Source organism: Cajanus cajan, chromosome 8 (assembly GCF_000230855.2).
Source record: "Cajanus cajan strain Asha chromosome 8, NIPB_CcT2T_4, whole genome shotgun sequence".
NCBI lineage: Eukaryota > Viridiplantae > Streptophyta > Magnoliopsida > Fabales > Fabaceae > Cajanus > Cajanus cajan.
Window position 1 is genome coordinate 18,812,088 of NC_138524.1, and position 128,224 is coordinate 18,940,311.

General features: G+C 36.0%; 5 protein-coding genes and 1 pseudogene across 10 annotated transcripts; 3 read left to right on the forward strand and 3 right to left on the reverse strand.

The window, feature by feature from the left end:
* Nucleotides 1-19,809: 19,809 nt before the first annotated feature.
* Nucleotides 19,810-22,994, forward strand: LOC145950700 (G-type lectin S-receptor-like serine/threonine-protein kinase SD1-1). 3 transcript variants are annotated; one of them, XR_014428569.1, is made up of 7 exons: nucleotides 19,810-20,276; nucleotides 20,635-20,745; nucleotides 20,847-21,312; nucleotides 21,446-21,499; nucleotides 21,614-21,683; nucleotides 21,765-21,915; nucleotides 22,000-22,994. XR_014428569.1 is itself a non-coding variant. In XM_083062351.1 (7 exons), exons 3-7 carry the CDS (start codon nucleotides 21,261-21,263, stop codon nucleotides 22,309-22,311), a joined length of 639 nt encoding a protein of 212 aa, XP_082918477.1. In that variant the 5' UTR covers nucleotides 19,816-20,276; nucleotides 20,635-20,745; nucleotides 20,847-21,260; the 3' UTR covers nucleotides 22,312-22,994. The 3 variants fall into 3 exon arrangements, 2 of the variants coding, with proteins under 2 accessions (XP_082918477.1, XP_082918476.1); XM_083062351.1 differs by having other exon boundaries at nucleotides 19,816-20,276; XM_083062350.1 differs by having other exon boundaries at nucleotides 19,818-20,276; nucleotides 21,446-21,683.
* A 13,454-nt stretch (nucleotides 22,995-36,448) lies between these two features.
* On the forward strand, nucleotides 36,449-42,362 carry LOC109817817 (disease resistance protein At4g27190-like; annotated as a pseudogene). The gene is made up of 5 exons (XR_014428350.1): nucleotides 36,449-36,696; nucleotides 36,800-37,643; nucleotides 38,263-40,131; nucleotides 40,473-40,745; nucleotides 40,847-42,362. The product of XR_014428350.1 is annotated as a disease resistance protein At4g27190-like (transcript).
* Nucleotides 42,363-56,388: 14,026 nt separating this feature from the next.
* Nucleotides 56,389-56,808, reverse strand: LOC145950290 (uncharacterized). Its single transcript, XM_083061372.1, has one exon. It carries the CDS (start codon nucleotides 56,806-56,808, stop codon nucleotides 56,389-56,391), a length of 420 nt encoding a protein of 139 aa, XP_082917498.1.
* A 14,983-nt stretch (nucleotides 56,809-71,791) lies between these two features.
* On the reverse strand, nucleotides 71,792-88,228 carry LOC109817825 (TMV resistance protein N). 3 transcript variants are annotated; one of them, XM_083062849.1, is made up of 7 exons: nucleotides 87,654-88,228; nucleotides 83,769-84,867; nucleotides 83,002-83,274; nucleotides 76,434-77,330; nucleotides 76,160-76,324; nucleotides 75,623-76,042; nucleotides 71,792-72,052 (listed from the first exon to the last, which is right to left on the reverse strand). In XM_083062849.1, the coding sequence occupies exons 1-6, from the start codon at nucleotides 88,151-88,153 to the stop codon at nucleotides 75,680-75,682; spliced, it is 3,297 nt and encodes a 1,098-aa protein (XP_082918975.1). In that variant the 5' UTR covers nucleotides 88,154-88,228; the 3' UTR covers nucleotides 71,792-72,052; nucleotides 75,623-75,679. The 3 variants fall into 3 exon arrangements, with proteins under 3 accessions (XP_082918975.1, XP_082918974.1, XP_082918976.1); XM_083062848.1 differs by having other exon boundaries at nucleotides 75,623-76,324; nucleotides 87,654-88,227; XM_083062850.1 differs by having other exon boundaries at nucleotides 75,623-76,324; nucleotides 83,769-84,862; nucleotides 87,654-87,817.
* Nucleotides 88,229-100,783: 12,555 nt separating this feature from the next.
* Nucleotides 100,784-101,224, forward strand: LOC145950291 (uncharacterized). Its single transcript, XM_083061373.1, has one exon. It carries the CDS (start codon nucleotides 100,784-100,786, stop codon nucleotides 101,222-101,224), a length of 441 nt encoding a protein of 146 aa, XP_082917499.1.
* A 12,039-nt stretch (nucleotides 101,225-113,263) lies between these two features.
* On the reverse strand, nucleotides 113,264-113,851 carry LOC145950292 (uncharacterized). Its single transcript, XM_083061374.1, has one exon. It carries the CDS (start codon nucleotides 113,849-113,851, stop codon nucleotides 113,264-113,266), a length of 588 nt encoding a protein of 195 aa, XP_082917500.1.
* Between the last annotated feature and the right edge of the window lie 14,373 nt (nucleotides 113,852-128,224).

Below are 128,224 nucleotides of genomic sequence, written 5' to 3' on the forward strand. Positions count from 1 at the left end.
ACATGACTTCTATGACAAAACAATTGATTCAAAAATAAAACTATGCAATATGAATGTTGTCCAATCATGGACACATGTTATAGAATGGAGAGACTCAAGCAAAAATTAAAAACACACAAGTTTAGAGTACTTAAAAGCACAAAACCGAAATTGATTCACAAGAATAGGAACAAGCAACAATGAATCAATTTACTTCTCATGTGACATATAGGATCTATCAAAATTTTTTTAGAAAATTTAGATCCATGCAGCAAACAAATATTTAGACATAGGAGAAGGAAGAGACAACACGGATTCATACAAAAAAAAAATAGAACACCAAACCTCAAGAGCACTAGGCTCTAGATACCAAAACTGATGGAAGTACTTGGAGAGGATTGATATTCTTCCAAGTTTTCCATGCAAGGACCTTGAATACTCTTGAGATAGAACTCCTTTGAAGTTGCAGAAGCACCTTGGAGGATTCTCCAATGGTGGAGAAGCACCTAAGAGAGGTTCGGTTACCTCTTGAAGAAGTGGAGAAGCTTGAGGAACCAAGCTTCTAGGAGAAGGAACTTTGAGAGAAAACTAGGAGAAGTTTTTCTCACGAATTTGACTCTTGAAAATGAGAGAGAATTTCTGAATTCTAAGTCTCATTAATGTCCAAAAGTGATTACAAGAGAGGGTTTTACAAATATATAGGGGAGGTAGCTTCTAGGAGAAGCTAACCTTAACCATGGTTTACTAAGAACCATGGTAAGGTGTAGCTAACCATCCATGGTTTCTAAAACTTGTAGGAGAAGCTATCCTTGACCATGGTTCACTTAAGAACCATGGTAAGGTCAGCCTAACTTACAATGGTTTAGAAACTTGGAAGGCAAGCTTCAAAGCTTGTAGGAGAAGCTAGCAATTTTCGGCCAAGAACAAAGGTAAAGGGCTAGGCGGCCAAGGCTCAAAAATGCTCCTTGATTTATTTCAAAAATATTTGATTTGGTTTAGTTAGGTTCATCATTTGATGATGAGACCTAGCTAAATCAAATCTATGAAAAATTAGGAGCAAAATGAGTCTAATATGCAAAATTTTGCCTAGGCCCAGTTCTGGCCTAATTACTAGTCACACCCTCAAGCATTGCTAAATGCCACCCCTTTTTCCCTACTGAAAAAATACAAAATGAATGTATCAACTAGAGAGGTTAAATGGAGTTAAACTCTCCAAGTAGCCTACCTTAAAATCAATATACAAATACTAGAAAAAGCAAGTAAAGTGCCTCACAAATACAAAGGCAAAAATAACCTATACAAAAGAGCTACTATATGTACAAACATAAGAAAAAGGTCTTTAAGATCATCCCATTCCTCTTGGTTCTTTTAGTATATCACCTCTTGGATTCCTTGGCCTTGGCCATAGTCTATCACCTGGACATTACAAAACGGAATTTCTGGAACTGGAAAAAGAAAAGGAAAAAATAGAAGAAAAAGTTAGTCCCTTCAAAAAGAAAAAGCCATGATGGCCACCTGGGAGGATCTTAACACAACATCGTCAGAAGAAGACGAAGAAGCAAACATCTGCCTCATGGCAGACGTAGACTCATCATCAGAATTAGACAATGGGGAGGTAACTAAATCTGACCTAAAAATTCTTGAGTATGCATACAATCAACTTCTATCAGATTCAGCAAAAATTTCTACAACATATAAAGAACAAAAGAAAAGAATTTTGGAATTACTTAAAGAAAACCACCTACTGAAAAACGAAAATACAAAACTTCTTTCAACTTCAGAAGAAGTAATCAAATTAACCAAAGACAACGATTTATTAAAATCTGATCTGTCAAAATTCACACTTGGAACTAAGAATCTTGAGCATCTTTTAAAGCATTCCAGGAGTGGGAAAGATAGAGCAAGATTAGGATTTGTTGAATCTGAGTTCGAAGCCAAGACAAAAACTTATGCATCTCCCTTGTATGGAAAGAATGGACATTTTACGTCCGAATGCAGTCACATGCATAAGAAGAGGGATTCCAAAACCTCTAGTACTAACACTTATGGACCCAAATCCATTTGGGTACCAAAAAATGAAATAGTGCATGTTGCAGATCTGTTCAACAAAAACAAAAAGTGCCCAATCATGGTACCTGGACAGTGGCTGCTCGCGACACTTGACGGGCGAAAAGTCTATGTTCCTAGACCTTAAGTCCAAGAAAGGAGGGAAAGTCACATTTGGAGGAGGACAGAAAGGGTATATCATAGGAATAGGTAAAATAGGTATCAACTCCTCTATTTCCATTGATAATGTTTTTTATGTTAAAGGATTAACACACAATCTACTAAGTATAAATGTACTGTGAGTCAACCTGATTCATCCATATTATTCACGGCAAATAGATGCAACAATTTGTATAAAATAATGCTTAATGAACTAGAAAATTAGAATGTTGATTTCCTAGTTTCATATGAAAATCAGTGGATCTGGCACAAGAAGCTTGGTCATGCAAGTCAAAGATTAATCTCAAAACTGAAAAAGCATAGCCTCGTAAGAGGACTACCGAATCTTGTGCATCAGACAAACGATGTATGTGAAGCATGTCAAAAGGGGAAACAAATTAAAAATTCATTTCAAAGCAAAAATCATGTTTCCACTAACGACCTCTTGAACTACTCCACATAGATCTATTCGGTCCCACTAGAACTGCATTTGTGAGCAGTAAAAGATATGGATTGGTCATTGTGGATGACTATACTAGATGAACATGGGTACTGTTTATAACTCACAAGGATGAGTCTTTTAGGGTATTCCATGTATTCTGCAAAATAGTTCAAAATGAGAAAGGAACATTAATTGCGTCTATCTGAAGTGATCATGGGGGAGAATTTAAAAATGAACAATTTCAAGAATTTTGTGAAGAAAATGGAATAAAACATAAATTTTCAACACCTAGAACTCCACAACAAAATAGAGTTGTAGAAAGAAAGAACCGATCTTTACAAGAGATGGCAAGAACTTTGCTAAATGATTTTTCCACCCCTAAGCATTTCTGGGCAAAAGCAGTTAATACCTCCTGCTATATTCAAAACAGAATATATATTAGACCCTTACTGAAAAAGACTCCTTATGAATTGTGGAAAGGGAGAACACCCAACATATATATATATATATATATATATATATATATATATATATATATATATATCATATTTTCATCCGTTTGGATGTAAATGTTTTATCCTAAATACCAAAGATAATTTAGGAAAATTTGACTCAAAAATCGACGAAAGCATCCTACTTGGATACTCTGAGAGGTCAAGAGCATATAGGGTGTTCAACAACAAAACTAAAACTGTTGAGGAAGCCATTCACGTTAAAGTTGACGAACACAGGCCTGATAAAGAAATATCAGAGCTAGGCAATTTCTTTGAGAATATGCAGGTAAACATTGATCAGTCAAAAAAGCCTGAGTTTGAAGAAATAGTAAGTCAACAAGACGAAGGAGAGGATAGAGAGACAGTCCATCATAACTGGCAGATGAAGGCTCATCATCCACAAGAGCAAATAATTGGAGAAGCAAAGGACGCAGTAAGAACCAGAAGCTCGTTCAGAACTCAAGCACAAATCGCCCTATTATCTCAAACGGAGCCAAGAACCATGGACGAAGCATTGTCAGACGAAAGCTGGGTTCAGGGCATGCAAGAAGAATTGAGTCAATTCTAGAAAAATGACGTCTGGAAACTTGTTCCAAAGCAAAAAGACAGGACGATCATAGGAACAAAATAGGTATACAAAAATAAATTGGATGAATCTGGAAACGTGGTAAGAAACAAAGCAAGGTTAGTTGCAAAAGGATACTCACAGTAGTAAGGTATAGACTTTACTGAAACTTTTGCACCTGTTGCTCATATAGAAGCCATTTGTTATTTACTTGCTTTTGCTGCATGTACTGGCATGAAATTATATCAGATGGATGTTAAAAGTTCATTTCTAAACGGAACAATTTCAGAAGAATTTTATGTTTGTCAACCACCTAGTTTTGAAAACAAACTACTATCATCTTATGTTTTCAAACTAAGCTCCTTCCTAATAGAGAATAACTTTGTAAGAGGCAAGATTGACAGCACCCTATTTAGAAAAACAATCAAGGATGATTTCATAATAGTACAAATCTATGTTGATGACATAATTTTTGGTGCCACTAATGAAAATCTCTGCCAAGAATTTTCCAAGCTTATGCAGGACGAATTTGAAATGAGCATGATGGGAGAACTGAAGTTCTTCTTAGGACTTCAAGTCGTCCAGTCAGACGAAGGTGTTAAAATTCATCAAACGAAATACACTAAAGAAATGCTAAAAAAGTTTAAGATGGAAGATGTGAAGCCAATGAAGACACCAATGCATCCTTCAACAACTCTTGGTCTAGACGAAGAATCATCAGACGTTGATAGCACAATGTACAAAGGAATGGTTTGTTCTCTCTTGTACCTAACAGCGTCAAGACCCGACATCATGTTCAGCTACTACACCTAATCCAAATGTATAATATTCTAGCTTAAAAGTTTTAGAAATGTTAGGAAGAGCTAAAACATATGTATTGGAGAGCTCATCTTGTAAGGGTTGAAAAGCCTACTCTAACTTTTCTTGCATGAAGGAAGTAATAATGTTCTTCACCAACACGTTGAGTGGTGGAACAAAGGATTGTTCAAGATAGATAATCCTCTTGATTTCAGTTTTTAAAGAAAAGTGACTCTTTTTCTTAACAACCTCTTATGAAGAGACATCTTTCTCCTTTTTACCCTTCTTGCCTTTTAAGGATTGCTTTTGTTTTTCTTTTCTCCTTTTATTTTTCCCATCTCTTTTAAGTTAATTTTATTTGTAGTTGATTCTCTACCACTTATGAAGGTGTAAGAGGATATAACACAAACATTTTATCCATATTAATAAGGGATACTTCATTGATAAGATCATAGTGGATACCTTCTTGTCAAATTGTCATGTCCTTCTCAACAAATTATGACTAGCTTCCATAGAAACTATATCACATAAAACTTCATCTTGATAGTTCCTAATATAAATCATAATCTTTACTTGTTGGTCTACTACTATTTTTCCTTTTTCTTTATTTAATTATTGAAGCTTATAAGGCATTGAGTAATGAATGATAGTAAAGACTAACTTGTTAACCAATCTTATGCTACAATAATTACTACACAATTCATTACTCACAATGAGAGAACAAATCTTACAAAAAACCTTACATCTTGTATGAAAAAGGTTCTTTTTTGGGATTATTTTAATTCACAAGATTGACTTCCAAGAAGCATCTTAACCATCAAGAGGTCATCATAACACTGTTAAGCTCCCTTTCCTCTAGACTTTGCTCCTCCTTATTCTTCACTACCATTAGATGTGAAGGAAGAAAATATAGTCTTCTTTGAACTACTATATTAGTATATGTCCTTAAGATGATGACCTTTGGTGAAGGTCTCCATAAAAAAAAATACAATGTAACTTAAAATAACCAAAAATATATATAACGATAATGTCAACACTATAACAAAATTGTCATATAGTGACATACACCCTATAGTGACACTATACATGTCACTAAAAATTACTTTTATCCACACAATAACTACAATATATGTTGGTATATTATTAAAAAAGTGTGAGTATAAACTATAGTAACACACAAAATATGTTGTTAAATCTCATTCAAAATCAATACTAAAATTGTGTGTAACTATATCTCAAATAGATATATACCTACATATATTATACCTATAGTGACACTTTTTATATGTTACTATATGTAACATTTCTTATAGTACAACCCCCTCCCTCCAGGAAGTCTCTTTTTAAATTTAACGTATCTATTTTCAATGAATATATTTTTATTCATTGAAAATTACATTCAATTTTTATTGTATATTATGATTTGAAGAACTTGTATTATAGCTTCTGATGAAAAATATTTTTTTTAAATAAATAAAACAATTATAAATAAAATACTATGAACGTATAAATTATTTTATAATCAGATCGTGATATTTTTATCTGTTAATAATTTCTTTTAAAAATATTAAAATTTTATTTTATTATTATTATTTTAGTATGTGTAATACATAAAATAATTATTTTTATAATTAAAATTTATAATAAATAAATATATTATATTATGATTAAATTTAATAATAAATAAATATTATTTATTATATAAAATATATTTTAGATTTATGATAAATAATTTATGATAATCTTTTTTATTATTAAAAACGATGTAACACATTGATCATTTTCCAAAGAATACTATAAAAAAAAAACAAATAAAAAGAGGAATATAAATAAAAAAGTGATAATTAATATTACAAACTAGCATAATACATATTTAAAAAAAAAATAAAAAAATTCTTCATGGCGTCACCATAACATCAGAATTTGATGATTCTTTACCATGGTCCTGGTGCTATCTTCCCATACTAAGTTCATGTCATCACAGTTGACTTCTTCCAATATTTTCCGGATATTTCTTAGTCTTAACCATAGGTAAAATACAAAATTCACATTGTTTTAAATATTTAATTATTCCTTTCTTTTGTAATTAACAAAAAAAAGTGCCCATTTTTTACACAACTCCTGAACTTAATAATATTAAATAAACTTGTTGTCCAAGGCTAAGGCCAAGGCCAAGACAAACCGTAGATAGTGCATCGTGTTACTTTTCTAATATGTAACTAATTAAGTAAAAATAATTAATTTATATGGATTAAAAAAATTTATTAAATACATTTAATTTTTTACAATTTTATATAAAATATGTATTACATTTATTTTTATTATAAATATTTTTTTTATTTATTATTATAGAGAAATTTTTTAATTAAAAATATTAAATGAGGTTAATTTAATTAAAATTTTCTTATATTTCGGTTTAAAAATTTTAATTGTTTTTATACATAAGTTTAGGGAAGCAATAGATTAAGACACGCATTGATTTCAAGGTAGTGATTGATTCAATGATAAAATAAAAATCAAACTGACAGGTCCAAGATGATATACCAGAGTGGAGCTCATTTCATTTAAAATGTATCTAGTAGGTTTCATAAATTAATGAATGGAGATGGAAGTTGATGCAAGTCATTGAACAATTCAACGTTAATTATGGCGAGTGTTACTTGGGGTTGGGGACTATTCTTGGCCTTCGTCAGCATTCTAAGAACCATTCATAGGTATTAAAAATATATAAAACAAAAAAAAAATGGTACACAAATTTGAGATATTTTCTATGACACAATGTCCAAATTAAGGCCTTAAACTTTTTTATATTGAAGCTTACTTTGTTATATCATCCACTTAAAGCACAATTGTGGACTGGATACAAGCACAATTTGTTTTACACACTTTCATGCTACATAAATTCAGTAAATTGGAAACAAAGGTTGACACACATGATGAAATTAAAACGACATATAGCAAGTTTATGCATTTGTAAAACGATTTAAGAGAAACAAAAACCGTAAAATAAAATGAGGATGGAATCGATAGCGAAAAATAAAATAAATAAATAAATAAAGGACCAAAAGTATAATTAAAGAAGTAAAAATGAAAAGGAAAATGTGTTGAATGTTGATGTTAAAAGAGATTAAAACATAGAAATTTTGTTTATACAGGAATTAAAATTAACAATTTTTAAATGTAGGGACCAATAGGTTAAAATAATCCCAAGCAAAATGATCAAAATATAAAATAAAATAAAATAAAAAAAGAAATTTTGTAAGAATAAACATTAAAATGTAAAACACAACACATGTTAAGTACTGACATATCAATTAGCGTACGTCAGCTACATTTAACAACATTAACATTTTTTATTGGTAGGAACTAAAAGTAATTTTTAAGTGTTTGTATACGAGGACTAAAATAAATTATTTTTAAATATAACTACCTCAATAATATAATAAACAACTCAATTTATAACTTTTCAATAGTTAAATCATCTATATATATTATTTTAGATTAATGTTAGAGAACTAACATCATATAACAATATACAACATAAGCACTCTTATTTATGTATATTATGTTCAACATATAGCCAAAAACAACATATTTTCACCAAACAACTCACATGCGTCCATTGCCATTCTTCCCATGCCCGACATAAATGAGACGGAGAGAACCTTTGGCTCGTTCACGTCCAACACTACCAATCTCGTGTTCAACATTAGCAAGGAAATGAGTCCATGTGAAAATTATGTCTAACATGGTCAAACCCATGTCAGACCCCATTTCAAGCACAAAGCCTTTGTCCACTCATATTTGACATCACAACACTAGTGTCCATTGTCATTTAGACAAAGTGTTTTTGTCTTGATCACACTTGGTGTCATTCAGCTAGGATCCAACGTTACTAAGTCAGAGAACTCTAAAGGCCTTCACTCACAACACCATTTAACCCATGTTCGACGTCATCAAGTTGGAGAGTTCTCTTTAACTCACATTTGACACAACCAATCTTATACCTGACATAAGTGAGAGAAAAAGCCTTTGACTTGTATCACACCCGACGTCTTAAAATGATGTCCAACACGATAGTGAAATCTACACTTGATAGAATCACAAAATTAGCTCACTTCACCTAAAATTTATAGGAAAACCAAGCATGCAATATAGAACAAAACATGTGTACATATAAGGCAACTCCTTTCTATTCTCAAAATCAACATTCAACCATAATCAAACACAATACTCATCATATCTTTCAAGAGTGGTAAAGCATGCAAAACTCAACAACTCCAATTTTCTCTCATGATTGATGATTCAATTCAATCAACAATTCATAGGAGAAGTACAACATAAATCAACAACACTCAACTTCATAAATCAACAAATAATTGAATTCTAACTCCTCTTACCTCTAACTCCAAGAGGAAAAAAGGAAGAAGGAAGGAAAAAAGAAGCTCTTCCGGAAACTCCATTGAGAACCCCCACCACTCGATTCTTAACCTTTTGTGCCTTGAATCTTAATATCACTCTTATAACTGAGTTTGGGAAAAGATCATTACACTCTAAAAAAGTCTCGAAGAAGAAGGACACTCTCAAATTCTAGAACTTCCCTCTCCAACTTTCCTTTAATTTCCTTAAAATTAATACAACAATAGATTTTTATTGAACACTATACAAGTTTTAAAATTACAATATAAAACCATTAAATTCTTTAACTATTTATAATTAGGCTAAATTATATTTTTGTCTCTTCATTTTTATTCATCTGTAATTTTAGTCCTTAATTTAATTTTAAAATAGAGACATTTAGTATCCTATTTTTAAAAATATAATTTTATAATCATAACATCAATTTGATATTTATTAATAATTAAATTATGGGATTTTTCTAGTGATCTGATACCATTTAAGTGATGTAATATTTATAGACATGATGCATGCTTAAAAATTAAAAAAAAAATAACATACAAAAATATTCATTTGTAAATATTTTTACAAGTAATTAATATTTATTTTTTAATAAAAATATTATTTTCCATTTTTTAGTTATTTTTTATTTTAAATATCATATTAACTATAGCTTAAAATTAAAACATAACGATTAATATAGATGTCAATTTGATGGAATGACCAAAATTTTATATTTAAAATTAGAAAAACTAAATATTTTAATTTTATAATAAAATATTAAATTATAAATTAATAAAAATAGAGAAAAAAAATTAGCCTTATAATTATTAATGCAAGGATCACTACTAGAAAAGTGTTATTTTTCTACAAATTTTCCTACCAAAAAATATTGCCAACTTTTTTTATGATTTTTCTTGCAATAATAATTTTACAATTTTTTTTTGCAAATTTATTTGCGAAAAATAATTTAAAAAAATTTCTTATAAATTTTTTATGAAAAATAATCCACAAATTTTTTTTGCAAATTTTTCTACAATTTTAATGATCATAGAAATATTTTTCCACGATAAAAATTTGTAGAAAATGTTGTAAGAATTTTATCTTGTTTCTTGCGGATTTTCTTGTAAAAATAAATTCTTAAGTAATGTTTACTAAATGGTAGAAAAATTTCGCAAGTAACTTTTCTTGTAAATTTTTCTGCCAATTTTAATTCGCAAGTGTTTACGGTGAAACTAGGTTTATGGATTCTTTTTATTGAACTAGCACACAAATTATGTTTCAATTTAGGTATTGGACGTGTTTTGATGAAATGAGATACAACAAAAAATAGAGTAGAATGCTTTAATGATTCACAGTTTCTAAGTATTCGTTAATGATTAACAGATAATAATATTCATGCATATAAATACTCAGATAGATAGAGTGAACAATAGATATATTAGCAACACAGATCATTGTTCATAATATTCAATCATTACATCATTTTCAGCGTTTGAGTCTTTCAACAATGATTGAACAAAGAAAGAAAGCTACACTAATTCTAATCCTAAAAAGAGAAAATAAAAGTGGCCGAGAAGTGATCATACCCAAAGATAGTTCCTTGCGCATAAGCCATGTGTGCAGGCAGAGAATGCTTGAGATTTCAGTTCAAGTATGAGTTTTTCCGACCCTTGTGAAGGTACGTAATTCTTATACTTATAGAGCCAATCGAGAGCAGTTAATTTTGTACATGTACGCCACTACAGCATAACCGCTATCTACTATGCTTGCTACGTGGTTCTAAATTGTAACTTCTCCTAACCGTTCATCCCACGTTTTACGTTTTTCGATTTTGACCCTTACTACTCATCTTAGTGCGTCTCAACTGTTAAGAACCTTAACACTCTCTTTTTCTCGAGCTCCACTCGATTCATCTATTCGATTATAGCTCAAGTATAATCAGGCAAGCCTTATGATAATGTTCCCAACATGCATTGATTGTTGCCTTTCTTTCGAGCAACTCCTTACACATGGTCTTCGACTTACCGGATTCCTCAAGTAGCCCTAACAAATGCCCCCCTAGGAATTCAGTCGTAGTGAGCATACTCTTATTGCGATGAAAGACTTGAATTCCTTATCGAGTATCATTTCCCGATTCTTCATCGAGATGGTTTAAGCAGTGACTTTCTAATTCTTCGATGAAAACCTACCCTGGTGCCGCATTTAATTCAACTGACCGTTTGATGGGACATTGATTGCCCTGATGGCGCGTGTCCACTCTGCTTCATAAATGTGTCGTTGGTGAAGTAACGTTTTGGCAGCAGTTGCAAATATTCAAATTAACCATTTGAATTAACCTTTGTCAAGCCCATTCACCTCAAGCCCATCAACACGTAAAAACCTTCTTTTTTACCCTAAAGTCAAAATCATTTTCACTGCTTTCTTCCTTCACGCTCAAGTTTCTCTACTTTGTTCTCTGGTTCTTGTTTTCTTCTCCGGTGACCTTACACACTTTCCCTTGCTTTTCCTTGTTACCTTCACCGTTATGGCCTCCTCTGCTGCCTCAACTTCTACTGCTATCGCTTCCACTGTGTCTCCTACTACTGGTACTGAGTCATCCCCGGTCCTAACTACTGCTACCTCCATGGCTACCACCACTGCAACCACCATGGCTGTCGCCACTACCACCCAACCGGGTTCTTTATTGATGGCCAATGCTCAGGTCTGTAAGATTCCAGATGGGGATGAAGCTTTCGTCCCTATTCCAGGCATGGAAGAAGCGAGCTTGAAAATTTTTCAGTCCCAGGTATTGCTTCCTTTCTCTCTTGAGAATGGTACTGTACATGCGTTTTTAGGTCCATTCGTAGGGCAAAATAAGAAAAAGTTTGGCAATACGTTATTACCTGAAGATACTTCTACCCTTCCATTCATCCATTCCCCTGAGATAGACCTTACCTTGTTTAATGATACTACTAAGATCTTTAGAGCCTTTCCCCCTGTTAAAGATAGGCACCTTCAATGGTTACTTCGAGTAGAAAATGCTATGAAAACATCTTGGATAGAGAGTGGTATATTTGAGTTTATTCAACTCGCCAAGTTTGATCTACATCTTTTCGACCCTCAGATGTTGCTTTCGGCCATTTTCTTTTGGAATCGAGAAACTAGGGCTTTTGAATTTCCCTGTGGTTTTGTTTGCCCTACCCTGTTAGACATAGCTGCGATAACTGGCCTACGCCCTGTAGGAGAGAGATTTCATCCTGATGCCTTCGATGAAGAGATTTCGATCAAGGAACTTTCGATCACATGGGACAAGAAAACCTACTTGGCCTTCATCAATGCCCATGTTGGCCAGATTGGGACTACTGTTTCGACTTCTGAGCACATAGCATTTTTTATGTACTGGTTGTATGCTTGTGTTTTTTGTACCCCTTCACTTCAGGTTCCCAAATATTATTATGCTTTTGCTCAAGCCTTGCACCTGAAGAAGAAAATTTGTTTGAGCAAACTTTTATTGGCTTCTTTGTATACTTGTCTCGATGATGCCTCAGAGAGCCTTTTCAGTGAATCTGGTCCTCAAAATCTTTCTGGTCCGTTATGGCTGCTTCAACTATGGCTTAATTCCATTTTCGAAAGGAAGCTCTCTCTTACTTCGTCTTTCGTTCCAGCCTGCGAGCTTGAGGGTGCCCGGTTAACAACCTTGACTCCTCGAAAGCGTTTTGTTGATAATTTTGCAGTATATGTTGATGCCATCCTTAGCTTCTCAGATTTCACTGAAGATCTCGCTCCCTTCATTCGACCCACTTTATCTGGCCCAGCCTGGCTCCGTCGTAATAACCATGTTTGTAGCATGCAACCAGATTCCTTCGAGATGTGGTCTGGATTTCTTTCTTGGGACATCATAATATCGGGAATGCGTCAGAAAGACGTCAGAGTTTATCCTTATCAGCCCCAACTCTTCGCTCATCAATTTGGCCTTTGTCAAATGAAACCCCTTCCCCTTCGATGCAAAGAAAGCATTGATGCTGATATTTGTGTCGACAAAGGGAACTATCAGGAACTCCTAGATCTTGTTCTTCGACCTGGCAAAGAACTAAAACTCACACCATGCAGTTTTTCACCTTCCTTCTTAATTTCCAAATGCTACTTTCGGTGGTGGTTTGAATATTATACAGATAAAATGCTCTCCTTTGATAGTTTTCTGAAGAAGCTGATCAATTCTCCCCTTTTTTCCTCGCAGGGTCCCAAACAATCAAGTACTTTCAAGAACCGAATTATAATTTATCAATTCAAGCAATATTTTAAGGTTTGTTATCGGCCCGATAATGTTGGTCGAACCATCTATGACGCTTCTGTCTCCTTGTCGAAAATGGTACAACAGAACATATGCTCAAAAAAGGTAATTAACCCTCGAGGTAAAACCAATTTCGAAAAATTTTGTCCTAAAAATATACCCCCTCTTCAAAATGCTCTCTTTGGTTTAGCTAAGTATTTATCCTACCCTCCTTGGGTAAAAACACTTGACCCATTTTACCTCGAGCAGAAGGCAGTCCCTGTAAAGAATAAAGTCACTTACGCGAAATGTTCCTTGTATGATTTTCCTCGACGAAGATGGTGGCCATTATGTTGGATCGATAACACTAATCCTCCCCCTGGTAACAACTTACGACTACGAAACTTTCTCGAATTTCTCTTGTACTTATCTCATCTCCTCTTTCTGTTGTCATACAGCTGCCGTTTCTCAACGTGTTCCTCAACACGCTGAAAAAAATCCCAATTGGGAGAGTGAAGACGATGATGACAAGGGATCTTCCTTGAAAAGTCGAAAAAGGAAGACCAATTCTGATAAGGTCTCTTTGCGCTCTAAGGTACCATTCCTTTTGGACCATCTTCTCTATTAGATTCATGCTATCATGTTCTTTTCTAACTATTTGCTAATCTTTCCAGTAGCTCGAGATCTCTAAAAAACCAAAGGTGGACTCTTCGAGTACCAAGACTGTAAGTAATCCCTTTTGTATCGTTAATCTCTTGCACCTTTCGATCCTAAATTTTCTCGTTTCAGGTTTCGACTACAAAGAAACAAGACAAAGGGAAGGCTAAATTAACTATACCTCTCCCTAAGAAAACTTAGAAACCTCCTGCTGAAAAACTCCTCAAAGATGCTATGAAATCGGTTCTAAAGGTATTCTTGTCTTCAATTTCACTCACGTATTTTCTTTTCCTCGTGCGTTTCTATTTCTAACCTGCTTTCCATTCTAGGACACCGAGGTCATTCATATTGATTCCTCTCGAGAGTTATCGAGAGATGCTCCTCCTTTCACTGAGGCCTCCCATCAGGTTTACTTTCTCCTCACAGTTTCTCTCTCCTTGTTTGCGAACTATTTCTGAAAAGGAATAACTTCTCATAATCTCATTATTAATTTATAGGTGGTCACTCCTCAGTTGAAAGTTACTGAGATGGCTTCGATGATGACCTCCATACAAATTCCTCCTCAAGTCGAAGAGGACAAGGTTCCCCAATCGGAACCTTTGACCACTAAGTTGACCAATGAGGAAGCTTTGCAAGACTCTGCTCAAGGTGAACCTTCTTTTGGGCTCCAACCTCCCTTGAGTCAGAACAAGGGTATATTCCTTTAAACTTTGTGCTCCTATCATGATCTTTAATGGAATTCTCTTATGCATTTTTCTTTTGTACAGGTTCGACTGAATCTCCTAAACCCTTCACGACTTCCCCTTCGACTCAAGGAGGCGCTACCTCTTCTGTCCAGGGTCTTTTGTCAATTCCTTCTCCAGACTTGGATTTAATAAGTTTCTTCAATGAAGAAGATGAAGATATCGATAGTATCTTCCAAGTTCTAGATAACTGGACGAGTGGTCCTTCTGGGTCGAAGCCAGAAAAAGAAAGGGTTATCGAGCAAGTATCCGAGACACCATCTTATCAACCTCTGCTCGAAGCCTTCCGTTCGAAAGCATATGTTGAAGATCTTGACCAAGCCTTTCTCCTTCTTGAGTTCAATACAGAGGTGGAACAAATGATCGAAAATTTATTATCTTATCCAAATCTTCCTCCCAAAATCCATTCTGAACTGCAGGCATTTATCGAACCTTTCAGTCTTGCATGGGATCTTCGAGTTCAGTGGTCTACCGCTTTCCAAGAAGTGGCCCAAATTGAGATCAAAAATGAGGACGACCGCACTAAGCTCGAAAATCTCCGTCAAGATTTAATTTCAATTAAAAAATCAACAGAGGGGATGATTTCTGCCTTGCAGCAGTTACAAAAAGAGGAGGGAGATATCGAAAAGACCATCGCGATTTTGCAACATGAACTGGACAACACTCGCTCGAAGAAAGACACGGTAAAAGTTCAAAGCCAAGAAATCAAACAACGTCAAACAAGATTTAAGGAGGAGGGCAAGGTCATATCTTCAAAACTTGCAAAAGCCCTGGAACGAAAGAAGCATCTAGAGGCTCAGTGCTCTACTCGAACGCACCATTTGGACAAGGCCTACCAGGCTTACAAAGATTTTAAGTCCAAATTCTGTAAATAAATTTTGAACACTTTCAAAAATTTTTTTCCGTATATATATTGGACATCTATTTATTCTGTTCTTCTATGAAAGCATTTTAAGTATTTCCCATTTATAACTTTGCTTACATTCGAATTTATATCTTTAAGAACGTATGCGTTTTTTGAATACACTTGCTCAATGATATAGGGGCCTTCCCAATTATAAGACCACTTCCCTAGGTACCGAGATCTCTGATCCATGGGAAGGATCACTTTTAAAACCAAGTCCCCAACTCGAAATCGTTGTATTCTCACTTTCTTGTTGTACGATTTCTCGATCTTTTGTTTTTGTTGAATCATATTCTGTAACGCCATTAACCTTTCTTCGTCTAAAGATATTAATTTATCATACATTAAGTGCCAATAATCCTCAATAGGCAAATCATTCTGTTTTTGCACGTGAATTGATTGTAAATTAATATCTAAAGGCAAAATAGCATCATGCCCATATACCAGTCTATATGGGGTAGTCTTTGTAGCATCTCTAGGGGAATTCCTGTAAGCCCATAGTATTTGCACAAGAGTTTCATGCCAATTCCGAGGTTTATTTGAGATATGCTTCTTAATTAGACCAATTAATATTTTATTAGCAGCTTCAACTTGTCCATTTTCTTGTGCATAATATGGTGTCGAAGTTATCAACTTGATCCCTCTCGATTGAGCATATTGAGAAAACTTTCTACCCATAAACACTGTACCTTGATTAGTAGTGATTGTTTGAGGAATCCCAAACCTTGTAATAATGTGATCTTCGACAAAATCGATTACGTCTTTTTGCTCGACTTCTTTTAGGGGAATAGCTTCAACCCACTTTGTAAAATAATCTATGGCCACTAAAATGTATTTGTGATTTTTCGAGGAGGGTGGATGAATTTGCCCTATGATGTCAATTGTCCAACCTCGAAATGGCCATGGTTTAATGATCGAGTGTAGCTCACTTGCGGGTACCTTTTGTATTGGTCTATGTCTTTGACATTCTTCACAACTTCTTGCAAACTCGATGCAATCTTTGATCATAGTTGGCCAATACAAACCTTTCCTCGATAAACTCCAACTCATCTTTTCACCGGCTTGATGTGCCCCGCAGATCCCTTCGTGTATTTCTGCCATAGCTATATAACTTTCATGATTCCCAAGACATTTGAATAAAATTCCATCAAAACCTCTCTTATATAACTCGTTATCTAGCAAGACATAATTGAGGACTTGGAGTTTGATTTTTCTTTCGACCTTCAAATTGGGATTTTGCAAATATTCGACCAACTTGTTTCTCCAATCTTGTTGATTTGGTGAACTTACACTTAGAATTTCTCGATGGTCTATCAGTTCAATTTCTGTATGACTAAGATACTCGAGACACTCTTTACTTATTTTATACCCGGAAGCTATCTGAGCTAACTCATTTGCAATGATATTTGAGTCTCGAGGAATATGATGTAACTCTACTTCATCAAACGTATTAAGTAACTGCACAGCTCGAGTTTTGCATTCAACTAATTTTTCATTCACACACTTATATTCTTGAGTTAGTTGTTTAATAACGAGTTGTGAGTCTCCTCGAATTACCACATTTTTGGTGCCTAACTCTTTAAGGATCTCGAGTCCAGTAATGAGTGCTTGGTATTCAGTTTCATTATTCGAGTATCCTGTATTTGTTTTGAATGATAATTTAGTTGGAATTCCTTGAGGGGAAATGATTAACAAACCTATCCCAGTTCCTAATTCATGTTTCGAGCCATCGAAAAATAATTCCCAAGGCTTAGTGGTCAAGTAATTAATTTTTTCAGTTTCTTTTGAGTGATCTACAAGAAAGTCTGCAATTACTTGGCCCTTAATTGCTTTTAACGGCTCGAAAGTTAAAGAATATTCAGTTAATGCGAGTGCCCATTTGCCAACTCGAGAATGTAACACATGTTTACACAACATATACTTAATCACATTACTTCGACAAAATACTACAACATCACAAGTCCTAATATAATACTTCAACTTTGTACAAGCAACATAAAAACTTAAACACAATTTCTCTAAGGGAGTGTATCTAATTTCTGCCCCCACTAGCATTCGACTTAAATAATAAATGACTCTTTCAATGCCATTATCATCATCTTGTGCCAGCATGCCCGCAATTATCGAATCACCAGCAGAAATATACAACTTCAGTTGCTTCCCTTTAGAGATGGGTGCAAGCACCGGAGGATGAGCCAGGTACTCCTTGATATTCTTGAACGCTTTCTGGTGTTCCTCATCCCACTGAAATTCTTGCTCCTTTTTCAAACGTAAAAGAGGAGAGAATACTTTAGTTTTTCCAGAGAGGTTCGATATAAATCTTCTCAAAAAATTCACTTTACCTAGGAGAGACTGCAATTCTTTTTTGTTCGAGGGAGGTTTTGTCTCCATGATGGCTTTGGTCTTGTTTTTATCCACTTCGATCCCTTTCTGGTGTATGATAAATCCTAGAAACTCTCCGCTGTAACACCAAAAGCACACTTCAGTGGATTCATTTTTAAACCATGTTTTCTCATTCTCTCGAAAGATAATTTTAAATGGTATAAATGATCCTCCTTCTATTTTGACCCAAAAATTATGTCATCAATATAAACTTGTACAAACTTACTAATCAGATCGTGGAATATTAAATTCATTTCCCTTTGATAAGTGTCACCTGCGTTCTTTAACCCAAATGGCATCATCACCCACTCATAGACACCTAAAGCACCTAGACATCGAAAAGCAGTTTTTGATACATCATTAGCTACAATATAAATTTGGATATATCCATAATAACCATCAAGCAAACTCATAATTTCGTTACCTGCAGCAGCGTCTATCATGGTTTCAGCAATAGGCATAGGATATTCATCCTTAGGGGTTGCTGTGTTGAGATCTCGAAAATCAATGCATACCCTTAGTTTTCCATTCTTCTTAATCACAGGCACAATATTCAAAACCCACTCAGCATATCTTGAAGTTCTGATGAACTTAGCTTTTAGTAATCATTCGATTTCTTCCTTGATTTTCTCGATTAGTTCAGGAGCAAATCTTCGAGGACTTTGCTTGACAGGTTTCTTTCCGGGAATTGTGGGTAGCCTATGTTCCACTAATTCTCGATCTAATCCCGGCATTTCATCATAATCCCATGCAAAGCAATCTTTGTATTCATGTAACACTCGAATTAATTTCTCCTTCAAGCCTCCTTGCAAGAGCTTGCTAACATAAGTCACTCTTCTATTTTTGACCATTCCCAAGTTAATTTCTTCGAGCGGATCCTGAGACTCTAATTTATATTCTTCCTCTACTGCTCTCTCAAATCCCAATGGTGAATCATCGAAGATACAATCTAACTTGAGTTCTAAACCTTGCTCTTGGCATTCTTTTGTTGTTTTGACCTCGTGGTCTTTTTCTATTTTTTGATTTTCTTTTTTGCTCGAGACCCCTTGGTCTCTTTGATTTTCTGCTTTTTGTTTTTCTTCGGCCAAAATAGTCGTGCTATTTTCATCAATCTCATCCACATGTATTGCTTCACTTTGAACTTCTTCGGCCATGTTGGCCGTTTGATCGACCACATAGGCCGATATTTGAGCTAAAAAGCTTGAATAAGGATTTTCATCCTTCATTCCTCCAATGGAGCCGATAGATAAAATCCGTAGATAAAATCCGTAGATAAGAGAAGTCAAATCACGGACTCGAAAGATAGTCGAATAAGAGAAGTCAAATCAAACCAATAAGTGCTCGAAAAAGTGGGAGCTACTGAAGGGTTCCAAATAGAGTAATTATCTTAGAACAGTTAGTCAAGAATTGATCGAAGATTCCTGATGGGTGCACCAGGGCGGTTATTAAAGCATAGATCGAAGAAATAGAACACGTGGGAAAGGCGGTTAGAAGAAGTTACATACGACAAGTTGCATAGCTCATACCCACGTCAAGCATAGTGAATAACGGTTACGCCCCACAACACACAAACGCAGGATTCAACCGCTATCAAGTCAGTCTATAAATAGGAGTATTAACCTCATGCACAAGGTCAAAAAACTCATACTAAAACTGAACTCTGAAGCACTCTCTGCCTACGCTTATGGCTTTCGTGCAACGAATTGTGTTTGGGTATGATTACTTCTTGGCCATTTTCTTTTTCTCTTTATAGGAGTAGAATCAGTGTAGTTTCTTGTTCTCAATCTTGTAGTGGTAGATCTTTATCAATGCCTATCAATGCTGTAATGTTTGGAACATTGTAAAAGTGAACTATGATTTGTATTGCCAATGTCATTATTGTTCATTCTATTCATCTAAGCGTTTACGTGCATAGAAATTATTGTGTGCTAATAATTGATGAGTGCTTAGAAACCCGTAATCGTTAATCTCTCTACTCCATCTCTTATAATGCTATACAATTGAAAACATATACCTAAATTGAAACGTTTATCGTGCTAGTCTAAAATAAAAAGAACCTTTGCACGTTTCCACCGCAAACAGATGGTAACCATCCAACTTGTGAATGCCTGAGAAGTTATGTTCCCAAGTCTCCTGATCAGTGGAATATGTCAATTTGGATCAATGGTTGTGTTCCAAGGAATAAATCTAGTTGCAATAACAGTTATACCGATGGCTTCTTCAAGTACTCACACATGAAATGGCCGGACACATCTTCATCATGGTTTAGTAAGACCATGGACCTTGATGAATGTGAGAAGTCGTGTCTTGAAAACTGTTCCTGTACAGCATATGCCAACTTAGATATCCGTGATGGAGGAAGTGGCTGTTTACTTTGGTTTAATACTCTAGTTGACTTGAGAAATTTTTCTCAATCGGGGCAAGACCTTTATATCAGAGTCCCTGCTTCAGAATTAGGTACTCAAATTTTTATTTATTTTAATATTTGCCTTTGATTACTTTGCTCTCTTTTCCTTTGATTACTTTGTATATTGCATCATGCTAAGAGAAAAGGTGGAGTGGGGTAAGGCAATGAGAATTGAGAACATTCAATGGTTAGCTAAACAAACATTCTATTTTTGCACCTTGAAAAGCATGCCCAAGTGGAGGCAAAAATTAAAACGAAGATATGAGTTGCAAGATTTTTCTAACAATAGCATGGAAAATTATTAGTAATGCATGTTATTTATTATATGGCATTTATTAGTCTCTCTCAGCTCCAGTCAGAGCTGTTTATTTTAAAGTTGGTGACTAATTATTGCTCTTTTCCTTTTAGATCATGCTGGCCACGGAAGCATCAAGAAAAAGATAGTCGGAATCAGTGTTGGTGTAACTGTTTCTGGATTAATAATCATATGTGCAGGCATATTTATATCTAAAAATCCAGGTAAGTATGTAGACATAATTTACCATCTAATAAAGGCAATTAGGCACAAAAACGCGTAGTATGTGTCCATGTTTATATACTGTTATTTTCTAACCAATCAGGGGCTGCAAGAAAAATTTACAACAAGCATTACAGAAGTATATTGAAGAAGGAAGACATTGATTTTCCGACTTTCGATTTTTTGGTCTTAGCTAATGCCACTGAAAACTTTTCAACTAAAAACATGCTTGGAGAAGGTGGATTTGGACCAGTATACAAGTTGATAAAGAAATTAAAACTGATATCTAGAACTTATGTTTTCCTTAAAAACAATCTATGTTTCTTAATTCTTACGAAAGCGGAAGATTATTTTTCAGGGCACATTGATAGATGGGAAAGAGATAGCTGTGAAAAGACTTTCAAAGAAATCTGAACAGGGGTTGGATGAGTTAAAAAATGAAGTGGCGTTGATAGCAAAACTTCAGCACCGTAATCTTGTTAAACTTCTTGGTTGTTGCATTGAAGGAGAAGAAAAAATGTTGATATATGAATACATGTCCAACGGAAGTTTGGATTACTTTGTTTTTGGTTAGACACATAGACCCCTAATATCTCTTCCAACACCTATGGCGTTATGGCAATCTTCTTATTTCTTATTAAGAGTTAATGAAATTGTGGATATTGCAACTGCTATGCTAAATACTTGTGTATTTTTTACTAGATGAAACCAAAAGGAAGATCCTAGATTGGCATAAGCGATTCAACATTATTAATGGTATTGCTCGAGGACTTTTGTATCTTCATCAAGATTCAAGGTTGAGGATTATTCACAGAGATCTTAAAACTAGTAATATTTTACTAGATGAAAATTTGGATCCCAAAATTTCAGATTTTGGCTTGGCTCGATCATTCTTGGGAGATCAAGTTGAAGCTAACACAAATAGGGTGGCTGGGACCTAGTTAGTATCTATTTGATTATAATTCTTTGATATTGTGCTGTCAAGTTTAGTTATTTTACATTTGAAATTTTAATTTTTCAGTGGTTACATGCCTCCTGAATATGCAACACGTGGACATTTTTCCGTGAAATCAGATGTCTTTAGTTATGGTGTGATAGTATTAGAGATTTTAAGTGGAAAGAAAAATAGAGAATTTTCAGACCCAGGACACTACAATAATCTTTTAGGACATGTAAGCACATACCTATGTGACTGCGTTGTTAATCTGTATCAAGAATTATTTCCAACGTATTTTAATTAATCCTCACCATCACAGGCATGGAGATTATGGACCGAAGAGAGGGCGTTGGATCTACTAGATGATGTGTTGGGAGAGCAGTGTGAGCCTTTAGAAGTCTTACGATGCATACAAGTAGGCCTATTATGTGTGCAACAAAGACCAGAAGATAGGCCAGACATGTCAACAGTGGTTTTAATATTGAATGGTGATAAATATTTTATGTCCAAGCCAAAGGTTCCTGGCTTCTACACAGAAACAGATGTTACATCTGAAGTTAATTCTTCACCAGCAAAACACAAACTATGCTCGATTAGTGAACTTTCCATCACAATGTTAGACGCAAGATAGGAAACAGAGGCAAGAAAATGTTAAGGCGACAGCTTTCAATGTGGGATATATCAAGTTATTGAGCATTCATATCAGGTGAAAGTGTTACTCAGAATATCTACTGTGATTGGTTTCCATTTTTAGTCGGATTTGTTTTCTCTTTATTGTGCATAAACTAGGATTTGATTGAATATATCTATGGTATATATTCTCTGATTTAGGAGGTTGATCAGGTATTAAAATGGTTTTAGTTAATGGTTGTAAATATTTTTTTTCTTCTATTTATGAGAAATTCATAATGGAAACAGAGATCAAAATCAATTTTTTGACATGATTAGTGACAAAATCCTCTACCACTCTTGGTTAGTGTGTTGCGCCTTCATGCTAGGGACAGAATCCTCTGTCACTCTTGATTGTCATCTGTTTGTTGTTCTTGGTCAGGTCTTAAAAAAGAGTGTGTTTAAAAGTATATGTTCTTAATATTTGTCTAATTTTGTTTTTTTTAAATAATTTCTCTAATTTAGTTAAACTTAATTTGTTCATATGATTAGTAAATGTTTATTAATTAATAATAAAATAATAAGTAAAACTTTTAATTTTTATTGATAAATATAATAAATAGAAATAAATTAACATGTAAAATATATTAATTGGTTATAATTTTAATAATTACTATTAAATTAATAAATATAAATTTAGTAATAAATTAATAATTTTTAATTAGTAATAAATCAATAAGTAAATTTTAATATAAATTTGATAATTAGTAATAAATTATTGAGGAAAATTATTTATTTCATTAATAATTTTTTATAATTATTAATAGATTAATAAGTAAAATATAATAATTATGCAATATTTACAACTCATGTGTCTATCATGAAGCGAATGTTAGACTATAAGTAGGGAATTAAATTGTTTTGTTCTTTTAAGATTCAATTCTTCATGGAACTCTATTCTTCAAAACGGATAAACTTTTGAGTATTTAAACTTAGAGTATTCTTTTGAAAATAGTTTATGAGTTAACTTGTTTTCACAACAAATTATGTAGTAATAGATTTTCACACTTAGTCACTTAATGAGATTTTCACACTCAACAACTTGTTGATAAAAACAATTTCATAACTACCTACTATCAGATTACACAATCATTGTTGTAATTCCTTTCTACCTTCCTACACCTCAACACACTTAGATCTAGGTAGGAAAGGTTTTATAGAGATGAATTTTGTTACCTTGCACACAGTTAATATTATAGCAAGTTCTCTTACACTAAGGAAGATACAGAAAATAGATGTGGAGATCTCTTAATGAATCAAAGCATGAAGCAAGGATTACAACTTGACATCTTGTATTTTGATTTCTCTCTTTAATCTTGCTTGCTTCCAAAATATAGCCTTAATCTTTCATTTATAACCATTGAAATAGATCTGTTGTGGCTAGCTTAGGTTTTAAGCAAAGCTAACATCATCGTACTTTGTCTTTTCTAGGAGAATAATTGAACAGTGAACCTACCTCGTTATGTGTGGTCTATTTATAATACCTAACGTGGGCCTGAGCATTGTGGGCCTTCTCTGTTGTTTACCAAATTAGGTAATACGGTGTTAATCGACTGTTTATGCCTTAATCATGTGTTGTCCTTTATCAATCGTAATTTATTGTCTTAACTATTCTAACGTTGTGGGTCTTTATCCGAGTCGACAAGATTTGGCCGACGTGTCTCATTCGGACTATCATTTGGCCGAGCCGATGTAAGAGGAATCGGGCTCTCCGACCGAATCAGGCTTTGCCGAGCCGAAGTGATTCGGGATGCGTCAATATCTGGTTAGTTATGACGTCGGGATCCACGTGGCCAACCCACGTGGCCAATCCACGTGACCAATCCACGTGGCCTATGGGATCCTTCCGGTACACAAGCCCCCCAGCCTTGAGGAGTGTAACGACGCAAAGGGTAATTTTGGCATGACAATCGTGACGGTGGAGTTTTGAAGAGAGCAACCATAATTGCTAAGTATTAATGGTAGGAATATGAGGAGTTGTAACCGCTGGGAAATAAACGTGGAAATATGAAGAGTTGTCATCGTACTTTGTCTTTTTTGGTACTATCAGATTTTTTTTCTTTAGATGAGATACCTTTTAAGTAGATCTTTTCTTCAAACCTTTTGAACAGAGTCTTCAATATAAGTCTTCTGAGGAATTGTGTTTTAATTGAAACCTTTTGATAAATAACTCAAAGTGACAATCATCTAAGCCAAGTCTTCAAGTCACTTCCCTTGAGAGGAAATGATTAACTTGAACCTCTTTGAATAGATACACAGTATGCTAATCTTCTTGCTTAGGATAGACAAGACTCTTGATGCTAAATGACAATTTAAATAGATTGATTGATATCTTATAAAGTTTTTAAACTGTTAAGTTTAAACAACCTTTTGAAATAGTTGAACAAACTTGTTAGCACCTGCATTGCTTTTGTATTAAAATTTGAAACCAAAAGTTTGTCATTATTAGAACTTATATATAGACAATATTCAATATATCATATATAAAAAAATGATTTTTCTTGATTAAAGTCAATCCTAAAATCAATAATTTAATTATAATAAAAACTCAAGTCTCACATTTCTTTCAGTGCCACCTTTCTATTTTTATTACTTGAGAAGTCTCGCATCAAACAAATTATTTCAAAGCATTTTCTCCTTCAGATTTTCTCCTATTTAAGGAGGAGACTACTAAGAAATGAAGACACGAGAATAAATGGTTTGAAAAATTACAAAACATGCAAGGAGCACCTGACAATTTAAGCTTTTTGTGTTATTATTATTTGGCACATAAATCATAATATATATATATATATATATATTAAATACACCTTCCTTATTATTTTCCTCTGAGCCCAAAATTAAAAATTAAAGCCAAAAGTTACTTTATATTGCATTACGCATTGTGCCCAAGAAAGATTGGGTTGTCCGAAGGTAAGTGTATCTATCTTATCCAGGGACGGAGCCAGGATTTCAATACTGGGGGGCCGAGAATTGAGAAGGCAAGAATTGAGAATGATCAAATGAGGCGCTACATTTTTTTAAAAAAAAAAAAATTCCAAAGTGATACCACATAGCAGGCCGTACCAGAAGTCCAAAAGTTGAATAAAAAAATAAATTTGGGTTATTCATTTAATTATACATATGAGTTTATATTAAAAATAGGGGGTGCCATATAGTAATATATATGTATATAAAAAAAATTAAAATTGTTGGGGGGGCCGTGGCACCCGCAGGTCCCCCCTTGGCTCCGTCCTTGATCTTATCCTTAATTTTGGTTGGGTATTATAAAAAGTTGTAGTTGTCAGTGATAATCATTTTGAATATGCGTTTTTTGTTTTGTTAATAAAAGTTGTAAGGTGGTTAGTGATAATCATTTTAAATATATACTTTTTGTTTGATTATTGCGAAGTTTTTATCTAAAGTAAAATATCTTCATAAGAAAATAGTGATAATCAATTCATATTTACTTCTTGTTTAACTATTATGAAAATCTTGTATTAATGATAACTTTTAGATTTTATTTTTGGAGTGATCATAACGCTTTGTCTAATTATTTGAATGGAGAGGAAAATCAGGTTGAAGAGAGAAGAATAATATTTGTTTGGTAAAGAGAAAAAAAAAGTGAAAAAATATAGAGAAATAAGTAAGATATGGAGATGAACTAAAAATTGTTTGATCAAATAAAATAGAGAAATAATAGAGTAGAGGTTAATTCTTTTATAAATATTATTTATTAAAATAATCAATCAAAACTATTATTTTATTTATTATTTATTTTATTATAAAATTATTTTATATATTCTTTTAGAAATAAATATATTATATATTTGTCAAAGCAAGCAAGATGCAGGCCTGAGGCCACTATTCGCTTTTAAAATTTCTTACTTGTCAAATATCAAACACTTATTTTTCGTTGTTTTATATTAAATTACTTTTTTTAAATAACAATTACTTGTCTCGAACAAAAATTTCTTCAATTTTGTGATAAAGAATATTGTAATAATATTTTTAACGTATTCTATTTTTTCATTTTTAATAAATACATAAATTATTATATTGAAACAAAAAAAAATATAAAATGTATATTTTTTTTTTCATTTTCATGATAAATGTATAAATTAATTACAAAATAAATAAAAATAAGAATATAATTGTAAAAGAAAAGTTTAATATCATCTTAAATTTTGAAAACAATAAATGTACCTGTCTGAGAGCACACTCGTAATCTTCTGCTGGTAGAGGGTCGAACGAGCGCTTTGGACTAGTTCTTCAACGAGGGGGGGAGGTACCTGCAAAAGGCACTCCGACGCTCAAGTCAGGACAAGCACGATATTCTAGGGGAATAATTGAACAGTGAACCTACCTCATTATGTGTGGTCTATTTATAATACCTGACGTGGGCCTGAGCATTGTGGGCCTTCTCTGTTGTTTACCAAATTAGGTAATACGGTGTTAATCGGCTGCTTATGCCTTAATCATGTGTTGTCCTTTATCAATCGTAATTTATTGTCTTAACTATTCTAACGTTGTGGGTCTTTATCCGATCCGACAGGATTTGGCCGATGTGCCTCATTCGGACTATCATTTGGCCGAGCCGATGTAAGAGGAATCGGGCTCTCCGACCGAATCAGGCTTTGCCGAGTCGAAGTGATTCGGGATGCGTCAATATCTGGTTAGTTATGACGTCGGGATCCACGTGGCCGACCCACGTGGCCAATCCACGTGACCGATCCACGTGGCCTATGGGATCCTTCCGGTACACAAGCCCCCCAGCCTTGAGGAGTGTAACGACGCAAAGGGTAATTTTGGCATGACAATCGTGACGGTGGAGTTTTGAAGAGAGCAACCATAATTGCTAAGTATTAATGGTAGGAATATGAGGAGTTGTAACCGCTGGGAAATAAACATGGAAATATGAAGAGTTATAACCGTTGAGCTGGTAACGGTTGGGTAATAATGAGGGGGATTTGAAAAGTTGGTGCCCGTGAGTCGTTGGATCATTTTGATCTGATGGTTGATACGCAAGCGGTAATTACTTTAAGGTGTATGCAAAGTGCTATAAATAGGGGTGGTGGGGACCAAATCTTTACGTGCTTACTTGATTGTAAAGAGTGATTGCTCCGAGCCGACGTAGAGATAGTTCAAGTGCTTGTTATCGTCCGAGGTTATCATCCGAGTAAGGTACGTTTTAATGGCTGATTTTAATATAGATGTAGAGGATAGGGTTTTAGAAGCCGGCTCTATTGGGGGTAACGGGGTTAGTTCTGCCGATGCGGATTCGCATGGGTCTTCTTATCAAGAGCGAGATGATTCTGTCGGTCAAGGTTCTCATGCGCTGGTTGAGCAAGGGGGTTCGGACTCAGCGACTCAGAAATCGGCTAGTGTAGAGATTATCGAGGAGTTCGAGCAATCGCGAAGTGTGGAAGAGGCTTCTTCGCTCGAGATGATTGAGGGCCGACCGGATACTCGCCGAGCCGGCGCGTCTACTCGTTAGTTTGGCCCTATAGAAGTTCGCGGCTATAGGTGGGTACATGGAGAAGTAGGTAGTGTATTTTCTCGGTATACTGATAAGGACTCGATTGGTTTACTGTCCGACTCAGAGAACTTCGTTACTTTGCCGGATGAAGAAGTGCCCTCGGGTTTTTTCTTCAAGCCGTGTCGAAACGATGGGTCGTGGCAGTCAGATTTTGTTTTTCTGGGCCGAGGGGAATGTAAATATGACTTCTTTTTTCGTGTATGACTATTTGTTTCAGGATCTAGGAGTGACCCTACCTTTCGATGAATTTTTAATGGGTGTGCTTCGTTTACTTAACGTTGCACCGACACAGTTGCATCCGAACAACTAGGCCGCAATGCAGGGATTTCGGCAGTTATGCCTAGCTCTCGGTATGGAGCCGACACCCCATTTGTTCTTATACTTTTATTCTTCCCGGCCAACAAAGAAGGCCAAATGGTTGTCGCTAGTTCGGGCAGAACATTGTTTACTTCAACCCTTCACGACTTATTATAAGGGGTTCAAGGTTGGGTTCTTCAAGGTAATGATTCGGCCGCGCAACGGCAAGAAATACATTTTTAATGACTCGGGAGAAGCATTTTTCCCTTTGTATTGGACTCGATCGTCGCGAAAATATGACGTGGTTTCGAAGTCTAAGATGTCTACCGAGGAGAAAAAGAACTTGGCAGTGCTTGAAAAGTTGCCTACCGTTGCAGTGCCGTAGACCTCGTCCGGCTCAAGAAATCGACACAACCACTTGACGATTTAATTGGTATAGCATATGTCTTTCGTTTGAATTCCTGCGTTGGCATTGATTTTGACTAGTGTTTGTGCAGGTATTATGGCGAACTACACCGATGACTTGGATATTCGCGCTCTGATCCAAGGTTGTGCCGCCACGCTGGTGACGACGCCTCATGGGGATAACCGGGCCCCAGTCCGTGAGACAACTCGGCCTCAGGCACCGCAGAAGGACAAGAATGCCCAGGATGTGCAAAGGGCGAAGGCGGCCAAAAGGAAGGTCGAGGCCGAGGTTGATGCACGTCGACAGAAGCAATCGAGGCTGCCCGTTCTCGTGGCTCCTCAAGGGCTGGTGGGTCCGCAATTTTTAGCATCTAATGTCAGTCCGCAGGACTACTTTAGTCAGGATTTGACCTCCGAGGTTGGGCAATCCTTGTTGGGGCAGATGACGCCGGCCCACAAATGGACTTTTTTCTGCGAGTTTCAAGCTCGATCTTTGGCTTTGGCTCAAAGTATTATGATGCAGCCAAGTGCCGAGGCCGAGACTTTGCGCCGACAGCTTGCTGAGTCGGAGAAGTCCATGCAGGAAACCTTGACTGCGTTATCTGAGGCTCAAGGGCACGACAAGAAGTGTGAGGCAGAACTGCAACATTGGAGTCGCCAAAATGATGATCTGGCTTTGCAAGTGCAAAGGTTAGAGAATCGCCTGAAGTCCGAGGTCGAGAAGGTGTCGAAGCTGGAGATCAACTTGGAGGCCGAGAAGAAGGCGTTCGGCGCGTATAAGGAGAGGGCCAGAAGCAAGGTTCTTTCTCAGCACGAGGCCGGCTTTGCACAGGCCTCTCGCCAGGCTCAGCATTTTGGGACCATTCCCTCGGACTTCAAATTCAATATGTCCATGGATTTCTATCGGGGGGAGTATGTAAATATAACCCAAATTCCCCAGAACGAACATCCGGATGCAGATGCGCCTGTTCGTCATCCGACTGGGCCGAGCGGTAATGAGGCGGTGAATGAGGATGTGGCCGAGCAGGAGGTGCCAGCGCGCGAGGAACCCAGAGTAGCAACTTAGGGTGAATATTTGGGTTTTTGTGTAAAGGCCGATAGTGCCTTATCATTCTGTAACTCCGGGCCGATAGCGCCCTTTCCCTTTTAATGCAATTTAGTATTTCCAACAATCATGAATACGACACATCAAACCATGTCAATTATACGGTAGTTCATTAATAAAGCTAAGCCGCGTCCTTGGCCGAGAGACATCTCGGGAAAGAAGACTCGTCTTAATAAATTAAGCCGCGTCCTTGGCCGAGAGACATCTCGGGAAGGAAGACGTTTTAATAAATTAAGCCGCGTCCTTGGCCGAGAGATATCTTAAGCCGCGTCCTTGGCCGAGAGACACCTCGGGAGGTAAGACTTGTTTTAATAAATTAAGCCGCATCCTTGGCCGAGAGACATCTCGGGAGGGAAGACTTGTTTTAATAAATTAAGCCGCGTCCTTGGCCGAGAGACATCTCGGGAGGGAAGACTTGTTTCAATAAAGCTAAGCCGCGTCCTTGGCCAAGAGACATCTCGGGAGGGAAGACTTGTTTCAATAATTAAGCCGCGTCCTTGGCCGAGAGACATCTTGGGAGGGAAGACTCTTTTTAATAATTTAAGCTGCGTCCTTGGCCGAGAGACATCTCGGGAGGGAAGACTTGTTTTAATAATTTAAGCCGCGTCCTTGGCCGAGAGACATCTCGGAAGGGAAGACTTGTTTTAATTAATGGAGAAAGAAAAATGGGAAATGTAAAACAAGTTATAGCTATTTGAACTGTCTTATTATTGATGAGTGGATGCCTCGTTAAAAACCTTGCCGGCCAAAACCTCTTCTCAATATTTTAAGAGGAAAAAAGAACGATTCAAGGAAAAGAGTGCATCGTAAGACATTTGTACATGAGTAGTTCTAACTGTAATAGGTCTTCAGGTGAGTAGAATTCCATGTCCGAGGGATGACCTTGCCTGTCAATTCTTCCAATTTGTAGGCGCCGTTACTGAGAGCGTGTCTGACCTGGAACGGACCGTCCCAGTTAGCCGCCAACTTCCCTTCTATCAGATTACGGCGTGCCGAGCCAGTGGCCCTCCAAACAAGATCGCCTTCTTGGAAGGTTCTTGGTTTCAACTTGGAATTAAATCGCCGAGTCATTCTCTGTTTGCACGCTTTGGTAACAATCTGCACTTTTTCTCGGGCTTCATCTAAGACATCTAGTTCAGCTTGAATCGCACTGTTGTTGGATTCATCATGGAAATGCATCCGTCGAAATGAGGGTTCTCCAACCTCGACCGGTATCATGGCGTCCGTGCTGTATGCCAACCGGAATGGGGTTTCCTTTGTGCTTGATTGGGTCGTGCACCGGTATGCCCAGAGAACTTCAGGGAGTTCTTCAGCCCAAGCTCCTTTGGCTGTGCCAAGACGTTTCTTTAACTCTTTGAGGACTACTTTGTTAGCTGCCTCGACTTGACCGTTAGATTGTAGATGTTCGACAGATGTGAACCGGTGCCGAATGCCAAGGTTTTCAAGGAAGTTGTTAAATTTCTTATCCGTGAACTGAAGTCTATTGTCTGAGATAATCGCATACGGGATGCCGAACCGAGTGACGATGTTTTTCCACACAAATTTTTGGATATTTGCCGCCATTATGGTTGCAAGCGGCTCGGCTTCTATCCATTTGGTAAAGTAATCCACGGCTACGACCAAAAATTTGCATTGGCCTTTGGCGAGTGGAAATGGTCCGAGAATATCGATGCCTCAAAGAGCAAACGACCAAGGGGCGCTAATGGCGTGGAGTTGCTCGGCTAATGCGTGTATCAAGTTGCCGTGTTGTTGGCATTGTTTACATTTCTTTACATAATCGGCACAGTCGGTCTTCAGAGTCGGCCAGTAATATCCGGCTCTCAGCACTTTAGCCGCTAAGGTTCTTGCACCTGAGTGCGAGCCACAGATTCCTTCGTGAATCTCTCGTAAGACATAATCGGCTTGTTGCTGGTTGATGCACTTCAACAACGGTGTGGAGAACCCTCATCGGTACAACTCTCAGGCCACCACAAAATAACGTGCTGCTTGAGTTCGGATTTTCTTAGCCTTAGTCGGATCAGGCGGTTCTGAGCCGCTGACAATGAAATTCATGATGTCAGTCATCCAAGAGTTGGACGTTTTGTCGATCGGCATGCATTCCTGTGGGATGCTACATGTGGGTAGCTCCAGATGGATGGTGGATCGGAGTTGTCCTGGTTTTCGGTTGCTGGCTAATCGAGCTAACTGGTCGGCTCTTTCATTGTTACGTCGTGGTGTGTGTCGAACTTGTACCTCATGAAATTGATCTTTCATCCCTTTGTACAAATGATAATATTTCAACAAGTTAGCCTCTTTGACTTGAAAGTTGTCATTGACCTGTTCGGCCACCACTTTCGAGTCGGTCCAACACACGATTTTAGTGGCACCCATCTCGGCAGCCAACCTCATGTCGGCAAGCAAAGCTTCATATTCTACTTGATTGTTAGAGGTTTTGAAGCCGAATCGAAGTGATTGCTCGAGGGTAATACCGGATGGACTTTCCAGGATTATGCCAGCGCCGCTTCCCTATTGGTTGGATGATCCATCTACATGCATGGTCCAAGCATTATCTTTGAACTGTCCGAGTGGTGATAACTCGTTGACAAAATCGACCAAGCTTTGTGCTTTAATGGCTCCCCGAGGTTTGAATTGGATGTCAAATTCGGATAGTTCAATTGACCATGCCATCATTCGGCCGGCAAGTTCTGGCTTTCACAGTACTTTAGCGATCGGACAGTCTGTTTGGACCACCACAGTATGGCTCTGAAAGTACTGCCGAAGGCACCTAGCCGCATAGATGAGTCCGAGGGCTGCCTTTTCCAATAGTTGTTATCGTCGTTCAGAATCTTGAAGTACTCGACTTATAAAGTATATCGGTTGTTGTTGGTCTTCTCGTTCTTGTATCAACCTGGCGCTTATGGCCTCGCCCGAAACTGCTAAATACAAGATTATCTCTTGGCCAGGTGTCGGCTTGGTCAAGACTGGGGGAGTGCCGAGACACTTTTTGAAGAGTTGAAATGATGTTTCACATTCATCCGTCCATTGAAACTGAGTTGTTTTTTTCAGAAGGCCTAGGATCGGCCTGGAGGTCTCGGCCATACATGGTAGGAAGCGAGACAACGCTGTTAGACGACCTGCCAACTTTTGGACTTGTTTTAAGTTGGACGAGCTTCTCATGTTGATAATAGCTTGGCATTTATCTGGATTAGCCTCGATGCCCCGGCTTGACAGCATGAAACCTAAGAATTTGCCGCCTGAGACGCCGAATACACACTTATCAGGATTAAGTCTCATCTGGTGTTTTCGAAGTGCGTGGAAGACTTTGGCTAGGTCCGCCACATGGGAAGGTGTGTCGGCCGATTTGACCACCATATCATCTACGTAAACTTCGATGTTTTTCCCAATTTGATTGCCGAAGATCTTTTCCATGAACAGTTGATACGTGGCGTCGGCATTCTTCAAGTCGAATGACATTACTTGGTAACAGTAATTGGCGGATTCTGTGACAAATGTCGTTTTGTCCTCGTCCCGAGGATACATTCGGATTTGATTGTAGCCTGAATATGCATCAAGGAATGTTAGGAACTTATGTCTGGCTGCGCCGTCCACCAATCGGTCTATGTTCGGCAATGAGTAGGCATCCTTGGGGCAGGCCTTGTTCAAATCTGTGTAGTCGGTACACATTCGCCATTTCCCATTTGACTTCTTCACCATGACGAGGTTGGCCAACCAGGTGGTGTACTGGATTTCTCGAATGAAACCCGCCTCTAGGAGTTTGGATACTTCCGCTTCCACTGCTTTTTTCCATTCTTTGCCCATTTTTCTTTTTCGTTGGGCAACCGGTTTTGCTTCTCGGCATACGGAGAGCCGATGGCACAAGAAGTTCGGGTCAATTCCCGGCATGTCAGCTGGTCGCCATGCGAAAAGGTCTTTGTTTTTCTTAACGACGCTTTCGATTTCACGCCTTTCAGTCTCGGACAGGTTAGACCCGAGATAGGTGACGTGTTGGTCGGTCGGCCCAAGAACAATTGGATGCCGATCCTCAATTGGCTCGACCCTCTCGTCCTGTTCCATTCGAGGGTCGAAGTCCACCATCGTTTCAAAATCTTGGGCTACCGAGTGCACACGTTTCACTCCTCATGGTTTGGTCGTTTCGAGGTGAGGTAGTCGGAGACTAGCAAAGTAGCATTCCCTAGCCGCTTTTTGATCTGCATGGACCGTGATGATTCGGCCTGATTCAGAAGGAAATTTCATAGCTAAGTGCGGAGTTGACACAATCGCACCCAACCTGTTGAGGGACGGCCTTCCGAGAAGAATGTTATACGACGTGTTGGCGTGCACCACCACGTACTTGATCGGGATGTCTCGGGCTTCGGCATCGTCGAAGCAAAAACGAGTGGACAACTTGATATATCCTTTAGTTTGGACACGTTCACCTGAGAATCCAACCAAGGGCTCGTTGTATGGGATTAACTCTACCTCCAGGATGCTGAGTTGCTTAAAGGTATTCTAGTAGAGGATATCAGCCGAGCTACCTTGATCAACCAGCGTTTTCCGAACAATGCAATTGTGGATCTCGACACTGATGACCATGGGGTTGTCTTGGTCTGGATCGATATCTTTGAAGTCGGCTTCGGTGAAAGTGATGGTGGGCAGTTTTTGTCTTGTGCGTTCGACTGCGTAAACGGTTCGGACGATTCGTAGATGTCTCTTTTGTGCTGAGGGTATCGGGCCTCCGCCTACGAATCCACCAGCGATAGTATTGATAACCCTTCGAGGTTGGGTTGTTGGTTCCTCTTCCTTTCGATCCCTTGACCGACTTCGTTCCCTATAGTGACGCCTGTCGAATATATTTCAGTCGGACTGATCTTGGCGATGTCGACGATCATCGTATTGGGGAGACCGAGGTCGATCGACGAACCATTGGAGTTGCCCCTGTTTTATTAAATCTTCAATTTTGTCTTTCAGGGCTGCGCACTCCTCGGTCGAGTGACCCCGATTGCGGTGGTACTTGCAGGATTTGCTTGTGTCGGCGCGCGGGGGATTCGACGCTCGTTTTGGTACCGCTAGGACTTCCGCGGCAAGTGCTTGATCGAGTACAACCGATCGGCTGGTGTTCAAGGGAGTGTAGTGAGTGTACCTTGGTCCGCGAACGGGTTTTTCTCTTGGGACCAGGTCCTTGGGACGACTGCCTTAGGAGTTTTCGGCCGGCTTCTCGACCTTGGGCGCTGCCTCTGCCCTGGCCTGGTTACAGAATTCCGCGAGCTCCTCCATTTGCATGTACTTGTCGGCACGGCGTCTCAAGTCATCCATATCTGACGGGTTTTTTGCAAATGCTGTTAGCAAACGGTCCCCGCTTCAAAGTTGTAGTCAAATGGTGAAGGGCAACGGCTGGATTGTGATCTCGGATTTCAAGAGCCACCTTGTTGAATCGGCTCATGAAGGTCCGAAGAGATTCCTTCTTCTCCTGTCTTATGCTTACCAATGCGAGAGAGGTCAAATGGTGGGGTCGGCTGGTGGCGAACTGGATGGTAAACTGGGATGCTAAGGTGTTGAAAGAGTTGATCGAGTTGGCCGGGAGATGAGTGAACCAACTCAATGCTCTTCCCTTCAAAGATGTTGGGAAGATTCGACATAATGCGGCTCGTCTATGGTGCTGAGGGTGACTTGGGTGAGGAAAATGTCGACGTGCTCATCGGGGTCAGTAGTCCCGTCATACTTATCTATCGGGAGGGACTTCCAGTGATCAAGAAGAGAGGATTGCATGATGCTGGGAGTGAAAGGATGTCGGTGCGCTCCGGCCGGCGGGGCATACACAGGTCAGTCGGTTACTCGGGCGGCCGAACCATGGTTCCCTGGGGCTACAGTGGAAGTATGAGGGAGAGAAGTGTGGTGTCCGAGCGAGTGGAACGACCCCTAGGTGTGAGTCGGCTCGGAGGGCTTCCATGTGGGATCTTTTTGATTTTTGAGGGTAGCATTCTCTTCCCTCAAGGCTGCCATTTCTCGGGCGTCTTTCTCTTGCTGCTGTTTCATGGCGGCCATTTCCTCCTTTAGTTGCCGTACCATCTTGGTCATGTTGGTCTCGTCAACCGTCTCGACGTTGTCCGCCTCAGATTGGTGTTCATCTTTGGATCGGTGATCTTCGGTGTGCGTTTTCCTTGTCTTTGCCATCTTGTACTTCAAAAGCTATCGGTTCGGCCCCACGGTGGGCGCCAAAATGTACCTGTCTGAGGGCACACTCGTAATCTTCTGCTGGTAGAGGGCCGAACGAGAGCTTTGGACTAGTTCTTCAACGAGGGCGCGAGGTACCTGCAAAAGGCACTCCGACGCTCAAGTCAGGACAAGCACGATATTCTAGGAGAATAATTGAACAGTGAACCTACCTCGTTATGTGTGGTCTATTTATAATACCTGACGTGGGCCTGAGCATTGTGGGCCTTCTCTGTTGTTTACCAAATTAGGTAATACGGTGTTAATCGACTGTTTATGCCTTAATCATGTGTTGTCCTTTATCAATCGTAATTTATTGTCTTAACTATTCTAACGTTGTGGGTCTTTATCTGAGCCGACAAGATTTGGCCGATGTGTCTCATTCGGACTATCATTTGGCCGAGCCGATGTAAGAGGAATCGGGCTCTCCGACCGAATCAGGCTTTGCCGAGCCGATGTGATTCGGGATGCGTCAATATCTGGTTAGTTATGACGTCGGGATCCACGTGGCCAACCCACGTGGCCAATCCACGTGACCGATCCACGTGGCCTATGGGATCCTTCCGGTACAATAAATAAATAAAAATAGTTTTTTTCCTAAAGGATAAAAGAAATCACAGAACTATTGAACAAGTTTCCGTGGAGAATTGAATAATGGAAAAATGAACAAGTGGACAGATGACCCGTTATATTATATGATGTCTAAGAACTGACGCTCGGGTTGACTCTCATCATAGCACATGCACGAGGCATTGGTGGTGCCTAAGGAGAGAAAGCGAGAACTGAGAACACTGAACACCATCATCATCACCAAGCTACAGAACTTTGAACAGGTACGATCTCAATTCATAACCACTCTTTTCTTGCATTGTTTCACTTAACAGTCACATCAACGACTAGAACCGAAAAGTCTTAGTCTCGTTCCATGGTTTTCAGATAAACGCACACTCAACGATGGGTGTTATTGCGAGCGTGGCATCAACCGTGGCGGCGCCATTGCTGCGCCAACTCACCTACGTGTTGATGTACAACGCGAACCTGAAGGAGCTCGAAGTCCAGGTGCAGAAGCTGTAGTGCAGGGAGAAGGAAGTGAAACACACCGTCGAAGCTGCCAAGAGGAGCGGCAAAGAGATCGAGGACACCGTGCTCGACTGGTTCGGCAGAGTGCGGGCTGCCGTGGAGGAGGCGCAGGCGTTCCTCCGCGAGGAGGATCGGGAGAGAGTGGGATGCATGGATGTGTATTCCAGGTACACGGATAGCCAGAGAGCGAGAAATTTGGTGGAGGCTGTGAGGGAAATCAGAAGGGAGACGTTCGATAGGGTTTCGTTTCGGTGTGCTTTGAAATGCAATGTGAGTTCAATTGCTAGGGAGTATGTGGAGTTGGAGTCTAGAGATTTGGTGTTGAATGATATTGTACGTGTGCTGGAGCATGAGAAGGTTGACTTTGTTGGGTTGTATGGGATGGCTGGGGTGGGGAAGACTGCTTTGGTGAAGAATTGGCATGGAAAGTTGAAAAGGATGGATTGTTTGATGTGGTGGTGATGGATTCGGCAGGAGCAGAGGATTCTTGGGGTACTGGATGATGTGTGGGGGAAGCTTGACTTGATTCAAGTTGGTGTTCCTCTTGGTGAGGATCAACGAGGTTGCATATGCAAGTTGTTGGTAACGTATAGGGATCTCAATGTGTTGAATTCTAGCTTGGGGGCGGAGAGGGTTTATAGGCTTGATGTTTTGTCTGAGGATGAGAGTTGGGGGTTGTTTGACAAGAGGGGAGGGGATTGTTGGGGAGTTTAGAACACTGGGGAGCATTCCACACAGTGGGTAGTGAGTAAGTCACATAAGTGAGCTTGACACCACAACATAACCTAAAACCTTAAGGCATTAGGTAGGTGGGTCTTTCTCACTTATATATTACTCAACATGCCCAACTCTAATCAATGTGGGACTTCGCTTCACACTTGAATTCCAACACTGCCCCTCAAGTGTGAATCCCTTCCACATGGTCACGCTCCCCCTCAAGCGGAAGCTTTTTCTTTCGTCTACAAGTATTCAATGGTGGCCTTGCTTGCATTATCGTTGCCCTTCAACGACACACGTCCTCCACACCTCTAGGGAAACTTTCAGTACAAGGGATGATCCTACTCTTGGATCTCCTGCCAATTCCATTTAGGATCCCACTCTTGGATTCAACCAATACTCGTCTGAGCCGATCACCAGTCACTTGGTCGAACCATCGGCTCTGATACCAAGTTTAGAACACTGGGGAGCATTCCACACAGTGGGTAGTGAGTAAGTCACACAAGTGAGCTTGACACCACAACATAACCTAAAACCTTAAGGCATTAGGTAGGTGGGTCTTTCTCACTTATATATTACTCAACATGCCCAACTCTAATCAATGTGGGACTTCGCTTCACACTTGAATTCCAACAGGGATGTGGTTAGGGATTCCAGCATTCAACCTGTGGCTGCTGAGGTAGCAAAAAGCTGTGGTGGTTTGCCACTTTTGATAGTGACAGTGGTAGAGGCGTTGAAGGACAAGGATTTGTATGCTTGGAAGGATGCACTAGAGCAGATAACGAATTTTGATCTTGAAAGGTGTTTGTATTCTCCTGTGCGTTCTGCTATTGAGATGAGTTATAATTGTTTAGAAAGTCAGGAACTCAACATTCTTCCTACTTTTGGGTTCAATGGGGAATGGTTGTAGCACTAGGGATTTATTGGTGTTTGGTTGGTGCCTGGGGATGCATAAACATGTTGATACATTGGCAGATGGGAGAAATAGGCTTTACAATTTGATTGACAACCTGAGAGTTGCTAGTTTGTTACTTGATGGGCAAAGAGATTCAGTTGTGGCACTTGATGTGGTTCGACACGTGGCTGCCTCCATTTCATCCAGGGTCAAACCTTTCTTTACTGTCCAGAGAAACAGAGAATTGAAAGAATGGCCCAGAATGGATCTATTGAGAACATGTCATCATATTTTCTTGGACTGGTGTTATATTCGTGAACTTCCTGAGATGTTAGAATGTCCTAAGTTGAAGATACTCCAACTAAATACTCAAGGTAACTATTTGAAAGTCCCTGATAATTTCTTTGTTCAAATGAAAGAACTGAAGGTGCTGAGTTTAGGAGGTCTAAATTGTACTCCATCCCTTCCTGTGTCTCTTGGTCTCTTGACAAGCCTCCAAGCATTGTATCTGTGTAAATGCATGTTGGAAGACATAGCTACTATTGGGGAAATCACGAGTTTAGAGATACTCAACCTTGAAAAATCTGAGCTTAGAGAGCTCCCAGTAGAAATAGGACAATTAAGTAATCTACGGTTACTAGATTTGACTGATTGCTCAACTCTAGGAGTAATTCCTTGCAACATGATATCAAGCTTGACAAGCTTGGAAGAGCTCTACATGGGAAACTGTAATGTTCAGGGGGATGCCAAGGGAAGCAAAAGCCAAAACATTGATTCAAATCTAAGTGAGCTAAGGCATTTGCAACAACTAACAAATTTGAATGTGCAGATAGAAAATACTTCAGTTTTTTCTAGAGACTTGCTTGCCTTTGGAAAACTAGAAAGATACAAGATTTTGATTGGGGATGGATGGAATTGGTCAGAGGTGGAGTCTGGGAATTACAGAACTTCAAGGCTTCTTAAGCTCAATTTGGGCATGGATCCAAGCATTCTAATGGACTATGGGATAAAGATTTTGATGGCAAATGCTGAAGATTTGTATTTGGCTGAACTAAAGGGTGTCCAGGAAGTACTTTATGATTTGAATGATGAAGGGTTTTCACGATTGAAGCATCTCAATATCCTAAACTGTGATGAAATGCAGAGCATTATTGGCTCAACGGAGTGGGCTTATCATGATCATGCCTTTCCAAATTTGGAATCATTGATCCTTCATAATCTGGTTAACATGGAGAGAATATGCAGCAATCCAATTCCAGCACAGGCCTTTACCAAACTACAAGTTATCAAAGTAAAGGGTTGTGATAGGATGGAGTTTCTTTTCTCTCATTCCATGGTTAAACACCTCTCTAAACTTGTTGAAATTGAGATTTCTGAATGCAAGTTTATGACGAATATCATTGCTAAGCAAAGACAAGAGGATGCTATTGCTGGACAAACTGACAAGATCAAGCTCATCAACTTGTGTTCCCTAACTTTAAAATGCTTACCTTCTCTTGTTAATCTCTCTCTAGAGTTAAGTATTAAGGCTACTGAAAATGAAAATGGCTTTTCCAGTCAACTTTTTAATGACAAGGTACAATTTTGACTTATTGTTCTTTATTAAACTCCAGACTTAAACATCTTGTTTATTGCAGTTTCAGTGGACCTGAAAAATTTATTTTCGTGTTTGTCTTTCTGATATGGGTACCATTAATTTTGAAGAAAGGAACAAAGACTGCAAAGGAACATGATTGAATTGATTGATAGGAAAATAAAAGTTGTCTCTCAAAACATGGTGATCATGTAACATGAGAGTTTACTCATCAACAAGAGCAACTACATCATTTGCCTTTACTGGGCATTTCTTACTAGTTAATCAGAAAAGTAATGAACGCCTTCTTTGTTGGTGATAATCTAATTAGGATATATTGACAGGTTGAATTTCCAAACTTGGAGACCTTGAAGCTGTACTCAATCAATGTGCACAAGGTATGGAATGACCAACTTTTTTACGTTCAAAATTTGACCACTTTGACCATAGATGGATGTGACCGGTTGACATTTCTTTTCTCTGATTCTGTAGCTATAAAACTTGTCAAGCTTGAACATCTTTTAATTAGTTCATGCAAATTCGTAGAGCAGATATTTGTGTCAGATGAAAACATGGGTAACCTTCCTCATTTTAGAAAATCTATTCCAACTGAACTAGTGAGTCTTTCAAATTGCTTTAAGTTTTGGTGTTAGTCGTTAGATTTATTGTTAGTTTTCCTTTGTAAAGCCTGAAGCATGTTGTCAACCGTATGATATAGGTTCCAATTTTCCCCAACTTGGAGACATTTGTGATTTCTGACATGGACAACTTGAAGTCAATATGGCCCAACCAACTCACTCAAAATTCGTTCTGTAAATTGAAAAAGATGGAAATCACATCTTGTAACAATCTCTTGCATGTGTTCCCTTGTCATGTGCTAGACAAACTAAAAAGCCTAGAATCACTGAATTTGTGGTACTGTATGGAACTGGAAGTTGTATATGAAATAGATGGTATAAACACAAGTCACGGGAGGCTAGCCATTCCACTGAGAACTTTGTCTTTGGGTCATTTACCAAAGCTAAAGCATTTGTGGAATAAGGATCCTGAAGGAAGTATCTGATTTCAAAACCTGTTTATGGTAACAGCTACTAAATGTCAAAGTCTAAAACATGTCTTTCCATTGTCTGTGGCCAAAGACCTTATACATCTCCAAATCCTAGAAATAAGTGATTATGGGGTAGAGGAAATTATTGCAAAAAAGCAAGGAGGGGTAGAGGCAGCTCTTGGGCTTGTTTTCCCAAAATTAGTATCCATAAAGTTTTTTATTTTGCTAGAACTTCAATGCTTTTGTTCTGGAAATCACAACCTCAGATTTCCATGGTTGAATAAACTACATGTTGTTGAATGTCTTGCAATGGAGACTTTCTCTCAAAGAATCTTGAGGGCATCAATTCTTAGAAAAATATATTTGACAAAGGAAGGAGATCAGTGGTACTGGGAAGGTGACCTTAATACTACTGTAAGAAAGCTTTTCAATAGAGCTACGTTTTAGAATTGAAGATCTTTACTTTCAATTCCTATATTTATGGTTTTAATTTGTTATATTATACCATAAAGTTTTCAATATACTATATCATGTTTTTTTTGAATATGCAGATCTCAAATCAAGATTAAGCATTGCATAGAAATTCAAAGGCAGTCGTAGTAAGCTTTCACTTGGTTTTTAAGGTCATAGTATATTCTCTGTCTAATTCCACTTGACATCTCTGGGTGACTTTCACAAAGATCAATTGGTTATTGACTACCTTCGATACGATTTATGATGTGAAACATGAATACGCTCTTCACATTTGTTGTCTAAGATGGAAGAGAAAATGAATTTTGATGTTGATTAATTTTTTTAGCGTACTTAATGAACTATTAAGATTTAGTTATTGAAGAAGGGCCTAATCAAGAGGGTCATTCAAAAGGAAGAGAAACAGAACATTGGTTTTAATGACCTTTGAATCCAAGGGGTCATCACATAGCAATGGGTCTCATTGCTAAGCAAGACCTAGAGAGAAGTATATGGAGAATATTGAAATGAATTCATTTGTGATGACAAGAACCTGATAGTGGAAGAAGGTACAGCAATTCCAGTGTTGTCTATACACTCTATTGTAAAGAAGAGTGTAGAAGCTCCACACACTTATGTTATGATGACACCATTAATACAAGATTGCTTATAGCTAGAACTGTATAAAAAATATTAATAAAGGTTGCGTGCAGTGGTTAGTTGTATTTCTACAAAAGCTGAGTTTCAACCTTCAAAACAGCAATTGCAAAATAACTGTTACTCTTGAAATTTTTTGTTTTTGAATTCCCAACTTTCTGCACTTAGTGCAATCGTAATTGCATATTAAGTGTTATTCTTGATCTGAACATATCACCTTTTGTTCTCTAATGCAATCTAAATTGATGTCAATTTACAGTAACTGTGTCATGCCTTATTCATGGATCTTAATTTAGACTATCCTTTCACAGTAGGTAATATTAAACCTCTTCATAGCTTATTGCATATCAAAAGTCAAAATCAAACGCATAAAGGAAATGATTCATTCTCTTTGATGAAAAGAATTGTCTTGAGTCTTTGCTCAAGACTACTACAACATTGAACTACTAAATAGAAGCAAATACCGATTGAAGTCTTTTTGAACTTGGCATCGGTAGAAGTATCCTCCAAATTCATGGATCAACTTTTATTGTCACCTGAAACTGAAAAATATATTAATTATAATAAGGATAGAGGCAATTGGACATGATGTTTGAATCATTTGTTCAATGATTTCAATTTTTTATAACATAAGAACAACGGCACAACAACAATAAAAGAACTTTATTCCACTGGATGAGGCTGGCTACATGGATTATAGTCACGTCACTATTTGTCTAGGTTAATGGCATAAGTTTCAACAATGTTATTTATCATGAGATACCTCTTGAGCATTTCCTCAAATGTCTTTCTTGGAGTCTTTCTCAACCTCTTTTCGGACTAAAAGTCATATAGTCTATTTTCTCATCAGTGCCTTCTGGGACATTGGTTGCACATGTTGAAGTCAACTTGAGCATTTTCAATTATCTTTTCCTCTTTTGGTACTACACCAATCTCTCCTTGTATCTAATCATTTTGTATCCTATCTTTGCTATTTATGGATACACATTTTGATGGAAGAGCATGGACCAAGGGTCTAACCACTAGAGCAATGGCCAGGAGATTACTTGAAGATTTGACTGTTTTAGAGCTTAGTAGGCCCAATGGGCTTGTTAGGCCTAGGGTGCTTTTCACTTGGGCTTTACTAGATTGATCACCATTTTATTGCATATTAGTAGTATAGGAATTTACATTATTTTGGTCTTGTATTATGGACCCTAGAGTAGGATTTTGAGCTTTAGGCTTACTGGGCCTAGTTTTGGGCTTCATGAGCCTTTGGGCTTTTGATATCCAATATTGGGCTCATTTTCATTCTTGTAATTTTTCCTTTTCATTGTATTTCATTGACCATTGTATTTAGGTCATTAGCATAGGAATTATGGAGGAATACTTAATTAGGATGATTAGGCAAAACTAGGTTTAATTTAGCTTGCATTTAAGTTGCATTTTGAGTCACATGGATGGCGCCACTTGTGGCCAAACATGTGTGACTCAAATTCAACCCTAAATGTGAGTTAAATCAAACTAAGTTGCATTTAGCTCCTAAGAATACGGCTTAGCACATGTGAGTGGAAGATTTGAATTCAAATTTCAAAATTTGAATTCAAATCTTAGCACCACATGTATGGCTTACACCTTGGCGCCAAGTGCCTTCTAATCCGGTCCTATATATTCTTTGTGCCCTCCTTTGTGTAATCACTTTTGATGAAATAAGAATTCGGAATATTTTCAGCCTATTCTTCTCAAGAGTCACCGAGAGAGCTTGCCTTCTAGCCTAGGAACCCTACTTGTTTCCTACCATTGAAGTGAGCTTTCACTTTGTGTCTTAAGCTAGGATACTTCCATCTCTAGCCTAAGCTTCCCTCATCCGTCTTCTACATCAATCCAAATTACATTCAATCGGTTCAAGTCTTCAAGAAGATCCTACGCGTGGTGAAGGAAAGGAGAAGCCAATCTTCCACTTCTCATGAACTCCACCATCAATTTTGGTATCTAGAGCACGGTTTCTTCTTTGGAGATAAGTACACTTGTTTTTGACCGATTGATTTTGGTGTTCTTGTGTTCTTGTTGTAACAATTTGAGTTTTTGCTTGGATCTATATTTTTTTGAAATCAAATTGTTCCATAGATCCAATTATTGATTGCATTTTGATTTTCAATCCGCAACCAATGAAACTAGGATTTAACTTGTGCTATTATTTTGTTTTGCTTCCAGTCTTTCATTCTTTTGCTTAATTTTTTCGGTCATTGGAGTCATATGCATGTGTGGTCTTTAATTTTTGAATCTCAAGTTTTTTCTAGTCATGTACACTTGTTTAAAATGTCTAAATCATTCAAAATGTGCTTATAGTATGTGCTGAAAATTTGAATTCAATTTTTTCTAAGTTTTGGCCGAGACTTACTTCTTCTATTGGTGCCTTGCTTGTGTGCTTTTTCTTTACATAATTGAGTTCATGTTCACTAATAGATCATTGGTGAACTCTTAGTGTTAGGTTTCCATTGTGTACTTGAGTTTTCAAATTTTACCTTCCATTTTTAATAGTAAATCAATTAATTCTACTTAGAAATTTTAAGTGATACTTGTGTTTATAGTGTATCAATTGTATTGGATCCAAATTTGTTAAGTTTGATTGCTGGCAAAATAGAGAACTACAGAGTATATTGAAACAAAAGATTGTGAAAAAGAAAAGAAAATAAAGATTAAAAAAGGATCCAAAACATTTTCATCTCAAACTACACTAGAAATTGAATTTTCACTTAAAATTGATCATTCTAGTAGTTCGGTTCATGTCTATTTGATTTGTAAAATTTTTTATGTAAAAGGAAATTTATCTTCTCTGGAAAAGCAAATTTGAATTCATCAAAACAAAGGATTAAAAAAAAATTAAAAGCAAAAGCCGAAAAGGAAAAACAATTGAAGAAAAATCAAATTTCATCAAATGCTTTGAACTACTAGTTTGATTTTACTTCTCTTATTGTTTCCAAATTTTTGGTTTTGTTAATCTACTCTAGTGCCTATCTAGGAATGTTCCCAATTGTGTGCTAGTTTGTTTTGGAGTCTTAATTTCTTGCTTTAATTCCTTGGCTTTCTTTGAGTCTTGTCATAAACACCTATTCCTTTAATTTTTTGGTATAAGCTTTCTAAATTGTGCTTTTGTTGCTTGTCTAAGTTTTCTTTGATTAAAATTCTGTGCTAGAAGTGGCCTCAAATCCTAACTTAAGAACCAAACATTGTCTCAACAATAGTAGGAAAGGAGTTTGACACAAAAGGACTTGAAACTTTGACCTAATTTTGGTGACCTAAAACTCCTAAACCTACCATCACAAGAGTGATCCTTCCATCCACCTTGTGAGCATCCTACATTTATATTTTGTTTGTGTTATTTGTGCAGGTTCCAGGAGCATCAAGGAGCAAGGGTTAGTGGCGGATTAGAGCACTTAAACAAGTGCTGGAAAATTTGGCCAAACAAATCCGTCACTAAAGCTGCCACAAATTTTGTTTTAGGATTAGTTTAATTTCTTGCATTTTTCTTTAAATTTCAATCGATTTGTAAAGCTTGGAGGGAGTATTAAGAAACTGGTCAGGTATATCTAACCCTTGGTAGTCACTCACATGTAGTACTAGTGGAAGTGGCTTGAAAATTTCATATGTTTCAAGCTTTCACTTAGGGAAAAACGACTAGTTGCTTGATATTGTTTCCTTTGAATTGTTTGCCTTTAATTTGTGTACTTTGCTACCTTATTTCGACTAGCATGTGTAGAAGTTAATTTGCTTACGTTTAGTGTTCAACAAAAACAATTGTGAAAAGCATTCAACATCAAAATTTTGTGAAAATTTTTGTGGAATTGAGAATACCACAAGGAAGTTTAGTGATTTCCACTTGAAAAGGCTTGGTTATTAAGTGGCTCTTAGTAGCTCACCTCCCTTGATAGTGCCATTTGTACACTTAGACTTCCAAGTGTTACTCTTGTTCCTAGAAAAGACCAAAAATATTTTGTTTTTGCATAGCATATAAACTTCTTATTGCTTAATCATGAGTAACCTTTCTCAAAGTGATAATGATATTGAATCTCTTAAAAGTTTTTCTCAAATTGTTAAGGAGGTTGAAGCACTAAAACTATGGAAACAACAAGAAGTACTTCAAAAAGAAAAAGAAAAGATTGAAAGAGAAGTACAACTTGTTGCTCTTGAGGAAAAGATAAACAAAATTAAGCAACAAGAAGCCAAACTTTTGGAAAAACTTAAAAAGAAAAAAAGTCATAAAAGTTCCAATGGCTCCACGAGCCAAGAGGATGTAGGTAGTTTGCATGTGGATGAATACTATCAACCTGCACCTAGAAGAGTCATTAAGGAACCAAAGGTTAGGGAATCACGAGTTGATCTCCCTCCCTTTCATGGAAAAGAGGATGTAGATGCCTACTTGGACTGGGAAATGAAAGAAGAGCAAATCTTCACTTGTCATCAAGTAGGTGAGGAAAGAAAAGTTCCCTTGGCCACCTTAGCTTTCCAAGGACAAGCTATGTATTGGTGGACAACCTTGGTAAGAGAAAGGAGACTTCATAATGATCCTCCTATAGCCTATTGAAATGATTTGAGGAGTGCTATGAGAAGAAGACACATACCTTCTTGTTATAGTAGAGAGCTTATGGATAAGCTCCAAAGACTCCAACAAAAGAACTTAAATGTGGAGGAGTATAGGCAAAAGATGGAGTTGTATCTAATGAGGGCTGGAATAAGGGAAGAAGAAAGGTTGACCATTGCTAGGTTTTTAAGTGGTCTTAATTTTGATAGAAGAGATAGAGTTGAGTTACTTCCTTATAGGGACCTTGATGATTTGGTCCAACTTTGTATAAGGGTGGAACAACAACATTTGAGAAAAAATTCTTTTAAGAAAGACAAAACTCAATCTAGCTCTTATGTCAAGAAGGACTACAAGAGGGAGGGTCAATTTTCTAAATATGACTCTTCTAAAAATTTTAGCAAAGGTCAAGAAAAAGAAAAAAATAAAAATGATAACACTTCTAGTAGTAAATCTAGTGAAATCAAGTACTTTAAATGTCTTGGGAGAGGCCACATAGCTTCTCAATGTCCAAATAAAAAAGTCATGATTTTAAGAGGACAAGACATTTATAGTAGCCATGATGAAACTAGCTCTACTACTTCAAGTGATAGTGAGACTGGTGATGAAGACCATCAAGTTGAAAGAGCTTATCCTTATGATGGTCAATTGTTGATGATTAGAACGCTTCTAGGAAATCAACCTAATGAATCTCACCTTTCACAAAGAGAGAATATTTTTCACACAAGGTGTAAAATTTCTGATAAAGCTTGTTCTTTCATTGTGGATAGTGGTTCATGTTGCAATTGTTGTAGCACAAGGTTGGTTGACAAGCTTGACCTCACACCAATTCCCCATCCTTAACCATATCAACTTCATTGGCTAAATGAAGATGGGGATATCATTGTGGACAAACAAGTTAAAGTCAAGTTTTCCATTGGAAACTATGAAGATCATGTGGTATGTGACATAGTTCCCATGGAAGCTTGCCATATTTTGTTGGGAAGGCCATGACAATTTGACAAGAAAATCATGCATAATGGCCTTACCAATGAAATCACTTTCACTCACAAAGAAAAGAAGTTTGAACTTCATCCTTTGTCTTCATCACAAGTGATAGAGGATCAAGTACAAATGAAATTGAAAAGAGAAGAAGAAAAAAAAAGTTGAAAAAAAAAAGAAAAGAAGCATAAATCTTCAAAGAAGAAGAAGGAAGAGAAACCTCTTCTATTAGAAGGAATTCAACAAGAAGAAATTTTGAAATAAACTTTACTTGTTGAAAAGCCTTCTTATATTCTTCTTTGTAGAGGTATGCTTAGTTGCATACTTTAAATCTTGAACCTAGTTCTCTACCACTTGGTGTTTCACAATTATTAAAAGAATTTGATGATGTATTCCCTAGTGAGGGTCCAATGGGTCTTCCACCTTTTAGGGGTATAGAACATCAAATTGATTTTGTGCCTAGGGAAAGTCTACCCAATAGACCTGCCTATAGGACAAATCCACAAGAAACCAAGGAGATAGAGAACTAAGTTCAAGAATTGTTGGACAAAGGGTGGGTGCAAAAGAGTTTGAGTCCATGTACTGTGCCTGTATTGTTAATGCCCAAGAAAGATGGAAAATGGAGAATGTGTTGTGATTGTAGGGCTATTAACAATATCACAATCAAGTACAGGCACCCAATCCCTAGACTTGATGATATGCTTGATGAATTGCATGGTGCTACTATTTTTTCTAAAATTTATCTTAAAAGTGGTTATCACCAAATAAGAATCAAGGAGGGTGATGAGTGGAAAACTGCTTTTAAGACTAAATTTGGATTATATGAGTGGCTTGTTATGCCTTTTGGCTTAACCAATGCACCAAATACATTCATGAGGCTTATGAATCATGTCTTGAGAGAGTGTATAAGGAAGTTTGTTGTTGTTTATTTTGATGACATTCTAATCTATAGTAGATCTTAAGATGATCATTTAGGACATCTTAGAGAGGTTTTGATGATCCTTAGGAAAAACCACTTGTTTGCTAATGTTGAGAAATGTACTTTTTGTGTGGACTATGTGGTTTTCCTAGGGTTCATTGTGAGTAAAAAAGGGGTTCGTGTGGACCCCGAAAAAATCAAAGTTATTCAAGAGTGGCCGCAACCAAAGAATGTTAGTGAAGTTAGGAGCTTTCATGGACTTGCAAGCTTTTATAGAAGATTTGTGCCTAACTTCTCTAGCATTGCGTCACCCTTGAATGAACTTGTAAAAAAAGATGTGCCATTTGAATGGACTCAAAAGCATGATCATGCATTTCAACTCTTAAAAGACCAACTTACAAATGCACCTATACTAGCTCTACCTAATTTTGAAAAGACCTTTGAGCTAGAATGTGATGCATCTAGAATTGGCATAGGAGTTGTGTTATTGCAAGGAGGACACCCCATTGCATATTTTAGTGAAAAACTAAAAGGTGCCTCACTCAATTACCCAACCTATGATAAGGAGTTGTATGCATTGGTTAGAGCTTTGCAAACTTGGGAACACTACTTAGTGCCAAAGAGTTTGTCATCCATAGTGACCATGAGTCACTCAAATATTTAAGAGGTCAAGGTAAGTTAAATAAGAGGCATGCCAAATGGCTATAACTCCTTGAACAATTTCCATATATTATTAAATTCAAGAAAGGTAAAGCTAACATTGTAGTTGATGCTTTATCTAGAAGGCATACTTTGCTTATGTCTCTAGGTACTCAAATTCTTGGGTTTAATAATATTAGGGAATTGTATGAGAAAGATCTTGACTTTGGTGATATTTATAATAAATGCCAACAAAAAGCTTTCAAAGGTTTCTATATGGCTGAGGGGTATGTGTACAAAGAAGGAAAATTGTGTATACCCCAAGGTTCCATTAGGAAACTATTGGTAAAAAAGAGCCATGAAGGTGGGCTTATGGGGCACTTTGGTGTTGATAAAACCCTTAGTTTGCTTAAAGAAAGATTTTAATTTCTTGGCCCCATATGCGAAAGGATGTAGAAAAGCATTGCCTTAGATGTTTGGCTTGTTTACAAGCCTAGTCTAAAGTGATGCCTCATGGTACATACACACCTTTATCGGTTGCTTCAGCCCCTTGGGTAGACATTAGCATAGACTTTGTGCTAGGTTTACCTAGAACCCAAAGGGGAATGGATTCTATTTTTTGTGGTAGTGGACTATTTTAGCAAAATGGCCCATTTCATTCCATGCCACAAAGTAAATGATGCAAGCAACATTGCAAAGCTCTTCTTTAGAGATGTGGTTAAACTCCATGGACTCCCTAAGTCTATAGTATCTGATAGAGATACCAAGTTCCAAAGCCACTTTTGGCGTGTCTTGTGGTCAAGACTAGGAACTAAACTCCTTTTTTCTACTACTTGCCATCCTCAAACAGATGGCCAAACTGAGGTCGTTAATAGGTCTCTATCTACTATGCTTAGGACAGTTTTTAAAAAAGGTAATCACAAATCTTGGGATGAGTATTTGCCTCATATAGAATTTGCCTACAATAGGGTAGTCCACAAAACTACCAATATTTTTCCTTTTAAGGTTGTGTATGGGTTTAATCCTTTAACACCCTTAGACTTGATACCCCTTCCTAATGTAGAACATTTTATCCATAAGGAAGGTACTTCAAGAGCTGAGTTTGTTAAAAAGTTACATGAAAGGATTAAAACTCATATACAACTGCAAAATGAGAAGTATGCTTAGTCAAATAACAAAGGCAAAAGGACTATGATCTTCGAGGAAGGTGACTGGGTTTGGCTTCATCTTAGAAAGGAACGTTTTCCCAAACAAAGGAAGTCCAAACTTAGTCCTAGAAGAGATGGACCCTTTCAAGTCTTACAGCGTATCAATGATAACGATTATAGGCTTGATTTACCCTCTGATTATGGTGTTAGCCCTACTTTTAATGTCAGTGATTTAAAACCTTTTGTAGGGACTAGTGATGATGAAGATGAGTCTTTAGATTCGAGGATGAGTCTTTAGATTCGAGGATGAATCCTTCTCAAGAGGGAGGGGATGATGGAAGAGCATGGACCAAGGGTCCAACCACTAGAGCAATGGCTAGGAAATTACTTGAAGATTTGACTGTTTCAGAGCTTAGTGGACCCAATGATCTTGGTGGTCTAGGGTGCTTTTCACTTGGGCTTTTCTAGATTGATCACCATTTTATTGCATATTAGTAGTATAGTAATTTACATTGTTTTGGTCTTGTATTATGGACCCTAGAGTAGGATTTTGGGCTTTAGGCTTATTGGGCCTAGTTTTGGGCTTCATAGGCTTTTGGGCTTTTAGTACCCAATATTGGGCTCATTTTCATTCTTGTAATTTTTCCTTTTCATTGTATTTTATTGACCATTGTATTTGGGTCATTAGCATAGGAATTATGGAGGAATACTTAATTATGATGATTAGGCAAAACTAGGTTTAATTTACCTTGCATTTAAGTTGCATTTTGAGTCACATGGATGACGCCACTTGTGGCTGAACATGTGTGACTCAAATTCAACCCTAAATGTGAGTTAAATCAAACTAAGTTGCATTTAGCTCCTAGGAATACGGCTAAGCACATGTGAGTGGAAGATTTGAATTCAAATTTCAAAAATTTAAATTCAAATCTTGGTGCCACATGTGTGGCTTACACCTTGGCACCAAGTGCCTTCTAATCCGGTCCTATATATTCCTTGTGCCCTCCTTTGTGTAATCACTTTTGATGAAATAAGAATTCTGAATATTTTCAGCCTATTCTTCTCAAGAGTCACCGAGAGAGCTTGCCTTCTAGCCTAGGGAACCCTACTTGTTTCCTACCATTGAAGTGAGCTTTCACTTTGTGTCTTAAGCTAGGATACTTCCATCTCTAGCCTAAGCTTCCCTCATCCGTCTTCTACATCAATCCAAACTACATTCAACCGGTTCAAGTCTTCAAGAAGAAGATCCTACGCGTGGTGAAGGAAAGAAGAAGCCAATCTTCCACTTCTCATGAACTCCACCATGTACATTTGTTTTAACATAAGAACAGGAATACAAATATGCAAGTGTCTGTAAACTGTAATATTAGGACAATCTTCAAAATTCATAAATTAATTTCTCCATTTTTGTCTTTCCAAAAAAATCTTAAATATGATATTTTGATTTTGAGCAATATATATACCAAAATTGCATAAGTTCATGTAATAGCAAAATCAGGGAAACTTTTGTCTTCATGAAAATTGTTAGAGTGAGTTATTCATGACAGAACATTAAAAAATACCAATCCATACTAAAGTAAAAGGGTAAAACAATTTACCTCTTAAGAGGTCGGAGTCAAGTATATGTTATCATGAGGAGTGCTTGCAAGCTAAACCCTCCATAATACCTGAAGGGTTCAATCTATAAAGGTTTTCATATTGATAATGCACTTCTTTTGCATTCATGACAAATTTGTAACTTTGTTTTCCCTTCAACTATTGATTTGGATATCCAGTTAAAGCAAGGCCATTCCATGATCCTAATCTAAACTTCTTAATAGACCCCTTCATGAGAAATAGTTGTGGATATCCTCTTATGTCAACCTTTAATTAATACTTTCCCTTAACCGAATCATCTGCACTTTTCCAAGATGACAAAAATCTATCTAGACCAGTGACCAAGTTCCACCCAAGCTTCATTATTGGCATCATTGTATCACATGGATAAACAAAACTTTGCCTAAAAAAGGTGTTCCTCCTTAGTATCCTCTCCATTTGTTATCACAAGATTTCTTGAGTTCAAGATCTGCGCAATTGGATTATTCATTGATTTGCTTGATATCTTGGATGACCAAATAATGCAGTTTGACTCATTGAGAATGACAAGAAGTCTGATTTGAGTGATTAATGTCTGTTCTTACCGGAGATCGGTCGTAGGGGACGATCTGCTGGGTAAGATCAGTGAGCCTCCTTCACTGGTACGTTTGATGCTCCAAGATGGGGGTGGTACCTGCAAAAGAGACTCCAATGCTAAAGTTAGGGTTTGTGGGAATGTGAGTCTCGTATAAGTAATGCACGTACCTTAGTGTAGATTAGGGTTTCGTTGGGCCTTGGGCCCGAGATCAGTTACGATCTTCTTTGGATGTCGAGTTGACGTCGCCTAGTGCGTGTCCGAGGTCGCTTTGCGTTGAGATGCCAAGCTCGAGCTTGGCATAGCGGTACGAATAGTACGCTAGCCCTCTGAGCTCCGAAGACCGTGGGTCGAGGAGTTGAGACCGAGCTCGTCAAGAGGCTGTGACCCTTCGCGTGCGCCTGTTTGTCCATGTGCCATGTGTCATAACTGTCACCTCATTCTCAAGAACGCGTAGGCGGCATGTTAATGGGAAGTGACAGTTATGCAATGATGGCCGTGCTTGTCATAATGGGGCTCATTAAGTGTGTCGTCAGTTATGCCCCCTGGCTGACACGTGTTGTGGCTGTTTGAATTTTGGGGAAAACCTTTTCTTTCTCTCGCGCCTCTTCCCATCCACTTTACTCTTTTTCATTTTCTTTCTTTCTTGGCTTCTTGTGCACGCCGGTTGTCATTCTGCCTTCTCTCATCTTCGTTGGCCTCCGTCATCACCATTTCCGGTAACCTAGTTATCTTTAGGGTCATTTTCTGAGGAAGAGTACCTGGTACTTCCTTTTTGTTGTCTCCTTTCTCCTTTTTCTTCTTCTTTCTTTTGCCATATTTCCTTCTTCGTCATGGCTGGTAACAATGATGGTGCCGCTTCTTCTGTGCCTGCCAAGGGCAAGGGCAAGGCGCGTGGCAAGGTGGTGGCTACTGGGACGGCCGCCGCCAAAAAGAAAAAGGCGGAGAACCAGCCTAAGGATCTCATCCCTGGCATTCTTGGCTATGACTGGGTCAGGCGTGACGTGGGGGAGTGCTAGAGTGTGTTTAGGTCATTCATGGAAATCAATGCGATTTGGAAATCGCATAGAATTTGTGACCCTTCCATCTCTAAGTTGATCCGCCTTGAACCCTGTCAGGTTGGTGAGCGTGTGTACATGGGGAGTTCTTCTGACCCTCCTCATTTCTATGTATATCAGTGTCTTTTTAGGGATTTAGGTGTCTGTCTTCCTTTCACTCAATTTGAGTGTGACATTTTGAATTTCATCAACTCGGCTCCTTGCCAGTTGCACTCCAATAGCTAGGGTTTTTTGAGGGTTTTTCAAGTCTTATGTTCGGCCTTGGAGATAGAGGTGTCTCTGACCATTTTTCTTCATTTTTACCAGTTGAAAATGGGTGTTCCTCCTTACGTCTTGATGTCCCTGAGTAGGAGTAAGTCTTGGGGTTTATTTTCCCTATACTCCTAGTCGTATAAAAATTTTAAACAAGAATTCTTTTGGGTGGCGCTTGTGGATGTCAACCCGTTGGAAGATAGGGTATTCTATTTCGATGGGTTGTCGAAGTTCCCCTTCTACTGGCGGCCGGCCCCGGCCAGGTTTCACAGGGTGGGGGAGTTGCAATTGTCGGCTTCAGAGTCGGCCGCCATTGAAAACCTTAAAGCGCTTCCTCGCCCGTTGGATTGCAAGCTCGTCTTGTCGCTTGCGAACTCGGCGTACAAGGAGAAGGGCTTAGAGAGTGAATATCTCGTCTTTCTTAGATTGTTAGGGTTTCTAAAAGCTTTTTTTGCTGATATGTCTGATTTCTTGTGTTTGCAGGCATAATGGGCAGGAACAAGTGGCATGAGTTGAAGCACCGCTACAACGTCGCCGAGGTTGAGGTCCTAGAGCCTCAAGAGGAGGACGTGGCCCCCCTGAAGACGCACAGGAAAAGAAAGAGGGGAGAGAAGGAGGTCGGGGGGACCTCTGCCCCTTGGGAGGCTGAGGATGGTACTTCCAAGGCCGTTGACACTGACGCGGTCGACCTCACGGGGAGTCCGCCACCTGAGGGGGCTCCCCAAGTGGCCGCCGAGGAGGTTGCTCCGACTGTCGAACAGGTCGTCCAGGCCACCAAGGTTGGTACCATGCTTTGTGGCTTTTCTTTTATATTTGTACTTCTTGGTTTTCTGACTTAAGAATGTCTTTTGCTGGCTAGAGACGCTACCGAGGTCCCGGTGGCCCCGATCTCGAAGGTACCAAGGGTGGGTGTCCCCGTTGCTGAGCAAGGGGCACCTGCCTCTGCCTCCGTCGATAACCGTGGAAAGGGGCCTAGCTTTGAGGTCCTGACTCCCACTCTCGCAACCTCGGCACCGTCGTCTGGCTCGTCGAAGGAGGGCCCTAGAAGCCAGTATCTCGCCCAGCACTTTATAAAGGGTTCCTCCTAGGTGCGGTTGGACCATGTGAGCGCTTCGAAGGACATAGACTCTTTATGGAGTGCGGGGGTAACCTCGGAGAAGTTCTTCTCCAGGAGTTCGCTGAGCACGACTGATCAAGCCATGATCGAGTTGGTCGGGCCAGTGGGAGGTCTTGATTCTGTTGAGGTCTTCCTGTAGAGGATGATGGCCTTCGTCGATCATTGGAAACACAAGTGGGTTAAGCAGCAGAAGGACCTTGAGAAAATGAGGGGTCGAGTCCAACCATTGGAGGAGGAGAATAGGGCTTTGGGGGCTGCCCTTGGCGAAGCCAAAAGGCGGAATGAGGTCGAGCTGGAGAAGAAACTTGAGGAAACTGAGCGGGCTGTCATGTTTGAGCACAAGAGGGGATTCCTTAAGGCAGCTCGCCAGGCGAGGATACTCGCACCGGGGTTCAACCTCTCTGCCATGCATGTGGGGAAGGAGGTACGCTTTGGGAAGCTGGTGAAGGAGGACGACCTCGAGGACAGCTCAAGTGAAAACGCCTCCGCCTAGGCCACTTTTGTAATATCTTAGTTTAGTTTTATTTTCTTTGAATTCGTGTATTAAACTCGTGAATTTGTTGTATATATATCGTTTTTGCGCTTGTGCGTTTTGCGCTTTGCCGGGGCTCAAACTTGGCCTGATGTGAATAATTTGTCCTGAGGTTCGAACTCGACCTTTAGCTTAGAATGAAATAAATCATACCAAGGTTCGGACTCGACCTCGGCGTAAAGCAGAATAAATTGTACCAAGGTTCGAACTTGACCTCGGCTTTAGAGTGAAATAGATCGTGTCAAGGTTCAAACTCAACCTCGACTTAGAGTAGAATAAGTCCTACTAAGGTTCGAACTTGACCTCGATTTGACATAAGGTAACTCTTACTAAGGTTCGAACTCGACCTTGATTTGACGTAAGGTACCTCTTACTGAGGTTTGAACTCGACCTTGGGTTAAGAGTAATATGGATTATATCAAGGTTTGAACTCGACCTCGGGTTTAAGCAAAACGCATTAAGGTTCAAACTCGACCTTGTCTAAGAGCGAGATACGTCGGCGTAAAGTGAAGTAGATCATGCTAAGGTTTGGATTCGACCATGGATTCAGCCTAAACCATCTAATGGTAAAATAATGTAAAATTAAGAAAATATGAATGGAAAGGAATGAGTTATTTTATTGATTGTATGTGTGTGCCTCGTTAAAAACCCTCTCAGCCAAAACCCATTTTTCTGTTTTTTGGGATAAAAGACAAAGGCGGGAAAAGAGTGCATAGCTCATTCTTACAAGTTTAGCTGAAATAGAATTTGAGGTGTGTGGCGTTCCAAGTCTGCGGGATGACTTTATCGCTGAGTTCTTCTAGTCTGTACGCCCCATTTTCTAAGTCTTCTACAACCCGGAATAGGCCACCCCAGTTGGGTGCAAGCTTTCCTTCTGACGTGTCTTTTCGTGCGTCACCTAACAGCTGCCACACCAAGTCGCCAACTCGGAAAGAGCGAGGTCGTATTCGCATGTTGTATCTTTTAGAAGCTCGGAGTTTACAAGCCTCTTCATGAATCCGAGCTTCATCTCTAAGCTCGTTAATCAGGTCGATGTCAGCTGCCATTTCTTGAGTGTTTTGCTCGTTGTTGAAGGACTGGCACCGGTGAGATGTTTCCCCGACCTCTACTGGGATCATGGCGTCGGTTCCATAAGTCAGCCTGTAAGGCATTTCCAAGTCGTTTCTTGAGCTCTCAGAGTATCACCTTGTTTGCGGCTTCAACTTGACCGTTAGTTTGCGGATGTTCCACCGAGGTGGGGAGGTGCTTGATTCCGAGTTCTCGAAGGAAGTACTTGAATCTCTGCGTGATGAATTATTGGTCGCTATCAGTAACCAGGGAATGGGGGATTCCAAACCTGCATATGATGCTCTTCTAGGTGAACTTCCGTATATTTTCCATGGTGATCTTGGCGAGTGGGCATGCATCGATCCACTTGGTGAAGTAGTCGATTGCCACTAGGAGAAATTTGAGCTGACCTTTCACGGGGGGAAACGGCCCTAGGATGTCCATTCCCCACTGGACGAAAGGCCACGGGGACATCATCTAGTGGAGAGCTTCGGGTGGCTGTCGATGTGCGTTGCTGAACTGCTAGCACTCTTTGCATTTTTGCATATAGACTTGGCAATCCGACTTCAAGGTGGGCAAGTAGTACCCAGCTCGAAGTACCCTGGCTGCCATCGAGCGTGATCCGAGGTGCATTCCACATATACCTCGGTGGATCTCCTCGATGACATAAGCTGCTTGCGGTGTAGTCAAGCATTTGAGCAAAGGGGTGGAGATGCCACGCTTGAACAGTTCGTCTCTGATAATTACAAACTTGGCCGACCTGCCTCTCATCTTCCGAGCTTTATCTTTATCCTCGGGTAAAATTCCTTCCTTCAAGAAGTTCTAGATGCCTGTCATCCATCCCTGGTCTTCGCTATTGCTGGTGTTGACGACCTTGTCGTTTAGGCTGGGTGAATGCAAGGTTTCTTGGATGATGGTCTGATGTTGTCCAGGGCGTTTGGTGCTAGCGAGTTTTGATAGGAGGTCAGCCCTGGTGTTCTATTCTCGCGGTACATGATGTATAGTGAACTCGTTGAAGGACGAGATCTGTTGTGATGTCATATGGAAATACCGTTGCAGGAGAGTATCCTCTGGTATGTCCCGCTAAGCTGCTCTACCATGAGTTTGGAGTCGGTGTTACAACTCAATCTTCGTGCCTCGAGGTCGTGAGCCAGCCTTAGCCCTGCGAGAAACGCCTCATATTCCGCCTGGTTGTTAGTTACATTGAAGCTGAACTTGAGGGATTGCTTCAAAGTGACCTGATTTGGTCCTTCCAAGATGATTCTTGCACCCCCACCCTTAGAGTTGGAAGACCCATCAACATGCAAAGTCCATACTTGTGGTTCATCGGCCGAGGTTGGCGTCAGTTCGGCCACGAAGTCAGCTAAGCATTGAGCTTTCAAAGCGCCACGAATTTCGTACTAGAGGCCGAACTTGGACAACTAGACTGACCATGCAATCATCCGTCCGGTGAGCTCTGGCTTTCTCAGGATTTGCTTTACTGGGTAGTCGGTCTTAACTATCACCTGGTGACTCTGGAAGTAGGTTCAGAGACGCCAAGCTGTGATAACAAGTGCCAGTGCCATCTTCTCTATCATCTGGTACCATTTCTCCATGTCTTGGAGTACTCGACTGGTGAAGTAGATTGGTGTTTGCACTTTCTGGTGCTCTTGCACTATAACTGCGCTGATAGCACTTTCAGCTACGGCCAAGTAGAGGAGGAGGTCGGCTTTGTGATCTGGTCTTTGTAGGATTGGCGAGGTTGTGAGGAAGGCTTTGAAGCTTTTTAAAGCCTCTTCGCACTAGTCCGTCCATTCAAAATTTTGCGGCTTACGTAGGAGGGTGAAGATGGGCCCCACTCTCTCCGCCAGCCTGGGGATAAAGCGGGACAAGGAAACCAACCTTCCTGCCAAGCATTGGACTTCCTTCACAGTTTGAGGGCTCTACATCTGGATAATGGCTTGGCACTTTTCCAGGTTGGCCTCGATCCCCCTGTTAGTGATCATGAATCCAAGGAACTTACCTCCCTGGATGTCGAAGACGCACTTCTCTGGGTTAAGGTGCATGTTATGCTTCCTGATCTGGCTGAACACCTCTGCCAAGTCGACAGCATGAGCTCCGGTTGAGGTGGTTTTGACCACCATGTCATCGACATACACCTCCATGTTCCGTCTAATCTGCTGGTGGAAGACCTTGTCCATCAGTCGCTGATAGGTGGCCCCTACGTTCTTGAGGCCGAAGGGCATCACTCGGTAGCAGTAATTGGCGTGATCGGTGATGAATGATGTGTGCACCTCGTCAGGTGGGTACATCATGATCTGGTTGTACCTAGAGTAAGCGTCGAGGAAACTGAGAAGGGCGTGCCCGGATGCTCTGTCGACCAGCCTGTCGATGCTCGGCAAGGGGTACGAGTCCTTGGGGCATGCTTTGTTCAGGTCGGTGTAGTCGACGCACATGCGCCATTTTCCTGAGCTCTTTTTTACCAATACCACGTTTTCCAGCCACGTGGTGTATCTGACCTCACGGATGAAGCTGGCATTCAGTAACTTTTTCGTCTCGGTGATGATGGTTTCCCACCTTTTGCCACCGACCTTCCTCTTTCTCTAGGCCACTGGCCTTGCCTCCTTGTGAATTGCTAACCTGTGACAGATGAAGTTAGCATCTATACCTGGCATGTCGGCGCTGTACCATGCAAAGAGGTCGACGTTTCTGCAGATTTCAGCTTCAAGTTGTTGCCGCAACTTCGGGATCAACTGCCTGCTAATTTTCGTGCACTGCATTGGAAGCTTCTCGATCTGGAGGTTATTGAGCTCGTCGATGGGACTCGGTCGTTCATCGTGGGAGTCGGACCTCGGATCAAGGTCAGTGATGTCCACGTGGGTGATGTGAGCCACTCTAGGAAGATCACTTTGGCAACGCTCGTCGGATGAAGAAACCTTCAGACTTTCGGCGTAGCACTGCCGAGCTATCTTTTAGTTTGCCTTGACAGAGATGATCTTACCGTCACTCCCTGGGAACTTCATTGGGAGATGTGGGGTAGACATCACTGCTCCGAGTTGGTTAAGCGTCGGTCGTCCAATAATGATGTTGTAGGACGTGTTGGCCTCGACGAGGAGATATCAGACCATGATCCTCCTTGTGGCAGGAGAGGTTTCGAAGGTTGTCAGCAGGTCCACATATCCTCGAGTGTGTACTCGCTCTCCTGCAAAACCGACTAGGGGCTCTGTGTGAGGTTGGATGAGAGACTGAGGGATATCTAACCTGAGGAACATCGGCCAATACAGGACGTCAGCCGAGCTCCCTTGGTCGATTAACGTCTTGTGGACCTCCTAATTGGCTACCTCCACGGTGATGACCATTGGGTCATCCTGGTTGGGGCTGACGCCAAAATAGTCTTCGTCAGTGAAGGTGATTGGCGGGGAGCTTTGATGCGAGGCCGAGGTAGCGGAGTGGACGTTGTTGATGCTGCGCAAATGTCATTTCCGCGCCAAGCTGCTAGCACCTCCCCCTGCGAAGCCACCTGCAATTGTGTTGATGACGCCCTGCAAGGGGGCTGACCCAGTTTCCTGGCTTACCTCGGCCTGCAATGTGCCATCGGTGCTTTGCTAAGAACCAGAGGGTTGGTCTGTGAACTCTTGAGGTGTTCTTAGAAGTTTTGAAGCTCCACGAAGAAACCTTCCATGGGGGAGAAGCCTTCAAGGTGATTTGGTTACTCCTAGCTTTGTGTAGAAGCTTGAGGAACCAAGGTTAAGGTTGAAAACCTTTGGTAGTAAACCTAAGAGAATTCCCTACGGTTTAGAGACTCTTGAGTGAGAGAGAAAATCTGATTTCATTTCTCAAAATGTTCAAAAGTGAAGGTTTAGGTCAGATTTACAATTATATAGGAAGAGGTAGCTTCTAGGAGAAGCTAGCCTTAACCATGGTTCACTAGGAACCATGGTAAGGTGTAGCTAACTATCCATGATTTCTAAAACTTGTAGGAGAAGCTAACCTTGACCATGGTTCACTTAAGAACCATGGTAAGGTCAGCCCACCCTACCAAGGTTTAGAAACTTGGAGGAGAAGCTTCAAAACTTGAAGAAGAGACTTAGCAAATTTCGGCCAAAAACTAAGAATAGAGCTTCAAAATGCTCCATGAATTATTTTGAAATTCTTGGATTTGGTTTAGTTAGGTTCATCATATGATGATGAGACCTAGCTAAATCAAATCTATGAAAAATTAGGAGTAAAATGAGTCTAATATGCAAAATTTTGCCTAGGCCCAGTTCTGGCCCATTTACTAGTCACACCCTCAAGCATTGCTAAATGCCACCCCTTTTTCCCTACTGAAATAATATAAAATGAATGTATCAACTAGGAAGGTTAAATGAAGTTAAACTCTCCAAGTAGCCTACCCTAAAATCAATATACAAACACTAGAAAAAGCAAGTAAAGTGTCTCACAAATACAAAGGCAAAAATAACATATACAAGAGACTACTATATGTACAAACAAATGAAAAGGTCTTTAAGATCATCTCATTCCTCTTGGTTCTTTTAAGATATCACCTCTTGGATTCCTTGGCCTTGGCCATAATCTATCATCCCCTCCCTCTTGAAAAGGATTTGACCTCAAATCTCGAGGGTTTTCATGATTATTGGCCACACCTACAAATATATAATAAAATTCATTAGAGGTGATATTCTCAACAAATAAATGTGAAAGGTATATCCTAGAAGGAATCCTTTCATGGAACCTAAAGAAATCTATGATACTAGACCTTCTAATATAATGAATAGGATCCTCTCCTAAACATAGACTAGGTATATTACTAAATCCTAAAAATATGCTAAAACTAAAACTATAGCACACTAAAGACTTAGTCCTAAAAACTAAAACATCTTGCCTAAAGTACCCTATGTGGTAACCTAGGCATTTCCTAGAAAATAAGGAAAATACTACTAAGAAATTTCCTAAACAATTTTGGATTATATTATTTGTTGGATAGTTATGAAAAGAATTTGTCACAAGGAACCTTGAAGGTTCATATTTTTTATCCAACAAATAATATATTCCATAAATTGGGTGCATTATTGACACAACTAAGGTAGGAAAAGTCCTACACAAAGGAAGGCTATCTACCTTGGGCACCACCAAGGAAGTAGCATGAGAAGTAGAACTAAGTGAAGTCTACTTCTCCTTCACCAAATCTTGAAGTTGAGATTCTTTTTCTTTAAAAATAATGGATTTGTGAATCTCTTCTTCAAGACTAGTGGCAGTGTGAGGGTAAAAGTTAAGGTCTTTATGAATAAAGAGAATATTTTTCGTAGGTTTTCTAGTAATAAAGCAATTCTCTTTAGCCATAACTCCCTTAGAGGATAAAGCACAATTTTCTTTTCCTTATGAGTGAAGGTAATTTCATTAGTAAGACCGTTATGTATAGTTTTCTTTTCAAATTACCATGGTCTTCCTAACAAAATATGACAAGCTTTCATTGGTACTATATCACATAAAACTTGGTCCTCATACTTCCCAATGGAAAACTTAACCTTCACTTGTTGGTCAACTACTATGTCGCCATCCTTATTAAGCCATTGCAAATGATAAGGTTGAGGATGTGGCATAGTAATTAAACTCAACTTTTTAACCAACCTAGTGCTACAACAGTTGCACCCTGAACCACTATCAACAATTAGAGAACAAGCATTATTTAAAACATTACATCTTGTATGAAAGATGTTCTCTCTTTGTGATAGGGTACCACTAGGTTGATTATGAAGGATTCTCCTAAGCATTAAGAGCTCTCCTTCATAAGGATAAACTGGCTCCACTTTGGACCTTTGAAGCTTTGTTTCAACCTCACTCTCATTAGAAGAGGAGGTAGTAGTCTCTTCTTGACTACTATAAGTGTCATGCCCCCTTAAGATCATGATTTTTTTTGTAGGGCATTGAGAAGCAATGTGGTCTCTCCCTAGACACTTGAAACATTTAATATCACTAGTCTTTGTGCTAGTGTGTGGAGTGATGAGATCTTTATCCTTATCTTTATTTTTCTCTTTCCTCTTAGCCAATTCTTTGTAGGGTTCTGAAATAACTTTCTTTTCAATAGGTTTTTCCTCCTCCATGTAGTCTTTCTTAAGAGATCTAGAGTGGGAGCTTTCTCTTTTAGAAGATTTTCTCAATATTTGTTGTTCTACCCATACACAAAGTTGGACCAAGTCATTTACGTCCTTGTAGGGTAGTAGCTCCACTTGGTCTCTAATCTCTAAGTTAAGACCACTCATGAATCTGGCTACTGTAGTGGCTTCCTCTTCCCTTATACAAGCCCTCATCATGTAAAGCTCCATTTATTGTCTGTACTATTCTACAGACATATCCCTTTGTTGGAGCCTTTGGAGCTTATTCATAAGCTCCCTTCCATAGTAGGTGGGAATGTGCCTTCTCCTCATAGCACTTTTAAGATCATTACAATATTGAATTGGAGGATCATTATGGAGGCGTCTCTTCCTTTCTAGAGCTGTCCACCAATACACGACATGCCTTTGGAAGCTAAGGGTAGCCAGAGGGACTTTTCTCTCTTCACTCACCTTGTGGCAAGCAAAGAGTTGCTCAACTTTCATCTCCCAGTCTAGATACAACTCCACATCATCTTTGCCAAAGAATTGTGGGAGGTCAACTTTGACTTCCCTAGGTCTTGTGCACCTTCTAGGTGGAGGTTGATAGTGATCCCCTTGATTCATGTTTTCACTAGGGGATGTATAGTGGGATTGTGAGCTCCTACTCTTTTTCCTATGTTTTCTCATATCTTCTTTCAATTTTTCCTCTTCTTGTCTTAAAATTCTCAACTCTTCCTCAAGATAAGCAAGTTGTCCTTCTATTTCAATTTTTTCTCTCTCTTTGAAGAGACTCTTGCTTTTTCCATAGTTTAAGTGATTTGAGCTCTTTAGTAATATATGAAAGACTTTTTGGAGAGCCATCACTTTCACTATTGGAGGAATTTTGAGACATTTTAACATAAAAAGATTTTTCCACACAAAAATAGTTTTTATGAAAATAAGATTTTTTTGAAGTGCTTAGACTTGGCACTTGGATGTCTAAGAGTACAAATTGAACTTTGGAGGGAGGTGAGCTACTAAAGAGCCACTTAATAACCAAGCCTCTTCAAGTAAAAATCTCTAAACCCCCTTGTACGTTTGCCTTGCACAAATCAATTTTCACAAAGATCTTTTCAAAAGAAAAATAACAAGCAAGTGCCTAAAGTGTACAATTATACTATGCTTGAAAACATAAATGACAAGAAAACATAAATTGCTTCAAAACTTAAATTGCTTAAAATATAAATGGCTTGAAAACTTAAAGACAAGAAAACATAAACTAGGCGTTGAAAGCAATTAACCCTATGTGAGAGCTTGAAAGGCACCAAAGACCTTCAAGGACCCTCTCACAAGTACTAAACGGAATTACTATAAGCACACTTAAGGAGAGATGGAGATACACCAAAGGCACTCCAAGACACTCCTTAATAAAGGCCTTGTACAAAAATTGGAAATTAAAAGATTACAAGAAAAATGAAATGTAAATTTTCTTCAAATGAAATGCAAATTTACACTCCAAATGAAATGTAAATTCACAATCAAATGAAATTAGTGGCTGCACTAAGAGCTTTAGAAACAAAATTCAGCCACTAATTTAGTGACAATTTTAGTGACGGATTTGGTATTGAAAATTTTTGAAGACAAATTTTCGTCACTAAATTTGTTACTAAATCCTTCACAAAATTTTCACAAACAATTTTGGATCCTTCTTGTTCCAAGTCAGCCACCAAGATTGTAGCCTCACAATGTGTTTCACTCCTCTTTTAGAAGCAACCTTAATGATGGTTACTCCTAGGTGTTTGAATTTCCAAGAGTCCCAACCAATGAGAAACAAGCTCCTAAGTCACCGCCAAAGTCCTTCAATTTGGCTAAACTTGAGCTTGGCCTTCAACACCTTCCAAGAGGCACTCAACACACCTTAAGATGCTGGAATATTAGTTCAAAAACTGAAAAGGAACAATTTAAAATGGCTACACCAAATGGTAGAGTAAAATGTGACAAACTAGAAGGAGTTCCACAAAAATGACAAGCAAAAATTAAGGCAAATTTAGAAAGCTAACACACAAAGGATAACCTATGAAAGGCACTAGAATGGATTACAAAATCAAAGCTAAGATTAGAAACAAAATTAAGACTCAAAAGATTGTATATGTGGCTGGACAGAAAATTGAAGATAAGGCACACAAAATGTTACCAAACCGAGAGCACTATTTTGCTAAAATTTTCACTCCTTGACTTTTTCTTGTGTTCTTTTCTTTTGTTTTCTTTTGTAATTTCTTTTGTTATTTTTTTTGTTAACACAGGAGTTTAATGCCTTTTAATCAAGTATTAATCTCGGATTTAAGCATAAAAATCTGCTGCAGAAATTTTCACACAAAACAAGAGGTTTTCACATGCATCATTAAACTAGTGCTTCACAATTTTGTGCTATTTTTATGTCAAATTTTTAAGCACTTTTTCTTTTGCTTTTCTAATGCTTTTCACACACTTAAACCTCTGTTTTGCCTCTGTTTTAATGAGTACAAAAAATTATAAAAGTTTCAGCCACACCAAAGAATTGAAGAGAACCTAATAGGAGAGTGTTTGAAGCATTTTCTTGACAAACTTTTTAACAAGACATAAAGGAAATCTAACTCTAGGAAATTTGCTAGGACTAATAGCAAATTAAGAACTTAATCATGTAAAGCAAAAGCACATGTAGTAAGGTTCAGATTTAATAAGAAAACACGCACGGCTTCACAAACAACACAAAAAAATTAGGTCAAACAAGCTAGTCTAGGAATGTTCAACATGTAAAAGGACTACACATGACTTCTATGACAAAACAAGTGATTCAAAAACAAAATCTATGCTCAATGAATGTTGTCCAATCACGGACACATGTTATAGAATGGAGAAGACTCAAGAAAATACAAAAACGCACAAGAACAAGAGAACCTAAAGCACAACACAAGTGATTCACGGATTAGGAAACAAGCAAGAACATGAATCAACTTACTTCTTATGTGACATATAGGATCTATCAAAAAAAATTAGAAAATTTAGATCCATGCAGCAAACACATATTTAGACATAGGAGAAGGAAGATACAACACAGATTCATACAAAAAAAAAGTTAGAACACAAAACCTCAAGAGCATTAGGCTCTAGATACCAAAACTGATGGAGCTAGGTTGAAGAGGATTGAAGTTCTTCAATAGTTCCATGCTTTGGACCGTGAACTCTTGAGGTGTTCTTAGAAGCTTTGAAGCTCCACGAAGAAACCTTCCATGGAGGAGAAGCCTTCAAGGTGATTCGGTTACTCCTAGCTTTGTGTAGAAGCTTGAGGAACCAAGGTTAAGGTTGAAAACCTTTGGTAGTAAACCTAAGAGAGAATTCCCTACGGTTTAGAGACTCTTGAGTGAGAGAAAAAATCTGATTTCATTTCTCAAAATGTTCAAAAGTGAAGGTTTAGGTTAGATTTACAATTATATAGGAAGAGGTAGCTTCTAGGAGAAGCTAACCTTAACCATGGTTCACTAGGAACCATGGTAAGGTGTAGCTAACCATCTATGGTTTCTAAAACTTGTAGGAGAAGCTAACCTTGACCATGGTTCACTTAAGAACCATGGTAAGGTCAGCCCACCCTACCAAGGTTTAGAAACTTGGAGGAGAAGCTTCAAAACTTGAAGAAGAGACTTAGCAAATTTCGGCCAAAAACTAAGAATAGAGCTAGGCGGATTAGGCTTCAAAATGCTCCATGAATTATTTTGAAATTCTTGGATTTGGTTTAGTTAGGTTCATCATATGATGATGAGACCTAGAAATATCAAATCTATGAAAAATTAGGAGCAAAATGAGTCTAATATGCAAAATTTTGCCTAGGCCCAGTTCTGGCCCATTTACTAGTCACACCCTCAAGCATTGCTAAATGCCACCCCTTTTTCCTTACTGAAAAAATATAAAATGAATGTATCAACTAGGAAGGTTAAATGGAGTTAAACTCTCCAAGTATCCTACCCTAAAATCAATATACAAACACTAGAAAAAGCAAGTAAAGTGCCTCACAAATACAAAGGCAAAAATAACCTATACAAGAGACTACTATATGTACAAACAAATGAAAAGGTCTTTAAGATCATCCCATTCCTCTTGGTTCTTTTAAGATATCACCTCTTGGATTCCTTGGCCTTGGCCATAATCTATCAGAGTGCTCTTCCATCTGTATGTACCCTGTAGCTCGGGCATGGAGTTCATCCATATCGGCGGGAGCTTGGTGACATAGGCTGTCCACAAAAGGCCCCGGCTTGAGTGCCATGAGCATGGCGTGCAGGGTAACCTCGGGATTCAGGTTCCGAATCTTGATCGAGATGTTGGCAAAGCGTTCCATGAACGCCCTCAACAGTTCATCGTCGCCCTGCTTGAGACTGGCCAAGGCGGCGGAGGTGATGTGGTGAGGCCGACTCATGGCATACTGTGTCGTGAATCGCTTGACCAGGGGGTCGAAGCTATTGATTGATTCAGCAGGTAACTGGGTGTACCAGTTCAATGCATCCCCCTTAAGTGAGGTCAAGAAAACCCTACACAAAACAGCATCGTCGTTAGTGTAAAGGTTTACCTGTGTGACATATAGGTCGACGTGCTCGTCCTGATCCGTCGTGCCATCGTAGCGGTTGATGTGGAGGGGCTTCCAGCCAAAGGGCAGAGGTGTCTCCATGATGCCATCCACAAAGGGATGGCGGCGGACGCTTGCCCAATTACCTAGAGCCTAGGCTGGAGCAATGCTGACTTCATGGGCTGACCTGTTTGTCGGTGCATGCGACCGGTGTGTAGCAGGTCGGGGGGTCAGTGCCCTAGGTGCTGTTGGCGGCTGAGAAACTGAGTGCCCCTCTTCCTCATGTTGGTTACTCGGTTGAGGGGGTTGTTTAGAGGAGCACCGAGGGAGTTGAGCACAAATACGCTCGTTCTCTGTGTGCAACGCCACTAGGTCAGCCTCATTAGCGGTACGCATCGCTGCTAGGTCAGTTTTGTGCTTGGCATGCATGCTTTGCAGATCGGTGGTATGTTGCTACCGCATCTGCTCGACTTGTTCGATCAGTCGTCTCAATGTTGCTTCGTTGTCCATGCTAGTCGTGTGATCTAGGTCGTCAGTTGCGCGTCTGCTGTGGCTTCTGGTGAAAACCATAAGCGTGGCCGATAAGAGCTATCTTGATCGGCCCCACGATGGGCACCAAATGTTCTTACCGGAGATCGATCGTAGGGGACGATCTGCTGGGTAAGATCGGTGAGCCTCCTTCACTGGTACGTTTGATGCTCTAAGATGAGGGTGGTACCTGTAAAAGAGACTCCGATGCTAAAGATAGGGTTTGTGGGAATGTGAGTCTCGTATAAGTAATGCACGTACCTTAGTGTGGATTAGGGTTTCGCTGGGCCTTGGGCCCGAGATCAGTTACGATCTTCTTTGGATGTCGAGCTGACGTCGCCTAGCGTGTGTCCGAGGTCGCTTTGCATTGAGATGCCGAACTCGAGCTCGGCATAGCGGTACGGATAGTACAATGTCTTTTTTATTATGAAAGAGAAGAGGATGATTCAAAATTGGATGGGAACACAATCAAAATTGACGTCAAGGATGAAGTAAAAAAAATAAAAAAATAGTAGAATGCTTGATGATTTAAGGGAGCATAAAAGAATACATGTTTATAACCATTACTTTTTTCTCCATAAATATCCCTTTTCGAAGAAAAACCAGATTCAATTTATCATTAATAAATGTAGAAAATGGACGTGTCTCTCTTAAAAAAGTTCAAACTTTTTTTTTTATCATATTATGAAGTCTAGTCCTTTCTGTTAATCCCAACTCATTTATGTAGACATATTATTGTCATTCACTATGTGACACCCTCTACCCCAACATTAATACACAATAAATATAAACAATTTTTTTTTCTCTTTGGAGTAAATAAAATCTTTCATAGTTTGATAACATCTTTAATGTATAAAATAATTGTCTCAAATATCATAAAGTAGAAGATTCACATTCGTAACTCATAAAATCATAGAAAGTCATCATGTAAGTATCAAAATTCAAGAAATTATATAAAGGAAAATATATATTAATTCTAGCAAAGGTGGCAGTGCCTCCTAGTTAGGAATTAATTTATAACTTTCAAATCATGTAATAAAATAATATGACAAAGATGTACATTTTGGTCTTTTCTCAAGAACGTTCAAAATTACAAAAGAAGAGAAAATTAAAGCTTTTAATCCCAAAATAAGCCTAGCTATGCCCGATGTCACATCCTATCAGAGCATGCCCAACTGAAGCCTTAAGCCTCATCACCAACATCCTCATGATGATGATCACCTATAAAATAATTTAAACATATACAAGAACAACAAGGGAGTGAGAAACATCTCACTCAGTTTCAAGTGCAGAAATAAAGGTTAGATAGCACCCACATACACACAACAAATATAAGTCACATGTAAACAATACACATACATCATCAATATCACATATACATTCATTTATCATGCAATGATGTCATGGACTCGACTCATAAATGCATGCATGTGGCGCTATAAGAAAGTTTCACATTTCATCACTGGTGACCCTAAGGTACACTTGGTTAGCATCACTGGTGACACTAAGGTACACCTTGTTAGCATCACTGGTATGCAGCCTCAGCGGCATACCTAGAGTAATATATGCATATGATGCATGTCATACATTCATTAATTCATTGACACAACATTTGACTTATTATAGAATTTCATTAAGTACATCATGTCATTATTTTTCATATTCTTATTATCACAGCTTGTCTCAATAGTCCTTTCTTAGGTTTCATGTCATTTGTCCATATTTCACATGGTCATGTCATAAATACTCCTCATAAGGTCCGCACAGGAATTCACAGAGAACATTCTTATTCATATTAAAACTTATTTATTTTTAACATTAATCACATATTCATTTATTACTTCCAACAAGAAACAAAGTAAACGAACAGAAAATAAAACAGAACAACAGGCAAGTGATTGGGGGCTAATCCGACAATCAAACTATCCAACAATTATTCCCACACCCCCGAGCGAGGTTTCTCACTCCCCCCTTACCTGGATAAGCAGGAGCTGAAACTTGGGCAGGACCTCCTCCTCTAGATTCCCTCTTTCTTTCCCTTTCTTTCTTTCTTTCTCTCTCTCTCTCTCTTCTCTTTCTCTCTCTAAGATTTTACCTTCTCACTCAGTATATTTTTTCACCCCCTTTTCCCCTATTTATAGGCATTTTGAGGTCTCCGGAACGACCCGTACTGAATTCAGAACGGCCTGTTTCGGATCTTTTGAATGTATGCAAAATTTTCAACTGGAACGGCCCGTTCTGAAATTAGAACGACCCGTTTCCAAAAAGAAGAACGGCCCGTTCTAAATTTAGAACGGCCCATTTTGAAGTTCATTTTTACACACCTTGACCTTTATTGGAACGCCCAGTTTCTAACTAAACATTTTAAGCATTTTTAGAAATCCGGAACGGCCCATTTCCCTTTGGGAACGGCCCGTTCTGGAGAAATCAAAATTGGCCATTTTACTATACTGGAACGGCCCGTTCCACTTTTGGAATGGCCCGTTCTGCTACCTTAAAAAGAACTTATTTTCATTGTCTGGAACGGCCCGTTCCATTTTGGAACAGCCCGTTCCAGCGAAAAAAAATAGAATTTATAAAAAATTTCATAAATAATTTAAATTATTAAAAACCTTTACAATATTTTATAAAAACCCCTTTTAATTAACTAAAACAACTATAAGAAAATAATCTTCATAAATATAAAGATAAATAATAGTAATTATTGCATTAGTAAAAAATTCGGGGTGTTACACACTAACTCTATTCTTAGAAAAGGAAAAGGAAAAAAAAGTGCATTTCTTAGTCAAATGCAGAGAAATTTACTTAAAGAAAGCAACGAAAGAAACCTGAAGTTCCACCAGCCTTCTTTCTCGACCACCAACTTAATTCACGTATATATTTTTGACATCTATAGATTATGTTGACTATGTAAGTCTAGTAATTAATAAGGCTTTCAATATAGACATAATAGAAAAAATGGAATTACGCGAAATGTCTAGCAAAAGGCTCATATAAAGGGATGTATGAAGAGGACAATTTTCAAGAGAAAAATTTGGAAGATGATGAAAAGAATTATGATAATGTTACATTGATACTATAGTAGAATCTTGGATGATATTTATGCAAGATGTAATGACAAAGAATTGGAGCCTACAAGGTATGATGAAACTGCTAAATTTAAAAGTTGTAGAGTTGTCATGAAGGGAAAGATGAACATGATTGAGAAAAGTAAACTTGACAACTTATTGATAGTTCTAGTAATAAAAAAGTGATTGTTGTTAAGTGAATTTACAAGTCTAAACTCAACCCTAATAATTTTGTAAACAAATTTAAGACCAAATTTGTAATGAAGGGTTATACTCAACATTGTAGTATAGATTTTTCAAATGCTTCAACATCAATTATAAGGCATGATACAATCATTTTATTAATATTCTTGAAAATAAAGATTGGTTGAAAATTTTGTCACTTGATGCATCACTTTTGATTCTCCAAGTGATTTAGTTAATACTTTATTACTATTTTTAAGTGTTATCTAAACCATTTTAAGAACAAAAATTGGTATATTTTAAATTAAAGAGACTATAATAGTTCAAAAAAATTTCAAGAGACGAAAACCAAATTTCAAAAAGTTTAGGTAGACTAATAAAAGTATATTTTTCCTACATTATATAATTTGGCATAATTGCAATATTAAAATTTTCTAGTGGTAAGAATTAAATGTAATCCAACCAATTTGACGGTAAGTTGTAGTGCCAAGACGATAGTCCTCACCAAGGTAGGAATTTAAGCTGAACCCTTCAATGTTTCAAGTAAGATGAAGAGGTTATTAGTTTTTGATACAGAAAAATATGAGAACTTTTCGCAATTTAAAAGAAATTAGGTTCCACTTTACAAAATAAGGAAGTTTATAGTACTACTATGATAGACTGGTGGAACTAAAATCAGATAAGATCATTTATATATTGATCGCAGCAGAAATAATTGTCCAAGTAATCAAGTACCTCATAAGTTGTTACATGGGCATACATAAAATACAAACTGAAATGGAAATTTACGAACAAACAATTGCACATAAAGCATAACATAAATACACAAAAACAATAAATAAAGGGAAAAGGCCTCCACAACTAGGCTAAACATCCACATGATCCTCCAGGTTGTCCTTTCAATGGTTCTTCTTGTCCTTCACTATTTATGACCATAAAGAGCATCAAACAAAAGTGAAAGGGGAGTGAGATTTGTAGTTTTGTATAATAAAATGCAGAAGAAAAAAACTCTTAAAAAACCATATAACCCATAAATCTATGCATAATTTAGCTTTGCACTTAAACCCATATATATACAAACAACCCACTCACATTGGATAAGGACTAGCACTGTTGCATATAGTCGTGATAATTTCTAACACTTTTCTATAAGATAATTATTATTTCTTCGCTACAAATACCATTACTATCAAGACAAACAAAAACATAAAGTAGTATTTATATGAATAATTGACAAGAATATTAATTTTCTTTTATTATTAATTGATTCAATCTATCTAAATTAGTCTTGAGAATATTATAAAAAGATCAACAATGGCTTGTAATCAAATTAAAGAACGTTTTCATAAAATCAATCAATGTATTTTAACATAAAAGAAATTCTCCCTATATAATCTATATAATCTGGGATAAAAATAAGAACAAGTAATATAAAAAGGATAAAAATACAAATTAATATTTTAAATGACATGTCAATTTTTTTTATTGGTGGAACACCAAACCAATTGAGACACAATAAAGAGACATGTGATTTGAATCATTTGTAAGAGACACTCAAAGTAATACAATAAAAAATTATTAGATAAAATAAGATATTCAATTAAATAAAATATAAATTATAGTATCATAACCTTACCTACAAATCTTATACTAGTTTTGTTTTGTGTTGTAAACATATGTGAACCTTTTTCTTTTTTTTTTTTTGTCAAAAAGACTATACTTCTATTTAGAAATTCTTCTTTAGCATATTGGTATATTTTCACAAATAAATTAAATATTTATCTGATTTATTTATTTTTAAAAGAGATTATTTTTAATTTAGTAATAATTCAATCTGTTATATTTATTTATAAATTACTATTGAAAGAATTATGTTAAATTCAGATTATGTTTTGAGTCACTAAATAGTTTAGTATTGTAATTGTATATATGTGATAAAAATGTTTGCCTGTTGACATCAGTTGTTTTTATAAGTTAGAGATGAGTTGAATTCACAATCACAAAGCCTATTTTCTCTGGTAATATTATTCTATTTTAATGTAACAACAAAAGCAACTTTACTCTAGACAAAAAAATATAATTTACTATTCACACCTCCACAAGTATATTTAAGAGATCTTTCGTCAAAGTGATGCAGACTTCAAATGGAGCATATAAATCAGCACTTTGAACCAAGGTGACATATTACAAAATTGAGAGTCATATTAATTATTTTTTTACAAAATTATTTTATTTATTAGCATATCATAGAAATATCAACAAGTCGGTAATTCAAGTGATATTGAACTTGATTCTGTTAAATAAAGTTTCAGATTTAAATCTTATGTACGAACAAAATATGGTTAACAGTAAAGAAATTATTAAAAATGGTCAAGAAGATTTCTCAATGAAAATTAATTGTCAACGAGGTTGATTAATACTTCATATCAGTAATATATATGATTATAAAAAAAATATCATAAAGATGTTTAATTAATTTTTATAAGCTAACTAATTAATCTAAAATGCAATAAAATATTTTTTTTATAAAGAGAGTGAGAGAATAACTTACATGATAGGCAAAATAATTTCTAAATTAAAAAGGATTTCAAATAATATAATGAGGATAAAAATAGAGAAAGTAAAAAAGGTAAGAACTTATAAGCAATAAGCTACTTTAATTAACTTATGAAAATAAGTTATAACTCCCTAAAATAAATTTGTATAATTTTTTTATACCTAACTAGTTTACTTTAGTCAAACTAACTTATAAATTAGTCAAAAAAGTTTATAAACTCATGATATATGTCTTGACAAACACACTATAAGAAAATTTCAACAAAATGATATTTTTAGGATTAAGTTTTCATCTTTAATTTTGTTAATTTTTGTTTTTAGTCGCTAAACAAATTTTATATGATTTTAGTCTTTGAATTTTTTTTTTCTAGAAATAATAAATTTTGTCAGGGACCAAAATGTTAATAGAAGAAAAAGTTTAAGAACTAAAAATTAAAATCGACAAAAGTTTAAGGATTAAAATTTGTAAAATAAAATATTCATGAACTAAAAATAAAAATTGATAAAAGTTTATGGACTATTTCATTTTTTTTTATCATACTAATGGTATATTAATTAATAGCTTTATTAAGATACATATGTTATAAATCACAAACGATTTAAAATCAAGGGAGTGTCTAAAATTAATAAGGTTTGAAGAAAGATTAAATACTTAAATATGTTTTTTAATTTTATAAAATAAGTGCATTTTATGTTTGTTGTTTTAAAAATAATTCTATGATTTTCATCCTGTAAAATATATATGAATTTGTTTTGTCTCTACTAAAGTGGTTTTCATCCCTCAAAAATGTGATATTCATTAATTGCTAATATGTTTTATTGAGTGTTAAGTGACTATCTCAAGTGCATTTGCAAGTTTATAGTATTATTTTAACATGTGACACTTTAAAAAAGTTTAGATCCTTAAAATAAATATTACTTATCACTACAATAAAATGGATTTTTAGTGGCATTTAATATGACTTTTAGTGGCAATAAAAATTGCTACAAAATCTTTTACCGGCATTTCTCACATTAGTCATTGTATGCAGTGTCGCTAAAATATTTACCGGAAATTATTCTATATGTTGGTAAAAACCCTCATAATGGTCGGGAAAAATATATAATTTTTTGTGTCATTTGTTACCAGCATTTAAAATTACCGCTAAAAGTTTAAGAAAAGATTTATAATACTCTTTAATTATCTTATTTCTATTCGATGTAGAACTTGTAAGATAAGTACAAATATTCTTTAGTTACCTTATTTCTAATTGATGTGTGACTTAGAAGATAAAGGTTATCTTTTAAAATGATTATTGTGTATTAAAATAATGATTTCAAATTTTAAAATGGTGAAATAAATTTTTTTTTATAAAAACTAAAATAAAAAATGACACATTTTATAAGAATCAAAAATAGGGATTTCAAAATTTGAAAGGATGAAAAAACAGAGAAAAAAAATGTATATAAAAAACAAAATCAAATTTTCATTTTATAGAAATTAAAAACTATTTAAGTGAAGATCAAATGAATCCATATTATTATCAAGTAAAAAGGAAATATTAAAAAAAATTAATTAGGATAATATATATAACAGATAATTTTATACCCAAATTAAAGATTCAAAAGATAAATTCCAAATAAACTGATAATAATGTTAATAAATTGTTTTTTTTTAGTTTAAGAAAGTTGTGCCTTAAAGTTTACGTCAGGGTGCTTAAATAAATAATTAAAATTAGGATGATATTGCATTTGTGCATACAGACACAAATATCCAACTGGCTCATAAATTAAAAGAATTGAGCTCTATTTTATTGAAGTTTGAGTCATTTAAAACAACTTACTAGTCAATTTCAAATGAATCTTAAGGTGATTTAGTTCACGACAAGCTCTAAATGCATGCACTAAACTAGTAGTGTATGAATATATTATATAGCATTAGTTTTAATAAAAATACCTTGGGTCCAATGATTTCAATCTCTGGAAAAGATGTCTGTGAGCTTCCATAAGCGTATTAAAGCCCCACATTGGAGAGACTGATTTCTTTGGCCTTTGCTTCAATATTCTCGACTTCGTCTTCGTCTGTGACCAACCAATTGTAAGGAAGCAGAATTTTGGCCCCAGGGTTGGTGATGCTATTTGTTACATCATCAAAAGCAACACTGTGTTGGGATGTGTCATGAAAATCTCCTTCTGATTCTGCCTTCCTTTTCAAGCCTTCTAAATCATCCCTGAATATACTCCGCATCCCCCATTTACTGATCTCAATACCCGAGTGGGCTTTAAACGTGATATGTGCCCCAGTTTTCACAAAATGGCAGTGTTGTCGAGAGATATAAATGACCCAAATATATTCTGATTTGTCAATCTTTTCCATCTTCAAATCAAGAGGCATGTCAAAGTATTCTTCAGTGTGTTCACTTTCAAAAGAAAGATAAAACGGATGCCGCACTGACGAAGATAAAGAACAGTCCGGAGAAGGAGGATTGTTTACCTTAAATGTAACGTAAAAGGCAAAGCCAAGCCAATCATCATTCATATTGAAGTCCTTTATCCTCATAATTGAACAACTGGCAAATTCGTTTTTGAACCACCTGGGAATAACTTCCATGTCCCAAGGGAAAACAATGTCACAGCCACATCGAAAATGACAGGGTTCCTATCACCACAAGGAAAATCACAAAATCAACAATATTCTATTATTAATGAATTAATTTTAGAAAACTATTTCATCCCAAGACAGAAAGAGATGGTTGTAGAGTGCAAACCTCAATTTGTCTTATAAGCCATAACAGTTCGTCTTTGACTTTAAAATAATCCAAGAGCCCCAAATCGAGCTGCCATTGATGAGACAGTTTTGGACAATCAAAAAGATATAACCCTGACCTATGATCACGAGATCCAGACACCATTTTAAAATACCTTCCCCCTGATGAATCCCTCCCTGATGGAAGCTCAGGCAACCAGATAAGATCATGGCAATGTGATAAGTTTAAATATGCTAGACGATGTAGAGATCTCATTGAACATACTGATCGAAATTTGTTCCCCTGTAGAGTCAGTCTTTCTAAACACCCCAACACACCAATAGCATCAGGTACTTCAAGTAGATTACAAAAGCCTAGGTCCAAAAATATCAAGGATTCCAAAGAAAAAGAATTAAAAACTTGTCCTACGGGCAAGTCAACGAGTTTCAAACAGCCACCTAAATCTAGAGTTTGAAGTGATCTCATGGCATTAATGTTGTTAGGTATACTAACAAGATTTTCGCAGTTTCTCAAACTCAAGAAGGTGAGTCCTGAAAGAGCTCCAATAGATTCATGAACCATGGATAAACTTGCACATCCATCAAAGTCAAGGTACTTAAGATTTTTTGCCCTTGTAAAATTTGGCGTGCATTCAAGTTTAGTGCAACCAGATAAATGTAGAACTGTCAGAGAACTTAGATTAGATCCATTACCAAAGTCGATGCTGACTAGATTGGTACAATTTCTTAAACTCAAGAAAGTAAGTTTTCCAAGACTTCCTAATGATGGATGGACATGTAATAAACTTATGCATCCTGAAAGATCAAGCCGCTCAAGTTTTGGGGTCCCGAAAAATACTGGAGTCTCAACAAGACATTTGGAGTTGCTCAAATCCATCCTTTTCAAACTTGGGAATTGCTGTGGAGAATCAAGAACCACTTATTAGCATCTCTTTTTAAAACTCAAATTTCATTATTACATTTTAATTTAGTATGATTTCAGAATTAAAGACAAACTAAAATAAGTAAACTATGGTAAGTTTTATATTATTTTTATTTTTCAATTATTATTTTCTCATAATTGTGTGTGTCGAGTCATGTTTTATTATAAGATAAGAGAATCAAAATCATGATATAAATAAAAGTAATTAATAGTTAAGATTGAAATTTAAATATAGATATTTTTCTATAAGATAATTATTATTATTGTTTTCATAACTATTACCATCATCACTCATTATTGTTGTTATTATTACCGTCATCGTCTTTGTTATTGTGACAACAATAATGGTAATAATAGTAACAATGACAATGATAATAGTGTTGGTAGCAATGTTGAGAGATAATAGTAGTGGCACCAACCCCACAACCATCATGATCACAATTACGGTAATGGTAAGGTGACAATGACAATAATGATGATAGTAGTAATAATGACAACAGTAGCAATGATGATGACAACGGCGGTGGGTAGTGGTGATAGTAATCGTAGAGATGATAATAATAATAATAATTTTATAAATGAGTATTTATAATTAAATTTTAATATGAACCTTTAATTAAATTTATCTTTAATCTAATCACTACTATTTGGTCCTTTCATCATGCATCAATCAAAATAAAATATACTTTTATTGGATATATTATCTATATATATTAGTGGAGTCAAGATATTTCATGCTTCTAGCTATTTAATATATTCAGTATAATTATATTATACTCTTTCTCTACTTATATAAAAGAAAATAAGAATTAAATTAGAAGATGGAATGAGAGAGAGAAATAGAGCATAGTAAAGTGTAATTACATGAGTTGTGAGTATAACCGTGTAATTGAAATAATTGTTCAATAAAAAAGGTGTGTGGAAGTGAGAGAAAGGGTAAAAAAAAAAAAAAGCAAAGTAGAAATAAGAATAATTATTATTTATACATCAATAGCCTTGCAACATAATTCTCACTCATAGCCCATCTAGTAATTTAGCCAACAAAATTGATAACCTAATCCCGATACCAATTGTACAAAAACACGATCAGATCCAGATAAGTATGTAACATCCTTATCCATGAATTCACACTTGTTGAACTCCACCCTGAGTAAACTATTTATAATGGCCATTTTGCATATGCATTGAAAATGGTTTTTTCTCCCCTTTCTGGAAGCCCAAGGTTAGAACAACGGGTGAAAACAAAGCCCTAACACACCCTTAAAAATACATCAACTAATAAAATAAATCACCAAAACAAAAACTGCAAGCCTTAGACCCCTAGATCCTACACCCGGTGCAAAACTAGACATGGTAACAGACCATGCATTATCATAAGAGCCTGCATGCTACCACACCACAATCCATATTGAGTTGATTCAACTTCCTATGCATTTGGACCGTAGACCATACTTGGATCACCTTGGAATTACTATGGAAGACCATAGTTAGACCAATTAGCAAAATACTATACTCCATAATTACTCTCTTCTTCACTTCATTCACATCACATCTGCAAAGTTACATTATAAGACCATATTGACACCAATTTAGCCCTATTGTTACTCTCATTCTCGTTCCAAAATCAACACCTAATCACTATTCATATATATATGCATTACCAAGAACTCTAGAAAGTGTACAAAAGAAGCGTATAAAACCCCCTCACCCCAAACCATACATGCCATTTGATAGAAAATTTAATTAGAAGCAACTTACAATCAAGACTTGTATTGGCCCTTGGCACTATTCCTTAAGGAAGCCTTATTCCACCACTTAAGCAACTTCAAGAATCAGAACCTATTCTTCCATATAGCCCCATAACTACCTCCTTCCTTTTCTTCAACTTCCTACTTGTAAACAAACTATGTTTTCCCCCTTGATGGCATTGATTCTAAGCATATTGTAGGTTCAGAAACCTAGCAAGAAACTGGATAATTGAACCCGGCCCCTTAGATATTTGATTTAAACCAATTCCATGCTACTATTTTTACACACTCCACAATGTCCGCAGTAACCATTCTTTTGGATTCCACATAAGCTTGTTTCTAGCCCTAAAAATAGTACACATTAAAGAATGCCAAATGATTTTCCACTAATCTTATATCATGATGCCACAACAAACATCCAAATTGCATAAAATTAATGTGAACTACTATATACCAATCTATCATTATGCATTGCAGCTAAAATTCCTAACAACTTTGGAACACCTACTAAACCATAGCAAAGTGAGAGCATTCGAAAAGCAAATGAGGGATGGGTTCCATTATGTCCCCACAGCCGAGGACACTATAGAAGGTTATCTTTGGTTGAGATTTTATTTTGGACAAGTTTCTAAATGAATAACACCACTTTCAATGAGATCACATTATGTAACACTTTTCTGACAAATGTGTCTGCATGACCCGAGTACACCTCTGGCTACATGAGGGCTTCATAAGCTGATTTAATCAAGTAAAAACCTTTTGCCTTAAAATGTTTGTAAAATTCCTCCAATAAATAATAAAATATAATTTTTCTCTTAAATAAATATATCCCTAAAACCAAGTACAAAAAACATAACCATTCCCCGCCACCTTTTTATTGATTCATTCAACAAATTAACATAATATCATTCCACACCATGTTGACCATTTTCTCCTCTTCCCTCCCACAACCCCTCTAAACTCCTTATACTACTTATGCACCAATACTTTATACAACAGTCCCTCCTTGTCCACCTTCATTTACCTAGTAATGCAGGATTGAAAGCCTTAATAATTTTTTAATGCCCAACCCACCTTTCTCTCGTTCCTTGTAAATCATGTCCCTCTTCACCCAATACCGTGTATTTTTGTGACCCCTCATCTTCATCCCTCTCCAATAGTAAACTACAATACATGTTTGACAAGCTAAATATGTTAACGCCACAACCCTTCTTGGCTTCAATTTCCTCCAAAGTAAGTTGAACTCTTACCTTTTAAGTCTCAAAATTCCTGTTTCGCAACATCAAACCCCAATTGTTGTTGAGCACCAGGGGGTTATCACACTTATACACATACCTCTACATTGGTGAGATATTGTCCGCTTTGAGCGGTTGTTTGAACGATGTGGGACTTTGTTTACATCCCAACAATTGCCACGATCATTTCCATGCCACACCCTCAACTTAAGCTTTACTGACTTAAATTTCTCCTTCAATTCATACACCCTTCTTCCTTCCACTTCGATGTTCCACCATTTGGTCTTTCACAAACTCGTGAACAACCTCCACCTCCCTCCAGCAGTTGAGCATCATAAAAGGTTTTGGACCCAATTGACATCCTTGTCTAGTTGTCTCTATGAACTATACTATTTTTGGACCCCAATGGACCTCCTTCCCATAAAGATGTAAAAGATTATAATGACTACTCAAAATCAAACTTTTTTTATAATAATCTACAAGTAAGTAATTAAATGATGGTAAAAAAAATATTATACTAAAATTTTATCAAAATAATGATTAATTTTGTTTTAATATCTCGAAGTCCTATCATTTACGAAAAGTTAAAGGCAAAAAAAAATTTATCTAGAAAAAAAAAAAAAAGAATATTATCAACACATTTCTCGTTATAAATTAAGATTCTTTATTACAAAACTTTTAAGAAAAAATACGTAATGAAATTTTACACTTTATTCAATCAAATTATTAGATTAAAAAAAATCACTATATGACTTTTATAGAATAGTATTTCATGACTTTTAAATAGTCTTATTCTATAATTAGAAAGTATACTGACTTCTAAAACACAATTTAGAAGTCGTGCTATTAACATGATTTCTAATTGGTTAATAATTTAAAAATTTTAGAAATGTCAGTGCATAAATTAATCTTTTAAATAATAAAATTTTAAGCAAATGTTTGCTCAAATTTTTAATTTCAAAATTATTATAGAATTAATTTTAGAATAAAAAATTGTGTTTAAGCCTAATATGTATTAGTTCCATAAAAAAAATATAATAGAGAAAATAATTTATTAGGAGGTATAAGTGGGTACTAGTAATTCGTAAACTCAAGCTGATTTAAATCAATTCAATAAGTTAAGATCAATTTTTTTTATGTTTGAGTAAAAAAAACGCAACCGATCAAAATCTAACATTGTACAAGTTGGATATTGAGTTTTGTGTTTTTGACTCATGACTTAACCTTTGACTTGGATATATAATAATTGTTTGAATGACACTTGCTCAAGATAATACTCATCGACACTCTTGTTCCAAAACGAGTTTTGTGTTTAGGTTGATAATATTGTAATAATACAACATATATATTTTAAAAAATTTTATATTAATTAATATTGATTGTTTAAGTTGATAATAATATAGTAAATCGATAAGTTTATTTTAGAATTTAGTTTGTATCGTTGTTTGTTTATGTGCTAATAACATTGTATTTGCAACAAAAGTATCAAATGATTTACATCTATTTTAAAATATTTCAATTTTTATAAAAATAAATAAATTTAATTATATAGACTCCATTAAGTCAAACCAATCCAATCCATTTGTGATTGGGTTGGATTGGGTTGAATTTCAAAATAAAATTGCACAAACTCAACCCAACCCGACTCAAAGTATTTTGATCAGATCGGATAATAGATTCTTTCAAACTTGACCTAACTCAATTTGTTTATACCTCTACAATTGATTTTGATTTACGGAAAAAGATACTATAAGTAAATTATATTCAATTTTTAAAAATTTAAAATTATGATACTACACTAAAATTAATTTTTTGTGGTAATTAATTTATTATTTAACGGCTATATAAATGGTCATTATTTTTTTTACCAGCATTTAAATAAATGCTGGTGTATCCAGTGTCGCTAATAGTATTACCGGAATTTGTATAAAATGTTGGTAAATATCTACTAAATTGTCAGAAAAACTTATTTTTTTTGTGGCAATTCTAGTAGTCATTTTAAAGGCTATTAAAAGTTATTTTTTCAATTGTCTCCTTTACTTTAAATAATTTATTCCTATAATTTTCTTTTCTAAATTCATAACTTATATACTGTTTTTTATCTCTACTCGATGTGAAATTTGTAAGATGAGGGTTTTCTTTTATTTATATATTTTTTAATTATTTTGTCTCTTAAGAAATGTGAGATTTATAAGGTGAAAGTTGCTCTATAATTATTTTATAACACTATTAAATTTGGTAATAATGGGTGATTTGATACCAATTTAGAATAGTGAATTAGGAGTCAACCCTATAAAATGAACCTATAAGTTGATAGTTATTACTCACTTATATACTATTTAATTATCTTATCTCTAATCGATGTGGAACTTAAGTTTTTTCTAATAAATAATTGTCGCTAATAATAAACTTTAATGTAATATAAATATATTTTTAGTGGTTATTATATATTAGCCATTAATATTTTTATATACGACGGTAATTAAATTATTGTCATTAAATAATTGTCGTTAATAATAAATTTTGTTGTAGTAGATGCCAATGTTGAAATAAAAAGAAAAATGATCCAAATGCATAGCCATTTTTGAAAACTTAATGAGACAATTTTTCTCTTCATTATTTTTGCAAACCAATAAAGATGAAGAGGAAGAAGCATTAACGTACCTTGCGGCCTTCCCAAACACGTTTGATGCTACTATTTGGCATATTCAATTCCACAATATGAGCAGCCGTAAAATTTGATGGCAAAGAATCAAAAGGATAACTATGCCACAAAAGATATCGCAGCATGTGGGAAAGAGAATCGAGGCTTCCCGAAAAGTTTTGATGATATAATATGAGTAATCTAAGATCCTTCATTCTTGACAATACATCAACTCTACATTCCAAGATATCTTCTTTTTTATCGAGAACTATGGCTTTGACATTATTTGTTCCCTGGAAAACAAAGAATAAACATATTACAAAAATAAATACTTGAATTAACGACACCTGTTTTTCTTAAAAATAATAAGATCTTTAACACATTTTTATATTAATTTTGGTAATTATTTTACAATTTTAAACTAAAAAACCTTTATCACTTGAAAATTAGTGTTTTAAGATAACATAATTTACTTATTTTTTATTCTCAAAGTGATAAAACAATGAGAATCCCACTTGTATCAACCACATTGATATAACATGATATGTATAGATAACATAATATTTGGTATATCTTTTTGGATAAAATTGGTAAAAAAAAATGATAACAAGAACAAGATAATCAAAATGTTTATATAAATTTTCAAAAAAAAAAGTATTTTTAGAAAATAATTTTTAGGGTAAATGAAACTTGTTTTCCTCACTTTTACATATAAATATGTTATAAGATATTAAGAAGAACATTACTCAACACTCACAAATCTAAAGGTATTAAAAGATTTTGTTACCGTTTCTACCATCAAGACTTGATCGAAATCTTCATAGCGCCATATTCTACTCCATGATCCTGGCTCTTCAGGAAATCGATTGCGAATAATTTTCTTTCCTAATTCTTGAAACATATCATGCATATGAATTTCTTGATCTCTAATAGTTATCAAGGATTTCTCAATGATTCTTGGAATTCCAATATGAGGGTGCAATCCACAACATTCTAGAATTCGCTTAACATAATCCTCCCTCTCCCCTTTAAAGAAACATGCAATATGCAAAAATATTTCTTTTTCTTCATATTCTAGTCCATCAAGACTTATTTCAAGTACATTCATAATTTCATCATTTGGATTTGTCTTCAATCTATCTAAGGCATCTCTCCATTGGATAGCATCTCGAGTGCACAAGAAAGAACCCATTACTTTAATTGCTAACGGAAGACATTGGACATATTTTAGTACCTCTGGAATCAACTCCACACAACTACTACTTTGGTCTTCATTTTTGAAGGCCTTTCTAAAAAATAGTTCACGAGCCTCATTTTCATTCAATAACGAAACCTTGTGCAATACACGATTTCCGTGCGGTTTTAGGATATGCTCATCTTTAGTGGTAACAATAACTCTACTTCCTTTGAAAAGAAATTTAGGATTTATGGCCAATTCCTGCAATTGCTCTATTTGATCAACATCGTCGAGAACTATAAGGACCTTTATGTTGTGTAGCCTGTTCCTTACGATCCCTGATATTTCAAAAGGACTATACATTTCTAGATTTTTCTCTTGTAAAGTTTGACGAAGAATTTGCTTTTGTATAGCAGTATGGCCACCATCTCTATAAATTTTGCTCACATTCTCAATGAAACAACAAGCATCAAACTTATGAGAAATTTTATCATATAAGACAGCAGCTTGAGTTGTCTTTCCTATTCCACCCATCCCCCAAATTCCTAAAAGTAAAACATCATCATTCTTTAAACTTAATCTCAAAATATTTTCTAATGTTTGTACACGTGATTGTATCCCAATAAGGTCACTAGCAAATGATGAAAATTTATGACCCAACTTTTTTATTACTGCTTGAACAATACTTTCAATCTCTTCAAACTCTGGCCTAGATGAAAAGAAAATATATAAAAATAAAATCACAAATTATCAACTAAAAAAAATGCAAGTCAACATGTTTTCAATCTCTTCAAACTATACTACTAATAAAAATGTATGACTAATTTATTTATATTCAACTTTATAAATCTGGCCATAAATTATCAATTAAAGAATAAAAAATACAAGATAACATGTTTTCAATCTCTTCAAACTATATTGCTAATAAAAACTCATGACTAATTTGTGAATAAAAATGCATAACTAATTTATTTATATTAAACTTTATTGATATTTGATTGATATATTTAAACTTTTAAATTTTTAAGATATTATGATTTTGATATTTTTTAAAAATGTATAAATATTAAAATCTTACAACAATAGTTTTCTTTTCTATGTAGAATGTTTGATGTTACAAATATTTTTTATATTATTTTTGGTGTATTTTTTTCTCGTGTTTCGATAACTTAGACAAAAGGAAAGAAAAAGAAAAAAAAAAAAAAACCTCAAATTTGATAAATTTTAGTTTTTTATTTAAAAAGAAACATATTTTCATTGAGCCCATAGACTTGCTCGCTTACCCCAGGTCAAAAAAATTGATTTATTTATTTCGCGGACTAGATTTAGCCGACCCATTAAAAATGTATTTTTTTTCCCGTCAGGCCTAAGCTTTGAACAAGTTGGACTGATTTATATACCCACTATAGTAGTAGTAAAGATTATAATTTTAAGCAAATCTTGCAATTTATCTCCTTTTTTTTATCTTAAAATTGAAATTGATTATTATCATTCTCATAAGAAGGTCATTATTGTAGTCTACCACTCCCTACATATAATGAACTAATCTTTTGGATTATATTATCTTCTTGTGCTAAAATCCTAATAGATGGTGCATATAAGAGGATACTTCAACCCAAAAAAAATTAGTCAAGTAGGTTGGAGAGAGTATCATTGCTAAAGTACTACATTGAATCTATATAAAAATAAAAATAAAAAAGTACTACATTTAACATGATATAATTATTCCACTCAACAATTTATGATTTATATTGAACTTTAATTATCCAATTATTATATTAAAACTTCTAAATAAATAGATAAAATCCACAATTTTCTTAAAATTTAAAAATTATTTAATATTTCATTACATTAATTCAAATTAACATATATTTATAAAAGCATATTATACGTTAATTTGAATTTATGTAATAAAGTATCATATAATTTTTAAACTTTGCAAAAAAATTATAAACTTAATATATTCAATAAAAATACTTTTAATTTAACAACTGAATCATTAAATTAAAGAGTTTAATGGTGATGCATCAACACTGCAAAATAATATTTTAGGTTGTCATCCAATCACAAATCACCATTTACATAAATTAGTTAACTTTCACAATTAGTACCTTAGCAATAGTAAATTCTGTTTGGTTGACGCTACACATTTTTTTACACAGATAATACATCACTATTAAAACCAAAATTATATATGTATATATAGGAGGATTATAATAACATTGATGTAATTTTTACTAAGTATTATACCACTCAATAACTTTATATTAAATGTGAATTTATTAAATCCAACCGTTGATTGAAAGTTCTTTACTCTTAGATCATATATACAAAATTTTATATTAATTCAAAATAATTTGATACTTCATTCTTATAAAATAAAATTAATGTAATATATACATTTTAAAATATACTAAAATATAAACACTTTGATTACCTTTAAGTTGTTCAATTTTAAGAAAATTTGATATAAAATGATATGAACTTTCAATCTAACGATTGAATTTACAAAATTCATTTTTAATATAAAGTTTTTGAGCGATGTAATACTTAATAAAAGTTACACCAGTATTATTATAACATTCCTCATATATATATATATATATATATATAAGGAGGGTTATAATATACTCCCACCTATTTTTTAGTTGGAGTATGTTAGCAACTTGCACCAAAATTTTAGGATAAGAAAATTACTTATTAATTTTGATTTGGTTAATTTGTATAAAGAATATTATAGTAATTTAATTTAATTTAATATATATATATATATATATATATATATATATATTCTCTCTCTTATTAACTTCATTCTCCAACTCATTTCTTTTTTTTATTAATTAATTTTTTATTTGTTCAGTGAGAAGGGAGACATCATGAGAGATAAGAGAGAAATGAGTTAAAGAATGGATTTAATAGGAGAGAGATAAATGAGTTAGAGAAAATATTTAATAGAAAAGAGAAATGGGTTGAAAAACAAATTTAATAGGAGAAATAAATGACTTAGAAAATAAAGTTAATAAGAGAAAGAAAATATTTTATTTTTTTTTTAAAATTAAATTAAATTATTAAAATATCATTTAAACAAATTAACCAAATCAAAATAAATGAATGATTTATTTATCCTAAAAATTTGGTGTAAGTTGTTAACATACTCCAACTAAAAAGTAGATAAGAATATATTAGTATACCCTGTATATATATTATAAATTATTGAATGAAGTAACTCTTTTTAAATTTTCTCTTAGAACATGTGAATCTTTAGGGTTTATGTAACTCTTTCCAAATTTACTTGTGAAACATGCGAATCTCTCATCATGATAAAATTTTATTAGTTATATTTAAATTAAACTCAAAATAAATGTTTCTTTATCTACCTAAGGAAAAAAAAAAAAGTAATTTGTCAAAAAAAGAAAAGTCAATCGAACATGTGATATGCTAAGAATTCAGCAGAACAAAGAGAATAGAATAAAGTATAAACGTAATACTACATACTTGTTCCTGACATCCCAACCAACAGAATTGGCCAAATCCGTCATAGCTCTCTCCCATCGACGAATCTTGTCTGGATCGTGTTTGAACTTCTTCCGTCTGTGTAAATCAAAGTCATTTTGGTATACCCCACACTGAGATCTTAGATCAGATGGATCCACATCATAGAAAACGGGGAAAACTGTTTGCTTCAACTGTTGTTTGCAATCGGCTATAGCGGCCATTTCGTCTAGACACCACGATGAGGAAGCATAATTTTGGGAGAAGACGATGACTGAAACCCGTGAATCTTTAATCGCTTGTAGAAGTTGTTCTGAAATGGATTCTCCTTTCTGGAGCCTTTTGTCGTCCTTAAAGACAAAAAGACCCTTTCGGATGAAATGAGCGTAGAGATGATCAACAAAGGAGTTACGAGTGTCCTCACCTCTGAAACTCATGAATACATCGTATCTGTAGTTTTGGATGCTGTCGGAGGGATTGGAAGAAGAAGAAGAAGAAGCCATGGTCAATGAACTATACTGGTGAGAGTTGTGAGAAGAGAAAGGATGAAATGGGATTGTGGAATGGAGCGAAGAAAACAAATCTTTATATATTTGAAAATACATTAACTTTGTGGGTTCCACACGGAACAGGAAATTCTTCATACATTAACTTTCGTGGGAAGCACATCGAAAGTGAAATCACGTGGTATACTTTTTTATTTGGGAAATCGAGATTTAGAATTGGAGTAAAGACAAAATTAGGTAATTAGTCTTCATGGTCATGTAAAATCACGTGGTATACTTTTTTTTATGGTAAAACTTTATTTTAGTCCTTTATATTAATTGTTTATTTTAATTTAGTTTTACTTTTATTTTTGGTTTTAATTTGGTCCCAAATTAATTAATTGGTTTCAATTTAATCCCAAATTAATTAATTAGTTTTAATATGGGACTTCCATCCAAATTATTTAAACGGAGTTAACTTTTGGCCACGTGGATGCCACGTAGATGCATACGTGGATGCCACGTGGATGAGAATTTTTTTGAAAACACCTGGACCCAGAACGGTCCGTTTTGAAACCAGAACGGGCCGTGCTGGTTGCAAAATTAAAACACCACCAGTGAAGCAGAACGGGTCGTTCTGAAACCAAAACGCCCGTTCTGCTTTCAAAACGGGCCGTTCTAGATTCGGAACGCCCTGTTCCAAAACTGTGAATAAAATATTCTTTGCTTAATTGTATTTTTGATCGTTCAAGTATTATAATTATGCAATTTTGATCCTTAAAGTTTTAATTGAGTAATTTTAATCTTTAAAAGATTATAGTTGTGTAATTTTAGTCTCACAATTTTTAATTGAACAATTTTAATCTCTCAAATATCATAATTGTGTAATTTTAGTCTTTCTCATTAAAAATTTAATAATTTTAAAATTTTAATATATATATATATATATAATGTTTTAAAACTATATAATTATTTGCTTATTTAAATTAACGTATATTATAAGTTTTTTAATGTATCAAATGATATATATTTATTATTACTAAATATATAAAATTTATATATTATTAATATTTTAATATTACTGATAAATTAATATCAATAATATTTTTACTATATTTATAAATAAATTAATAATTTGATAAATATAACTTAATATATATTAATATATTTTTACAAAAATATAAATATATAAGATCAGATATATATTTCTAATTAATATACTTATATTTTTGTAAAAGTATATTAATATATAACAAGTTATATTTATCAAATTATTAGTTTATCTATAAATATATTAATAATATTATTGATATAATATCAAAAATTATAATATACGTTAATTTGAATAGATAAATAATTATTTAATTTTAAAACATTATATATATATATATATATATATATATATATATATTAAAATTATTAATTTTTAATGGGAGAAACTAAAATCATACTATTATGATATTCGAGGGACTAAAATTATTCAATTAAAAATTGAAGGACCAAAATCGCGCAATTGCAATTCTTTAAGGACTAAAATTACCCAATTAAAACCTTTGAGATCAAAACTGAACAATTGTAATACTTGAGGTATAAAAAATGCAATTAAACCAATATTTTTTATTAATTTTAATAAAAAATATAATAATTTTGAAAAATATTTTTTTATGGTAAAAATTTTAAAATTACTTATTTTTATAAAATATAATTGTCTTATAAATAGAGTAATAATTTTTCTTTTTCTCTTTCTGTTTGAAGAAATATTTAAATATCACTTTATAATTTTTACAACTTATTTAAGATTAGAGGAATAAAATGATAAAAATTAATAAGATAAACATAATAAAATAAAATATATAAAAAATATTAATATATTTATTTTATTAGATATAATAACATAATTAAAATATAATTAATAATATATAGTTTATAAAATTATTAATATTTTATATATAAAAAAAAGGATAAAACCGGAACGGCCCGTTCTAAAACCGGAACGGGCCGTTCTGAGTGCACTTTTGGTGTGTTAATTTCGCATCTAGAACGGACCGTTCCGGATGAAAAATTAACACACTAAAAGTGCTCCCAGAACAGCCCGTTTCGGTTTCATAACGGGCCGTTCTAGGTCCAGGTATTTTCAAAAAAATTCTCACGTGGCATCCACGTATGCATTTACGTAGCATCCACGTGGCCAAAAGTTAACTTCGTTTAAATAATTTGGATGGAAGTCCCACATTGAAACCAATTAATTAATTTGGGACTAAATTGAAATCAATTAATTAGTTTGGGACCAAATTAAAACCAAAAATAAAAGTAGGACTAAATTGAAACAAACAATTAATATAAGGGGCCAGGATTTTAGCCCTTTTTTATACTTTTTTATTTGGGAAATCGAGATTTAGAGACAAAATTAGGTAATTAGTCTTCATCGTCATGTGAAATCACGTGGTATACTTTTTTTATTTGGGAAATCGAGATTTAGAATTGGAGTAAAGACAAGATTAGGTAATTATTCTTCATCGTCATGCCCATAATTATTTTTGATCGTCATGCTCATACACATAAGTCTTGATCGTGAAGCAATGGGCATGGGTTCAATCCTGACCATTCAAACCTTTCCATAATTTTATGTAAAGTTAAAATATTTTTCTAGTCTATATAATTTTATTTATTTTATATTTTTAGTCTTTATAATTTTAAAATAGATTTTTTTTTAATTTATATATATATATATATATAACAACTATTTTTAGTTCAATTTAAGATAAATCTTTTTTTAGATTTTGTTGTTAATTTATCTTCGTAACATTGTTTTTGGTTTGAATGAGGACATGTCATGTGTGAAACCTGGGACTCAACAGTGGTATTGCAATTAGCACTTTGTAATATTATTTATTATGTGTTTACATAATAATGTATTAATTCAATTTTATATGTTTGACGTCAAATTTATTTTATTGTAATTGTTTTATATTAAGTCTCTTAAGGTTTTGTGTTTTTTTTATACTTATATAGTTATTTGTGACATTTATTGTTGAAATGTTATTTTACTCATAAAATTAAAATTTTTTATCACATCAAAATAAAATAGACAATATTAAAAAAAATTAATGATAAATATTAAAAGAATTAAAAAATTACAAATATAAAGACAAAAAAGATATATCTTAAATTATGGGAACTAAAAAGGATTAAAAAAATAAGTATAGGATTAAAAAATCATGGACTAAAAAATAAAATAAGTGAAATTATAAGGATTAAAAAAATATTTGAACCTCTTATTTTATATCCTTATTCTTTCAAATATTTCTTTACAGCAATGTTTAATTATGTACATAAAAATATAGAATTAAATACTTTTTTAATTTCTTAAATATGAAATAAATTTATTTTTGTCCAGTAATTTTAAAATTATTTTTGCTGTCCTATAATTTAAAGAAAAAATATACACTTAAATATATTTTTAATCCTTGTAAAATGAGCAAGTTTTAATTTTGGTTCTTGCAAAAAAATTCTTTATTTTTAATCCCTATAAAATTTAGAACCATTGTTTTTAGTCTCTGTTATTATATAATCATTTTTTAAATACTTAATTGTTTATCAAATGTTAAGTAATTATCTCAGATTTTACCCATGACTATAGTAATACCATGTTAGTATGTGACACTTTTAAATTTTTTTTATAAGTTCTCAACATAAATGATATGTATCTACTTTAAAATCAAAGTTAAGGACCAAAAAATAGTAATTTTTACATTTTAAAGAGATGAAAATTAAAGAAAAAATTATAAGGACTAAAATAAAAAAAATTACTCATTTTACAATGACAAAAAGTATTTACATGGATCGAAAAAACAATGTGTACAAATTTTAGAAGGATGAAAAAAGGAAAATATTACATGGACCAAAATCAAAATTCAATAAATTTAGAGAGACTAAAAACATAATTAAACTTTATCTTATTTACAAAATATATATATATATATATATATATATATATATAACTTAAATAAATTGCATGTAAAAATAATTTAAATATTCTTTGTTACCTTAATTTTCTTCATTAAAATTTTATATTTTATTACTTATTTTCGCACTAAACTAACTAAAGTTAATAATAAAGACTAAAAATGAACACAAAAATGTCAAAGGATCTAAAAGTAACAAAAACTTTTAAAGGGACTAAAACAAGATAGAGTTATATTTGCAAGGACCTTAAAACATATTTAAGTCTTGTTTGAATGAATAAAGGATAAATGAGTCTTAAGAAAAGTGAAAACCAAAAAGTAATATCTCTTTATATATATATATATATATATATAGATTAAAATTTTATATTTTGTTACTTATTTTAGCACTAAACCCTTTATATAGTATAGATTAATATTTTATATTTTGTTATTCATTTGAGCACTAAACTATAATTAGAGTTAGTGATAATGACTAAAAATGAATACTAAAAAATTATCAAGGATATAAAAATGACAAAAAAAAAACCTTACAGGGACTAAAATAAGACAAAGAGATATTTGCATGAATTTAAAACATATTTACGTCTAGTTTAAAATTAAAGGATAAATAAATCTTAAGAAAAGTGAAAATTAAAAAGTGGTATCCCTTTATATATAGTATAAATAAATAGGTTAACATATAAGACTTAATTTTTATTTTTTGTTAAGTTTAACCTTTTTAAATAAACAAGCATTTTTAAAAGTGTAAATATGACCTTTTGTTAAATAGGCTAAGACAGGGTGATAGACCTTAAATATGTTAGATGATGGGTCTTTATTTAAGATATAACATATTCTCATCCTTAATTTGTAACATCCTCTTTTTCATAAAATAAAATATAAGTATTTTATTAATAATATTAGTATTTATATTTTTATTAATTAGAGCTATTTAATATTTATTTAATTATTCGGTATGTTTTGATATAATATAGTGTATTTTATTAAAATGTTATTATAATATTTTATTAACTAAAAGGGAAGGAAATTTGTAACTGTGGTTAATATATTATACCTAGAAGGTTAAGGGGAGGTTAAGATTTTTAAAAGAGCAAATTTATGATCAAACTCATTTTTACACCTTCTTATGTACGCACTTCTTTCACACTTCAGAGCTCGGAGGACAAGAATAGCAAGGAAATCATCTCGGAACTGGTCATCTCAAAATCATGCACGCAAGGTTGTTAATCTTGAGAGTTTACATAATCTTGTGGAGGCTCCGTAAACTCGTATCGTAAACTCATAAGAGATTACTCAATAAAAAAAATTATAAAAATAATTAGAAATAACATGATAATTGAACATTTCAACTCCATATTAAAGAGTAAAGTAGCAAATTACATTAATAATAAAATGTCAAAGTTCTTAACAAAAGTTCACACAAATGACAAAACACAAGTTCTTAAAAATAGACAAATAAAAAACTAAGACATCACATGGAGAATAGCCTCAAGAAGTGGCGCGACTCACGGAGGAGAAGATAGAGGATCGTGCATGGAGGAGAAGAGTGGTTCATGGAGAAGAAGACTGTTTCACGCGTGGAGGATAAGAATGATTAATGCCTTCGCAGAGAAAAAGGTAGAGGAGGAGAAGAGCGGTCGCCTTCGCAGAGGAGAACACATGGAGGAGAAAAGTGGTTCATTGGTTCGCACCTTCATCATGGAGAAGATAGAGGAGGAGAATGCACGAAGGAAAATAGTGGTTCACTGGTTTGCCTTTTCCATTGAGAAGACAGAGGAGGAGATCAAAGGTTTTCGTAACGCGGGGAGAGTGAAATGAAACTCTCTTCTTAGCCCTAACCAAAATGGGCCATTTAGTTTATTTTGAGAACAAAAAATAAAAATCGTGATCTCTTAAAATCAGATCGATCTCTCGTGATCAAACAAGATCATGCGAGATCACCGAGATTACTCCAAGATTACTCAGAAATGAGTTTACTTTTGAGTTATATATGTTAAGTCAGACGAAGCGAAATTTGCAATTACTAACTTGTGCATTAGTATTTCAGTCCGAAAAAGAAAAGTTCAAATAGTGGAACATATTCAAGCACAATCTGGCTAGACAAAATATCAGACGATAGAAAAGCCAACATCAAGGCTAAGGTTAATTCAGGCTCAAATCAGATACAAAGTTTATCAAATAGAAGCCTGAGGCATCAGACGAAAATTGGAAAATATATTGACATCAATGTCCAAGACATCGACATGAAGTGACCATCAGGAAGAATCAATATAAAAGATGAAGTTATCACTTCCACGCTCAGACGAAAAAAAGCATCAAGATCAGATGTAACATCTAGTAACCAGACAATTTCGTGAATGTTGAAGCACGTCTGAAGTTACTAATCACATTGAAAGTAATTATACAAGAAACACAAGAGGACATAGTCGTGAATAAAAAAAATTGTTACTCAAGAATGCATTCCCAAGTCAAAGCCGAATGGGTCAGAGAAAGGACACCTACTTTTCAGGAAAAGACAGCACCACAACGACTAAACTGATGAAAAGTACAAATATACCTAAACCATGATTGAAATCAGATATCGAAGAAATTAACTACTCAAAGAGGCTCCACGAATACAAGCAAACATTTAATGCAAAGATCAAATGCATTAAATGAGAAGATCTGGATGAACATGAACGAACCCGTCAACTACATCAACAAAATATTACGCTCCAACGGATAAATTCAAATTCAAATAACGGGAAGATTTATCATAAGTATATAAGTATCAAGACCAAGAAGAAGGAAATAGAGAACGAACAAGAATAAAATGAGAAATAAAAGAGTTTCAAAGCTTCAACTATTCTTCTTCTCAAAGCACTTCCTGTATATCCGTGTAAAAACTAAGATAGCTTGTCTTAGTGAGTGTTGCCAATAGTTCATCCTCTCTATGAGAGTAACCAAACACTCAGACACTTATCTTTGAAAAACTAAGGTTATGCACCTTAGTGAGTGTAGAAATTACCCTATCTTCTATGTGAGAATTATACACACACTCAAAACCTACAACTGTTGTAAAGCCTGAAGAGGCTGATAGAAAGAATACTTGTGAACCAGAAGTGGTTGAGAATACTAGCGTTGGTTGTCATAATCTAAAAATTTCCGATCTTGCGACCTATAGTTTAGACATCCTTTTAAAGATCTCATCAATTAAGGAATGCCCGGACACTAGACTAATCCTTAATTAATGGTTTTGAAAATAGGTTCTTGAGTCGCCACCAATGTTTTACTCAAAAAATTGGCAAAAGAAAAGGATTTTTTTAAAAAAATCCAATAATGGTCTTGATAACCAGAATTGCGTTCGGGGGTCGGTTACGTGTAGGAAAGGTATTAAGCACCCCTACAACGCCATTAATTAGTACCCTATGATGAAGTTAACATTAAAAATAATAATATAAATATTGAATCCCCTTTTATTGATTATTTATATGAAATTTAAATTACACGATGAACCCAAAGATGTCAACATGATTCCGTTTATTATGCAATATTTGAAATAAAAGAAGAAAACGATGGAACAAGAGATTGATGAGTAATACCTCGTAGCAAGCTTTATTAGATCTTCAATTATGGAGATTTTAGGTGCTTTGCGGCAACCTTTCACACTACACAAATACCTCACAAATCTCAAGAAATACAATAAGAGTGAGAGGGAGAGAAATTTTGAGCTCTAAGGAGTCATGGATGAAATTTTGAGGCCCTGAGAACTGTGCTCGAGCTGTCTATTTATAAACATAAAAAAATTTCCAGAACGGCCCGTTCTGGATCCGACCGTTCTATGTTAATTTTGTAACTAGAATGGCCCGTTCTAAATCTAGAACGGTCTGTTCCAGGGATGAGATTAACATACAATTGACTAGACTGGAACGACCGTTCCAAATAAGGGTTTTTAGGCCTTTTTAATAACTTGGAACAGTTTAGGAACGACCCATTCCAGTTTAGGAACGACCTGTTCCAAATTAAGGTTTTAGGCCCTTTTAGGAACTTAGAACGGCCCGTTCCAAATTGGGAACGACCCTTTCCAAATTGGGAACGACCCGTTCTGGTTTTGCAACAACCTGTTCCAGGTTACTAAAACCAGCTTATTTGGGATTTTAGGCCTTCTGATGTCATGTCCTGTTATTTCCATGCTTGGGAGCTCCATTTCTTTGATGATAGATGTCCATTTCATTGCTTTTGTTGGTCCAAACAAAATTGGGTGTCTACATTGGTGAGTGAAGCCGATGGGCCAGGAGTGGTCGAAAGTACTTGGTGAACCAAAAGTGGTTAAAAATACTAGCGTCTAGTTGACGAGCCAGAAGTGGCTAAGAATACTTGTAATCCTTTGTAATTAGTGGAACCCTTCTGCGGAAGGAAACTGGACGTAGCTCACATTGAGTGAACCAGTATAACTATTTTTGCATTCTCTCTACATTTCAGTATTACATGTTTTGCTATTGATCTGTTTCGTTTCTCAACAAAGCTTTGGACGAAAACTTACTTGACCTTGTGAAAACTATCTTTACTAGACGATAACATTTTTCAGACGGAAACCTAATCTACTTAGTTTTCTATGTTGAAAGAGGGAGTATATTATGAGCTCAGCCTCTCCATGTTGGACTGATATTTAGGGCTTTAGCCGTCCCAATGCTAGTTTTAGGGTCTAGCAACCCTTACCGATCTTGTACTAATTTTGGGGATCTAGCAACCCTTACCGATCTTGTACTATTTTTGGGGATCTAGCAACCTTTATCGATCTTGTACTAGTTTTATGGATCTAGCAACCCTTATCGATCTTGTACTAGTTTTGGGGATCTAACAACCCTTACCAATCTTGTACTAGTTTTGCGGATCTAACAACCCTTATCGATCTTGGACTAGTTTTGGAGACCTAGCAACCCTTACCGATCTTGTACTAGTTTTAGGGATCTAGCAACCCTTTTCGATATTGTACTAGTTTTGGGGATCTAGCTAGCAACCCTTACCGATCTTGTACTTGATATCTTCTCATTGGTGTTGTTGGATGGAAAACTGCCCTAAGGAGGATGGGCAGGAGACGCTTGATGTGCCCTTGTGTTGGTGGGCAGAAATAGATGGATAACAAGGATTCTGGTGTTGCCCCTGCCATGCGAGTATTGTAATGCCTCTCTAGGCGTCTTCTTGTGGTAGGTTTTTTTTTGTTTGAATTTCATTTTTTGTTTAGCTTCGGCTTTTTCATATTTGAATCTTACCTTTTTCTGCTATTTTTTTTCTAAATGCTTTGGCTTTTTCAATATGTACGAGGCTTGCCTTTTTCGATTTTATATTTTGTTTTCATCATTGGTGGAGGGATCCCATCCCATGATTATGTTATTTGCTGAATCTTTATGATTATGTTATTTGCTGAATCTTTATTGACGAGTATTATTTTGGAAGCCACTCTTGGCTTTGGTTAGGAAGCCATTCCTGGTCTTGGCATTCTCTTGGATCATCCTTCATTTGGTTGAGGAGTAGGGCGCGATGGCCTTTTCATGCTTATAGACGTGCTTATTCTTCCTCTTTCAGTTCTATCCCGTCTTACTATTGACGTCTCTTTCTTCTCTGGGTGGCTATATGAAACCACTTGTATGGAATGCCCTTGTTGGGGCTAGGCTTTTTGACATGATCTTGACTCTTAAGGCATTGTCTAGCTGTTGATCTTTTTTACGAGTGTTTCGGCCTCTTAATTCCTCTGACACGTGATGGACAAACACACACAAAGAATGCAAGAATGCAATAGAAAATGCAAAGCAAGAATAGATTGGATTTTTTCAAAAAAAAGTTTTAATGAACTTATACCCTTTTTGCACACTTGTGCCATATGCATGTTATGTAATGATGCTTCTATGCTAATGCTTATTTATGCAAGATTTATCTATTTATTTTTTGAATAATTCCCACTGGATAAAGAAAGTTTTCTAAGTGTGTGAAATGCTTGTTGGATGCATGCAATGCATGTTTTGATTTTAGTGTTTTAAAAGGTGACTTTCCTTTTCTCCTTCTCACGAATAAACTGCTCTGATTGATGCATAAGTTTAGTTGCATTGGCCACTTGGTATCAAACTCCCTTGGGTTCTCTCTTTTTCTTTTTTATTTTTTTGTTCAAAAACCCTAACTTTTGCCTAGGATGTATCCTAGCGGGTATTTTTTCTCTTTTTATTTGCCCTAATTTTTGCCTAGGATGTCCTTTATGGGTTTTACACCCCAGTGGGTCATTTTTATTTTCTTGTTGACATGTTCAATTTTGATAACCATTAACAATATACGTCATTATGATTGGACAAGACAGAAAAGACAGGAAATGATGATTTAGAATGGGTGGTTGAGGTAGGTCAGTGTTTAAGTTTGTTTTTTCTTTTTTTTTTTTTAAACAAACATTTCCTTAGATAATTATTATAATCATTTTCTTAATTATCTTGGACTACATGTTTGAGTCTTGGGAAAAGTCTTTGTATTTTAGCCTCTTATAGAAGTATTTAAGCCGCCTTTTGGAATCCAGCTTGGAGAGTCGTCACTTGCTATTTTTTTCTTTTTAGATCCCTAATTTTTGCCTAGGACGTGTCCTAGCGGGAACTTTTGATTTTTTTTTTGCTGAGGACGCCCTTTACGGGTTTTCATCCTAGTGGTATTTTGCAAGTGATGTTTTTCAGTGCCTTCTACCCCCGTCCCATACACCAAGGAGAAAGATGCTGCCTCGGCCTATAGGTGTCGAGAGTCTTTTCATGCACCAAGATTTGTGCTTCCTTTGTCGGCCAAAAATGAGTTGAAGTTATTATTATTTTTTGTGTAAGACTCCTCTTATGCGATGAGTCTTATGGTTATGCATTTGATCACTTCCTCATATTTGTGTGTTTTAAGGAAGTTATCTCCTTTTCTGCCTCAGACTCAGACAATGCGTCGTAGATGTTCGAAGTTTTGATTAATTTTATTATCTTCAGTCATTTTTTTTTCATGGTGATTGATTTTTGAATTTAATGTGTGACATAAGAGAGAAAAGAATAGATGCAAGGGTTTTATGGAAATGACGTATGTTATTGATGAATGTAAAAAAAACAAGCCTTTATTTTGAACTCATGATCGTGGGCGAAGGTCATGAGTTGAGCATGAGCTTAAAGTAACTTTTTTTTTAAGAGAGAACCCTCAACAACTTTTCAAAAGACCATTCCCAAATTACTACTTATCATGGTCATTCGTTGATGTCTAGTGTGTTGGCCTCAAACTTGAGCCACCCAGTGTCAATAAGCTCTTGTACGCGAAGCTTCAAGGCCTTGCAATTTTCAATAGAATGCCTTGCTGCCCCGGCGTGATAATTGCAAGTTTCCTCGGGCCTATACCATAAGGGGTAAGGCGATTGTTGCTTTCTTTGCGGTGGGGCGTTTACCAACATTGAGGCCTCCAACAGTTGAGGAAACAAGTCTGCATAGCTCATAGGAATTTCGTGAAAAGTCATTTGTACTTTTGAGACTATTTTAAGCTTCCGAGGAAAGATGGGGAGGGTGGTAGCATCCTTTCTTTTTCTCCCGTAGATCCATTTTGATTGAATATGCTCGAACCATGGGGGTTTTGTGTTTCAGTAGCTTCTTTACCGTCAAAATTATGTGTTTCGATAGCTCTCAATCTTTCTTCTAGAGTATTCAAACATCATCTAGTATGGTCGATGTCGTGTTGCATTTTTGTCATGGCATCAATCATCTTAGTCATTTGTTGTTTGAGCTATATGAACTCTATAAAAAGTACACGTCTTCCTTCTTGTAGAGCTTCCATGACTCTTCCCCCTTGAGCTTCGTGAGTATGGAGTGTTTAGGAGACACCTTCGAGTCACAATGAATAGTTTTCTATTAAACTATTTGGATGTAGATGCATGAAAGGGAATTCCTAACAAAGATTCGATGGCTCATCCTTGCCGCGAGGTGAATTATCGGTGTTCCTCTTCATAATATTTTATGATGTGACAGAGGTCACACTAATTTCTTGTCTTTGATACAAATCCCCTTGTGATCCTAAATATATGATATACATGTTCCCTTTTTTTCTTTTTTATTCTTTTACAAAAAAGGATATTTTCTAACTGAATGTAATGCATAATGTAGAGAAAGTTGAGAATGATAAATATTAGTCTTATTGATTTGTTTATCTGTGAATGCTTAAATAGATTTTGACAGCATTAAGCGCGAATCTATATTAGATTCTAAGAAGACTTACTTCAACAAACATATCAAAGCAAGGGCCCAACCATAGAATCTATACACTGATTTGTGTTTTTCTTTAAAGCGTAGATATACTGTCGTATATTAAGGCATTCACTTTTCTTAACTTTCTATACATACTGCAACCTAATCCTCCTTAGCTAATAAAATAAAATGCATGAAATTAATGAGCTAATCTAGAATGCGTATCAATTTTTTTTTTGTCTAACACTGTAGGGGAAACGATCATGGAAAAGAAAGGACAAGCCGTAAATCGACCACCTCTCTTCAAATGAGAGAAATATGACTACTATAACCAAAGAATGATTGCATTCTTTGATGCATGTCATATATATATGTGGGACGTTGTTGAGCAAGGAAACTACATTCCTCTAGATCAAGTCGGCAACGATAAACCCAGAGCACAATGGACTGAAGAGTAAAAGCAAAGATTCATGCTGAACTCCAAAGCACGCAATGCACTCATGTGTGCTCTGTCTGAAGAGGAATACACTAAAGTTCACAGCTTTAGAAGTGCCAAACAAATGTGGGACACCCTAGCTGTAACCTATGAGGGGTTCCTAGAGGTAAAACCTAACAAGCTAAGCTTGTTGGCACGTAAGTATGAACTTTTTGAGATGGAAGAAAGGGAATCTATACAAACTATGTTTGGAAGATTCCAAACCATCGTAAATGAACTTTCCTTCCTAGGTAGAACTTGTGATAACTTTGACCACATTGACAAATTTCTTCGTAGTTTACCCAGGAAACGGAGACCACAAGTCATCACTCTGAGAGCATCCAAAAATCTGGAAAAGCTCTCTCTGGAGGAACTCATTGGACTCCTTAAAGTTCATGAGTTGGAGTTACAACAAAATGATGCTGGGAGAAAATAGAAATCTATTGCGTTAAATGTGTAAAAGACAAAATCAACACCATCCTCCTCAAAAGCGCTAAAGATTAATGATACGTCTGATGATAGCTGCAGTGAGGGAACCTGTGACACAGACCATGAAATATCTTTCCTGTCAAGAAAGATTCTTTCAATGATGAAGAAAAAGAGAGGGATATGATGGAGAAAATACAACAGACCCTCTAGAGAAAAGGCACAACCATTATGTTATGAATGCAAGAAACTTGGACATTACAAAATGGAATGTCCGGAACTGGAAAAAGAAAAGGAAAAAGAGAAGAAGTAGTTAGTCCCTTCAAAAAGAAGAAAGCCATGATGGCCAACTGGGAGGATCTTAACACAACATCGTTAGAAGAAGATGAAGAAGCAAACATCTGCCTCATGGCAGACAAAGACTCATCATCAGAATCAGACAATGAGGAGGTAACTAAATCTGACCTAAAAATTCTTGAGCATGCATACAATCAACTTCTATCAGATTCAGCAAAAATTTCTACAGCATATAAGGAACAAAAGAAATGAATTTTGGAATTACTTAAAGAAAACCGCCTACTGAAAAATGAAAATACAAAACTTCTTTCAACTTCTGAAAAAGTAATCAAATTAACCAAATAAAATGATTTATTAAAATCTGATCTGTCAAAATTCACACTTGGAACTAAGAATCTTGAGCATCTTTTAAAGCATTCCAGGAGTGGGAAAGATAGAACAAGATTAGGATTTGTTGAATCTGAGTTTGAAGCCAAGACAAAAACTTATGCATCTCCCTTGTATGGAAAGAATGGACATTTTACGTTCGAATGCAGTCACATGCATAAGAAGAGGGATTCCAAAACCGCTAGTACTAACACTTATGGACCCAAATCCATTTGGGTACCAAAAAATGAAATAGTGCCTGTTGCAGATCTGTTCAACAAAAACAAAAAGTGCCTAATCATGGTACCTGGACAGTGGCTGCTCGCGACACATGACGAACGAAATGTCTATGTTCCTAGACCTCAAGTCCAAGAAAGGAGGGAAAGTCACATTTGGAGGAGGACAAAAAGGGTATATCATATGAATAGGTAAAATAGGTATCAACTCCTCTATTTCCATTCATAATGTTTTGTATGTTAAAGGATTAACACATAATCTACTAAGTATAAGTCAATTGTGCAATAGTGGTTATGAAGTATCCTTCAACAAAAATAAATGTATTATGAGTCAACTTGATTCATCCATATTATTCACGGCTAATAGATGCAACAATTTGTATAAAATAATGCTTAATGAACTAGAAAATTAGAATGTTGATTGCGTAGTTTCATATGAAAATCAATGGATCTGGCACAAGAAGCTTGGTCATGCAAGTTAGAGATTAATCTCATCAAAATTAAAAAAGCATAACCTCGTAAGAGGACTACCGAATCTTGTGCATCAGACAAACGATGTATGTGAAGCATGTCAAAAGGGGAAACAAATTAAAAATTCATTTCAAAGCAAAAATCATGTTTCCACTAACGACCTCTTGAACTGCTCCACATAGATCTATTCGATCCTACTAGAACTGCATTTGTGAGCGGTAAAAGATATGGATTGGTCATTGTGGATGACTACACTAGATGGACATGGTACTATTCATAACTCACAAGGATGAGTCTTTTAGGGCATTCCATGTATTCTGCAAAAGAGTTCAAAATGAGAAAGGAACATTAATTGCGTCTATCTGAAGTGATCATGGGGGAGAATTTGAAAATGAACAATTTCAAGAATTTTGTGAAGAAAATGGAATAAAACATAAATTTTCAACACCTAGAACTCCACAGCAAAATGGAGTTGTAGAAAGAAAGAACTGATCTTTACAAGAAATGGCAAGAACTTTGCTAAATGATTTTTCCACCCCTAAGCATTTCTGGGCAGAAGCAGTTAATACCTCCTGCTATATTCAAATCAGAATATATATTAGGCCCTTACTGAAAAAGACTCCTTATGAATTGTGGAAAGGGAGAGCACCCAACATATCATATTTTCATTCGTTTGGATGTAAATGTTTTATCCTAAATACCAAAGATAATTTAGGAAAATTTGACTCAAAAACTGACAAAGGCATCCTACTTGGATACTTTGAGAGGTCAAGAGCATATAGGGTGTTCAACAATAGAACTAAAACTGTTGAGGAAGCCATTCATGTTAAATTTGATGAACACAGGCCTGATAAAGAAATATCAGAGCTAGGCAATTTCTTTGAGAATATGCAGGTAAACAATGATCAGTCAAAAAAGCCTGAGGCTGAAGAAATAGTAACTCAGTAAGACGAAGGAGAGGACCGAGAGCCAGTCCATCGTAATTGGCAGATGAAGGCTCATCATCCGCAAGAGGAAATAATTGGAGAAGCAAAGGACGTAGTAAGAACCAGAAGCTCGTTCAGAACTCAAGCACAAATCGCCCTATTATCTCAAACGGAGCCAATAACCATAGACGAAGCATTGTCGGACAAAAGCTGGGTTCAGGGCATGCAAGAAGAACTGAGTCAATTCCAGAAAAATGAAGTATGGAAACTTGTTCCAAAGCCCAAAGACAGGACGATCATAGGAACAAAATGGGTATACAAAAATAAATTGGATGAATCTGGAAACGTGGTAAGAAACAAAGTAAGGTTAGTTGCAAAAGGGTACTTATAGCAAGGAGGTATAGAATTTACTAAAACTTTTGCACTTGTTGCTCGTATAGAAGCCATTCGATATTTACTTTCTTTTGTTGCATGTACTGGCATGAAATTATATCAGATGGATGTTAAAAGTACATTTCTAAACGGAACAATTTCAGAAGAAGTTTATGTTTGTCAACCTCCTAGTTTTGAAAATAAACTACTATCATCTTATGTTTTCAAATTAAATAAAGCTTTATATGGATTAAAACAGGCACCATAAGCATGGTATGAAAAACTAAGCTCCTCCCTAATAGAGAATAACTTTATAAGAGGCAAGATTGACAACACCCTATTTAGAAAAACAATCAAGGATGATTTCATAATAGTACAAATCTATGTTGATGACATAATTTTTGGTGCCACTAATGAAAATCTCTGCCAAGAATTTTTCAAGCTTATGCATGACGAATTTGAAATGAACATGATGGGAGAACTGAAGTTCTTCTTAGGACTTCAAATTGTCCAGTTAGACGAAGGTGTTAAAATTCATCAAACGAAATACACTAAAGAACTGCTACAAAATTTTAAGATGGAAGATGCGTGATCGATGTCGTACTCGGTTAAATAAATGCAATTAAAATGCAGTACTAGGAAGTGACTCCTAGGTCGTCTCCCAAGGACCAATTCTTTCTATCAAAGGGGGGGCTGTGGTTCAGATTTTTTTGTTTATAGCACAATAAAAAGCAGATAACACAGCAAGTAAAATAGATTGGCTCCTTGTTCGGATTGTAACTCTCTTCTCCTTGGTTCACAATGAGATTACACTTTTAACCACTTAATCCTTGTTCCATCCGAGTTAACCAACTAAGCGAAGATTAGCTCAAGATTTCCCTACACGAATTAAGCAAACGTATACAACATCAACCTCTTCACAGATTAAGCAACTATGGCATTGAGCACAACCCATTAAGCATAAACACGTTGATATAGAGGTTAAATGATTAAGAACAAGGCTAAAGAGAGATATACAAATATACCCAACCTCAAACAGAGATTACAATCCATAACAAGAAGCCAACCCAGGGGTTTTAGCCATCCATTAAAATAGAAACGAAAATGAAATTGCAAGGAAAAAGGAGAAGAAGAAGAAACTAATAAGTGTCGCAACCCGAATTTTTCCGATCTCGCGACCTATGATTTAGACATCCTTTTACAGATCTCATCAATTAAGGAATGCCCGGATACCAGACTAATCCTTAATTGATGATTTTGAAAATAAGTTCTATGGAGTCGCCACCAATGTTTTACTCAAAACATTGGGAAAAGAAAAGGTTTTTTTTTAAAATTCAATAATGGCCTTGATAACCAGAATTGGGTTCAGGGGTCGATTACATGTAGGGAAGGTATTAAGCACCCCTACAATGCCCTCAATTGGTACCCTATGATGAAGTTTAGCATTATAAACAATAATAATATAAATATTAAATCCCCTTTTATTAATAACTATTTACATGCTTGAAATTTAAATTATACAATTGACCTTAAAATATCTACATGATTGCAATTATTATAACAATATTTATCAAAAATAAGAGACAAAAGAGAGAGAAGAAGATTTGATTGAAATACCTCGTATCAAGCTTTGTTAAATCTTTTGATATGGAGATTCTAGGTGCTTTGTGGCAACCTTTTATCGCAACCCGAAAATTTCTGATCTCACGACTAATGGTTTAGACATCCGTTTAAAAGTCTCATTAATTAAGGAATGCCCGGACACCAGACTAATCCTTAATTAATGGTTTTGAAAAATGGTTCATGGAGTCGCCACCAATGTTTTACTCAAAACTTTGGAAAAAGAAAAAGTTTTTTTTAAAAGAATCCAATAATGGCCTTGATAACCAGAATTGGGTTCGGGGGTCGATTACGTGTAGGGAAGGTATTAAGTACCCCTACAACGCCCTTAATTGGTACCCTATGATGAAGTTAACATAATAAGAAATAATAAATTAAATATTAGATCCCCTTTTATTAACAATTATTTACATGCTTAAAAATTAAATTATACAATTAATCCTAAAATAACTACATGATTATTTTTGTTAAAACAATATTTATTATAGAGGAGAAATAAATAAATAAATAAATAAGGAGAAAGAGATTAACTGAAATACCTCTTGAACGAGCTCTATTAATCTTCAAAGATGGAGATTTGGGTGCTTTTTGGCAACCCTTCACACTACAATGCCTCACAAAAATCTCGAGAAATACAAAAAGAGAGGGGAAAAGAGAAAAAGAGAGAAATTTTGAGCTATAGGAGGTCTGGAAATTTCAGGGTCCGGAAAAATGAGCCCCAACTATCTATTCATAGACTTCGGGAAAGGGGTCCAAAACGGCCCATTCCAAAATCGGAACGACCATTCTGGATATGGCCGTTGTGGGTTAATTTGGACCCTGGAACGGCCCATTCTGGGGTATAAATTAAACCCACACTTAGGACCCTGGAACGGCCCGTTCTGAAACCAGAATGGCCCGTTCTGATTTCAGAACGGCCCGTTCTGGGGTACAACTTAAACCCATTTTTAAGAGACTGGAACGACTTGTTCTAGTTGGAACGGCCCATTCCAGTTTACAAATTATAGGATTTTCAAGAGCCTTGGAACGGCCCGTTCCAATTTGAGAACGACCCGTTCTAGACTTGGGAACGACCCATTCCGATTTTGGAACGGCCCGTTCCGGGCCACTAAAAATGTCTAATTTGGGCGTTTAGGCCCCCTTAACTTCCTGTCTTCTTGTTGGCATGTTTCGGGAGCTCCTTCCCTTCGTAAAAGAGATTTATGTCCTTGTTTGTATGCCCCCGGATGAAATTGGGTGTCTACAGCTGCCCCTCTTTACTTGTCCTTTGGAATAGTAATGTGTTGCTTTTCCAAAGGCAAGGAAAGACGTAGACATTTCGTCCAGGTTTTCTCTTCGTCTCTTTGGTGCTTCTGCATTGTTTCCCTTGTGATAATGTGTTCCTTTATTGGTTGCTTGTTGAAGAGGGAGTAAATTATGAGCTCAACCTCTCCAGGCTGGACTGATATTTTAGGGCTTCAGCCGGCCCATTGATGGGAGCTCGACGGCAATCCCGATTTCGACTTCAAGGAACTCGGCGACACCCTCATTGTCGTTCACTGATTTGAGAGGCTTGACGGCGGCTCTCAACCAAGTTGGGCTGATTTTAAGGCTTCAACCGACCTACGGTGGGAGCTCGGCGGTATCCTAGTTTCAGCTTCAATGAACTCGGCGGCACCCTCTTTGTCGTTCACTGATTTGAGAGGCTCGACAGCAGCTCTTAACCAAGTTGGGCTGATTTTAAGGCTTCAACCGACCTACGGTGGGAGCTCGGTGACATCCCAGTTTTGAATTCAAGGAACTCGACGGCACCCTCGTTGTCTTTCATTGATTTGAGCGGCTCGATGGCGGCTCTAGATCAAGCTTGGCTGACTTTAAGGCTTCAACTGACCTACGGTGGGAGCTCGGTGGCATCCCAATTTCGCTTCAAGGAACTCGGCGGCACCCTCGTTGTCTTTCATTGATTTGAGCGGCTCGATGGCGGCTCTCGATCAAGCTTGACTGACTTTAAGGCTTCAATCGACCTACAGTGGGAACTCAGCGGTATCCCAGTTTCGACTTCAAGGAACTCGGCGGTACCCTCGTTGTCATTCATTGATTTGAGCGGCTCGACGGTGGCTCTCGATCAAGCTTGGCTGATTTTAAGGCTTCAACCGACCTACGGTGGGAACTCAGCGGCATCCCATTTTTGACTTCAAGGCACTCGGCGGCACCATCGTTGTCATTCATTGATTTGAGCGGCTCGACGACGGCTCTCGACTTGGATGGTTGTTGATATCCTTTGAAGAAGAACCTTTGAAATCTTGGGTGGATACTTAATAGTGATTCTTTTCCGATTTGAGGTACTCGACGGTACCCTCGTTGTTGACTTATGATGGAAAATGCCCCAAGGAGGATGGGCAAGATGTACTTGATGTTCCGCTGTGTTGATGGGCGATAGATGGGTGATAGGGATTCTGGTGTTTCTCCTATCACTTGAGTATTGTGACGCCTCTCCAGGCGCAATGCTGGGTCCTTTTGATGATTAATTGTTTAATTGTTGATGGATGGTTGTGGAATGAAAGATTGCCCCTAGGTGGATGGGTAGGAGATGTTTGTTGTGCCCATGTGTTGGTAGGCTGAGAAGTAGATGGCTGACAGGGATTCCAATGTTGCCCCTGCCACGTGAGTATTGTGATGCCCCTCCAGGCGCTGCTTGTGATAGATTTTTCTGAAATTCACTTTTGTTTAGCTTCGGCTTTTTCATGTTTGAAGCTTACCTTTTTCTGCTATTTTTCTAAATGCTTCGGCTTTTTTTTTTCAACGTGTATGAAGCTTGCCTTTTTCTATTTTTATCTTTTGTTGTCATTATTGGTGGAGGGATCACATCCCATGATGATGTTATTTGCTCAATCTTTATTGATGAGTATTATTTTGGAAGCCACTCCTGGCTTTGGTTAGGAAGTCATTCCTGGTCTCGGCATTCTTTTAGATCATCCTTCATTCAGTTGAAGAGTAGGGCGCGATGGCCTCTTGATGCTTGTGGACTTGATTATTCTTCCTCGTCTGACTCTATCTCGTCTTGCTGTTGACATGTCTTTTGTTTCTTGGTTGCTATATGAAACCACTTGTATAGAATGCCCTTGTTGGGGCTATGCTTTTTGATATGATCTTGGCTTTAAGGCACTGTCTAGTTGTTGATCTTTTTTACGAGTGCTTCGGCCTCTTGATTCCTCCGACAAGGGATGAATAGACACACACCAAGAATGCAAGAATGCAAAAGAAAATGCAAAGCAGGAATGGATTGGTTTTTTGTTCAATTTTTTTTTTGTTTTTGAGCTTATACCCTTTTGCACACACTTGTGCCATATGCATGTTATGCAATGATGCTTCTATGCTAATGCTTAAAATGCAAATTTATTTTTACTTTCAAGAAATTAATCTATGCGCATTGATCAATGTCATGGACTGTTAGCCTTTAGCCCTATCGAATTCAGTGTTACTTCTTAAACCCGAGGTTTGTGTAGTTCAGCCCTCTCGCTTGTACCGGATGTGATATGTTAGCCCTTAGATTAGGTGTACCTAGACTCTGTTCTAGGACACCTCCATCTTTTCCTTGTGAGTATTCACTGTGCGTACTCCGTGTATCTCTCAAATTGATCTTAATGCTATATAGGTCAAGAGGAAAGAGAGGAAGAGGATATATATATATATTTTTTGTAAAAGTTTTGGTAGAAATGATTTTTTTTCAAAAATGGTTTATAGAAAAATGGCTGGCCGAGGTAGGCTAGTGGTTTAGGTTGATGAACAAGCACATTCAAAGTGAGGAAATCATTTTCCGCGTTAGCTTATTATTTCCTTCAGAGTTAAGCGATGACTTGGGATTGCATATTAATTAAATGATCTTCTCGAGCCACCTTTCGATTTTCAGCTCGGGATGCTGCTTTGTCCTAACTTTTGCCTAGGTTACCTGAGATGTGTTCCCTAGCGAACATTTTCTTTTGATCCTTACTTTTGCCTAGGTTACCCTTTTTAATTGTGGGTTGCCTAGCAAATCTTGCCCTAACTTTTGCGCAGCCCCCTTAGTGGGTTTCCTACCGGGCCTTTGTCTTTGCAGCATTTGTGATCATCTTTCATTCCTTTAATAAAGGGGGGGTGCCCCTTGCACTGATTTCGCTTGGACTTTTATCCACAAGTCATGCCAAATTTGATTGATCATTATGTGTTCCTTATTGTGTATTAAGCCATTATTTCTAATGACATCCTTATTTCAAATGTACTTGTTCATTTAAGGTTTGTTGACGAGGCTTAGAGTAGATAAAAGGGAGAAGAGAAATGAAGTAGAAAAGTGTATGGCATTAAAATGGAATTTTCAATTTACACGTGCCCATTTAATGTAGCTCGAGGGCCCGAGCAAGTCCCGAGTTCGTGATTTGTACACAAAGAAAAATAAGGAAGTTACCCCTTAGAGAGGCCTAGGTCATCTAACTGTAGAACTAGTCCTCCACTTGCTTGGAGGTGGCGCTTCAAAAGTTCTCGTGTAGAGGGAGGTCATTTGGCTTCTTCTCTCATGAAGGTGTTGCAAACCCATATCCTGAGCCTTTCCTAAGTAAGAATGGGTAGAAGCAATGATAAAGCTTTCCATGGAATCTTGCTTTTCAAGAAGGACATTCAAACTGTCTCTCAATTTTCAGCTCGAACAAACATTACTTTTTTTTTTTTTTGCCTAGAACGTCTTTTGCGGGTTTTCATTCTAGCAGTTTCTTAACAAGCAATGTTTCTCTCTTGTTGAAATCACCTTTCGAGAAAGCTCTAATCGCTTTGCCTTAGTGTTTGAGAGATTCGTCCTCCTCAGGTTCTCTTTATTAGCATACAACTCGTTAGGAGGGTGGATTCGTCCATTCCTATTCTGCTTGGATTTCACGGTCGCACGACACGACTTTGTCCTCTTAAGGCAAGAGTTGTCGTCTTGATGATTTACCCTAAACTCTTTATGCACGGTTTGCTTCCATTACTTCCGACTAACGCACATAGGTTAATTTCACTTTTTATTCTCGTTTATTCTTTTACAAGGAGGGATATGTTCTAAATGAATGTAATGCAGAATGTAGAGAATGTTGAGGATAATAAATATCAGTCTCATTGATTTGTTTATTTGTGAATGCTCAAATAGATTTCGACAGTATTAAGTGAGAATCTATATTAGATTCTAAGAAAACTTACTTCAACAAACATACCAAAGCAAGGGCTCAACCATAGTATATTTTTTTTAAAAATTGCTTAGGGCCTTTCTTTATGGCACAGATACTGTCGTATATTAGAGCATTCACTTTCCTTAACTTTCTATACATACGACAACCTAATCCTCCTTAGCTAATAAAATAAAATGAATGAAATTAATGAGCTAATCTAGAATGTATGTAATTTTTTTTTTTTTGCTTAATCTTTATCATGTTTTTATTATCTAAAGGGGAATGATGCATGGTAAAGATGAGATTTCTTTTATTGATTTTTTTTTTATAAAAAAGAAACTACCTATATAATGTTAATGGAATGTTGACCTAAGAATGTACAAAGGGATATAAAATTTTATTATTATATTATTTTTTATTATTATTATCTTTATTGTTTGCTTATTATAAAATTCCAATCCATCTTATTAGAATAAAATAATACAATCAAATGCACACACATATGCTCAATCAACGTACACCCACGAACGATCATGATCAAATCCTTGGTCTGTGGTCCCTGTCAAGAAAAGTGCGTTGTATGGGACGGTTCTAATCTCACTAATCTTTAAGGCTCCCAAGGTGCCCCTATTATAGGGACCCAGTATCTTTATCGCCGTCACCTGGCAAACTCTAAGGTCTGTCGCAGTATTTCAGGCTAGAGTAACCGGTTATCACCTTGAGTGTGATTTCTGACAAGGCTCGCAGGCTCCAAGGCCAAACTTGGGCCTGTCGTACGTCAACCACACCCTATGTTTAATACCCTCATGCCCCCGGGTGTAGGGGGAACTGTTGTGTGCAAAGGTTTGTGTACAATTTTATTTCAAACAAGTGCGCAATTTAAATAAGCAAACAAACAGATATTAAAGCCAAACAAATAAAACAAATAAAGTAAAGGGAAAAAAATATTTAAATTATTATTTTTATTTTATTAACTTCATCAATTAAATGGGTCTGACCCTCTTTAAACGTCCCCAGTGGAGTCGCCATCTGTCGCAACCCGAAAATTTCCGATCTCACGACTAATGGTTTAGACATCCGTTTAAAAGTCTCATTAATTAAGGAATGCCCGGACACCAGACTAATCCTTAGTTAATGGTTTTGAAAAATGGTTCATGGAGTCGTCACCAATGTTTTACTCAAAACATTGGAAAAAGAAAAGGTTTTTTTTAAAAGAATCCAATAATGGCCTTGATAGCCAGAATTGGGTTCGGGGGTCGGTTACGTGTAGGGAAGGTATTAAGCACCCCTACAACGCCCTTAATTGGTACCCTATGATGAAGTTAACATAATAAGAAATAATAAATTAAATATTAGATCCCATTTTATTAACAATTATTTACATGCTTAAAAATTAAATTATACAATTAATCCTAAAATAACTACATGATTATTTTTGTTAAAACAATATTTATTATAGAGGAGAAATAAATAAATAAATAAATAAATAAGGAGAAAGAGATTAACTGAAATACCTGTTCAACGAGCTCTATTAATCTTCAAAGATGGAGATTTGGGTGCTTTTTGGCAACCCTTCACACTACAATGCCTCACAAAAATCTCGAGAAATACAAAAAGAGAGGGGAAGAGACAAAAAGAGAGAAATTTTGAGCTATAGGAGGTCTGGAAATTTCGGGGTCCGGAAAAATGAGCCCCAATTGTCCATTTATAGACTTCACAAAAGGGGTCCAGAACGGCCCGTTCCAAAATCGGAACGGCCGTTCTGGATATGGCCGTTGTGGGTTAATTTGGACCCTGGAACGGCCCGTTCTGAAACCAAAACGGCCAGTTCCAGAGAATCAGAACGGCCCATTCTGGGGTATAAATTAAACCCACACTTAGGACCCTGGAACGGCCCGTTCTGATTTCAGATCGGCCCGTTCTAGGGTACAACTTAAACCCATTTTTAAGAGATTAGAACGACTTGTTCTAGTTGGAACGGCCCGTTCCAGTTTACAAATTATAGGCTTTTCAAGAGCCTTGAAACGGCCCATGCCAATTCGAGAACGGCCCGTTCCAGACTTGGGAACGGCCCATTCCGATTTTGGAACGGCTCGTTCCGGGCCACTAAAAATGTCTAATTTGGGCTTTTGGGCCCCCTAACTTCTTGTCTTCTTGTTCGCATGCTTCGGGAGCTCCTTCCCTTCGTAACAGAGATCTATGTCCTTGTTTGTATGCCCCCAGACGAAATTGGGTGTCTACACCTTTCACACTACAATACCTCACAAAATCTCAAGAAATACAACAGAGAGAAGAAGAGAGAAAAAGAGAGAAATTTCGAGCTCTGGAAGAAATTTTGGAGTCCCTCAGAAATATGCCTAAGCTGTCTATTTATAGGCTTTAGACAGGGTCCAGAACGGCCCGTTCCAAAATCGCAACGGCCCGTTCTAGTTATGGCCGTTATGTATAAATTTTGTAACTGGAACGACCCGTTCTGAAATTGGAACGGCCCGTTTCAGAGACAAAATTAACACATCATTTGGTATGCTGGAACGGGCGTTCCAAATAGGGATCCTTAGGCTTTTTTTATAACTTGGAACGGCTCGTTCCAGTTTAGAGTTTTAGCCCTCTTTTAGTATTTGCAAGTGATTTTGTCTACTACTTTGTCGTCAATAGGCTTTGACTGTGGTGTGGCTTGACTTTTTGGAGTAGAGATGACGGCGTGGACCTCTTCTTCCCTCTTCTTTTCATAGACTTTCCTGGGGTCATAACTTGTCGGAGCCTTCCCTATCTTCCCGCTTTTTAAGCCTTGCTCAACCCTTTCACCTATGGTGACTATCTCGGCAAAAAGGGTTGACGTGTTCCCTATCATCTTGTCATAATAGGGTCCACTTAGAGAGTCAATGAACATCGTCACCATCTCTTTGTCAGATAATGAAGGCTCTATTTGCACAGACAATTCTCTCCATCTTTGTTCATAGGTTTTGAAGGACTCATTGCCCCTCTTGCTTAAGCTTTGTAAATCAGACCTATCAGGAATTAGGTCAATGTTATACTTGTATCGACGGAGAAAAGCATCGGCTAGCTGTTTCCATGTCTGGATCTTCCCTCCATCCAGCTGCATGTACCAGTTAAGAGCAACATCTGAAAGGCTTTCCTGAAAATAGTGTATCAGGAGCTTTTCATTGCCCACGTAGGCTGTCATCTTCCTACAGTACATTGTCAGATGTCCTTTTGGACAACTAGCCCGGTGTACTTCTAGAAGGCAGGGATTTTGAATTTGGCGGGGAATTGGATGTCTTGCACTAGGCACATATCTGCAGCCTCTTGAATGTCAAAATTGTGGCCTTCCACAACTCTCAGTCTTTCTTCCAAGGCGTTCAGATGATCTTTGGAAGCGTCACCAACATTGCTAGTACTATTGTCGTGTTGCAATTTGTTCATGGCCTCAAGCATTCTAGCCATTTGTTCCTCATTGAGGACACGATTTCTTTCCTCTAGATCTTCCATAGCTTTTGTCTTTTGAGCTCGTGTGAGTACGGAATGTTGAAAAGCTACCTTTAAGGGACAAGATAATTTCTTATCAAGCTTATTTAAATGGTAATGCATGAAGGGAGTTTCTATCAAAGACTTGATGACTCATCCTTGTCGAGAGGTGAGTTATCGGTGTTCCTCTTCATAATATTTTATGATGTGACAAAGGTCACACTGATTTCTCGTCTTTGATACAAATCCCTTTGTGATCCTAAATATATGATATGCATGTTCCCTTTTTTTTATTATTTATTATATTTTTTATTTTGTAGAAAATGCATGATGCCCCTCTTTTCTTTAAAAAAAAAAAAAGAAAGAATGTATGTTTCTCACAAATCTTATTTTCACACTAGGTTTTCTCTCACATGATAATGCATTTTTTAATTTTGTGTTTTTCTTTACCTTAGGGGAATTATAAAAAATAAATGAATGATTTGAATAGACAAAATGCAACAACCATATGCTCATACAACCCACAAACAGTCGCGTATACATCCATGGTCTGTGGTCCCTGTTAAGAAAAGTGCATTGTATAAGGCGGTTCTAATTATCCTCACTTTGGTCTTAAGCCCCCAAGGTGCCCCCATTATAGGGACCCAGTATCTCTGTCGTCGTCACCTGGCAAACTCTAAGGTCTGTCGCAGTATTTCAAGCTAGAGTAACCGGTTATCACCTTAAGTGTGATTTCCGACAAGGCTCACAGGCTCCAAGGCCAAACTTGGCCCGGTCGTACGTCAATCACTCCCTATGTTTAATACCCTCATGATCTGGGTGTAGGGGGACTGTTGTGTGCTATGGTCTGTGTGCAATTTGTTAATTCAAACATATGCAAAATTTAAACAAGAATATAGATAATAAAGTCAAACAAATAAAATAAACAAAGTAAAGGGAAAAAATATTCCCTAAAAAATGTGCCTAAGCTGTCTATTTATAGGCTTTAGACAGAGTCCAGAATGGCCCGTTTCAAAATTGGAACGGCCCGTTCTGGTTATGGCCGTTATGTATAAATTTTGTAACTGGAACGGCCCATTCCGAAATTGGAACGGCCCGTTCCAGAGACAAAATTAACACATCATTTGGTATGCTGGAACGGGCATTCCAAATAGGGATCCTTAGGCTTTTTTTATAACTTGGAACGGCCCGTTCCAGTTTGGGAACGACCCGTCCCAGTTTAGAGTTTTAGACCTCTTTTGAAGAGTTTGGAACGACCTGTTCCAATCTTGGAACGGCCCGTTCCAATCTCGGAATGGCCCGTTCCAATTTTGGAATGGTCCGTTCCAAATTAGGGTTATTGGCTATTTTGAGAACTTGGAACGGCCCATTCCAAATTGGGAATGGCCCATTCCGGTTTTGGAATAGCCCGTTCCAATCTTCTAAAATTAACTTGTTTGGGCTTTTGGGCCTTCTAAAGTCCTGTCTTGTTGTTTGCATGCTTTGGGAGCTCCGGACAAAATTGGGTGTCTACAATAAGCTGTATTCATTCGAACAAAAATGCAGTCCAAAATACAACCAGCAAACAAAACGTGACTGGAGCAAAAAAAACGTGAAAAATAGAGAGCAGAAAAATAAAGAGGAAGCAAAACGTAAAGAACAAAAAGGAGGCTCTCCCCAAACGTGGTCACATTAGAATATTCATGGTAGTGGCTGCCAAGTCAGCCCTAAGCTAGACTGCTATGACCTAAAATGAAATTGGGCCCCCATCTGGATGTGTCTAGCCCAAAAATGAATAATACAAGGTTAACAAAAATGCAAGTATGTTGTTGATGTGGCGCTGACATGGCAGATGACGTGGCAGCTCCTCTTGAAGTCCAGAAATTAATTCTAAGCCTAGATAATTATTAAACTGCCATGAAAATAAAAATTGGAATAATTAGATTCAGAAAATTCAAATTAGTTAAAATATGAATTACCGGTCCAATTAAAGCCCAAATAGAAAATAGTGCAAAATATCAACAATTAAGCACAAATCAGAGATTAAAATAAGTACAAAAAGGTAAGAAAATAAGGGAAAATAATGACTCATCAATGCGAAACCAATGAAAACACCAATGCATCCTTCAACAACTCTTGGTCTAGACGAAGAATCACCAAACGTTGATAGCACAATGTACAGAGGAATGGTTTGTTCTCTCTTGTACCTAACAGCGTCAAGACCCAACATCATGTTCAGCGTCTGCGTCTGTGCTAGGTTCCAAGTACGACCTAAGGAGGTACATCTACAAGCAGTTCAAATAATTTTAATATATCTAAAAGGAACACCTAACCTAGGCATCAGCTTCTATAGATGCTAGAACTTTTCTCTTTTAGGATATTGTGATGTAGATTATGCAGGAGAAAAATGGGAAAGAAAAAGAACTAGCGGAGGATGCCATTTTCTTGGTCGCTGCTTAGTTTCATGGACTAGCAAGAGGCAAAGCATGATTGCCCTATCCACTTGTAAAGCTGAGTATGTTATCGTAGGACAATGTCTCACGCAACTCCTATGGATCAAACATCAACTAGAAGACTACGACATTTACAAAAGTAGTATCCCTGTACTCTGCGATAACACTGCTGCTATTAATATCTCAAAAATTCTTGTTTTGCATTCTAGGACTAAGCATATCGAGATTAAACATCATTTCATTAGAGATCATGTGCAAAAAGGAACATTTGAACTGATCTATGTTAAGACTAAAGAACAACTTGCCGATATCTTCACCGAACCCCTTCAAGAAGATAGATATGTCTGGCTGAGAGATAGGCTAGGAATGGAGTTGATAGATGATCACTAGAATGTCACACTCACCATCTATTTCTTTTTGCTGATTACAAAGGGGGAGAAAAAGAAAACAAATCTATCAAACTAAACCAATCACGTAGTAAGGGGGAGAGCATTAACTCAGGGTGAGGAACTTCAGGAAAAGGAATGATTATAAGTATCCCTCACATTACATGATAATATGCTCTGTATTTGATATGAACTTGATAGATTATATTTGTCATCATCAAAAAGGGGGAGATTGTTAAGTCAGACGAAGCAAAATTTGCAATTTTCACTAAGATTTTGAATATGAAAAATATAATATATATTGTTATTACTAACTTGTGCATTAGTGTTTCAGTCCGACAAAGAAAAGTTTAAATAGTGGAATATGTTCAAGCACAATCTGGCTAGACAAAATATCAGACGATAGAAAAACCAGCATCAAGGCTAAGGTTAATTCAGGCTCAAATCAGATACAAAGTTTATCAAATAAAAGCTTGAGGCATTAGACGAAAATTGGACAATATATTGACATCAATGTCCAAGGCATCGACATGAAGTGACCATCAGGAAGAATCAATATAAAAGACGAAGTTATCACTTCCATGCTCAGACAAAAAAGAAGCGTCAAGATCAGATGTAACATCTAGTAACCAGACGATGTCGTGAATGCTGAAGCACGTCTGAAGTCAACTAATCACATTGAAATGAATTATACAAGAAAAAAAGAGAGGACATAGTCGTGAATAAAAAGAATTATTGTTCAAGAATGCATTCCCAAGTCAAAGCCGAGTGGGTCAGAGAAAAGACATCTACTTTTCAGGAAAAGACAGCACCACAGCGGCTAAACTGGTGAAAAGTACAAATATACCTAGACCATGATTGGAGTCAAATATCGAAGAAATCAACTACTCAGATAGGCTCCACGAATACAAGCAAACATTTAATTCAAATATCAAATACATTAAATGAGAAGATCTGCATGAACATGAACGAAGCCTTCATCTACATCAACAAAATATTACGCTCCAACGGATAAATTCAAATTCAAACAACGGAAAGATTTATCAGAAGTATATAAGTATCAAGACCAAGAAGAAGAAAATAGAGAACGAAAAAAAGTAAAACGAGAAATACAAGAGTTTCAAAGCTTCAACTATTCTTCTTCTCAAAGCACTTCCTGTATATCCGTGTAAAAGCTAAGATAGCTTGTCTTAGTGAGTGTTGTCAATACTTCATCCTCTCTACGAGAGTAACTAAACACTCAGACACTTATCTTTGAAAAACTAAGGTTACGCACCTTAGTGAGTGTAGAAATTATCCTATCCTCTCTGTAAGAGTTATATACACACTCAAAACCTACAACTGTTGTAAAGCCTGAAGAGACTGATAGAAAGAATACTTGTGAACCAGAAGTGGTTGAGAATACTAGCACTGGTGAGTGAAGTCGATGGGTCAGGAGTGGTCAAAAGTACTTGGTGAACCAGAAGTAGTTAATAATACTAGCGTCTAGTTGACGAGCTAGAAGTGGCTAAGAATACTTGTAATCCTTTGTGATTAGTGGAACCCTTCTGCGGAAGGAAACTAGATGTAGCATAGATTGAGTGAACCAGTATAACTATCTGTGCATTCTCTCTACATTTCAGTATTACACATGTTTTGCTCTTGATCTATTTCGTTTCTCAACAAAGCTTTGGACGAAAACTTACTTGACCTTGTGAAAACTATCTTTACTAGATGATAACATTTTTCAGACGAAAACAGAATCTACTTAGTTTTCTACGTTGAAAATTAGTTTGGATCAACAAAAATCACTAGACGAAAATTCTGCTTAAGTTTTCCAACCAAAAGTACGCTTGCGAAAATAAATTTTAAAATTTTCCATTGAATTCTAACACACACATTCAACCCCCCATTCTGTGTGTATTTTCGCTAACCTCAATATAGGTAAGCTGTCCTAATCTCGTAAACTCATACGAGTTTACAAGTTATCACTATAGATTAACAACCATGCATGCACCCATCATCTAGTGCTTATCCAAGTAAAGGGGAGTGAGAAACCTCACTTTGGGTGTGGGTTTGTATGTTGAATAGTGGGATTGACCCCCAATCCTATGTATGTTGTGTGTTCATGTACGAGGGGTTTTTCCCAATTGCATTTATTTTATTCCTTGTTCTTCTTGTACGTGATTAATGGCATGAATTGTTTGAATGTATGCTAAATTTTATGTTTTGGATGGTAATTGTATGATTTGAGGTCCGTATGGATTCCAATGAGAAACCCTAAGGGAACTTGTTGTGATGATAGTGAAATGATAGTAGTTGTGTATGTAAATTGAGGGATATTATATTGAATGTTAATTGCTTGCAATAGAACATGTTTATCGATCAAATTATGTGTTTGGTGAATTGATGTGTGATTTGAAATTCTATGTTTCTGTTATGTGAATCATTTCTAATATGTCGTCAACCGCCACTTGTGGTGCACTGGACATCGTTGAGGCCGAGAGCAAAGTTTTCTCTTGGGGTCTCTCACTCTGAGAGTGGGATAACCCTTGCCAAGCATGAAAGCTCTAAGGGTTCCCTATGACGCTTCCGTAGGGCATGAGCTAATTCACGTCAAGCGTGGACATTCCAAAAAGCTCACAATGGTGTTCTTGTAGGCATGGGCTCGGCCACGTCTGGCATGATCTAGACAGAGACCAACATGATCCTCTAGAGGTATCGCGCCGAATGTGGGATGTGTGTCGTTGGGCGTCATCCTACCTACGAATCTCTTGTTGTGCTTCTACTAAATTCCATGTTGTGATTATGTATTATGATGTGTATCATTTACTATATATAATTTAATGGTAAATCATTGAAATTTGATGTAAAATATGAGTTTTTTTAGTGAAATTAGTTTATTAAGACTTACTCTCTGAGTATGTGAATCCCTCTAATCTAAGAGTAAGTCTATCTAAACTTACTGGAGTATCAAATAGTTTTCAAACTTTTTAAAATTTGCAAAGTTGATCTGTGCATTAAGAACTTTTAATTTAACAATTAGATCATTAAAATTTGATTTAGAACATAAGTTATTAAGTGGAGTAAGTCTAGATAGACTTACTCTTGGAGTGTGTATATATATATATATATATATATATATATATATATATATATATATATATATATATATATATATATATATATATATAGGAGTCATATCAGGTGAGAAATATTTTTATTATGAGAGTTGAAAAAGTTTAATATTAACCATCAAATGAAATTTAACAATGTAGATGAAAAGTTTCTTTTAAAACCTTATAAACCTATATTTCTATTTTCTCATGCTCACTCTATCTCTCACAACTCTCTTCCTATTGTATGACAACCTTTTTCTCCTTTCAAGCCTATTGCGACTCTCTCCTTTATTCTCCTTAGTTCTTGGTCATCTCTGATTATTTTTTTTGGTTATCTTCTCTAGTTACTGAAAGATATTATTTTGAGTTAGATTACACATCATATAATCGACATTATTGCTTTGTTTCTTGTTTCTCATGCTATTACATTGATTCTATGAGAAAAGTTAATGATAATCACCCTCCCAATTTGTGTTTCATTAATTCAAATTTTGAATTTCAATTGTTTTTATTTACTCAACTTGCACATATATTTTCTTGATTTCGAATTAGTTTTACTATCTGTTAATGCAAAGAAGCTTTTGAATGAAATATTATTAAGTCAAAAGACAATCTTGAATCCCTCAATCTTGCAAGTTTTAATGATAACAAACATAATGTTTTTCTAAAGGGAGAACATTTTTAAAAAATACAAATCAAACGAAGCATAAGACTCAAACCTTTAGACAAATGATGTGTCATCAGACGAAGCATATAGTCTTATTTTATAAAGTCTTAAATGTGCATCATTTATAATGAGTAATGACTACTTATTGCATGAGTAACTGATTCCTTAACAAATCAAACTAAGAAAGCTCGACAGAACTCACAAATTTGCTAAAGCGAATGAAGCCATGTTTTGCACAAGAAACAAGTACCAATAGATCCCTGAAATCATAGAGAAAGTCACCAAAAGTCGATGCATAACCTATTCTTCACTAGCACACGCCACAAATAGTTTGTTTAGTATCCTAAAGCTGATAAGTAGTCTTAATCAGATAAGAGTGACAATTTGGTAAAATGCAATTAATGAAAGTATTTAATATATCAACGAACACTTCACTTCTCAAGGAACTTGTAACAAAGATAGATGAAGCAAGCTTGTGAGGAACCCTTAAGATTTTGTAATGATCATCTTCATTTGGGCTATTATATAAGAAACTTCAAGATTAGAAAGAAGAAGAAATTTTTGTACAAAATTATCATTTATGCATTCTTTCTTTCTTATGTTCTTAATTGGTTATATAACATATTGTCTATAAGATGAAACAAAATCTGTAAGACTTTACCTAGATATAACTGTTGTTATAGGGTTAAGCCTGTGTAAAAGAATACTTTTTTGAGCCTAGAGAAGCTTGTCTATAAAATAATATTCGGTGTTGAAGCCTGGAGAGGCTTTGTGTGAAAAGAATACTTGAGTAGATTGCTTGAAAAGGCAATTCAAAGAACACTTAGGTTTGACGCAAAGGTGACTTGTTGAAAGAATACTTGTATCTTATTTAAGATAATGAAATTCAATCTAGTTGGATTGAGAACAAGATGCAGTCTTAGTGGTTGAGACAAACTAATATAAAAATTACCGTGTGATTTTCTCTTGTATTCTTTACTGTTAGCGTTACTACTTTACTACTCAAAAGAATTCATGTTTTTTATTAATATTATTCAAATCTCTTCTAATGTTTATCTTTTCTCCACAATTATTTATTAATTAATGTTGGGAACATGTAACAATGGTTTAAAATGAAAATTAAATGACACTTTTTGTATATTTTTATGTGTGGTCAATATGTCTTTATCAGGTGCAAGGTGTTGGAAACCTTTGTCTTGTATTCTAGATTAGGGATGGGCTAATTTATAAGTTGTTACATAGTTTTGGATAGTCCAACCTTGATATTACTTATGCTTAAGTATTAGTTCTTTGGTTACACTACAAACAAAAAAAAAATATTTGATTTGTGGCCGTTATTTTGATAGTTTATAGCAGTTAAAAGTCACCACAAATCGTATTACCAGCATCATTAATAATCATTACATTTACGGTCACCAAAAACTATTTGTGACGGATATTTTATAAACGCTGGTTGAGTGTCAAAAAATTCAATCACTTTGTAGCGGTTTTAAATCGCCACAATACATTTTAATACCAGTTTAAACGCCACAATTGCAATTTTGCTTGACTTGTTTGACATTTTATGGCGGTTTAAAACCGCCACAAAATTCATTCTAGCCTAGTTCAAATTTTCTGAGGGTTTTAAAACGCCACAAAATTATTATTCTGTTTTACTTGTTTACATTTTCTGTCGGTTTTAAATTGCCGAAAAATGTATTCACTTTGTAGTACACAACTTACTAGTGATAATATATTAAGTACTATAATGACAAACAGTTGCATAACATACATATGACTAATGTGTTATGAAAATATATTGAGTACTGCAATAAAATCACGCCAAAATTAAGTACTGCAATTAATAAATAGCATATCTTGCTGCAAGTTGTTTATCTCTAGCTATAAGCACATGAACTCAATCAGAAGTGTCCCCTCCATTCCCCAATCACAATCCTTAGACCACAAGAGTTATTTAGAAGAAAGAAAGAGCTGGTGTGTACTTAAAAGAACACAAATTAGAGTTATTAATTACAAAACCTTTAATAGAATGTATAAAATTGTAACCTCCAATTAGGAAGTTAAAAAAAATACGAGAAGGTAAACCAAACATTGTTATAAATTTGAATACTATGACACATTACCCAGTTGATTGTGTTCTAAGATACGCAACCAATACAATATCCACGATAAGGTGTAAAAATTGCAAGGGAAGACCTCACACCATTCAACTCCTGAAAGAAACTCATGAAGAAAATGCTTGTAGCGCTCTGTCAAAACTTTCTTCTGCTGATGATACCCGTTTCACCAGTACATGAGCTGGCTGCAAAGCAATACACGTCATTCATTGGTCCAATATCCACTATTAATATGAGTGAAAATTATATTGACATATAGAATACTTAACTAGAACACAGGGAACAAATTAAAAAGGAAATGTTTAAATCTAGAAGTATAATGGAACATTCAACTAAAATGAAACGTATAGATAGATGATTGGTGGCCAAACTTGAAGAATGCATCCATTTGACACATTTTGCATATGCAAACTATTTATACAAAGGAAATCAGAAAGTCAGCAGAAAATACATGTTTGTCGATTCCTTCCAAGAATATGGTCTTTAGAGTTTAGACTAGGGGTGTTCAAAGTTCAAGCATCAAAATAGTTTCTTCCCAGCATGGTTTGGTTCAATGTTCTGAACAAATATTATTCAACCTTATAAACAAAGGAGTATATACATATATTTCTAACATGATACACATTTTCTATACATTGTATGTATAATATGATATTACTGTTTTGGACTAGTCATTTTACCATTTGGACTCGGACTACAGTAGTACTTGATTCAGTTGTTACTAAGTTATGTTCTGTTATTTATATAACTGATGTTAACTGTAGTGATTGATATGTTTAGAATGTTAACTCTAGTAATACCATATTAATAGCATTGATAGGGTATTAATAGAGTTTGACAATCCAAAGAATCATACAAGGGAAACAAACCAAACCAAACCCGAGAACCATGGTGTGGTTTGGATTCTAAAATACGTATCCATGAAATATTGTTTGGTTCAATATTGAATTCTTAAATTTAACGTCACATCACAAATAAAAGTGCAATCACAAACAATTATATAAGAATACCAAGATATTTGACTTATTTACAAACATTGTTATGGTACTAGTTAAAAGGAAATTAGTTTGTTTAGGATATGCATATGTAAAAGGGAGGCAACAATGCCTTTAATTACAACAGGAAAATCATTACAACCTATCAACTAATGAATAACACATCTATAGGCAGCAACACATCATGCTTATTATGAACTTTGGTTGGGATTTCATAGGTTATTAGGCTTCATTATAAGGATGCCAATGCTACTTGCTAATGATAAATTTTCCTCGTTTAGCTTGTCATATCCGTATCAAGTAGCCATAATGAGTTTGACAAATAATTATAAACTACAATAAACTAATAAATACTGATAAGATATTAAAAAATGACTATTTTACAAATAACTATATTATTTTAAAATATTAATTATATCTTACATTTAAATTAAATCTTCGCAACCATCTTAAGTCCTTTCCAGCATTTTCAACATCACCAGGTGGGAAATATTATAAATGATAGTATGGCTTGCGCTATATGGAGAACCAAACACCGTTCTCTCTATAATAGAGAAGATCGATCAGTTTCTTTGCTCAAGGCTTCTAATAGAAAATAAACATTCTTATTGCTTTTCATCTTTTGAGAGTAAATAGAGAAAATACTGATGAACAAAATTGGAATAAAACATGATTTTATTGCTTGACTTAAAGTGAACAGAACACAAAGAAACATCCGTCCACCATTAGTTTCTTCTTTCACCAACTGAGCAATCCCTTATTGGGTTCTGTCCAAATTCATTTGCCAAATCCTCTCCCACCCTTATTTCCCCCAATTCATCTATCTAACCAATCCCCTTTAACTAACAAATAGTCTTCACTCACTACTTTGTCTTCCCTTTAATCTTCTAAGAACCTATCATTTGTCTTAACTCCTAACAAATGGTAGAATCAAGTTCTGGTGCTGTATGATCACAATAATATTAGTTTTACAAAGGTAGAAGGCCACTAAATTTCATTCAACCATACAAAAAGCCATTATTGTCTAAAGGAATGGAAATCAACAACTCTAGCTCTTTCCCCTCAAGCTTGCCTATAACAGTAGAATTTACATACTTTAAAGCCTTCTTTACCTTATTTGATCTTGTGGAATATAAGGCATAAGGTCATGATTGAATTATTGTTAAAGACTAAAAGAAAAATGTCAATGTCAAGTGCACAAACAAAGTGACTATTGATAAAATAACAGAATCGAGACAATTTCTCTGTTTCAACTTTTTCTCAGATTTCTTATTTTCTAACTCAACCATCATTTTCATATTTCAGGACACTGACAAATAAAGTTACAGTCAAGACAATGCTAAAATTAGGTTATAATCTAAAAGAGTTAGTTAATTATTAAAAAAAAAATGTCCATTTTATATATATAACCCAAGTGTCAAATTATATAATAACATAGCTTGATACATGTTGCAGGTTTAAGTTCAATTACATGATAGGCCATATGACAATGCAAATACATCAAATATACAAAAAGGAGTGAAGTAGTAAGGGGCACGTCTTTTTGCGATCGTCGAGTTTTAGGCAGGGGCAACCATTTTTTGTTTTTGAATGAAAATGAGAGTTTCTAACATTATGTCTAGGATTTTGACTTTTGAATTATGAACAAGAGTGCTCTCGAAGTTTAGAAATATTTTTTATTAGTAATAAAGAAAAATCTATACTAATATATAAAGGAAATACCTTTTTTCGTAAGTCTCTACTTTTTTTAGATCATTATACCTTTTTATATTAAAAAATTAGAAAAATATTTTTTAATCAAATTTAAGAAAATAAAACTAATAAATTATTTTTACAATAATTTCTTTTAATTTTTATTTTTACATAAATCATTTATTTAAAATGTTATGGCAGTTTTAAGCTAACAACCGCTGGGAAAAAAAGGAATTAAATTTCTAAAATATAAACATTTTGTGACGGTTAAAATAATTGTCAAAAATGTATCATTTTCTGTACGTTTAGTGAAACCCCCAGAAAATAACCGCCAATAAACATTTATTTTTTCGTAGTGATTTACCAAGGGTCATTTTAGGCTTTAACGGGGATTTATGCCCCGTTAAATGCATTACATGAGGTTAGTGAAATCGTAGAAAAAGTGTCCGTGACAAACGTGTCTACGGTTCGGAAATACAAAACTTGTCTACGGTTCTGAAACTCTCAATAATTACTCGAGGTTCTGGAACTCCCGTCACTTCCATAATCGTTAACCATGATTTTGAAACCCTTGACACATTCTAGTTTTTGAACCCATGTTAGGATGAATAATTTATTTTGGTTTTTATAAACCTTGATACTTACCGGGTGTTATATTCCCCGTTAATTCCAAAGTTTTTGTATAAAAAAAATGTATTATTTAATTTATCTTTTTTTTATGTGCTAATAATAAATATTTTAGTCACTATTAAATATTTGTGGTTATGAATAATTAGTAAAGTTGAGGTACTTCGTGTCTCTATTAAAAATAAAATAAAAATAAAAATTAAATAATAAAAATATATTAATCTAATTGATATTATGATTAACTATTAATTCTTAAATTTAATAAAAAAAAATATTTTTTTTTATTTTTTAAAATAAAAGGGTAGAATGGTAAAAAAATGTGAAAACCAGAGTGGTTACTAAAAAGTGTATCCCCTTTATATAGACTAGTGGGGTAGAGGCATTTCGTGCCTCTAATAGTTGAATAATAAAATATTAGAAAGTTGTGTATAATTATTTAAAGAAAATTTAAGATTTTTTTTATATCTAGGGGTATAATAGTCCATTTAAAAATGGAGACCAAAAAGCGGTTACATCTCATATATCCCCTTTATATATTAGTATAGATTAGTATAGATTAGTATTAGTATAGACCCCTTTATATATTAATATAGATAAATATTTACATTAAAAAATATAAATTTACATAAATATAATAAAATAAATAAATAAATACATAAATATGAACTTTTTTTAAGAAAGCCAAAATCCAGTAATTTCATAATTCAATTTATTGAATGCAATCATAAATCCAAGAAAAATACAGAGTTGAATAAATGAGAGAAAATGCAACCTCATTCTAATCTTCATTATTGAAAAATATCCCATATAAGTACAAGGGAAGGAGAAGAAAGAGAAGGTGGTTACAAGCAAATGATAAAAAAGCAAAACGGAAAAGATTCGATACAATGATGCTAACAGAAAAGCAAATAAAACAAAATAATAGAAAAACTAATGAGTTGCATGGGCTAGGGGCTGCATGCATGGGCTGCATGAAGAATCTACCCATTGTCATCACGGAGCTTACTGGATGTATACGTATTTGAGTTGTAAGAGCCCCCCTCAAGCTTGGAATGGATATTAGACATTCCCAGCTTGCCATAAAAGTTTTTGAAAACATGAGGATGAAGCGCTTTTGTAAGAATATCCGTAAGTTGCATGGAAGAAGATATAGGGAGCAACTTGAGAACACCAAGATTAATCTTTTCACGAACATGGCAATCTATCTCGATATACTTCGTTCTCTCATGGAAAACTTGATTACGAGCAATCTGGACAGTGGAATCATTATCACAAAAGAGCAAAGCAGGTCTCTCATAAGGGATTCGAAGATCGTCAAGAAGGAAAGAAAGCCATTGTATCTCACATGTAGCGTACATGATAACATCCTTTTACCTACTAGCCATATCCTTCACCCTTCCATTGAAGCTATTTCACCTAACCAGCCTATAAGTTTTAGCCCTGCAGCAGAACAACCTTTACCACCACTCATAAATGCCCCACATGATATTACTGATTCTTCTCAGTCTTTTTCTGAGCAACCTGCAATGTCTTAACCAAGTACTTCAGAGTCACATGATCAACCTTCTTTTTCTAGTCAACCTCTAAATGTCCCTATCTCACCAAATAAGTCTTCCTTTCCTTCTCAACCATCCCATATCAGACGTTCATCTCGAACCCGTTTACCACCATCATATCTCAAAAATTTCCATTGCAATCTTGTATCAACTATACTAGCTTCTTCAAATGTCAGGTATCCTCTCCATGCTTTCCTTTCTTATCATCATCTATCTTATTCATTTCATCATTTTATTTGTTCAATATCTGTAATCACTGGACCATGTTCTTATCCTGAGACTTCCAAATATGAGTGTTGGGTTAAGGCTATGAGGGATGAACTTGCTGCTCTTGAGATGAATCACACCTGGACTTTAACCAATCTGCCCCCTGGCAAGGTTCCTATTGGATGTAGATGGGTCTATAAGATTAAGTATAATGCTAATGGCACCATTGAGAGATACAAAGCTCGTCTCGTTGCGAAAGGGTATAATCAACCCAAGGGACTAGATTTTCTCGATACTTTCTCACCCGTTGCCAAGATAACCATTGTTCTA

What these genes read in the sequence shown, in the direction of transcription:
- LOC145950700 (XM_083062350.1), top strand. Translation starts at nt 21,261, where the DNA reads ATGTTGATATATGAATACATGTCCAACGGAAGTTTGGATTACTTTGTT. An exon ending in TTTGGATTACTTTGTTTTTG is followed by an intron (nt 21,313 to 21,445) that starts GTTAGACACATA and finishes ATTTTTTACTAG; the next exon opens with ATGAAACCAAAAGGAAGATC. An exon ending in AATAGGGTGGCTGGGACCTA is followed by an intron (nt 21,684 to 21,764) that starts GTTAGTATCTAT and finishes TTAATTTTTCAG; the next exon opens with TGGTTACATGCCTCCTGAAT.
- LOC145950290 (XM_083061372.1), bottom strand. Translation starts at nt 56,808, where the DNA reads ATGCCTTACAGGCTGACTTATGGAACCGACGCCATGATCCCAGTAGAG.
- LOC109817825 (XM_083062848.1), bottom strand. Translation starts at nt 88,153, where the DNA reads ATGGCTTCTTCTTCTTCTTCTTCCAATCCCTCCGACAGCATCCAAAAC. An exon ending in AAGTCTTGATGGTAGAAACG is followed by an intron (nt 83,275 to 83,768) that starts GTAACAAAATCT and finishes TTTGTTTTCCAG; the next exon opens with GGAACAAATAATGTCAAAGC. An exon ending in GTGTTTGGGAAGGCCGCAAG is followed by an intron (nt 77,331 to 83,001) that starts GTACGTTAATGC and finishes GATTCTCCACAG; the next exon opens with CAATTCCCAAGTTTGAAAAG.
- LOC145950291 (XM_083061373.1), top strand. Translation starts at nt 100,784, where the DNA reads ATGCTGAACTCCAAAGCACGCAATGCACTCATGTGTGCTCTGTCTGAA.
- LOC145950292 (XM_083061374.1), bottom strand. Translation starts at nt 113,851, where the DNA reads ATGTACTGTAGGAAGATGACAGCCTACGTGGGCAATGAAAAGCTCCTG.